This window comes from Excalfactoria chinensis, chromosome 1 (genome assembly GCF_039878825.1).
Source record: "Excalfactoria chinensis isolate bCotChi1 chromosome 1, bCotChi1.hap2, whole genome shotgun sequence".
In the NCBI taxonomy this organism is placed as follows: domain Eukaryota; kingdom Metazoa; phylum Chordata; class Aves; order Galliformes; family Phasianidae; genus Excalfactoria; species Excalfactoria chinensis.
Genome location: NC_092825.1, coordinates 95,012,656 through 95,156,834, shown reverse-complemented (window position 1 = coordinate 95,156,834; position 144,179 = coordinate 95,012,656). Strand labels below are relative to the sequence as shown.

The window sequence follows — 144,179 nt, the reverse complement described above, 5'->3', positions numbered from 1 at the left end:
GGTGGTGTCTGTTGCAATAAATTTAATTCTCATGTATATTTATCTATGAGTCTCCAAGATTTTGCTAAAAAAACCAAACAAACTAAAATTTACAATGCTCTTAATTTTCATAATCTTCTAAGAAAGAGATATTAGAAACTAGACTCCTGTACTACAAAAGCAGTCTAAGTGCTAAAGACAGAAAATATTTTTTAACAGTTTTGAAACTGGACAAACTAATGGCAACCTTACACGAAATGCATGTATGAATATGGTTAATAATTATTTGAAACGATTTTAAGCCTTGACTACAAATTTATATCACACAACAAATACATCTATATGCATAATTGTATCAGGAGATAACTTATTTGCCTTTTAAACCTTTGACTCTTCAGAAATTCAATGCTGAATGTTTTACATAGGATGCTTAAAACACTAAGGCTGTATTTGACTGACACTACCAATTGTTAGAAAGAAGAACTAATCTATAAGATAATTCTATCCGTTTCCTTAAGAGAAATAAATATTTGGTATAGATTATAAAGAGTTACTACTATTTTCTAAAGATTTTACTAGGCGTTTTTGTTGTTGTTTCCATGCTTCTAAGGATAAGTTGGCTTTCCGGACTAAGAGGGCAGATTGCTGGTTCTTGTCCAGTTTGCCATCCACCAGCACTACCAAGTCCTTTTCAGCAGGGCTGTGCTCAGGTTGTATTGTCAGCAGAGGTTGCCACAACCCAGGTACAAGACCTTGGACTTGGCTTTGTTAAAACTCACGAGGTTTTCCTGAGTCTACTGCTTGATCCTACTGATGGATAGCATCCTGTTCCTCAGGTGTGTTGACCATACTACACAACTTGGTGTCATCTGCAAACTTTCTTAGGGTGCACTTGATACTGCTGATGTCATTGATGAAGATGTTAAAGAGCCTCTGTCTCACTACTGATCCCTGAGAGATAACACTCATCACTGATCTCCATCTGGACACTGAGCTATTGTCCACTGCTTGCTGGATATGATCTTGCAACCTGTTCCTTTTCCACTGGACAGTCCACCCACCAAATCCATATCTTTCCAATTTGGAGAGATGGTTGTTGAGGGGGACAATGCCAAAGACCTGCAGAAGTCCAGATAGATGAAATCAATTGCTATTCCCTGAAAATAAATAAATAAATAAATAATTGCAACTGGTCATGTGGCAGAATTGACTGCACATACAAAAGAACCATATACAAAGACATAAAAGGGCAACATTTTTGGCCATATCATCTCCCAGTTAAGGAAAATTATAAGTGGGAAGATTAGACTACAAGGAGGTCACTGGAATAACTAAAAATCCACAGCTAAGTTATTAGCTGTAGTATTTGGCTTACATGACAAGGTTTTGGTAGAAGGGGGCTGGATGGGGGGCTTGGGCTTCTGTGAACTAGAGCTCTGCGCTGCCCCTTGCCCGACCAGAGCCACTTCAGCTACTCCGAAGGAGATCCGTCGCTGCTGGAGCTGAGCTATAAGCGACGCCAAGTGCTCTGGGAGAAGGGAGTTAAGGACGGGAAACTGCTGCGCAGCCGCAGCTGGGAGAGGGGTGCGAGATGTGGAACGGCCCCGTAGGAACCGAGGTGAGCACAGCAGGAGGCGCTGTGGGTGCGTGGCAACAACTACACGCAGCCCAGGACCCTGCAGCCCGCTGGCACTGCGCGGAGCAGGGCTCCCTGTGCGGCCGCGGAAGGGTCCGCGGTGCGGAGGTGGATGGGACTTGGAGGAGGAGCGGACCGTGGAAACCCCAGCAAGAACGGCCTGGACGGAGCTGCAGCCCGTGGGCAGAAGCCGCGGTGGGGCGGGGGGGCTGCGGGAGCTGCCGACTGGGGTCCGTGCCTGACATTCCTCTTCGTCCTCCTGATCTGGGTGTGCAGAGACTTATCCAATTGTCCATGCATTCCATAGCTATCTCTGGGAGTGTTGGGAGGAAGTAAATGACGAAAAGTAAGGACCAAAATCGGACCAACAACAGACTAGCATGATGCTAGAAGGACGCTAGATGACAATGAACAGCTATGTTTGTTGGGCAGTCATTGGAATTGGGTCAGTTAATGAACTTGGGAATGTAATGAATATGTAATGCCTGTGAAAATATAACCTGTTCATGAACAGTCAACTAGTGGAACATTCTTGTAGAGTTATCTCAATGCTACCCCAGTGCTGCCAATAAAGAAGACCATTGTTGTTAGTTTCTATGCACAGATTTCTTTGATTCATCTGCTACCTGTATGTAAGAAATTACTATTTTCTCTGTATGCTGAGTCTGTTTTTTCCTCTGTGGTAAATGCCGAGTGATCTCCCTGATTTATACCTCAATCCATGAACAATTTTTCAACAGGGTTTTCTCTACCTGTTCTTTTCAGAACAGAAAGTGAGGGATCAGCATGGTGGAGTTTTGCTGTCCATTGGTGTGAAACTGCCACAGACGTGAAACTTGAGCAGAAGTGAAAAAACACAACATAGATGAGAAGAAATATAGAAAACCTCTGCTGCAAAGGTTGGCTTAGATCAAGACTTGTTTGTTATACCTGATTAATGTAAACAGGGATGGAAGCACAGAAATCAATGAGTTAGCTGCAGAGTATAGAATAGTTTTCTGAGCATTTAGCATTGATAAGTTGTAATCGTAACATTGAAAATGTTTGATGGCCCTGCCCATGGCAGGGGGGTTGAAACTAGTTGATCTTTGATTTTTTTTTCAACCCAAGCTGTTCTATGATTCTATGAAATGAGAAAGTTCTGTTAGAATCTAATATCTTGCATACTGCATTAGTTGAATATGTTAATTGGAATCACTTGTTAAATAGAATCATAAATGAATTAATAGAGACGAAATGTCCCAAGCCATCTTGATCATTTTTCTGGTGCTGATTCAACTGCAGAACTATGAGAAAGGCATGCAAGGAGGTATGTCTGGATTTCACAAAATTTATTTGATGATATGTCACACTATATCCTATGGGGAAATTAAATCAAATTGGTTTGGAAAGAAATACAATTAAATGGATCAAAAGCTGTCTGTCTAACTCAGGAGAGGCTAATTATATAAATAGTAATTCCATCTAGATAAGGAAATAATGTCCAGCACTGTCCCCCATGGATGCCCTTGGGCTCTCATTTTATCCAACATCTTTATTCTGAAAATTCATGAAGGCAAAGATAAATAGTTGCATTTACAACTGCTGAGCATTTATGCCCATGTTACAGAGACCATGTATTATTATTCTAACCTTGACAAACCCAGCTGTATCCACAATGCAGGCCCTTAGGCAATAAACCTGGTGTACCCTGCTAAAGATGCAGTGACAGGAATTTCTCAGCCCCTATGTCTGAGCAAAGAGTTCCACACCCTGTACAATATTAACTCTATGTTATAAATGGCTTTACCTGAGCCATAACAGTTTTCAGAAATGCCCTAGGCACTTTACATTGTGACCTGGAAAAATGAGAGGCACACACAAACATCATCCTCCTTATTCACCACTCTACATACTTAGTCTTGTAAACCAGTCCCATAACACCAAAAACACAACATTCATTAGGAGAATCTCTGCCACTCATGTAGCATTTTTTTTTTTAGAAGTAATAATAATATAATAATAATTTTATGTGTGTGTGTGTGTGTGTGTGTGTGAAAGGAGAAAGAAAGGATTTAGCTAACAGTGACTTCCCAGGCTTGTCCCAGGCACTAGTCCTTTCCCTTCTGAACAGGCTCTTTAGTCCTCCCAGTACTTCTCATTTCTCCACTTACAAAAACATATTCAAATGCTACTTTGGATCACTTCCTCCTGGCTCCCAACTGTCTATTGCCAAGTGCTGATGTTTCTCTGCAGTTCCAAATTTAGACTCTCAGCAGGAGATGATCAGTAAAATAAAATTATATAATAAGATCGAGCTTCCTGTAATCCAACTTCAGGAATCACTTCTTCGTTCTATCCTTAAAATATCCCTTCCTGTAAGACTATTTAAGAAAATTTATAGTCCTGTGAGGAATTTTTAGTATATCACTTCATATTTTCTCCAGACAGCTTCTCTTGCTCCTCATTTCAACTACTTCAGTGCTTGCCGATTTTCTACCTTTTCCCTATTCTTGTGTAATCCTTGATACTAAAGAAGTGCAAATAAGCTGGATCCCACCTGTCTTTGGGGCACTGTGCTTATTTTTCTTAGAACAGAAGGGGTATGTGTGAAAACAGCAATTATGTAACTTTTAGAAATATTTAATGGAATGTTTGATTATTGGGGTGTTTCACTGCAAGCATAGTTTGCTTTTGCTCTTCTCTTCTCTTCTCTTCTCTTCTCTTCTCTTCTCTTCTCTTCTCTTCTCTTCTCTTCTCTTCTCTTCTCTTCTCTTCTCTTCTCTTCTCTTCTCTTCTCTTCTCTTCTCTTCTCTTCTCTTCCCTTCCCTTCCCTTCCCTTCCCTTCCCTTCCCTTCCCTTCCCTTCCCTTCCCTTCCCTTCCCTTCCCTTCCCTTCCCTTCCCTTCCCTTCCCTTCCCTTCCCTTCCCTTCCCTTCCCTTCCCTTCCCTTCCCTTCCCTTCCCTTCCCTTCCCTTCCCTTCCCTTCCCTTCCCTTCCCTTCCCTTCCCTTCCCTTCCCTTCCCTTCCCTTCCCTTCCCTTCCCTTCCCTTCCCTTCCCTTTCCTTCCCTACCCCTCCCCTCCCCTCCCCTCCCCTCCTCATCTTCCCTTCCCTTTCATTTCCTTGTTTCCTTATTTCTTTCAAAATAATTTCTTCCAAGTGCTATAAATAGGGTATAAAATTAGTTGTTCAGTTAAATATTAAAGATATGGTATTAATTCCCGATATTCTTAAAGTAAATGTTCTAGGTCCTAGGAACCATTTCTATGTCCTAATCCCGCTGTTTCACAAATATTAAGCAAGTGAGAACAGTTACATCTTCACTCATAAGACAAATGTTCCCATTTGCAGTTAATGTATCACCACTGCTGTCACAGACCATGCAAGGACAATAAAACATGCATAATAATGGCTGTGAATCTCGATGTCCTGTCCTCATCCTAAGGTTTTAAAATTTAGCATGGACGCTCTTGACTAGCTTAGTACAGTACTATGCAAAATCTCCTAAGTTTTACAAGGTTATTTAAGAAGTCATTCTGCCTTTCCTAAATTTCCTGCTTTGCTTTTCCTTTGTTTTAAGATCTGAGACTATTATTTCTGAAATTATTGTCCCTAAATGCAAGACATGGGTACAATAGAATATTACAGCAGCGTATTTCTTTCTGGTGAATTTTCAGATTTATAAGCGCACAAGGTGTTCAGAGTCCGAACTGTAGATTTGTTTGGAATAAAAATAACAAATGATCCTAACAGAATAGCTCATACCTATGTGTGAGTTTGAAAGTAAGTTCTGCCACAATTTCTGCATTATTTCTCAGTTCCAAATAACTTCCTGCATGCAAACCTGAGACAATCTGGGTTGCTGGAAACTATACAAAAGGAGTGGGTTTCTTCTTCCTTCTTTTAACTCAACAACATTTTATGAAAGTGAAAACTAAAATTTTGTGTACTCCAATAGTAAAATTATATTTTCTTCCTCTCTGCTTTTCTATTTCAGTTCAAAAAAACAAAACAAAACAAAATAAAAACCAACCCCACCCCCAAATAATTATAAAATTTCTAAAAGCCAAGCTTTCTCCTAAAAGAAACACCCAAACCAAAATCCAAGATGCAAAACCAAGCAAACATATACAGTCACAGAAAAGTTTTCAATAGTATCTACATTCTACATTAGCAATTGCTACTGAAGTTTTTGTACTTATGTGCCAAATCATGTAAATTGATGCTTCAAGCATTATTAAATGGATTATCATATCTTGTAAAATAGAAATCTAGTCCTAATGTCTTACAGTTCAATCTCGCCATTATGGATCTGAATAATACTGTATTTAAATTCTATCATTATTTCTCGTTTTAATTATATATATTCAGCTTTAGAGAAGTTTGATTTCTTCTTCTTTCCTTTAGGTTATATTTAATTAGTTTAATTCAGACTTGTGCCCTTCTGGCATCATCATTAACACAAACTGAATATAATTAGCATCTTAATGTATAATAAATTAACCTGTATGAGACAGTTTTTTACATTACTCCATCCCTTTTAAAAACAAACATATAAACCTATTTTCCATTTATAAACTAAGTAGTTGTTTGTTTGTTTGTTTTTCCTTTTTCTTACCAAGGATAACTGAACAGTGATGAAAAGACAAATATATTAATTGAATATCAACTTAGTTTGATCTTATTGCCCTCAGTTCCATGTGTGTTTTGTACAATGAGGGATAACAGCTATAGGAGTGACTCTCTGATACATCTATTTGATCCTCAATAATGACAGACTTCAGAAGGATGCAATTTTTTTACAGTTAAGATTAAATTTGACAGTGAAGCACAGATCCCTTATATTAAAATTGGATTTCACAGAGAAATTGTTACAAAAATTATGCTACTTATATAGGACAAACTAATTTTCATGTCAGAACAAGCTGTGGCCTTTCTGAAATGAGTTAAGGGGGAAGTCCAGTTCCCAGCAGATTCAGGAGAAACAAAAAAAAAAGAAAAAAGACAGTGGGAGCTACAAATACAAATACTCTCAGCTTCTGTTGAGTGAACACATTAGAACATACAGAATATCTCAGACTGACTATAATTCATACTTCAGATACTTAATGTACAGACAGATTTGACTGTTATCTATTGTTTGCTTTTGTTGTTGTTTGTAGGGCTTTTCGTTTGCTTTCATTGTTTATATCTGTATTCATGCAGGGATTCATTCATGAGGAATGAATTTCAGGTTAACTTCTAGCTCTGCTGTCCCCCCTCCTTCATCTTCTTTATGGTGTTTCTTGTCTTTATTTATTTATTTATTTATTTATTTATTTATTTATTTATTTATTTCCCTTCAACTTTGTCTGTGACATGCACAGTTCTGTTGATGCATGCATAAATTGCTTTTCAGTTTGTTGAGCTTTAGAATACAGAGTTATGCCATTGTGTCCTGGCAATTTACTTTGAGAAACTGCTGATGTATAATTCAGTCATTAAATCCTTTTCTTTTAATTTTGTTTATAATTTCATTTATGTTATAAATGTCAGTGACTTACTGGCAAAATAACACAGATACTGTTATACATATTAGTTGTGCAGAAAAATTAATTACATACAGTATTCATTTTAAAGTTGAAAACGATTCTAATATATGAAAATTTTACTGAAGTAGTAAATAACATATCCACCATAAAACTGAAGACATCACTGGCATTTTAAAAATATTACTCCATCTACCCATTCTGATATTGTTTTTACACTTCAGCAATTAAATAAATACAAAAAGAAAGCTTATATATATATATATACATATATACATATATTACTACACTTGTCATCTGTCATTTATTTCAAAAATGTATCAAGTTTTATAAAACAATGTATTAGTTTTCAGCTATTAAGGTGTAGGATCTGAGCTGCCTGCAGTTTCTATTTTCCAGGTCTTTGTTGATTAGGCTCCATTTAATACATTAGACTTCTGGATGTAACACCTGTTGGACAAACCTGTTTGGCAAGAATATTTTTGCTAATAATAATTTTTAAAAAAAGGGTATCAGCACAGTTAACCTAGAATTCAATCATAAATCAAAATTCTCTAATTTATACAAGTGCAATAGTGTAAATACTTTTATTTTTCTGAGGCTTAAGCTTTACTTGCTTTTTCCAGGTCTGGACCCTTAATGTAGTGGCTTAAAATTGTGCAAATACTGTACCAGCCAAAGATGTGTATTTGGTTTGCTGTTAACTAGTGTTGTCCTTTGTGAAGTACGAAACCAGATGACATAAGGCAGAAAGTTAGTTCCACTAAATCCACAGGATAAAAACAAAAATCGCTGAACAGGCTAAATGAAGCCAGAAAGTTTTTTGTTTGTTTGTTTGTTTGTTTGTTTGTTTTTATACATCTGTAAAGCCTTCAGATTCTGAGGACTGGATACTTTTAGTATATCAACAACTCAACAGGATGAGGAAGGGTGGTTGAGATGGAAAAATAGTTAGTCTAGAAAAAGGAAATCATGTGCCAAATACCATCACAGGCAAAGCAGAGTCAATTAGGAAAAATGAACACATTTTATTGCCAATTAAAACATACAGCAGATTGAAGAGAAAGGGAAAGAGACTAAAACACATTCTCATCCACCCCTCTTCTTTCCATGTTCAGTTTCACTCCTTCATCCTTGATTCCTCTGCTTCCAGGCTTAGGTAGCTCTAAAACTGATGTTTCCCAGAGCTATAAATCAGAAGTTATTGTTCAAAATCAATGATGCAATTACTACTTTTAATTGTCTATTCTCTTGTTCAGATGATATTAGCTCTGAGCATATCTAAAATGCATAGGTTGTTCAGAGGTTATGGAGAATGAAGGACGCTGAGCACTGGTTTTGAATTTCAGCAGATGGAATTGTGTTTCTTACATAAGAAATACCTGAAATTCCAGAAAAGAAATAATAATAATAATAATAATAATAATAATAAAAAAAAAAAAAAAAAAAAAAAAGTAAATATTAGAACAAGTCAGGTGATTACTTATATTGTAAAGGACTGTTCTGGTTAATTCCCAAGACTGGTCATCTTGATTCACAGTTCACAATTGAATGAACAATTTTCAATGGTATAAACTAATATTGTTAATAAAAAGCAGAACCAAAGCCAAAATCAATCAAAAAAAATTAGCTAATTTCATTCACAATCTTTCTCCTCTCTTTTTTTCATTATATATTTTTTTCATTGTGTGCCCCCGGTGGCGCAGTGGTATAAGGTGCTGCTTGCAACACTGGAGGCCCGGGGTTCGAATCCCCCCTGTGAAGCAAGTGATAGAAATGCCACTCTGCTACACAGAAAGGCTTGAATCCCAGGAGTTGGACTCTATGATCTCTAAGGTCCCTTCCAACTCGCACGATACTGTGATACTGTGATACCATTACAAATTTCTGCGGGCTCAACCACTTTAAAACTAAGAAAAATAAAATGAATTAATTTGAATTTGATCATGCTTGCAGCTATACCAGACTGGCATAGCAGTGAGATAAGCATAAACTCTTTCTTCAGCATCACTGTCCTCAAGTTCTGTGAACCTCTACTAAAGTAGGAATGGGCTGGGACTCTTGGAAGGAGAAAGAGGAGAAATGTGGTACCACAAGCACACTAACAATAATTATGTATGAAGATTAAATTATTTCATTAATTAAGATTACTTCTACAGAGGCTGGAAATATTCCCCTTTTTAATGACATCTACATATTCTCTCTTTAAATGATACAGGGGTGTGGCAATGTAATGCACAATATCACACTGTTATGTAAGAACTAAATTGACACTTTGATAATCAATTATGGTCTGGTCTCTGTCGTGATCCACAGCCCTAGAAAAGCACCAAGCCACATGTAAGACATGTGTATTAAATTCCTTGAACAAAGCAACAAAAATAACTGTAGCAACCTTGATCAAGCCACAAAAGCCAGCATTCTTAGTGAACCTAATCTACACAGTAACACTATACACAACACACTGAATACCCTAAATACAGCAAACAGGAAATGACTCTTCTGAATCGGTTGAGTCTGATATTTGCTAGGGTCTTGTGCAAAGTGAAATATTACTGAACAGTGTGCAGTACACAAGTTTTTCACGCAATTATGACATGAGCAAAATGAGTGAGCCAGAAATTCTCCCTCTAGCCAGACTATTCTCCCTCTTTACAGTCTTTCTCCTTACAGTTTCCATTTGGTGTTGAAAAAATGAAGATGAAATAGTTAAAAAAAAAATAAATCTCATTTTCTTATTAATAGTCAGGATACATACACACACACATCCCTCACCATCCTATAAAAATAAGTAAATAAATAAATAAAGTAGCAGGAGATAGTTGTGGGAGTTATCATTTATCCTAAACTACAGCAAGGAAGAGAAGTTCTAGTACTTTCCATTCCTTTTATCACCTACTCAATTCCTTCTTATTTGAAAAATCAATTGCTGAAAACATACAAAGGATTTTTATTCCTCCCTCTTCTCCACTCTTACCAAAGGGGAGGACTGAAAGCTTCCTACTTAGTATGGAAGCCCCAACCAACAGATTATAAATTCTTATAACAAGAAGTCATTACTCCTGTCTTAATTCATTTTTGCATAAAGGAATTAATGGTTCAGCGAACCAGAAAGGACAAACAGACTAGAAATGGAACATACCAATCACTTAGAAGGGAGACCTTGATTCCATTTTCAGTTTCAAAGACCTTCATAAAACTTCAGTGAATAATATCAAGTGCAGAAACAGGCTTTAACAGAAGGTCTACAAGATACTCTGTGATGGGAACAGTAATATTTAAAAAGAATAACTAGTCTTACTAGTTAAAATTAACTATTTATCCATTGTTCTTGCCTCAAACATTATAGTCTGTTTTGTTTTGATATGATTTGTTTTGCTGAAGATTTCTAACAATTCTAAAAGATCTGTCCTTCAGGATACAACAGATTAAAATAAATAAATAAATAAATTTTTAATAGTTAGTGATGCACAATTTGAAGTCATATCTATTAAGGAGGCATGTAAAAACAGTTATGACTTCTTTTTTGAATAAAGTCAGCAAAACTTCCAGGAGAGAGACTGTAATCTTTGTGTTGGTAAATCCAGCAAAGGTTATAGAAAAACTCAAATGAAGAGAAAACTTGTTTAAAGCCATCTATGTATGTGAAAACTACAGAAAGTATGTCCATCCATCAATTGATGTGAAAAATTACTTGTGTAACTAAGAAGTAGCCCCTACTTTTGAGTTTAAACTTGTTTTTTTAATCCTATAAGTGTTGTCTTGATTCTGGATGCACACTTCTTGTCAGAGTGGTTTAGACAACACAGACCTGTTATCAGCATGGTCCTGGGCAGTGTGATCTAGATGTCCCAAATCAAGTGGGGGAGTTAGATCAGTCTTCAGAGGTCACCTCAACAAGTCTGTGATTTTCTGGTCTGCAGATACATCGCCTCTGAGGCAGGAGCTGAAAAACACAGGCATAAGAGTCACAGCTTTTTTCTGAGCAATATAACTGTAAGTGTTTCTGAGAAATGGAATAGATAAATATTGGTAGAAAAATGAGGAAAAAAAAAAAAAAAGAAGAGAACGTACATGCGAATAATAAAGGAACAATAAGAGGGTGTAACTATTTAAAGGCCTTTTTACCTTGTGGTATTCAAAGTAAAAATACCTTCAATTGAAAGAAATGTATCGACTAAAGAAAGCGATTTAGCAATTTCATGGTAGTTTACAAAAATCTACCTTATTTGTGAATACAATGCTAATGTTTTTTTAACAGTACTATTGCTAGAAAAAGTTTGATAAGCTGAGATTCACATTTCTCCAAGGTGTTTATAGATCCTTGATCATTTATATATGGTAACAGCATTTCTGAAACACCAGAACTGTAATTTGTTGAGTATCAGGCACAGTAGAAACTTTAATAGTCAAACCAACTTCAAAATTAACAAAATTGAAAGAAGTTACAAGGAATGGAAAGAAGGGTTTCTGGAAACTTTTGTTTCATTTTAGAGTTATTTACATATGTTTGATACTTATATAATAGCGTTCTACTACTTTTGTTATTTGAGAGCAAGGAATTAAATTCTGAATTAAGGGAGATGATATCTGACTGTTTTCTCTCATGTTCAATTTAGAAATCAATCAATTAGAATACATGCTGAAGTGGTAGCTTTTTTTCACATTCAGAGTGTTTATTCTCAATATGCTTGAAGTTAAGAAGTCATTTGGTTTGTGCATCTACTATTTACCTAGTCACTATGTTGGGTTCATTTTTAGAAATGAGGGACTTCTTCAAGTTAACTGAGAAACTTGGTTCATCGTGTATGGACTACTAAACAGACTATCAGGTATTAACAACAGGGAGTTCATTTCATGGCAGTGAGAAAAAATCAAATATCCTTTCTGAAGTTAAGATAGGGCATGTTTCTTCTTGCTGTTGCTTATTGTTATGAAGCAGGACACGTGTAATCGTTGCTTCATTGTGAAAGCTGACCCTCTACATTTGTAGTTTTATTTTTGGATGCTGCACTCTGTTTTACAATTATATGAATTTTCAATTATGTTTATTATAAATTTTTCTCAGTAAGTAGCAGTCATCTAAAGTGGTCAGGAAAACATCTCTGATTTCATTATAATCCAAATAAGAACAGTAAAACACCATAAAAAGGAACTATATAAAATCAAGTTTTAGAATAACCAAGTGAGAGCTGAGGGCTTTTTAACCACCTGCTTCTATATTTGTTAGATCATGTGTTTTTTCCTCCTTTTCTTCCTATACATTATGTATTCTCAATAAAAACTTGCTAATATTTTGTTTCTATGTTTAAAATGAACCTTTGCACTTGACATAGGTATTTATCATGAAGAGAATGCTTCATTAAAACAGAAATGTATTAATTTTACAGTGTTAGTATTTTGTACAGTTTTCATTGAGAAGTTGTTAGGATTACCTTCATTCTGGAAAATTAATAACATTTCTTTGAACATTATTTCTTTGCAAACTTTTTATAATTTATGCTTCTGTTATGGGCTTTGAAGTTGCCTATTACTTCTGTGATGGCCGAGATTCTCCTCAGTGAGAGGTGAATCTCACTGAGGAAAGAAAACATAATTATGAACACAGTTCTGCAAAAAGCAGCAATGTACCACCTTGAGGTTCAGTACCATGGAAATAATAAAGTATTTTATTCCATGGAACAATACAATTTTTTTCAAGCAGGATTCCTTGCATATTTGTTTCATTTATTTTCTTTAGCTAAAAATAATTGTTTCAATATTAAGGTACTGAACTGAACCTAGTGAATATGTACATATTGGGCAGAAATCATAGAAATACTGATTGAAAACAGAGATGCCAAATCTTATTTCATATAGAGTGTGAATCAGAGAATTTTTTTCAAACATATTTGCACTAATGAGATACACTGAACATGCATGTATTAGTTGTAGCTATCCTACAAAAAAGAAAAGCATTATTCTTTATGTTCTTATTCTTTTTCAATATTTTGAAATACATTACATTGCACCTTGCAGATGTTTTGAAATCAGATGGCAAGAAAGGAGTTGAAGATGCCAGATGGTCTGTTACTCTACTCTGGAACAGTGTTATATGTAAAGCACTTCTAGAAGACACTTATGTAACCTGTTGACAGAGATTCAGTATTTCATGGTGCTTTTCTGTCTGAGCTGTGCTGTAACATTCCTGTTGCAGTTTAATGACAGTATTTCCTGTGTTATCCTATACTATGTTATGCTATACTATGCTGTGCTAAGCTATGGACCCCTTTTATACATTTCAAGTTGTGAAGTCCTCCCTCTTCTTTTGGTTCCAAAGTGTGCAGTGTTCAGAGCCAAATTCATTATTTTTAGAGGCAAAATTACTTTCTGTCCTCATACTAGCCTCAGCTTTTATCTGTAGCTGTGTCACTCTGAATTTAATATCATAGGCTAAATACGCCCACGGCTGTGCTATGTGCCTTCCCCACAGCATTTATTTTTTTCAGAAAATACACATCAAGGTACCTGGGGATATACCTTCAGGATTGAGACATCTGTATCCTTGCATGTGAGCTTACTGAAAGTAAGCATGAATAGATTTAATAAAATAATAATAATAATAATAAATAGATAAGTTAAGTGAACTTTGGTAATAACTTGATATAATTCTCATTACATTGTAAGGGAAAAAAAAAAAAAAAAAAAAGTTAAAAAAAAAAAATGGTTAAGCCCTTGCAAAGGGAGTGCTAGTAAGATTTAGAATGGTGTAGGTTTTCAACTTACTTTCAAAGACACCTTTGGTTCCACCTGGAATTCTCATCTTAATTCTGTTCCACTTTGGATCTGTGCTTAAACATGGAGACTAGTTCAGGGTGTCCTAAACACAGTGCAAGGTTTTTACTCTCTCCTTCATTCAAACAACTTTTAAATATATTAAATAAGTTAAACAGATAAAGAGTACTGTCTCATACTCTAATACCTGAGCACTTTACTTTCACGAGGAAGCAACTAGAATCAACTCTGATCATGTAATTCATCCCTCCTTCTAAAATACAGATAAAAGACTGATCTAGCAAGAGTAAGTGGAGATCTCTAACATCAAATTCTGATAGTACTGACAGCAGATCTTTTCAGAGAAAATATCAGTACCCTGTGTTCATCTTACTCCCAAGGGCATGGCAGATCAAAGGAAAGAGAGAAACAACTTTCTAAGCATGTTGCACAGAAGACTCATATTTCCTCATTTCTTAACCTTTGCAGAAGATAAGAAAAGATTATTTACAGTACAGAGAATCTTAAAGCAAGATTCAAAAACATAAATCACCGTTTGGATGGCAGAAAGAGAGCTTAAATAAGGAGATAGAAGTCACAGATTTTCTCTGTTTAAGTTATCCTGACTACTAGTTATGCAGTGAATTAGTGTTCATTGCTTATAAGTCAGATGATGCCTTTTTTTCTTGAAAATATAGTTGGAGACTTGAAATTTGTGTGCAGACTGAGCCCTTATACTTCTATCTTAATAACTTCATTTAAAAAAAGGTAGTTAAAAAAATCTTCTTACTTAAACAGATGAGAACTACCACATTGTCTAGCACTTTAACAGTTGTCTCAGTGGAAAACTATCATAAAATTGTCTGGAAAGGATTTTTATTTTTATTTATTTATTTTTATTTATTTAATGGAATCTAATGTGCCATTCATAAACAGGAAGGAACAAGCGTCTTCAGAAAATGCATTACTGAGCTGCTTCTACTCTTCATGGAGTAGCTGAAATCACTTAGCTTTCAGCATTTCATCTGAGGTGTTCACCGATAGCACTGCTTCCTTTCTCTATCATGTCTTATTGACAATTTAGTGTCACCCTCTTCATGCAGTCCTTCCTATTGTTCTTCATCAGGATAGATTGCCTAGCAAATCTCTGATCCTCTTTCTGGAGGTCCTTAACTCCAAGCAGTTAGCTCCAGTTGGCATTATATGGAAATGCACTCTGTTGTTTTATCTCCTTAAAATACCTCATAAAATCAGTTTCAGAATTGTAGATCCTCACTTTAGCAGCTTTCGTCACCAGCCTAAAGAACTGAGAAATATATTTGCTTAAATCTTCATTACAGGTGAGCGTATCTTTGAAGGGTATATGAAGAGATGTACTGAAAATATTCACCTGTTCCACTTAGTTTTAGCCTGAATTAAATAGGTTTAATTACCAATACAGTATTTGAGTATGAGAGCAGAAGTACTATTTATAATATCAGGGTAGTCATTTTTGAGAGAATAAATTAAAGGACTATGGCAGAAGGGTTAGTTGTGTTTTGTAGAAGTTACTAATATTATGTTCAGAATTTAGGAATATTTGTCTGAAAATGTATATAACTCATTGCAATACTTGGTCATTTGTACTACTTTTTTTGAAAGCTTCCACTTTGCTGATGTCACATCTTTGTTGAGAATCTTTGAAAAACACTAATCACTTACTTGACTCATTTTGCTCACTATTTGCTTCAAAGTATAAGAAAGCAACTATCAGGAGTTTTCTATATCAAGAGACATATACATTTGTAAAGAACTAAAAGAGATCAATATTTTTTTTATAAATACGTTTTTACCTTCCCACAATATATTACAGACAGTTTTGAGTAACTTTTCCAATTTTTAGTCATGTATGGCTAATTATTAATGAGGGACAGAAATTCCATAAGCAAGGAATCCTTCCCCAAGAAAAATAAACAAGAAAAAAACACAAACATATATATAATGAATGTTGTAATAAAATACAGAAATAGAAGTGTATTTTTTTCTTTTTGGGCTATCAGGCAATTTCTGTCTGATTCAAGTCAAACAGAAATACAACAGTTTCTGTAATAGCTGACTTAGTGATAGATTCAACTATTCAACTCAACTGGATGAATTCTTCATGCAAAGTGTGTCTTTCTGGAATATGGGTCATTTATTTCACTTGTTTTGTTTCAGTTTAAATGTGAAGCAAAGAAACATTTATGCATACTGTCTCCAGAAATGTTGAATGTTCTGAATTCACAGCATATCAGATAAAGTACAGAATGCTTCATTTAAGAAAGAAAGTGACCATAATTGGAGTTAATAAGGTATTGCAGTTCTAATTGCACTTCTATTTCAAACCATATGACTATCTGAATGAACGAGCCCTTAGAGCTTATGTTAATAAAGCTATGATAACTTCAATAACTCTCATTTCTGATTCTCGGTTATAGCAAATAAAAACAGAAAGAGAACAGTGATTAAACTTTAATTTATTAGAGGCCAGTAACTATATATTTTTATCTTATTATCTATCTTTTTATTTCACTTTCCAGGTCATGCTTATATGCTTAGAAAGGAAGAGTAATACAGACAAGACTGCACATCAGCTGAGTTTAAGTGATTTTACTTTTTTGTTGATCAAGCTTGTCAGAGCAGAGGTAAAATGATAAAAAGACAGCTTTACTCTGTATCAGTCTTTAGTCATAGAGATTATTCTGCATCTCATATTCACATCCTAACAGATGGACCTCGTGGAAATCCCACATGACAAAGCAGACAGCTCATTTTCCAAAATTTTCCTTTGCATTAGTCATTCACTACTTCTTAGGACACCAAGGGCTAATTAGTCTGCCTTGAGTTTACATCTGCTAAAACATCATGTGCAACTACACTCATCCAAGGGAAGATACATCCTTCCTATCTCTCCTGGACATTTCAGTCCTCAAAAAAACGAAACATCAGCATAATAGAACATGATGGTCCTGGGTACTACACTAGGAACTGTAAGTCTCAGTAAGCACATTTCAAAAAAAGCCACTGCATGCTTGCTTGCTTGCATTATTTGCAGGTATTTGTTTTTGAATGTCATTGCAGTTATCCACAATTTTTAAACTATAAGTAAAACAACTGTGACTAAAATTTGTACTTATTGTAGTCAGAGTATTCTCTTTTTATAAGCAAGCATAAATTCTCAGAACAGTAAATGAAAACTACTTTCTATTAAGTACTGAATAACTTCTTAATTTTATTCTCAACATTGCATCTCAAGTTCTCCTAAAACATATAGAAACCACAGAGAAATTCTACCACCTTGTAGAACTATATTTCACTCAGTTATGTTTTGCAGCAGTTTTAGATTTATTGATAGTATAATCAAAGCACTGAATTTTAGCAACACTTAGCCATTAACCAATTAGGAGATTAATAAGGTGATGTAGATAAATATGTGATGATTAAACAGTGACTTTTTAGAGATTAATCCCTGACAAGACTCACACTAACCTACTAACAAGATATACTAAATCAACATACAGATGTGAAATGTAAAATATATAAACTCATGCACACATTCATGTATACACATGGATAAACAGAAATATGTCGATCCAGTAAAATATCTCAGTAGCCACAGTCATTAAACAAATATTCATCACTGAAATACATGAGTGAATAGGAAGATGGATCTAAAAATAAAAAGCCAGCCTATACTTAAAATCTTCTGCAACTTGAATTCAGAGTGAATACAATTCCTCATCAGGTGATAATTTAGGCTGACTCCAGTGGGATGACTTCACCCTGGACTTCTTAGATGGCTTCTAGGATTTTACAGTACCTGGTGGTATCCCAACCCAGAGAAGATGATGGTCACAGGCCACTGTGATTCAGAAATGCTCAAAGGGTCTTACTTAGAACTTCTATTTACAGGGTTCAAGACAACCGACTTTTGTCAGGTACTGATGTATACCAGCTCCTTTGGACAGTGAAATATTCTGATACTTTCCACAAGTTGCTCAAACACTAGAATTTGCAATATTCACAAATTCTGTACTACCCTTCTTGGGTCACACTCAAGGTGCAGATGTCCCAAGCTGTCAGGAGGTGATTGAATCCACAATTGTTTCTAGGTGATAGGAGGAGAAGCAGGAGTCAGACACAATAAGCAGGTGCCTTAATGCTCTGTTCTGCTACTTTTTTCATAATTTACAGTCAAGCAAGAGTGAGTGCCTTCATCTGTTGATCCTTTGTTTTTCATCCAAGGAGAAGAATCATACAAAGTGCCAAGAGTCCTAATAGGAGGAGGAAAATGAAGAGGGAGGGCAAGTTGCACCACCACATGATTTCTATTAGGAAAAATTTGTCAGTTAAGCTCTTTTGATACCTGTTTAAAATTCATTTTATCATTAAATGCGTATTTTCAATATTTGCCTCTCTAGTAAATAATAATTAATCAAAAAATCATAACATATTCCTTGGGAAGGACCTCTGCAGGTAGATCAGGTACCTTTTGCCTTTCTCTTGCTGTGTCCTGGAAACTTCCACTGATGGAGGGTGCATGACCTCAGTGAGCAGCCTTTTCTGCACTGCCTTTGCACTTTGGCTGATTATCATTTTACTGAGGCTTTTCTTGAAGTTTCCACTCCACAGCCTGTCACCCCTGCCCCCTTCTTTGCATGGGAGTTCATTACTACTGCAAAGAATTTGGCCCCACCATCTTTGTGGTTATTGTCTGAAGAACTCTAATGCTGTCAGATAAAAAAGACCAGCTCCCTTCACTGCTCCTCAGAGCCAGTGTGTTATAACTCCCATCTAGTAGCTTATAGTGGGACTCTCTTGAACAAGATGTGCACAACTGAATATAGCATCTTCAGAGCAGCCTTGCCACTCTTGCGCAGAGAGGGGAGCATAACTTTCCATAAATACTGTATTGTTGGAAATGCGGCATCAGCACTGAGACCATGAATATACAATGTAAAAATTGGAACACATATTTGCAGTAACTCAGAAAAATTCAAATCTGACTTCATGAGAACTAAGCTTGTTAAAGCAGAAATCACATCCTCTTCAGGAGAAGAATCTATTTTGGCTCAGTAAATTAGTTATGACCCATAGAGTTATCCACTGGGGTAACTGTATTAGATACCGTGAATACTGAGTAACTAAGAAGATACAAACAAAAACCAGATTTTAATATATAAATTCAGCACCAAAAAATGTTAACCACAAATCAAGAAGCAAGGATTCCATTCAGCTTTTCACTGCATTCTTTTTAGTATATACAACTTTTTCATACTGAATTCATAGTAGATGCTATTAACATTAGCTTCATTGTTAAAGCAGGAAGAAAATAAAACATAACTGTCAAACATATTTACCACAGAAATAATCCCAGTAATAAGAATCATAACATGAATTGAAAAAATAATAGTCATACTCTGCAATTTTTTTGCTATTACCTAAAAAAGTCATTTACATCGACACTCTACAGCAAAATCAACCAAAAAAATCTTGCTTGAAAGTGTTTAATTTTTCTTACAGTTAATCCCAGAATTTGAAAGAAAAGGAAGTATCCCATTTATTCATGTCTATCTTTTCTTTCATGGCTCATTAGTTCCTCAAAATAATTTATTTTAAAGTGATTACTTTATGTAGTCTCTCTTTGAAAAATATATAATCAGTTGTTATAAATTATTAGTTCATTGTACTTAATTTAAGGTTAAAATACTGATTCCAGAGACACCAGAAAGACTTCATGAAGTTACATATTGCTGCCTTGAACAGGAGAGTGGATAGTCTATGGCAATGGAATAAAAATATTTTAATCAACTACTCATATTTCACACTAAGCTGATCCACAGGAGATGTAAGAAAAATGTATTAGTTTTGGCAGATTTACATCTGAATATTAATCTCTCTGGATTTGTGGGTAAATGTTAAACATATCTTTATTTGTCTTAATACAAATGGTCTCCTACCCACAAAGAACTTTAATAAGTAAATTCAAACCAACCAGACAATCAGAATGATAAAAATAGACTAAATATTGCCAGCATTATCAGTATGTTATAGGAACATAATTTCCTATGGTCATGGCTTTTCTCATCATGTGAAAAGATGAGGGATAAATATGGATAAAGTGACTAAATATGTTCATTGGTGCTACTGTAAAATGTATTTCCTACTTACACAAGCCACATTGCATTTTTCATGTTTTTTTATTTTTATTTTTATTTTTATTTTTTATTTTCCCCCTTTTTAATTGACTGATCTTTGTAGGGATTTTTGTTCTCTTGCAGCTGATAAAAGGCTGCAATGAAAGTGAGCTTGTATTTCTTGACATTATGCCTTTGAAACTTTCTATTCATCAGCATGTTTGAAATATACTACTGTAATTGAAAGTTGTTTTCATAACCTTCTTATCACCTTTGTGTAAAAATATGCATGCTTGATCCTAAGAAGTTATAGCAGCATTCAGTAACACTCATTTGAATTTCAGAATATTGTACAAATATTCATAGCATAGTGGACAATCAATCTTTGCCTTTTAAGCTCATAGTTAAGAAAATGTATTATTAACAGATATGAACTCATCTTTGTCATTGTCTTTTAGCAGAAGACAATTTTTTGGTTCTTTGTATAAACCATTTCTATACACACAAATCATATTTTGTCAGCTTTATTTCATTTAACTATAACTGACAGCTGACAACCTTTGTTGCAATGTTGTACAGAGCAGAATTATACAGGCTGGATCTGCATCATGAAAGTCTCTGACTCTTGAGGACAGAAGAGTAAGTGACATAAAGAACTCATTTTAGAGTGGCAAGTTCTGACTTTGCAATTGCTGTAGAGGACACAGAGTAAATACAAATAGATAGAATAAATCTAGTTGATTTTGTGCAGTGTATTTTTAGATGTGATTTTTTTTTTTTTTTTTTGCTTCTAAATTACATTTTTGTTGTTGTTATAGCAAAACATTTCTTTAATTTCTTTAATTTCTTTAAATTGGGGAAATTTTCCCCAAGTCAAATTTAGGCAGTTTAGAAGAAAAATTTCTTTCCACAAGTCACGGAACACGAGCCAATGGGCAAGGAGGCCAGAGTGGCTGAACAGAAATCTTTGGCTGGAACTCAAAAACAGAAGGAAAGTTTATGGTCTCTGGAAGAGTGGGCAAGCTACTTATGATGATTACAGGTACGTAGTGAAGCTGTGCAGGGAGAAAATTAGAAAAGCCAAAGCCCTGCTAGAACTGAACTTGTCCACTAAGGTAAAGGACTATAAATATATTCATAAATACATCCACAGCAAGAGGAGGGCTAGGGAGAATCTCCATCCCTTGTTGGACAGGTGACTGAGTACGAGCCAGCAATGTGCCCAGGTGGCCAAGAAAGCCAATGTCATCTGGGCTTGTATCAGGAGTGGTGAGCAGGACTGGGGAAGTAATACAGCCCCTGTACTCAGCATTGGTGAGGCCTCATCTTGAGTACTATGTTCAGCTTTGGGCATCTCAGTTGAGAAAGGACACTGAGATGGTGGAGCAGGTCCTCAGAAGGGCAACAAGACTTGTGAAGGGCTTGGAGAATATGCCCTACAAGGAGAGACTGAAGGAACTGGGGATGTTATTCTGGGGAAAAGGAGGATGAGGGGAGACCCTAATGCTCTCTTCCAACATCTGGATGGTGCTTGCAGTGAGAGTGGGGCTGGTCTCTTCTCACTGGTGACAGGTGACAGGACTAGGGGAAATGGCCTCAAGTGGTAAGATTAGTCTGGATCTTAGGAAACACTTCTTTTCAGAAAGGGATGTTAAGCACTGGAATAAGCTCCCCAGGGAAGTGGTTGAGTCACCATTTCTGAATGTGCTTAAAAATCGTTTGGATGTGGTGCTTAGGGACATGATTCAGCAGATAGTTGTTGTGTTTGGTAGTATGCTTAGGTTGTGGTTGGACTCGATGATCTTTAAGGTCTGAGTGATTCTATGATTCTATATTTCTAATTCTACACTACACCTGAACTTCATTTCACTTTAAAACAATGCATCTTCTGAGAATTTATTTTTTTTTCCCTTCAACACTGCCTTCAGACACTTCCAAAGCCTGTTTTACTTCTTTTCCAAAGCAACAAATACTTATTATCATCAGCAAACCACTAGAGACTTTATTTCTTTCATTAATACACATATATATTAATGAATATTTCGTAGGTCTTTCTATCTGCCTGAATTTTGTACAATTAAAACAGAAGCTGCCCACAGAATTTCCCATCAAAATGACAATCTCACACTATGTTACAGCTCCAGATGAGTTTCTATCTTTCTAACATAGGTTATTAATGTTTGTATTATTATTGTATTTATGCATTACATTTCCTGATGTGGTTCTTAGTCCTTCTGTATTGAACTTATCTTTGGTATTTCTCTGCTGAAATGAACGCAAAAATTGATCTATTCAAAATGCAAAGAAAAATTTTCTGAGTTTAACTGCATAGCTTTTATTCATGTATTTAAAAAAATTCATTAGGTGAATTTATGAAGAAATTCATAAAATATGAAGTGGTTAAGTTGCAAGACAGTGGCTTAAGAAACAAACAAAGGAACTCAAAAAATTTTTCTATGGGACCTGTCAGGAAATGAAATGCTCTCATTTTTGCATGTGATGTGTTTCTAAAGTGACCTCTTTGCTTAGATAATACATGAGACCTTATGTGTTGTTTAAGACCATGACATTCAAAGTACCATCTAATCTGGCTAGTGTGCTTCTTACTTCCTGTAATATTTCAGATGCTAGCAGGCTTTTTTTCCAGATGTCTTTGCTTTTAGTATACACAGCATAGAACTGCTGGAACTGCTTTCTCACCCATTAGGAATTTGGTTATACTACTATGAAAACTACATATACCATTTTAGTAGTTTGGGGTCTGCGTTTTTGTTTGTTTGTTTGTTTGTTTTTTAAATAGTTTGTAAATGTCAAGTCTCAAAATGTATGGATGTCTAAACCACAACACAAGAAGAATGTTTATTTTTATTTTTATTTTTATTTAGTTATTTGTTTGTTTGTTTTTGCCAATTGTGACTTTTCTAAATTTTTTACAGGAAGGATCTTAAATAAATAAATAAATAAATTGTTATGACTCTCAAGATAAATGATACAGAAGACAACTAACCAATAAAGACAAGTCTCAAAACATTTCAGCTGCAAATTCCACATGCTTCTTAGTTTAAATAGAGAAAGCAAAGAAAGTAGTTCCAAATAAATCTTGTCATGAGCAGTGTTGTTTTGTATTCAGTGCTATCACGGTATAAAACTCCTTTGAGACAAACCCACTTCATTTCCAAGATACAAGTCCTGGTATCTTCAAAATGGTTTGTTCCCTGTCTATATTTCTGAACAGAAGGAATATTTATGCTCTCCCCAGGAAAACGTTTTTAAATATAATTAACTCAGAACACTCTTCTCTCCTTCTCTTGAAAATATCAGTAAGACTTTCTCCTAAATCAAGCTAATGTTACCATCTGGCACATATCACATTGTGCACTGATTGTGAAAGAACAAGATTATGAACTGTTTATCACCAACAAAGACAGAAAGTTAAAAGTAGTTGAAACAGAAAATCAAGAAGCAAGCTGTACTCTAGACAGTGGATTTTAACATAAAATAGACTTTGAAAAAGATTGTGGTTTTGATTTTCTTCAAGTCAGCATTTGAGAACACTATTAAGTTTAATAATATTAAAAGTTTAAGGAGTTTAAGGGAGCCAGGATGTCCACTTATATTTTTTGCAGTTACAGCTAGGATCAAGACAGGAGACAGAAATTGTCCTTATACTCTTCTACCATTCATAATTCCAACAAAATCAATTTTCAGTTCCTTTATTCAACTGAGAAATCTTAAATTCTCTGGAGAATCTAAATTATGGTGTTACAAAGGACTACAGTTCAAACTGCAAGCACATTTTACTCAGTGGAATAGGAATGTTTTGGTTTCCATCTCAACTTCATGCACTATCACCTTTCATACTTCAGAGATATGTCAAGAACCCGTAGGAAAAAAAGATGGAAATGATTATGTAGTGCTCTTGATTTTTGAAATGTCAAGAGAAAGAAGAAAAGTTTGAATGTATTATTATGTCTTGCTAGTGCACTTCAGCTGTCCTCCAGACATTGCAACTTAAGAAAGTGAACAGTTTAACTCACTTTGCCAGTGGTTCTCAAGCCTTGTAGGTAAAAGCAAAGGTCAGAGACTGTAAGATCTCAATTTTCTTCTCATGCTAATTGAAATGGGGTTACTGCTAATTAACAAAGTGACAGTGCAATTACAAATGGGTTTGCGACTTTCCAACTATTTCATATAAATATATATATTTTTTAATTTATAGCAAATGAAACCCATTACTTTTTATTTTTCTTCCTGTCTTTTAGGCTTCAACAAAATTAAAAGCTTCCAAGGCACATTACTACTAAGAAAATGTTCCTTAAGCACACTTGCTGAGATTTGTCAGTGCAGACTTGCATTTTCTAATTTTTCAAATACAATATAAGATCCATTTAAATCATATTCCATTTTAGGATTGCCTTTTTCATGGAATTCAGATTATTTGAAGTTTATGAAAAAAAAAAAAAAAAAATACCAGTGTTATTGAAACAGCCTGGCCAAAATATGATGCTTTCTTAGAAAGCATGAGAACTGGTTAAATTAAATTGCTTCTTTTTGAAATTGAAAGTAAAGGACATTATCATGTATATCACTTATGGTAAGTGGAGGAAAACAATCATGGAAGGAAGATATTATTGAATGAACTACCTGGAGCAACAACTGAAATAATCAGAGTCTTAAATATACATACATATAAACATATTAACAGGGCTATTAAAAAAATTAAATACATTACTCAAAAACGTGCTTGAGTTGTCATTTAAGGAACACAATTCCCAAATGTATTCACTGCGAAACTAACCCTACTGCTATTGAATTCAGTGGGAGAAATGAAAAAAAAACAGCTTCCACAAATTTTGAGAGGAAACAACACTAAATCAATGCAATTCTTCTAAAAATGTCACATAAAGATGATAAATGGTAAGGAAGGACTATTCAGTTTCATTCCCAGAATGGGAACTCATAGAGGCAACTAGACTCAAAAGGTTTCATGCCAGTTCAGTCAAGTAAAATGCATTTGTGCAATGTACTCTTCTCAGAACTGTTCCTTCTCTTTTCCTCTCTTTCCCCCTCATTTTCCACTGAATGTGAATATGGATTTTTATGCTGTTATTTCAGTTCAGTAATAAAAAAGAAAGAAGGAACATAATTTCTGTAATTTTCATCCCTTCATTACATTCCCACTATAATTCAAAAATAGTTCTCTTCCAGACCTCAAAACCAGTGAAGCTATGTGAAGGTGAATTTTATTGTTGATACATCTATCTGACTTTAGTTTTGAGTCAAGTATGTCAGAGCCGGGCTCTGCAGGGATTTCTGTTTTTGAGATGCACTGAGTGAAAACTATTTAGTTTTCAAAATTTGTTGACATCAAAATTCATAAAGGCTACAGGCATGCTGTAACAGTAAATAATGTAACTAAAATCAAAGTTTTTATGCATGTTATAATTATCTTACTATGTGTCCTAACATACTCTGTGAGTTTAGAATTGCAAGTAATTAAGTTATGGATAAAATTGTTTAAAAATAATATGAAAACAGAAAACTGCTATCAGTCTGATAATTAAGATGTCTCATTCCAGTAAGCCATGAAGAAATGGGAGGGTCTCACAAAGGAAAACATTAAAAAAAAAAAATAATAAAAATAAAAAAAAAAAATTACTTGATTATCCATGTAGAGATTAAATGATTGTGTCTCATTAAAATAATGAATTTCAGAACAACAAGATGAAAAGCATTTTTCTAGTAACATCTTTGTCACAGAATTTTGACACAAAGACATTATACTATGAGGGAAAATTCATTTGTAAGTCAAACTTTTTTGTGAGTCTTATTTTTTGAATAAGTAAGGCTCATGGAACATTTCTATTTCTATGAAATGACAATAGTATAGACATATTTATTTTAGATCACTGGGCTGCTAAATTATTAAAAGTACCATATGGGTGCGTTAGTAGCAGGGCTTTAAGCAATAATCCTGTAAGCTGTACCTACAGTTGTGTGAGACAAGCTTTTGGACTCTGAAATATCTGATATCTGCTTGATATCTATACTTATTCTATCAGGTTTTTGGATATCACTTTATTTCCTAGCTAGAAAACAAAACAAAACAAACAACTATTAGGCTGAAAAACATAAAAGAAAATTCTAAAATTTAATCCAACAGTTGACTGAAAACAGCTAAAGGAAAATTAAGTTCACTCATTAACTAATATACTACTGTATTTAAAGAAAAGCAGAAAAATGATATGGAATGTGTGGAAGAAATTTTCAATTCATTTCTAAATGGTATCTACCTAAATTTTGAATTGTCCCAATTAATGTATATTTAGTAATGTTCCATATCTATATATTTATAATCCTTTTTTTTTTTTTTTTTTTTTTTTTCCTGAAAGAGTTCATCAGAATTACTGATATCCACTGTTAGTTGCCCAATGAAAACTGAAAAATGAAAAATGAAAATTAACATTACTAAAAATATTAAAATTCATTGCTAAAATCTAAAGCTTTTATCTGCATATAGATAAAAAATGACAAACTAATAGAAGAAATGCATAAACCTGGCATTTTGTTCCATATTAAAAGAGATAAACATTGAAGTATTTTGAGACAAAAACCACAGGCTGTCATAGAATCATAGAATTTTTTAAGCAGGAAAAGACCTTTAAAGGTCATCTAGTCCAATTTGCCTGCAATGTAGGGCATTAGCTAGGTCAGGTTTTTCAGAGCCTCATCCAGCCACACCTTGAGTGTCTCCAGGGACGGGACATCAACCACCTCTCTGAACAACCTGTTACAGTGCGTCACTACATTTATTGGAAAAAACAAAAAACAAAAAACAAAAAACAAAAACAAAAAAAACAAACTTCTTCCTTATATCCAGTCTAAATCCCTGCTCTTTTAGTTTGAAACCATTTCTCCTTATCCTATCATAAGAGATTCTGCTAAGTAGTCTGTCCATTTCTTTCTTATAGCTCCCCTTTAGACACTGAAAGGTAGCTATCTGGTCTCCCCAGAACCTTGCCTTCTCCAGACTGGACAGCCCCAGCTCTCTCAACCTGTCCTTGTAGGAGAGGTGTTCCATCTCTTGGTTCATCTTTGTGGCCCTCCTCTGCACATGCTCCAACAGGCCTATGTCTGTCCTGTACTGAGGACTCTACATCTGGACACAATACTTCAGTTGATGTCTCACCTTTACAGTATAGAGAGGCAGGATCACCTCCCTTGACCTGCTGACTATGCTTCTTTTCATGCAACCCAGGATATGGTTGGTTTTCTTAGCTGTGAGGGCACATTGCTGGCTCATGTCCAGCTTACTATCCACGAGTGCTACCAAGTCTTGTTTGGCAGGGCTGTGCTCCATTATTACATCCTCCAGGTTGTACTGTTAGCTGAGGTTGCTACAACCCAGGTGCAAGTGCCCTTGTATTTGGCTTTGTTAAAACTCATGAAGCTTTTCAGAGTATACTGCTTGTCTAGGTCTCTCTGGATGGCATTGTGCCTCTCATATGTGTTAACCGGATCACACAGCTTGGTATTGTCCAAATTTTCTGGAGGGTGCATTTGATCCCACTGTTGATGTCGTTGATGAATATGGTAAAGAGAACAGCTTAGAGAACTGACCTTTCAGGGTCAACACTTGTCAGATTCCTGAAGGGATTAAAAAATAAAGGTAACTTTTTTTCTTAGAAGGGATTATTGAACAAATTCAATGAAAACACACATATTGTTTTGTTGTTGTTGTTGTTTTGTTTTGTTTTGTTTTTGTTTTGTTTTGTTTTGTTTTTGTTTGTTTTTTTTTTGTTTGTTTGTTTGTTTTCTGAAATGCTTGATTTCAGTGAAAAATATTATAACAAAAAATGTAGGAATGCTTGAAAGAGTTTCTTTTTTTTTTCATAAATAGTCATAGATGAAATAAATCTTTATATATTTGTCTCTGACCAATCATGTGAATCCTACATGATTGTCATATGAGACGAACAGTTCATTAATTCATTGTGATATACTCGATTTATACAAATGAGCAAAGAGACTTCCTCAGTCTTATCACAGAAATTTAAAGACTAGATTCTCCTATGAGTAAAGATAGCAATACCATGAAATTTATTTGATCCAATACTCTCCCAAATTTTCTTACATATGTATACACTCAGATATATATATCTGACCAATTATTTAGTTTTTTTTTTTTTTCATTGGGAATGAAGTATAATCATACACCACTCTTTGGGCAAACTCTGAGAAATTCAACAGGAGCAACAAAAGTTCCTCACTTTTGATTCAGCTGATAGTACTGATCAGAAATTTTTGCAGTAAGTTGAAAAAATTCCATTCTGCTCGCTAAATGGGAGGAGTTAGGGGGAATCTGAATTTGTATTTTTCTTTGTTTATTGCTGTTATTGTTTTATTTTATTTAAGTTGGACAGACAAAGAAGGCTTTTCCTCCAGCTTATGGACGTGTTTTTTTTTTTTTTTCACTTACCGTATTTTAGCACCTCCTGTGCATGATTCTTTTTATCTCCTCTCAAATGCATTTGGGGAACACTCAATCAAAATATGAAATAACTAGGCCTGTATTTTTTTGATAACACTAAAACAGAGCCTTTGTATCTGACAATTAAAAAGAGGAGATATTTGTTTAATCAGGGTTGAAAAGATTTCAAGATGGTGACTTAAAGCATTAATTTTTCTTCTTGAAATCAAATCCGACTTTCCTGTATAAGAAACCTTTTAGTGGCAGGTCCATCCTACCAGCTAGAATGGATAACTTTAGTATTAGTTATATGTCCAGTTGCCTCAGCTGTACGATTTTTATTACTGTAGATAATTCAAGGTTGTATACCCTTCAACATCTGCTTTCAAATCAGCTTGCTCATAGGAAAAGAAATAATCACAAGGCTCCCCTATGTAAAAGTGATCTCTTCCTTCTGTAAAAACAGTGTGTGCCTAAATGAACTGCGTGCTCATCAATATTGTTATTGTTTCAAGTCCAGACTTACAAAACAGATTATTCCACTACAATGAAACATTTTGTTCATAAACTGCAATAGACTGACATGGTTTTTGTTTCATGTCTGTGTTTGTAGTTTTTAAATATCAGGCCAGCAAAAAGTGGCCTTACAGCAATTTACACAGGCTTTTAGAACCATCTCAGTACAGAGCTTTTTAATGGATAGGAGATATTTAAAAAAATAATTTCTGATAAATGCAAGAAAGGAACTCATACCCCTAACCATGGAATAAGGAAATGGGATGATTCCCTCCTGGGATGTTCTGAATGCTTCACAAATATAGCTCAGGATCTTTCACTGAGCATGGAGGAAATGGGATCTGAGATTGGAGCAGTTAAGGCTTTTGAAAGGTTGAAATAAGAGAAAAGATTATGCCTAATAATTATTTATGCTCAAATGGCCAAATTTAATGATCAGTAAGTGAACAGTGAACTCATACTCCTAGGTTTATTTTGCCAGAAGTACAGAAAGAAAGTATCTGGGAAAAAACAAACAAACAAACAAAAAAAAGCAAAGAGGGAGATAACAGTGAGACCTATCTCATTACTTCTCTTAAATATGGGTTTGTTGTTGTTGCTTTTAACAGAAAATTTTAGACTACTGTCTCTTGAAACATAGAAGTCACATTTGGATATCTCATCAAGAGAAATGGTCTTTTATTTTATTTTGTTTTTTTTTCCCCTGAAAGATTATTACCTAAAAATTTGTGTTGGAAGGAGAGAGAGACATCAAATTCTTCTAATTCATTAAAAAAAAAAAAAAAAAAAAAAAAAAGATTTATTTCTTTCTAGAATCTATTCCTCCTCCAAATTATCTCTTAAAATCTTGTTTAGTTGTCACGTAATTTTCTGAAAGGAAATCTAAATTAGAGAAATAGAAAGATGATTTATGTAAACATCACAAAACTTATTTTCCTAGTAAGACTATGCATTGGAATTTATCAAGAATGAAACACATATGATCATGCAAGATATATTTTTTTTTTCTTTTTTCTTTTAATATTTGAACATGATTATGTTTTTCCTTTGTCATTGAGGAAGGCTGGAACAAATCCCAAGACTGTTTCAAAATTATAGTGTCTTCCAAGAATAAATATACTGATTTTATATATGTGTCAAAGAATAGTCAACATAAAAAGGCTACTTAGGCATTTTAGAGCATCTTATTATATTAAAAATACAGACACTCCCTAATGCTTGATTTTATGTTAGTTCTGACATAAATTATATTACTTTCTTCTGAAATAAATCTCATTCATTCATAACTTCTAAGCCTCTGGCCAGATGTAAATTGATATTTTAATTTCTTAGAATAATCTAACTTTATTTCAGGCAATATATTTTCTTTAATACTTGTGACTCCCAAGTCCTTGCTTCACTGATTTATATTCGGTTGTGATTTTGATTTGATTAGAGTTGAAAAATAAACTAGTATAGTATTAGCAAATTGAAAAAGATGTTGCAGAAAATGTCAGAGTAAATAAGACTTTTTCCTTAAAAATATTTATTATGTTTTATTTTCCTTAAAAATATTTATTATATTTATTTATATACAACAATATGTGACAAGAAACTAAGCAGAAAATTACAGATAATAATTAAGAAAAAACAGAAAAATAAAATGGAAAAAATACAATGCATTTGTCAGTTGCTCAGTTGTTCTCTCTTGTCTGCACACTATCTTGAGCAGGACAACATGAAAGTAATATAAGTCTCACAAACTCATAGTAATACACACAGATAAATAAGCATTACATGTCCTGCGCAAAACTTTGTTGGGTATATTTCATTGAAGATGAACAGAGAGATTCTTGTGATGTCTTCAAAAAGGAGTAGGTCTCATTATTAACACTGAAAGGTTGAGTAAAATTAAACACTATTTCACCTGTGCAAGAGGATTGATATGCCAGAGCTGTGAAACACAGAAGACAAGATGGGGTAACATGAGCCCACTGGGCCCCTACTAGCTAGTCAGACCTAACCCTTATGTTTTTTCACTTTCATAGTTTTCACAGTCATTATTGATAAAATTTTAAAAAGACACACGGGGATTTCAGCACCCAATTGCCTTTGATGCCAGTAGCATCAAAGCTCTTTCAAAACCTCCATGTACTCACTTCTGTAGCTAATGAGTAATGGCAATAAATTCACATGTTGAGATGATGCTCCCTTTTAAAAGATTGTCTTTGCATATTTTATGATCTATATACATTCTTATAGGCTTCACAGCTCCTGTTTCATTGGAGTTGAAGGGATCTGCCATTGTTTTATTTAAGAAAATTATACAGGTCAGGAAGACAGTGAAAACTTTCAACATTTTGTGCTTTCCAGACCTTACTCAGGGAAATAAAACTCTTATTTCCCATTGGAATGCTGCAGTATGTTTAATGGGACTTCTTTTGTTTTCAGAGTTGTCTTGAGGACACCTTGTAGTGTGACAGCTCAGATCAAGTTGTATTCCTTGTGATCTGCCAAGCAGTATTACAGAAGACCATGCAGTATGACTAACAGCCTGAGAAAATGTCACAATGAGACAGAGCTTAGAATATCATACAAATATGCTTTACAAAATTTTAAAAATATTATGTGGAAAATGTACCTTCCCCCCATCCCCCCCAAAGCTTTAGTAAGATTAGGCCTTCCATTCTATTCACCATCAATTTTGTTAACTCTGTAAAGAATAGCTTATGATTGTACTGCCAGAAAATAAGTGATGTGTAATCAAAATTGTGTTCCTGTAGTTTGTTTTGCTCTATCTCAGTAATGAAATGTTTCAGATCAACATCTTGTATGTTGACTGTGTTCTCATACATTATTGACTTACCTGAAAATCCTATAAATTAATGTAAAGATTTTTTTCAGATGTGTAAGAGCATAAATCTATGATATAAATTACTGGAGAAAACTTATCTAAATAATGTGGGACTACTTGGATCCCAATGTAAAGAAACAGTATTATACAGACTAAAACAGCTCCTTCAGTGCCTAACATCTTGCCAATATGCATAGGAGATAACAGTGGATTGCAGACTGTCCAGAAGAGTTGTACAGTATGTCACTGGATTTCCATTTGAATCTATTGTATATGAATAAATATTTCATTTCAATAAAAAAAACAAAAAAACAAAAAAAAAAAAAAAAAACAAAAAAAAACCCACACCTATATTGAAGAGATGAAAGATTTTTTATTTATTTATTTATTTATTTATTTTCTTCTTCTTTGATATACTGATGATTCAGGAAGAAACGGTCAGAGACTTCAGCAAAGCCTTTGACACTGTCTCCCATGGTATTCTCCTGCAGAAGCTGGCAGCCCATGGCTTGGACAGGAACACCCTTGGCTGGGTAAGGAACTGGCTGGAGGGATGGACCCAGAGAGTGGGGGAGAATGGAGCTAAACCCATCTGGAGACCGGTCACAAGTGGTTTTGCCCAGTGGTTGGTGCTGGGGCCTGTCCGCTTCAGTATCTTTATTGATGACCTGGATGAGGGCATTGAGTGCACCCTCAGTAAATTTGCAGATGACACCAAGTTGGCTGGAAGTGTGGATCTGCCTGAGGGTAGCGAGGCCCTACAGAGGGATCTGGACAGGCTGGATAGCTGGGCTGAAGCCAATGGGAAGAGTTTCAACAAGACCATATGCCAGGTCTTGCACTTTGGGTGCAACAACCCGAGGCAGTGCTACAGGCTTGGGGCAGAGTGGCTGGAACACTGTGTAGAGGAAATGGACCTGGGGGTATTGATTGATGCTTGGTGGAACATGAGCCAGCAGTGTACCCAGGTGGCCTAGAAGGCCAATGGCATCCTGGCTTGCATCAGAAATAGTGTTTCCAGCAGGAACAGGGAAGTGATTGTCCCCTGTTCTCAGCTCTGGTGAGGCAGCACCTCAAGTACTGTGTTCAGTTTTGGGCCCCTCACTACATCAAGGCCGTGGAGTATGTTCAGAGGTAGGCATCCAGGTGGGTCTTGAATATTTCCAGAGAAGGAGATTCCACAAACCCCCTGGGCAGCCTGTTCCAGTGCTCCGTCACCCTCACCACAAAGAAGTTCTTGTGCATATTTGTGCAGAACTTCCTATGCTTCAGTTTCTGGCCATTTCCCCAAGTCCTGTCTCCACACACTGCTGAAAAGAGTCTGGCTTCGCCACTTTGCCCCCCACACCTGAGATATTTATAGACCAGTGTCAGGTCCCCTCTCAATTTTCTTTTCTCAAGGCTAAACAGACCTCCTCCTCCTTTATGAGGGGGCCTGTAGTACATACTGACAACAGTGTCACCCTTACCAGCCTGCCCCTTGATTCTCACCCGCAAGCTCTCCACTGCTACATCACTCTCCCCCAAGTGGAGTTCAATATATTCTAGTTGCTCTCTCACATAAAGAGCAGTTCCACCACCTCACCTTGCCAGCTGATCTTTCCTAAAAAGCACAACTCTTCTTGTTTATTTCCCATGCTGCATGCATTAATGTACAGACACTTTAGGGAAGCAGCATCCCCCTTCCCCTTTCCATCCCTTTCAACTCCACCCTCTTCACCTATCAAGCTTTGTTTTGAGCCTCGAACTACCCACTCAACCCCAGTGGCCCTCATTTTGTCCCCTTTCCCCCTTCATACCTAGTTTAAAGACCTTTCAGGAAGTTGTCTCGCTCCAATTTGTAGGAGGGAGGCAAGGTTCTTTGATATATGTATACCCGGTGTGAGATTAAGAAGCAACAGCTCAAATGTTGGTCCAACCAGTCTATTAAAGTCCTAGCCATTTAGGGAGTTGGGGAAGGGAAGGTAGGAGATAGGAAAGGTAGGAAATATAAGCAAGGAGTCTGTAGAGGGCAAAAGATATAGTCACCACTGTGGGTCCAGTGAGGTACACCGTAGGTCCGTTGATCTCAGGAACTCGTCTGATCACTGCGGGGGATGGGAGAAAAGCCAGGAAGCCCCACAGCAAGCCGGCCTCGGAGGTTCTTCCGAAGAGGTTTTCCCATCAGGGACTTCTCTGTCAAAGGTGTCTTTGGGAGTTTGTCTCCAAAGTCCCCAGTTTAGTGAAGGCCTTTTATCCCCCATTTCTTCTTCTTTGAAGTTTGAATATTACAATTTTTTTGGGAATGTATCTCAAAAATGGTTTAAAACCAGCTTTTGTGACATTCCTGGCCCACAGATAAGTCAGCAGGGGGTGGTGCCTCTGTTGCCAGATACAAGCATTATCGCCTTCTGCAGTGGTCAGCTCCTTCAAGCAGCAGCCCTGAAAAAGACTGCTTGTTCTGTTTCTGCTTATCTTTGCAATCATAAGCAGAGATGGCACAGTAACAATCACCATTCACCCTCCTAGATAGTTAGCAGTTGCCAGTCAGAGTCTTATCATCAAAAAGGCCCCACAAAGCAAGCTTTGAGACAACAAAAGAAAAATAGTTCTGTCCTTCACAGAAGTCCAACCACATCCTTGGCTAGGATCCTCTTACCCTTTGTAGACAGGCTACTTCCATCTGCAGCCATCATCCAGGTGCCGAGTAAATTGCCCTATGGACAAAAAAAAAAAATAAAAAAAAAAAAATTCTGCGTTTGCACCAACTTCTAAGCCATTTATTTATGAGGTGAGTTTTTTGGATCCTCTCTGTATTCTTTCCTGCCACTGAAGGTATGGAATAAAAAACTACCTGCACACCTGTTTCTTCAACTACTTGCCCCAGTCTCTTGAAGTCTTTCTTTATAGTCCTCAGGCTTTTCTCAGTGACTTTGTCACTGCCAGCCTGAACTATCAATAAGGGATAATAATCAGAAGGGTGAATCAGTCCAGGAAGTTTAGGTTGAGTATAGGTTAGGTATGGTTAGATTGAGGTTGGACTCGATGATCTTTAAGGTCTTTTCCAATCTGAGTGATTCTGTGATTCTGTGCTTCTAAGATTCTATATGAAGCCAAGAAGCCCATAGAGATCACTATCATTCTAAAAATAAATTCATGATTTTACAACACATCATATTTACCTTTTATAGGCTTAATAATTTGACACAGAATTCTAATAGTGTCATTAGTGGATGTGTATAACTATTTTTGTGTATGTTGCATTTAGATAGAGTAGGGAAAAGAGAAAAGTTGTCCTTATCCAACTTTTAATCTTCCAGACTTCACTTGTTTACAGCTACTAAGAGTCTAAAAAGGTCACATTCAAAGTACTGCCCTAGAAAATGTTTCTTTTTGGAGACTGCAGTTTCTTGAATATGATAATACAAAGAGGGAGATGAAAATGTATTTTTAATAATGTCTATATTTTTAAAATGGAAACTAGGAGGTCTATTTAGCTAATAACTTGTGAAATCAATGCCATATACTAATATATCAGGAAATTTTACATAAAATTTTAAGTTTTCCTACAGGTCTTTTAGCTGCCACTTGTCTTTAACCTAAATTTCTCAAAATCTCTCTGGAAAATTGTGGATAAAAATTGTCTCTCTATCAAGAAAAGTGAATAGATTTTTTCCCTTGGTAGAGACTGTTAATTAATAGGTTAATAAAGGAAAATTCTACACATTAAAAATAACATGAGAATATCTTCAATTAGACAAGATATCAAACATCACTCTTTTTAGTTATTGCAACATTGCAAGAAAATTTGCTTTTTGTTATAGGTAGATAAAAAGTTGAAAACATTTGAATTAGATTAAATAGATAAGAGGTAGTATAAAACACTTCTGAAAGCCTGTTAAAAATAATTCTTTGATTTGGACTTGACTTCCAATCAATCATGTAATGAATGAATAAACAAACTGATAAGGGATTGCTATGCATACTGTGGAATGAACCAGAAAGCAAAATTCTTGTACTTTATATTTTTCAGTTTATTATAGCAAAATGTGCAATATAGATGTGCAATTGTATTTTAATTTCTGATAGATTTTTTATTGCTACCATGCCAAAAATGGGTATCACAGAATACATTATGGTTTATAAAGGCTCATTCAAAAAAGCAGTTCAAAGATTGAAAGGTAAGGGGCAGGGTATAGTTAATATGACACCTTTTTACTGTGTCTGAAGAATTGTATCAAGGCTTTATTTCAAAAGTGTGTGCTTTCACACTTAAATGGTAATGTACAATAATTACATAAATATCTATAATGTCCTTGTGTTTTTTTTTCCACAAAAGATACTTCAGATGTGAAACATCTGTTGAATAAAAATTGCCAGAATAACAGTAGCTTTTTAAAATTTGTTTAATGCATTTGCAACTCTGATGATTTGAAGGCTTTTGATAGCCTTTGACTTTTCTGAAGTCACTGAATGAAATTCCAGTGAAAATAGAAGTCTGTCAGTGCTTAATTTTCTCTGATCTTTACAGTTACTTTGCTTTTTACCCCATTTGTCATAAAAGCATTTCGTTTTTGAATAGAAGATGAAAACAAAAAATTCTAGCATCAAAGAAAAAAGTAGAAGCAATAACTGACTAGAATGCATCACAGAGTTAAGTAGAATGCATTCATACTGCAGTCTGCAGTGATCATGTCTAATTTCAAACCATACTGACAATTCCAAATCATTTGTTGAGTTGGAATGGTTCATCCTTTAATTAAATTGTTGAATTAGTTGACTTATTTTTTATTTCACCTAAACAGATATTATGAAAAGTGCTAAATCTTTTCAACCACATGTATGAACTGGATAGAAGAATAAATTTAAATATTAATTCCTATTGCAAAAGCCAGATAATTGGGAAATCATTACCGAAGAAACTGACTGAATGTTTAGAACCTGCCATAGGAACAAAGATAACACGTATATGCAAAAGGCTGAGTAAGAGAGCAAGACATGGGCTTAGTATGGATGTTTATCTGTGGATCATATTTTTCCTTAAAAAATACCTATTCAAATTAAATTAAAAAAAAAAAAAAAAAAAAAAAAGATTTTAAAATCAGCTGGCTTATATCAAGATTTGTATATTTTTTAAAACAATAAACTTGAATGATCTTTTTCACTTTTACAGGGAGATATTTAGAGCAGTGCTTTTTTGTTTTGCCTTGTTTTGTTCTTTTATAGGAAACATAGAGGAAACAACTGATTTCTCATTGTGTGAAGAGATGAAAATGGTGTTTTCTTATTCCACTGAAAAAAACAACAACATGCTAATGAGAACTGTAAGTTTCTGTGTTTTATGTGCTTACTTTACTTCTGTTGATGGGGTATTGATTGCCACTCTCTGTAACACTAACTCAAATTTTAAGGTTAATCATATGACTAAAGGAGAATATATTTTCATTGAAAAATTTGATCTTAGAAAACTAGCAACATTCCTGTTATTGTATCCAAATCAAACACATAAAATATTCCCACAGGAAACCATTGCGGCTTCAGATGTACTTGATGAAGTTTATAATGTGATATTTGGACTACAAAGGCCACTCATTTCCTCAGGGATACTACACATAATTCACACCATTTTTATGCCAAAGATCTGGTAAATTACATTATTTTTCCAGGGAATTTTCATGCTACAATGATATCTTAAGATATTTCTTAGAAGACTATTTACTTAGGGGCCCACAAGTATCTAATGTTCCTTTAACGATTGTGACTCAACAATTCTGTTTTATTGATTTTTAGCTCTGGGTCATAAAATCTATTCAGCTGAATATTATCTGATATTCATCAGTGCATTAAAACAATGCTGCATGTTTCTCCTCTGAAATCAGTAAAGAACCTGATGGTCAAAACATTTCATATAGTTAACATACATTACATATAGAAGCTCTACAGGGGACTGTAAGCTTGATTTTTCCCTTTGGAGAAAGTTTTCCACTGGCTCAAATTGCTCTTCATCTTTGGAACAGCACAGGTTATTTCTCTAAAGCAACTGGCGTAGGATTAATCTTATCAAATCCACCAATAATAGAATCATAGAATCATAGAATCACTCAGGTTGGAAAAGACCTTAAAGGTCATTGAGTCCAACCACAACCTAACCATACAACCCTAATTAACAAACCTCTGCTAAATCATGCCCCTGAGTACCACATTCAGTCCATTTTGAAATGCATCTAGGGATGGTAGCTCAACAACTTTCCTGAGGAGCCCATTCCAGTGCTTAACAACCCTCTCTTCCCCAAGCCTTCTCTATGTAACAACCTTTCATTTCAGAGACCTACAGACACAAGGCAAATGTATTAATACTTCTGTATAATAATGCATAGACCCATAAATGTGTGAGTTTCTTACTTCACCCAATAGAAGTCAAATTTGCTTTTTACCTCATGAACCTAACTCCTTATTACTACACATAATATTTTGTGTTTTTCTTGACAATTTTTTCTTGACACATTTGAAGTCTACTCCTTTTACAGTGACCAGTGTAATGAGATTCAGTGGAAATGTACTCAGTATTTAACTATTCTTATCATTAAAAATGATGGTATTGTCAGATGTTTGGCACCTACAGCAGAATTTCTAGTTCCTTTGAGCCACCTCAGACTCAAAGTCATTATCACTTTCTATCAGATTCTAGGCTACATCAGAGCTTGCATTTTTCTGCATAAGTACCTCTTTCCCTAGAAGGTGATTGCAGGTTTTGAAAATGCCTAGATGGAAAGGAAGACTTGCACTGAATTCTAAGGATCAGGGAAGAGAACTCATTCATGATGAAAGCACTACAGGGTGGCTGTGCTTGAATAGTGACAGAATGCTTTTGCTGATAATTCACTGTGCTTCTGTGCTCTTCTCCATACAAAATTTCATCTCATTTCTTTTCCCTAAACATCTGCTCTGAATCCTCTGTTTCTGTGTATTTTCAACCCCTCTCACCATAGTGTCACCTATAAATCGAACAAACTTCTCTCTCTAGCCCATATCCCTTCCTCCTAGCCCTGTTACTACTAGACTAGTATCAGCATTCATCTGCAGTAAAGAAGAATCAATCTAGGCATTAGAAAAAAAAATTGAGAAACACTCTAGTAGTTTTCATGGAGACACTATATGGCTTTCTAGTGCTGGAGTTTTTTAAAGGCTGATTAGTTAGGAATGAATACAACCGATCACAGTTTTAGACAATTAAAGTAGTTGTATGCATGCTTGCTTTACATTTCAGTTCTGTTTCATCTCATTACATTTTGCAAGCATGGTGTAACATTGCATAGGTTGCTTGCAAAATAAGTAGCGTGAACAAACCGTAATCAACTTTATGTTCATGCTCGCAGATTGAGTTCCCAGGAAGATGTGGAATATTTTGAAGGTAATACACTCCAATGCAGAAAAATAAAAATAATAATTAAAAAAATCTGCAATGCTTTTGAGCCAACTCCCAATTTATATCAAATTTCTTTACTGCCCTTTTTATTGAAATATTTTTTTTCTCACTAAATGTTTCTTAAATTTCTCTCTGTGTATTCTTACTCTTTCTCCCATTTGTCTGCATGCTACAGGGACCACATGCCAGTTGCTGACAAGATCATTGTATGTGCAAGTGAAGCCGGTACCAGCAACGGGAGTCACACAGAGGATGTGTGGCATGTAAGCACTTCCAGACTGTGTTGCCAGCTTCTGGGGATGAATGGGGATCCAGCATCTAATGGATCCGGGGGGCAGGTTCTACCCTTGTCCACGGGGTGGGAGCAGTGTGTGCATCTTAATCAAATACTGGGGGTGACAGGCATGAGTGAGGTGAGTGCGGGTTTTACAGATTCCTAAGCCAGTGTGACTGTAGGAGGCAGCTATGCTCAGACCATCGATTAACAATATCCACCTATGTGTATTCAAAGAAAACTTATTCCATACTTATGATTCCAACACAAAGTCTCTGAAATTATACAATCAAATAAGTATGAATGATCCTTTTTAATTTTTTATTTTATTTTATTTTATTTATTTATTTATTTATTTATTTTTGTTAACTTATTTTTCTAAACCTTAGTGTGCATTATTTCAGTCTTCACAGTTTAACTACATAATTTCTGCCTGGGTAGATAAGCACACAATGTGATTATGACTGTATTTAAATAAAAGGATAATTTCCGTGGTGTCTGAGAACTCTTATTATGATTAGACTTTCACAACATAGAGCCAATTTTTGCCAAACAGGGTAACATTTCTTCTGATGTTCTTTTTGAGTACTGGCAGTTTGTTGATGCAAAAGAAAATCTCTTTGCTTTCAGTTGGAAAACAGTATTTGTTTTCTTTCAAAATGGGAGGCACCTGTGCAGATGAATATAATTTTCAGACAGTTCCTTTTCACTCAACTATTCAGGCTTGAACACAGCTGTATAAAGAACTTGTTAGCTGTCCCGCTAGCTATGCTCTTGTCCCTGCAAACCCTTGCAACATGCTTACTCGCAGACAGTGTACCCACAAAACACCACATCTAAATAAAAGGAAAGGAAGAAAAAACTCAGCTAACTGGAGGGCAAGGGAGAATTGCAGCAGGGCTCTTCCACAGAATCGTAGATTTTTTCTCTCTCACCCTACAGTCTTTCCTCTTGCTTGTTTGCAACCTTTTTCATGTCAGTGAAATTAATAGGAGGGGAAAAGAAAGCTAGCTTACTGTATTAACTTAATGATAAAGCTAGAGCAATTCAAAGTTTTAGAAACTTTCCTGTATCTGTGTACTTATGCATATTTATAAACACATACAATTGAAAGCTACATGAAAATTCTATATTTGTTGTGCCAAGGCAAACACTGAATTTATAACTCATGCAAGAAAAGAACAAGCAGTTGAACAAGCTTGCGCTTTGTTTCTTAGTTATGATTTTTCATGATTCTTTCCCTCCAAACTTCAAATACGTTTGTTAGGATGTTTCAAAGGAAAGTTAGGATTTCTTCAAAGAAACAGACATGAAAGATTTTGATATTACTTTTAAAAATCTGTACTGAATATTGCAGTTTGTTTTCCCATATCTTCATAAAGATGTAACCTATGTTTACTGTAATTTCATTGAATTGTTTCCAGTTTTGTGCTTCCAAAAAGGCAGCCCCTAAATCAGAGAATCATAGAATAGATTGGGTGGGAAGGGACCTCAAAGATCATGCAGTTCGAACTGCCCTGACACAGGCAGAGTTGCCAACAACTATATCAATGTTAAGAAACAATGTTTTAAAATGATTTTCTGTTGTTCAGCCCTAATCAGTCTGCCCTCTTTTGAGATTGCCATCACAGGTGTCACTGGGATGAGTTTATTCACATCCACAACACCATGTACACCGAGGAAAATGAAGCCTTTCCCCACCAGAACTGTACGGTGCTCTAAATCATTCTAAATATTGCATCCCCACTGTGCAACCCACAGCAGCGCCAATGCACCAAACTTAGTCCCAAAGTACACCAGCAGGATTCTGACAGGACCAGAAGTACTCAGCACCTGTATTGTAGCTTTCAGGCAGAGATGACTGAAATAGTAACAAGTAAAAAGGAATTAGAGTCAATGCTGGACTCACCTACATCTGTTCACAAGGGAAGACTCAATGGATGCATTAAACTATAATGTGTTTTGGCATCAAGTCTTACTTTCATGAACACGATATCTCTAGTAATTAGATTTTAACATTTAATCTAGCTCTTATTACTAACACCTATTGAGGATTCCACAGTATGTACTTTTCATAGTGTGAAACTTGTCCATTTTCTTCATAGTTCTAACTTTTACATTATTAATGTCTATTTCATGAAGAATAGAATTGTTTCTTCATTGAAAGATCATTCCATTTTGGAATAAGCAAGAACCACTGGAAGAAGCTTTCTCAGTTCCTATTCACTGCTAATGATCAAAACTCCCTAAGGCTTTCATTTATAGGTTCCCTGAATAGGATAAAATAGCACAAATAACTGACTTTCCCCTGCATGGCATGATCTGGTGCTTTTTAAATGATTTATTTACTTTTTTCTTTCTTTTTTTTTTTTTTTTTTTCCTTGCTTCATGCGCTTAGTACCCTCAAGAAAAGTATATCCTTTGTTTGTGACATTTATTATTCCTATTTGTCCTTGCTTGCAGTGAAAATTCTTTGGCTTCATTTTCTGCAATGTGTCTATCAGTGCATCCTTCACATTAGTAAAGGTACTTTGTATACTCCTTTAGACACTTTCCTGTCTGGTTCCCAACATCATGGGTTTTTTTGTTTGTTTGTTTTTTTGTTACCAAATGAATCCAAAATGATTGCTCAAAATCTGTGTGTAAAGAATTATATTCTTCACCTATTACAACAACTATATTTGAATATATATTACTATATCATTTTTACGGTAGCATTTAAGATTTAATCACTCACGTTTCCACTTTTGACCTCAGTGATTGATTTCAGCTATTGCATTTGTCTATCATTTTATCTCCAGCCTATATGTTTCATCATCATTCTATCATATGCTTAACTTTAGAGATTTCAGTGTAATTCTATGTCCACCTATCAAATACAAAAACCAACCAAACAACCAATCAAAAAAAAAAAAAAAAAAAAATCACAATACACAAGAAAAACAAAAAACAACTTTCTGTCTGTAAAATATTTTCATTCCGCTGCAGTTTTTTAATTTATGCTAAGACTGAAAAAGAAAATCATTGATCAATGCAGTTAATCATATATTTTATAAAGGCTTCCTTTATCAAAATGTTACTATTTAGTAGGGGAATAAACATTTTAATGAAAAGTCTGAACTGTTCTATTCTTGAATTTAGCTAGAAGGTTCAAAAGTTCTAATAGTATCAGTTTATGCATATGAACCAGTAGCATATTTTTCAGATACCTAGAAAAGACTTCAGAAGTGCTTTAAGATTATAATGTATTATTCATGAAGAAAATAACATAACAGTCCTGACATCTATTACATCTATTGCAGTGGCATTATCACACTGAGTGCTAACTAATGATTCTACCAAATACGAACCATAAGATAGTACATAATTTCTAGTGACATTCATAATTGTTTTTATAAATACTAGCTACTTAAGCAGACTGGAAATAATTTGTAAAGATATTTTACTTCAAAAAAGAAAAATTCTTTTCTATACAAATATTTTCCATTAATCAATCAATTCAATCATATTTATTTATTTATTTATTTATTTATTTATTTATTTATTTATTTATTTCAATGCAAGAAATGGAAGGATTCATTCAAGTTTAGTATAGTACCGGAGTATTACAACTCAGTTTTTCTGTATAAAAGGAAAATGCAGTCATAGAGATTGATCTCCAAATGCCTTGCACTGCTGTAATCGAGCAGCAGTAACCTCGGAAGCATGAATTTTTGTGAAGTTTTATTACCAACCAGTCAACACCAGCAGGTGATAAAGTTCCAGTAAATCTGGTAAGTCAATCAAATCTCAAAAAACATTTTGTCAAGATAGGGGATTTCAACTTAACTAGAGTAGGGAAGGGAGGATGACCTAGCCTCACTGGTCTTTCAGCTTTTCATTCAGACAAAATGCATTTTTCCATTTTACTATACTTCCTCTGGCTAAAATATAAATTTGAAAGAAATCCATGAAAAGCAATTGTACATAGCTGTAACATTATACAATACACTGCCTTCTTTGCTTCTTGAAACTCATCCAGTAAAGAAATAAGATGCAGAATTGTTAATAGGGTCAAAACTGGCTCCCTGAACTTGTGCCTGTAGTGAGAACAAAGACTGTGCTAGTGAGGGGGATAACCTATTCCCATCATGTATTAATTACTCTGTGTGTGGGAGGCACCAAAAACAAAAGAGAGGCAAAATTGTGAAGAGACATGTTTTGTTACTCTAGGATCAAAATGACCTCTGTACTAAACTTACTACTGAAGTAGTCAACAGATAAAAGGCTTCAAGTGCCTTAACTTCAAGTGGTAATATGCTAGGAAAAGAAAAAGAAAAATCTTGGCTGGCAGTATTGAACTAAGCTTTCACTACTCTAAATGTATTTGGTAGACAAAAAACAAGAAGTCATCCTGCAACTTACTGTAGCTGCTTTAGTTTTCTAGCTCAGTAGCTGAGTATACAGAATTAAGTGTCAAATCTGTAGCAAACAGCTTGCCCTTGATTGAAAAAACACTGACAATATCAAACACAGGAGGGTTGCAGTTGCTTACATTGAAGGGTGTTATAAAAGTTTTGATAACTTCTCTTTACAATGTCTTATTAATTGCTAACATTTTAAAAAGATATACCATTAAAATAACAGGTATGTATTTATATATTAATTAATCCATTTTGGAATCATGGCTGTTGTAATAAATGTTTTTTTTAAAAACTTTATTAATTTTCACTTCCTTCTGGATTCTTTAACTTTTATTTATTTATTTATTTACTTTTCTTTGGTTCATTTTCCCTGAGATTTGATGATGAACAGAAATATATAACTGCAGACAGTTAAAGGGCTTAACTCACTCTAAGAACTGTTAAGTATTGGAAATTTTAATTCATACTGCTACAGAGGTAATCCATTGTCTTACATGTCTTTATTCCTCCTCCTTCTTCCTCACACTCGTGTCCTTGAATACTTCCTCAGTTGTCTCCTTGTCACATGGCTGCTTTCCTTCATTAAACACACTTGAGTTGCAGCATCATGAAATGCTGTGCCTGCTGCAGTCCTGGCGCCCAGTGAGCTGTTTCCATTGCATGCAAAGATCAAAGCAGCTCATGGTCTCCTCTCACAGACACCAGACACTCAAATATTGCCAGATATGCCTGAAAGACAAGCAGATAGCTTTCATTTTTACAGGGTTTATTTTTGTTGTGATTGTTTGTTTTTAGAAGGAAAAGGAGAGACGATATTTTGTATTTATTGAGGGTAATTACACATTCTTAATTGGGGTAACTATATATTCTTGCTGGCTTGCTTGCTTGCTTGTCTTTTAAAATTCAGTTCCTTTCCTTTTCTGAAAAGAAAATAGTCTTAGACTGTGCTATGAAATGGACCAATCTAATTTTCCAGAAATTTCTACAGACACAGTAGCATCATTATTACTAAATATACATAACCTTCAATTTTGACTTAGAAATTTGATTAGCTGTTCCTTAAAAACAGTTACCTGGTACAAACTGTTAGGCTTATGCCTGAAATAAGTTTGGAAGGGTTTTGTGATTTCTCTGCAGTGTATCCTGAAACTTTATTCTCCAGTGAGTGTTTCTTCTGATAATTCTTTTGAAAGAGAATTAGTGCGTAGCAAATAAGGAAGACTGAGCATATCTTACATGACTGACTGAAAAAGCAAGGCTTGTTTAGCCTAGGAAAACATAAGATAAGAGTGTAGATGATTGCTTTCTGTAAGTACATCTGGGAACAAACACAGGGAAGAAGAAAGATCTATTAAAACTAGAAGACAGTATCAGTGCTAGAACAAAAGTACGTAATTTGGCCTGAAAATTGCACTGTAAATTAGAAGATTTCCAACTATCGGAAAATGAAGTTGTAAAGCAGTGCCTAAAAGAAGCAGCAAAAGCTGTGGACATGGACTAGTCCTAATAAAAGAAAAAGTAATTATGTGAGCAAGACTATACTATGATTTACCTACAACAGCAGATAATTGAACTTGGTGAAGGACAGTCCTTACATTTCTTTTTTTGTTTGTTTGCTCGTTTTCCTGTCTTAAGACTGGAAAAAAAAATTCCAAGAGCAAACTGACCAGTTAAAATCTCTGTCCAATATAAATGTATTTTTCCTCCAGTGCACTGTGCTATGAAGTATCTCTCAATAAGAGAAAATGAGTCTTTACCTCTGTTAATGGCAATGCAGTTCATCTTGGACATAGAAGACATTAGCCATTATTATATAGCACCCACTGATAGTTCTTACATTTCTTACTACATGAAGAGAAACGTAGATGTTTATTCCAGAGCTGTTCTTAATTTAGCTGTACATGGTTTAACTTTTGAATCCCTTTGATTCAGAAAAGTGTTCTGATTTCGTGTAAACACAAAAATCAAATTACTTATGTCAGTTTAAGGTACATTATTCATTATTTGGCACTTCTTTTGTAATAATGCACAAACATCATGAGCGTTGGCAGATCTGGCAGAGCAATGTGATGTGCAATTAGTTTTAAAACTGAGCCAATTATATATTAGGTTACAACATAGGTATCAATTCAGTTTCAGAGAGCTTGAGTAAGTACATGGTATTCTGTTTTGTAAGTGCCTTAAAATGCCATTTCACACATTGTTTGTGGTTTTGCTAGTGGCATTTGTTTCACCTGTTTAAGATGTCAATATTCATAAAATTCTCAGGGAAAAAAAAACAACAGCAAATCAAGACAAACAAACAAGCAAACAAACAAAGCTGCCTATAAACTTCCAGTCCTCAATAAAATGGAAGAATTCAAAAGTAAATCAAAGACTTATACTCTTAGATATGATCTCACTTACTCTTCCTCTACCTCCCTCCACCTAAAAATATGTAAAATTGGTGGGACTTAATACAAGATGGTGGCTCCTGTTGCATGGCAGCTTCTCTGAAATTTAAATTCTCAGTTATAGTTGGTCCTTTATTCAGTGGTTCAAAAAATTTATACAAATAAGAAGTTGATAATGAGAAGACCAGAGAAAGGCCTGTCATCAAGTCAAGGTAAACATATATTCTTTCTGTTGCACTAAAGAGAATGTCTCAGAAGAGCTGCAGGTTACATTTTCTATTCAACTGTGTAATTCACTCCTTAACAGAAATATGTGATTTTTGACTAAAAGGTGAGAGGTTGCTCCCAATTGAACATCAACTATTCTTGATACTGATCCACAGACAACTTCCTCTGAGTGCACTGGGTTTCTTTAGTCTGCATTCTACATTTGCAGAATTACATTACATTATTTATATTTACAATAAAATGCTGGTATTTGCTTGATTTAAAAAGAAAACACAAGTCACTACAGTTATTCCAGTTGTATTTATGATATTTGCAAGGGTAAACACAAATAATTTTTCATTAACATTTCCCCCTTCAGAGAAAAAGGTTATCCAATTTATTAATCTACTGCTATAACACTGGATGGTAGTAGAGTAAGAATTTAAGATTTAGACACAAAGTTATAGAGTCTGTAAAAATGTAAAAAAACAGGAACAGTGTCTGATCTTTTCTGATGTGATATTTTTGGAAGTGTTTAAAACAGTTCAGCTCCTACTTTAACCCACTGTCAGGTCTTCAGAGTTCAACTTGTCTTTAACAGGGAGTCAAGATACTTTCTAAAAGTATGAACTTTTATAAAGAAGTATTATAAATGAAGATATATTTTATAATATTATGAGAACAGTGAATATCTGATTTTTCTTCCCTGAATTTTAGTTGTTCTTCCATTAACTATGAAATTAATTAATTGCTTCATTTTCAAACATTTTTTTTTTTTTTAAACATTCTGGAAAACTTTTGTCATATTTGCTTTATGATCTGACTGGATTTGCTTCAAAAAAATGAAGAAATGAAAGATGAAGAAAAAGACAAACTAATCTACGAATTTTCATGTGTTGCACTCATTGTGGTGATGCTAGATGCCAAGTCAATAAAACAAATTGTGGCTGTATAATGAAATGTTCAGGAGTCATGAACTGCCAAAATTAAATGACCATGATCAGTTTTAGCTCTTGTCCTTTTTGTATTATGCTAACACCAATAATGCAATCATCTAGAAAGACAATACACACTTTGTTTATTTTTTCCCTTTCAGGAATTTTCCATTTATTTTTAAATAAAACTGACTCTTACATATATCTTTCAGAAATGAGTTTTCTCATTGTTGATTTTTTACGATCATAATATACAACACAACGTTAAAGTTTGTACTATGGAAATAAGAAGATCGTTCTCCAATCTAGAATAAAACAAAGCGCTGATATAAAAGAGTTCCTAAAAGTCGAAAAACAACATAGCTGATCAAAAGGGAATGCAGATTTATGACTCCTAATTACCTTATTTTTACAGACACGGTCTTTCTGTCCAGATAGCCTTGTTCTGCCAGTCTGCTAGAAGTTATCAGCTCATATTACTCTATAATGTCAGTATAAAACAAAGCATAATGCCATTTTCGGACTATCAAATCACACCTAGTGAGATTTACTGCTGGGATCTGAGGTCTGTTTCATTCTAACTTCAAACCCTTCTTCTCCTGTGTAGGCCAGTCTATGACTCAAATAAAATACTGACTCATACTTTCTCTAATTTAAAGTTCATTTAAGCCTATGGGGACTGTTCTACTGACATTAATGGGCTTTGTACTTAGACCTTTTAACACACTGTGAAGACCCTAAGTTAAGTCTCCAGACAGCAGTCCAAATTCCTTTAAAGGGTGTGATAAGCAGTATCACCAAGTGAGTGGTACATACACTATTCCCCTCTGATATATGTTTGTACCAATGGCTCTTCTACCTGCTAGATCAGCAACACTCTGTGCTGATGACAAAGCAGTTTACTGCACATACTTGAAAGGCAACATCATGAGAATTTGGTGTATTTTTTGCAAAAGTAGTAAAAAGAGATTGTAAAATAATTTATAAGTTGTGGGAAAAATTAAGCATTGGTCTTCCTGTTACTGAAGCCTTTTATTGCCTCTTAGTAAATAAATAAATAAATAAATAAAAATAAAAAATATATAATTAGGGAGAAATCTGATTTAAATTATTAATACATGTTTTCATATAAATAAAGAGACAGATAAAGAAACAATATTTTTAGAATCTCATTTCACTGAAAAATATTATTTTATGAGTTGTGTAATGAAACTGACAAATTCAATGCAAAGGTACAAATAACTTTATTAATATTATAGATAATGTAGAAAAAATAGTATTTTAAAGAGTCCCACGATCACTGAAAAGCATAGTTAAGCAGTATGTCAATGAGACACAGCACAAAGTCAGAAAGCAGACTGATGCCAATGATTTACATTATTCTATGGCACCATGGTATATCTATTGAGAAACAGTAAAAACTGAATGATGTCTGAAAAAGTAGAAAACTATAAGTCTGTAGGCCACAGTCAAGGTACACAAGGCCACATTCTCGGCACCAGAAGAGGTAAGCTTGTTAACTTGCTAACAAGGTTAACTTGTGTGATAATGTCAAACAAAGAGAATTCCTACAGCTGGAAAGCATTAATTATCTCATCAACAAAATTGTAAAAAATAAAAAGTACTTACCGACAAACAAAAGCCAACAAAGACCTCTGAGATGCTCATATCTTATATAACACATTTTGACATTTTCAAGAACAGACAGAAAAGCTGCATTGAGGATAAAAATAAAGATCTGGGAAGATTGTAGCAGAGTAAAATGAAAATGGAAGGAAAGGGAAAAAATAAAAACTTAATTCAAGTCTTATTATCAACTCAGTCCACCTACCTACTTCTAAGGCTTATATCAACGGACTAAAAGCTTCCCACAAGTTTCAGGAATGCAAGACAATTCTGTACATAAAACTGTCTCAGCAGTCCACAGAGCTACATTATTTCACATCTACTGGTAAATTTGCTGGACTCAGCAGCTTTCTACTCCACATACTTTTAGAACTGTTAAATCCAACAGGGATACGTGAATAAAACATTTTCCAGCACACAGGAAAAGGAGGGTAACTACCAAGAGAGTTATTTATTTATTCATTTATTTTTAAAATAATAATAATAAAAGTTGAGCATCCTAATACTAATACATGAAATTCAAGATCAAGGTCATTACACTTATATATGCACTGTATATGCATATGTATATGTAACCTCCTATCAAATGTATATACTTATCTATAACCTTCTACTCAAAACTCAGATCACAAAGAACATCGGTGAAGTAACCACAGATGATAACTAATACAAAGAATAAGGTAACTGAAAATGTTTATTTAAAGTCAGAAAGTATAGCATATCCAGGAAACAGCTGATATTTTAATGAGAGAAAATCTTAACCTACTTAATAATGATATTTTGGGAAATACTAAATGTCTCTGAATTAGCTTAGGAAACTAATGATTAGATATTTTCCCTAGTGCAAAGAACTACAAAATGGTTGCTCTGGGCAGTGAATTTGATTGCACATTTGAGAAATTCCAAGCACTGCTGTGCTCTAATTTTTGTATTAAAACCTCTAAATAAATTGTGTGAAACTATTCAGAGGGAATTTGCAACTTGACTGCAATTCTTGTTTAAAGCAAAAAACAGCAACCTTACAAATGGAAATAAATATTTTGAGAGCTTTATGAAATATTCATAAATCACATTTTAAAGTCCTAAAAATTTAGAGCTCAGATTCATTTTTTTTCAATTTCAGGTATACATATGAATATTACTGAGCAAAACTACAGATGCTAAATATTAAAACAAATCCATGAAAGTGAATTTCACAGTAATGGTGTTCTTTCTACAGAACAAAGCAGAATACATGTAGGAAATTAGGAGTCTTTTTTTTTTTTTTTTTTTTTTTTTTTACTTTTTTTTTTTTACTTTTTTTTTTTACTTTTATTTCTTATTTTATTTTTATTTTGAAAAAAAAAAAAAACAAAAAACAAAAAAATAACCACACAACAAGCAAACAAACAAAAAAACCCCGACATAATATGAGATTAAAATCAACATAATTTATTGACGAAAAAATTAGAAATAGACAGAATGTCACCCAACCAGAAACTTACTATTTGCTGCTAAGGAAAGAGACAATACTATATTCAGAGTACCTGTTAATAGAAAAAGTGAGTTTTTACCCTTCTCAGTAAATATGGAATGACTCCATTCCTGAAACATCTGTCAGAGAAGTTCCATTTATGATCAAAACTATGTACAGATTACTATACTACTGCATCCTTTGCCACTGAATCATACAACAGAGATTTCCAGAGTACAAAAATTACAAAATATCACACTTTTCCTGTAGGAAAGAATTAGAAGAGACCAGGAATCTACTGAGAACAGAGCAATTAAAGGGTTAATATCTGACTGGGGAAGGAGGAGAAACTTATGATAGATTATTAATGGAAAACTTACCAGTTATTTCCCTAGTCCCTACAAATCTACAAAGAAATTTAGTTCTTAAAAGTTGTGATTTGTGTTTTCCACTGGAAAGAGAAATATTCCAGCTAATGTAGCACCTTTTGAAAATTCTTTTCATTTTCCACCTAGAGAATAACAGTAACAACAACAACAAAAGACTTTTAGAATATATCATGTAAAACACTACTTAAAATTGTGTACATAACCTGTGCTTAGCCTACATTCTGTCTTGGACATTTACTTCTGTATTTGATATTCCAGTTAAAAACGTTCATCAGATTTAGCACCCATGAAAGAAAATAATTTGTACCTCAAGTTAATGGTTGAATTCAGACAGAGATTAAACTTTAGGAATTTGGAAAGCTTGCTTAGTTTCTAGTCAATAAATCATCTTCAATTGTCACGTACCATTCCCTGCTATTTAATATCTTATTGTATTTTGCCTACTAACAAGTTAGGTTGTATCTTTTCTTAGTTTTGTTTAACTTATCTTTTTACATGCAATTACTGTGAAATACTTATAAAGAAATTTTAAAAATTGTTGCTTTCCAAAACATGTAGATATCTATGTCCCTGTCTATTTCAAGTTTATAATCCCATACTTCAAACAATAAAGCCCAAATGCACAGCTCTTAGCAAAAAATAGAATAGATCCAAATACATTTCCAAGGCAGCAAACTGATCTAGCCTCAAATTTTTGAGGTTATTAAAAAAGAAAAAGAAAACAACATCACAATTTGAAGTTTTGTCTTTGTCTGTAATCCTCTGAGTATAACTCTCACTGCAATTGATATTGAAAAAAGGCAAATATTTGTATATTCATTTTTAAAATGTTTTTATGCCCTAATCTCTTACACTACTTGTTGCTGAAAAATATTACAAGTAAACGGAACAGTCAGTATCAAAACTTTTCATCTAATATGCTAAAGTTTAACCAAAGTATAAAAATCAAAATAAAATTGTCTACTCCTTGAAGGATTTCACATTCTCCAGCAGTACCATTCCTGACATATCCCTAAATCTTACAGAATTTTTTATAATGATGTGATTTAAAATGCACACTGTTATTGACACAGATTCAGCTAGGAAAGATGCACATTGCTGGATTATCTCACATTATGGATATTATAAAAGAGTGAACACTGACAGAGCAAAAAGTTTATTACATATAATGCTTCCTCAGAAAGTCAATAAAGTAGCACACAAATATACTAGACCTATCTTTTATATTCTTTTCTACAAGTAAAACACACTGTAGATTAATTGAGAAACAGTTATTTTGGTATGCTAAATAGAATTCAACCATAAATTCATGCATGGCATAACCTGAGACCGAGTTTTATATCTTGAGGGCTGAGTATCCTACATTTGCAACTAAAGAAAGGATTAAAACAAAGTAAAGCAATCATGGGAATTGAGTAGTGTAAGAAGAAAGAGATCCTTGAACAGGGCTTCCTGATACCTCTGTGTGCTGCTATCTGTGATAAAAATACATTAAAATATCTTAACAAAATAAACAATACTGAGGGAATAGGCTATCTATTATTTGTCCCATTTAAGTGAAAACCATTATGCAGCATGATTGCATTGAACAGTGCTGAGCTGGTACTCTTTGAAATGAGAGTGAATAATTTACTCAAAAGGGAAGTAAAATCTTCCCCAGAGGAAAACTGAATGCCTTAAGTTGACAGACTTGCTGTTCTACACAGACAAAGTAGGATGCTCATTTCTCATGTTTTTTTGTGAGCTGCTAAAGCTGTCATTAGTTTTACCTTAGGTTACCCAAACCATCATTAACACAACACTAGGTTTCTTTTGAGTTTGCCTAATCTGAAGGGAGGATGTTTTAACCATATGGAGCACTTAGATTTGCAGCTTTGTATGTTCATGTCATAGTCTATGATGGTGATGGCCAGATTTTTAAACTTGAATTAGATTACATCTGTGTTTAATTAACATTTTTCACATAAGTACAGAACCTGAGTTTAGAGAGGTATCTGAAGTGCTTGCATTATTGTAGTAATCTGGGATTAGCTTTCATCTGTGTGTTTTTCTGCTGTAAATGAAAACTTCTTTGCTATAATGAAATATTTCAAGCAACATCTCCTGCTGAGATGTCTCAGAACATATTTCAATATTTATTTGTAGTCTGGCATTACAATTGTAACTAGGTAAAAGAAATTACAAACCCTTGCACTAAAGAAAAAGAAAGCATCCTATTTGAGATGCAAAGCATGTCTCAGTACAGGTTGGGATATAGTCAGCAGGGCCAGAGTAATTATTCTTCTACTTTACTCCGTTCTTTTAAGGCCAGACTTCCAATGCTTCATCCACTTCTAGGTTCTTGGACAAGCTCAATGCATCCCTAAGAGTATGAAATCAGGGAAAGTGGCAGGAGATCTGCATGGATGAACAAGGAGCTCAAGGAAAAATTCAAAGGGAAGAAGGAGGTCAAAAACAAAAAGAAAAACAAATAAACAAACAAACAAAGATGGGAGACAAGAAGCTTAAAGTATTTTTGATAACAGTCACAATTTACTACAGCAAAAAAACCCCAATCAACCAATGTAAACTGATTATTCACACAGATCTCTGTAATGTTTTTCTTATGCTTCTAAGAAGCAATATACAGTTAAGCATACATTACAAGGTGGGTTTTTACTTATGCAATAGTGAATTGATATAGAAACACATAGTTATTTAAATTTGCCAAGAGAACTGTTATTTCCCTCCTCAGCCGCATTCTTAACACAACTGAAAACCACCAGGACTTTTCTGGGCTCTGAATGATTATAACAGTGTTCTAGGTAGATCCAGTTGTCATGATATCCATAATTTTAAACCAGAAAATTGCTGTCTTTCTTCCAATGACTTAATAGTCTTATTTTCTTTCCTGAAACTAGAACAATCTTGGTTTTGTCTGCATTACTACAGTTCTAACCTCAACACTGAATTCATGGTTTCTCCAACAATAATCTAGCTAGAAAAATCTCAGAATTTAAAATGTTGGTGGCCCAATCTTCACAAAAAAAAAGATACTGATACATTCATATTTACGTCACCTGACAGCTTCTCTTGCAGCTGGGATGCTCAGCAGTCAAGCAAGTTTTGAATAAATTTGAACTTGGAAATGTTTTCTAGTAAATCAAAATCCAATTAAATTAGTATGTCATAGGCTAGATTATCTCCCCAGATAATCTGCATGTTTTTTACATTTTAAAGCTGTTTGTTGTTGGTTTGTTTGTTTGTTTTTTGTTTTTAAGATTCAGGGTACTTCTCATATAACATGTGGATATGAATTACACTGAGCCCAGAAGTGACAGTGAAAAATATTATCGAATCATAGAATATCCCAAGTTGGAGGAGACCCATAAGAATCACTGAGTCCAACTCCTGGCTCCACACAGAACTACCCCAAATTCAAACCCTGACAGTGTTCAAACAATCTCTGGATTCCGGATGTCTGGGGCCACAGTGACTGCTCTGGGAAGCCTATTCCATGTCCACTGCCCTCTGGTGGAGAACCTTTTCTGAACTCTCACCTGATCATCCTGTGAATCAGCTCCATGACATTCCCTTAGGCCCTGTTGCTCAAATTCAGACTTTTAAATAATTCTCTGCAGAGAAAACTACTAAGAAGTATGACTCAGGGCAGAAAACACCTTCAGCTCCCACTCAGTATTCATAGATTATATATTAAAAAATAATTCCTTAATGTACAAATGAATAGAAGCCAATTTGGTTGGAAAAGTAATGTACTATTTCATCTTGGTATTCTAGCAAGGATTTATCTTCTTACACTTGCTTGCTTTGAAAATTTGGACAAAAGCTGAGGAAGGAATGAATAAAATAAATAATTTATTTTTGAATTTACAAAAAAAAAATCAAAGTAATTTTAAAGAATATTAATAGACTAGCCTTCGTTTGGAAAAAAAAAAAAAAAAAAAAAAAAAAAGAGTTAATGTAATGAATCAGAATTGATACAATGAGACATCAGGAAGATTTCCCTGTGCTTCCTTTCTCATTTTATAGCTTCAGATCTCACTACATCAAATCTTTAACTTGATTAATATCACATTTTTTAAAGTTGGAAAACAATAAATTTGGAAATTTTTAAAGTTGGAAAACAACAAATAAGATTTCCTTCACCTCCAAATTTGACTGTCCACTGGCTTCAGTTATTGAATGGTGATTATATTTCTAGAACAAAATCAAGTCTATGGTATTTTCCAGTTTAGAAAGGGTCACTTATCTGCTGCTAAAGTAAAGTAACAAATGCTACTCTGTGTGTTGACGCTTACTGACATTGAGATGAGAAAAACCATTGACACTATTTGTCTTAAAGCCCAAGTGCATCATCACTCATAAGACATGTTTCCTTAGCTAAGGAGCAAAGATTCATAACCTTGATCTCCCACAGTACCACTGAAATGGCTAATAGTGATTTTTTAATGCAAATTCATGTTCTTACAAAACTAATTTAAGTGTCATCCAATTTTCTTATCTGTGGTCATATGCTCAAAAAGTAATTACTCTTCTAGCATTTTTAATTAAAATGATGATATCTATGGTTCTAGATGCATTAAGTGTACTATAGATCTCAGATACCAAATGAAATTTTGACAGATGAGTCATGCCATGCATTTTCTTGTTTCACAATTTACTTTGAAAGTGATACTGACTATGAAATGCATATGGAATAGGTATCCACCAGATTTTTTCTTACCTGTCAGATATGGAAATGTATGCTTTTATCTCTCTCTCTTTTTTTTTTTTTTTTTTTTTTTTTTTTTTTTTTTTTTTTTGTAATAAATAACATCCCTATTACACTTTTAAAAAGAGCAGCATGCTGTAGCTTATATCTGAGTCTAAACTTTTTTTCATGATCTGTGTGTGCCCAGTACAGGGAGCTGATGATAAGCAGTAAAAAACCCAAGAAAAATCAAAAATTTTACATGCTTTAATTACCATTTCAGTCAGTATTTTAGCCTGAGCTCATTTGGTCTGTCCCTTAACTTTACCACAAAGCTGTATGCTGTACTACATGTAATAATAATAAATTTATAATACAAGGTAATGATAATCATCACTCTCTCCTAACAAAACTATAGCTTTAAAAAATAACATATATTCATTTTCTGTTAACTTGACATTCATAATTCCTTAAATTCATAAGCTGCTTCCATCTGCTGACCAAGTCTGTGCCTATTAGGAGGCCAATACTTAGTACTGTATTTCCATAGTGTTGTAGATGCTAACGAGGCTGAGCCTTGCAGTATTTGGAGGGGGGGAGAGGTGGTAGGCGGTGAGCGAAGATTTTGGGATGTGACGCAACAGGGCCCCCCCCCTTTTCCATCCCTCACCTTGTGATGTACCTTGGCACGCATTTCAAACGTGCACCCTAGGGGGCGTAGACGAAGTAGTAAGGTATATAAGGTGCTGATTACTCCTAATAAACGCCATTTTGCCACCTTTCTTGATGAGTCACGGTGGTCTTTTTGGCCCTAGCGAGGGTTTCGCTAGTACCTGGGCAAAAAGGGGTTTAAATTATAATTGCGCACGGCAACACCATAGTAACTGATATTGCATGATCTACTCAGGATCAAGCATAGGAAACATCACTGTGAACCTAAATATGCAACTACAAAGAGATTTCATTTTCTTGACACTTCCTTAGGCATCCACTGTCATAAGAACAAGTAAATAATGACACAATTTCAATTTCTGGAATTGTTCCTTAGTATGATAAAGTGTGATCATTGGTTTCACATTCATTGTAAAGCATGCCATAAATTAAAAAACAACAACAACAAACAAACAAACCAACCAAACAAAAAACCTTCCCTATCTAATGTTATATGACATGCATATCAAAATGATTTTTTTTTAAAAATAGCAACATAGGAATGTTGAAATACAAGGTACTATATAACATTTTACCTCTGGAATGAGCTTTTAAACTAAGTGTGAAAGGAAATTCTGAAATTTTCATAATTTTTTATTTGCTTTTTTGTTTGTCTTTTTAACATCTAGCCATAACATATATGCAAATTTTATATTGCCACAGTGGCAGAAGAAACCCTAGGAAAATTTACTGGTAGTATTCATACTAACATTTGAAGTGGGTAAACAACTTCAAAGAAACCCCTAAAAAAGAACTAGTTCTCACACATAATATTTCAGAAGTTCCACCTATTTGCTGTACTTGAGATACATTAATTTCCTTTCCAAATTCCCCACAGCAGCATTTAAAAGTTATCTTTATTAAAGTATCTCCAATTATACAGATTCCTATATTTAGCGAGTGGCTTCACTCAGCTGCATTTTATTAATTTGGATTAACACCATCTGCAGAATTGAAGTTCTGTATCTTAATATAACATCACCTAATTGGAATTCTTGAGATCTGAAAAGAAAAAAAGAAAAAAAGGAAAAAAAAAAAAAAAAAAAAAAGGGTTTATCAAAGTAAGTACATTTATAATACTAGCATAGGTATGTTGAAAGAAAAGATTCTTTCATTTAGCTTTCAGGAAGTTCATTTAAACTAGCAGTCTAGCAGGAAATTCTGATGTTTTCAGCAGTTATGAGTTAGCAACCAGTTAATTGTAGATTATCTGAATATTGTAATATTTGAGCAGAATAATGACTTGTATAAGATTTTTTTCTATTATTTTATTTTTTTTAATCACTTCTTGTTAAAAGAAGAAAGAAGGAAAAATCTTGAACAGTTAATAGTGCCTTAATAGCACTGAAATCAGAAAAGGGCTGAAATCTTTTGATTGGAAGAATGAAATGTAATGTTACATTCTGGTAAGTAAAATCACTTCTTCTTCCAGACTGTTAAGTTAACAAAGATCCTATATATAGATGAATTGGGACAAATGTCTGTAGTTTAATACTGCAATACTTTTAGTACTTCTTTGTTAGATGGTTTCATACCTTACTAAGTTTTCAAGATTTTCTGTTACATCACTAAATTCAGGCACATACACAAAACTGTCTTCTGCCTTACTTTCACTTTTACATTAGAATCACAGTAAACCAAAATTAAATGCTTAGAATTATTTCATTTAAGCATATTAACTTTTCTGGTCTAACACCTTTTTGAACAGATCTCAGGGGGAATACAGTGAAGTAAAGGGAGGGAATTTCTTTTCCTGACAGTTTGATAATTCTCACTCTGGTTAATATTTTAGTAGCCTACTCTTTCCTTTGAGAGATTCTTATCGTCCCTAATGTACCAAACACATTTCAAAACATGCTTCTGATTTCCTGTGCTTTTTACATTTAAAATTCAAACTGAATGCATGTAATTAGGGACAGTTCACTTGAGTTCACTGAAATCCTTTCAGTTCTTTATGACTGGAAAAAGGGAATAATTACTCCTATTTTCAATAAAGGGAGAAAGGATGACCTGGGGAACTACAGGCTGGTGAGCTTCACCTCTGTGCCTACAAAGATCTTAGAGCAGATCCTCTTGGTTACCATGTTAAGTCACATATGAGATGAAGAGTTGATCCAAGGCAACCAGCACAGCTTCACCAAGGGCAGATCTTGCCTGACCAATCTGGTAGCATTCCATTGTGGAGTGATGGCATCAGTGGACAGGGGAAGAGTGACAGATATCATCTACCTAGATTTCTACAAAGCCTTTAACATGGTCCCTCACTACATCCTTCTCTCTAAATTGAAGAGGTATGGATTTGAAAGATGGACTGTTTGATGGATTAAGAATTGGTTGGCTGGTGATTCTATGTCAGGGTGAAGGTCAGTCACAAGCAGTGTCCCCCAAGGGTCAGTCTTGGGACCAGTGCTCTTCAACACCTTCATTAGTGATTCAGACGATGGCATAGAGTGCACCCTCAGCAAGTTTGAAGATGACACCAAGCTGAGCAGCGCAGTCAATACATTGGAGGGAAGGGAAGCCATCCAGGGAAACCTGGATAGGCTGGAGAAGTGGGTCCATGTGAATCTAATGAGGTTCAACGAGGCTAAGTGAAAAGTGTTGCACTTGGGTTGGGGCAATCCCAGGTATTTATACAGACTGGGGGTAGAACTCTTTGAGGGAAGTCCTATGGAGAAGGACCTGAGGGTCCTGGTTAATGAGAAGCTGGATATGAGTCAGTAGTGTGCACTTGCAGCCCAGAAGGTCAGTTGTGTTTTGGGCTGCATTAAAAAAGGGATGGTCAGCAGGGACAGGAAGATGATTGTTCCCCTCTAGTCAGCTCTTGTGAGGCCCATCTGGAGTACTGCATACAGGCCTGGGGCCCGAGCACAAGAAAGATATAGACCTCTTGGATTGTGTCCAGAGGAGGGCCACTAAGACTATCAGAAGGCTAGAGCACCTCTCCTATGAAAAAAGGTTGAGGAAACTGGGCTTGTTTAGCTTAGAGAAGAGAAGGCTCTGGGGAGACCTCACAGTGGCCTTCCAGTACATGAAGGGGTCGTATAAATAGGAGGTAGAACAATTGTTTACACAGGTGGGTAGTGATCAGACAAGAGGGAATGGTTTTAAACTAAGACATGGGAGGTTTAGGTTAGATATTAGGAGGAATTTCATTCATAGGGTGGTGACACACTGGAACAGGTTGCCCAAGGACATTGTGGACGCTCCATTCTTGGATGCATTCAAGGCCAGGCTGCATGTGGCTCTGGGCAGCCTCATCTGGTGGCTGGCAACCCTGCACATAGCAGGGTCTTTTAACAACTAGATGATCTTTGAGGACTTTCAACCCAGGCCATTCTATGATTCTGTGATTCTATGATTCTATGATTATTTGCAGCACTTCTTAGAAAGATGCAATGTGGGTTTTGTTGTTGTTGTTGTTTGTTGTTTTTTTCTTTTGTTTGTTTGGTTGGTTTTTGTGCTTTTTTTTTTTTTTTTTTTTTTTTCTCCTCTCTTTTCTTATGACATTCTTCTACTTATAATATTTTTGACCATTGAAACATTTTCTTCTCCAAAGTAGTGAGGAACCATAATTGTACATTGTCAATAGTAAAAACATGTTGCTTTGAAGAACTGAAATTCATTTTTTTTGTTGAATCACTATAAGGTACACGTGTGAAAACTGACAGAATGACAACTCCATATGTAAAGCTGACACTTCATACAGAGAATAGTGTTAGATACAGCAATCAAAAGGTAAGTGGCAAGGATTTTTATTCTCCCTATCTCTTCATCCAAATCTTTATCCTCTACAATAGATATAACAATCATGTTTTCCAGTTTATAACAGAAAAGACAAACAGATGAACTGCTGAAAACTCTAATGAATATTAAATATGGCTGATAGAGTATTTCTTTGGAACATGGGATTTCTTGTTTAGATAAGATTTAACATGTAATGAAGACTGATGTTTCTAACATCAGAAGATGAAGTCATGTTTCTAACATTTAGGTTGCCTCCATTAAAGAAAGGGGAAAATAAAAAAAACAAAAACAAAAAAAAACATACACACAAAACATCTGGAAATGCTCCAGATGTGATTTTGAGGTGTAGATTTCACTATTATAAAAGATATGTAAGAATTAGGCTTGAATGGTCTCACGTTTATCATGGAACCTCCTATTCAAGTCTCATATTTGCTGTTATTGTTTTTTGACAGTACTCTGACACATTTTTTTAATATTTTTTGATCTGTTCCAAGGTCTGCCATTTATTTTCCTATCTCATAGTTCATGTGCCAGGTGATAGTGCAATAGAAAATACTTTTACATTTTCAGTTAGGATTTGTTAAAAATACTGAGACTTGGCCATGAAGTTGTACGATACTGGACTGTGGGTAAAATAATATCATTGTACCTAAACATCATGGTTTATATTTTTCTACTTTTCTCACCTAATGGGATGCACAGCTAAAATGGTTCTTCATAGAATCACTGTCCACACACAGATGATCTGATTCTTTTCTCAGCTGTAAAACTGAAACAACCAGAAAATATCAAATGGAAAAACCACCCAGAAAAATATTTTTTCTTGTGCATTGTCAATATTTATTCATCAGTCCAATTATATGAGACAGCAAATGAGGGACTGCAGTGTTCATTTCCTATTCCTTCCTACACACTCCTTTTTTATGGATTTGCTTTATTGTCAACCATGTGTACAATGACTGGCATTTGTTGAGAACTGCTTGCCTGTTCTTAAGAAAAACTAGTGTGTGATTATTTGTACATTTAATATCAGTTACGTTTCTCATTCTTTACTATAAATATTAGAAGTGTTTTATGTAGGAAGAAAAATGCAAATTTAATATAGAAGTATTCATTTAAGTTTAAGAACCCTAGGAGCTGAAAGGGGTTCAGAATTAGGATGGCTGACTTAAACTGGCAAATTGGACATTCCATACAGAGATTGTAAAGGACAGAGATTGGAAGGGGGAGGGAGTTCATCTCACTCTTCCACTTCTTGAGGGACTAGTTGGAGAGGGGATGGTAAGCAATTCCTTGTGCATCACTCATTATATACATTCTTATACGTCTACATACATATATATATATATATGACATAATTATTATCCTTTTCTTTTTATCTATCTTAGTATATAGCTTTGTCTCAATCCACAAGTTTTTGAGGTTTTTTCCTTGCAATTTTTTCCCTCATCCCACTGACAATAGGGGCAGTGAGCAAGCAACTCTGTGGTGCTAAGTCACATGCAGGGTTAAACAAAGACAGTGAGCAGTGAAGCTATACACAGCTTTATATAAATAAATACATAGCGAAGATATAAATACTTCAACTTTCCCCTCTAAAAATAGCATATATTATCTGCTTGGGAATTATTTGTTTTGAAGAAATACTTTTTTTGTTGTTCTTAAATCTGTAAAAATATATATTAATCAGCTAAATGGCTCATTTTAGATTTCACTTATTTACTTATTTATCCTCTGATTTTTAGACTTTAAACTCTCTATCACTGTTTAGGATAAAACCAGCAGACCAGGCCCTTTGGATTATCAGAAGATCTTTCATAAGCAAGCCTTCTTTTCAAAGACAGCACAGAGAATATTATATGTGAAGCTATGGTTCTTCTTGCTAAAGAATAAAGATACTCTAATATTCACTCACAAGAAACAAGATCTATGCTACACAAACAGTTTTAAGGTATAGAACTGCAAATTTATGTAATGGAACAATGCAAGAGTTATTTCATATTTGTATAAATCTGAGACTGGGAAATTACTTTCTCCTTAAGCAGCAGAAATATCAACAAGGAAAAGTCCTGATTCACTACTTACACTACTTTGTATAGTGGGGGATAGTCAAATCATGAAACATAAGTGAAGCAACTGTATCTTGAGAATCACAGTAAAATTTAATGGAAGATGAAACTGACACAGCTGAACACAAACACTCATGACAAAAACAAAATAGAAACTCTAGATCTTCGTAGCCAAAACTAGACCTCTTCAAATCAAGTATAGAAAAGGGGAGGAGGGAAAGCAGACATAAATTAGTTATTTAGATAAAATTTTATGATCATTTATCTTACATGAGAACTAACTGGTTCAGTCTGGAAAATGAAATCCAGATGTGGTCCCACTTTTCAATGTCCATATCCAATCTGCTCAGAGTGGAACATTTGTTTGATTCATGATTTTAATTCTCATGTCCAATGTAGTTGCTACACCCAGATCTCAAGTAAATTGCTTTTTTCCATTTTTGTTCTATAAATACTTTCCTGCATATATAGAACAGGAATAAAGAATAAGTGTATCATTATGATATCGAAGTGTTTTTAAATTGGTGGTGATTCTGTTACTCTTAGTACTAATTGCAGTATGGAATAGTGAAATATTCAGCTTTAAGTATAACTAATACTTCTAGATTTATTAAAAGGTTCTATTTTATAAAGATGTCAAACATGCAAATTCCAGTCTCAGAACTACGGCTTAAACCAGTGTAACTGTAACTATTTTCAATCATATATTAGTTTAATGCAATTATTTTATTCTAAAATTTGTGAGCACTTAGTATTAATGCAACAGATGATAACTGGCAGTTTCCCTCCTATAAGGAAAATGTAATTTAAGAAAGAAGTATTTATCCATTTAAATCTGAATTATGAGAAATTATGCCTATCTATAATCTTAGAATTTCTTCTACCTCACGTTATTATGGCTGCAAGTTGCAAAGGCAGTTATAAATTGAATACTTGGATACAGATTTCAAGAAGTTCAGATTACAAATCTAGGTCTCCACATCTAGACAACATTCTAGAATTCCTAGTTCTGTGTTTCAGACTTGGCAGGAGTCCAATTTTGTTTCAGAAGCAGCTTGAAATCTAGTTTTGGCCCACATGGTGGGAATGTAAGGAATACTCTGATAGCAAGATTTTGCCCAATTAAGAAATAAATTTTTACCAAATCTACTAAAATATTACAATTTTAAAAATCTACTAAGATATTATAATCCTCATATAGAAGTCCTTCTTCAGATTCTCTGTCAGTTGAGAGGCTAGATTTGATAACATTTATCATTCTAATATTCATCATTCATTTCTAATCAGGCTAAAATTAATTGAGAGATAAATTAGAATTTTCATAGTTCTTATCCAATTAAATTAAGTCATATAAGTGCATAGTTCAAATGAAGTTCTAGAGAAACCACTCCGCATTCCTAATTGAAATTCACTCATCAAATTGATCTGATCTTTGGGCTGATTTTTCAGGAGTTAGTCTTATTCATCCATCCTCTGGCTATTGGTCAATCATCCTGTCACAGATAATCCAACCTTGAGCCTCATAACAGGTTTTTATTGGCATTCATCTGGGAGAACCTGGCATATCTGATTTGTAGCCTTGTCAGAAGAGTAATGAAGGAATGCTAAGCTCACACCAGTAATTAGACCACAGTATCATATGTTATCCACACACATACAGTAAGTGGTTGGCTAAGTATTATCTGCTTTATCAATTTAAGGACAAAGGAGTTGAAATACAGACACAAGCTTTATTTTACATTATATTTATTTGAATGTGTGTATCCTTAGAAATCTGGATTGCAGGAAACACGATTTCAGTGTACAAAGATAAGCCTTGTCTAATGACCTCTATAATAAAAGATTACTTCCCATATGCATCAATTACTCTCACCTTGTATATCACAGTTCTGTTATTTCAACTGTAAAAAACAAATGCTGGGTATTGAACACCAGATAATCTTTCCAGGTGTGGGAATTTCCTTATCATGAATGCTGCTTCATAGTATAGTACACATGGGATAGGTATATAGGCAATTAAAAGAGATTCACATTTTAAAAAGAGTGAAAAGAATGTCTCTAGATTGCATTGAGAAATGCTTACTGATGCAGGTGGCCAAGGAGTCGATGAGAGCTGGGGCTCTGCTGGACTCTGATTCTTGCCAACTGATTGGAAATGTGAAAACTGGGGAAGGCTCATGTAATACAGGATTATGAGTAAAATAGTATGCCTTGACCTCACAAGAGCAGGGCATGACCTGTTAAGTGACTTGCTTGGAAGAGTCCCATGGAATGTAGCTCTGGAGAGAAGATAAGGAGAGCTGATTGATTTTCAAAGATCACTTGCTCTGACATCGTGAATGTTCTGTTTCCATTAGTAGGAAATCAAGCAAAGCCAGCAGGAGGCCTGCATGGATAAACATTGTGCTAGGTAGCTTGTGCTTTCCTTGACAGGACCATTGAAATGCTAGAGAAATAGACAGATGAATACCTCAAAAGGCAATGTCCTGCACTTGGGGAAGAACAATTCCAGGTACCAGTACATGCTGAAGACTGACTCTTCAGAAAACAGATTTGTTGGAAAGGACCAGGCGCAGGTCCTGGTATCCATGAGTCAGAAATACTTCCTTGAAACAGAGAAGACCAACAGTCTTCTTGGATGCTTCAGAAAGAGCATTAACAACAGATCAAGGAAGGTGGTCTTTTCACTTCATTAAGTGGAGAAACACTGTTCTGTGTCAAGTACTAGAGAGACATGGACATGCACAGCAGAAAGTCCAAGGAAGAGACTCAGAGATATGGAGTCAAGGTAAATCAAGATGCCATTTTATCCTATCATTTCAACACAGATGTCTGTTTACTGTTCTGTAGGTTGCAGATGTAGCGGAATGAACTGAACTTTTTGTAATACCACTAGGTACTACAGCTACTACATGCTTGAGTTGAAGGAACAACCACTGCAACAAACTGAAGAAAGAAATAAAAAATAAAAATCAGTTTTCTATACAATTGGAGCATGGTATGGTATAGCATAGGAGTTTGTTGGAGGTATTACAGGAGCATTAAGTGATAATGGGGATGAGATGACATGATTTGACCTGACTGTGAATATGATGATGGATATCATACTACAGACAGTTCTCTAAAGAAACAAGTTAAATCTCAAGCCTATGCCTTCACCTAAAAGCTTTCTCTTAAGTACTCAAAAGGCAAAAAGTAATGGAAAACTACTTGAAATATTAAAAAAAAAAAAAGGCAATTCTTAAACATTATGTTCAAAACTTAATTCTCCATAATGCTACTATGACTAAAGACGTTTTGTTTTTTGTTTGTTTGTTTGTTTTGTTTTTGTTTTTGTTTTCTCTTAGAGTGATAAGCAAAAAAAGAGTGGTTCAAGATCACTGTTCTTTATGAGTTTTCTCTGGGCTGAAATGCCTGAAGATTCTTGACAGATTATTCACTACTTGATAGGTACAATATTCTTACCTCATAGTAAACAATATTGTTAAGATAGGCTGTTCTTTGAAGAGTTTCAACTCCTCACCTTCTTTTATTTCTATTTACGCTCTGCTCTTCAATAGCCTCAGAAGCTGTTAAGAAATGCAGTAAGCCAGAAAAAATGTAAAATTTCTTTATATCTTGCTGAGATATATGAAGATCCAAACACAGATTTCATCTGTATGTGTGTAATTTACCAGTTTACTACTAGATTGATGCAGAGCTGTTCTAGGTACATATTGATTGTCAGTAGGACTGAGATGAAATGCTGAGGTTGTTTCCTTGCCCTTGTTTGAAGATAAACAGAAAGATGATAATTAAAGAAAAGCAACCTAAATAGTTAGTACTAAAGGATGATACTACCACCTTGTGTCTGTAGGTCTGAAAGAATTTTAACAAATGATTCCACTATACATTGCTCAATTACTTTGAGTATTAAAAATAGTTCTACATTCTTCAATAAATTTTCTGAAAAGAAAATTATACCTTGTAACATTTGTATATACACAACTTTTGAAAGGGAAAAATATTGGACGTCTAAAAGCTATGAATTTCACTTGCCTATCACACTGATCTAAGGATTCTGTAGAAGTAGCAAAATGTTATCAACACTAGTACTCTAGGCCAAGAAGAAATTCAGACACATCTTGGCAAAAGAGAGGAATACTGTCAATTACTAAGTATCCCTTGTCACATGTTCAATAGGCTTGTTTTACCTAATAAGCAGATTTTGACGGTTAATTTCTAGTACTGTTTTGTTTCAACTCTCAGGTAAATGTTTGGGGGTTAATCCTGCTTCCAGAGGGATGCTGATGACAAATAAGATAGCGTTTAAAGATTATTGGTCAGAATAAAGACTTGCTACTGTTTCAAACAACTGTGATTTTATTTCCTCATTAAAGTTACTCAGTAATATATTTCACATATTGAATTCACTCTTGCTCTAACTTGTGTTGAGAAATCGTATATATGATGAATATAATGCTTTTTCTTCTTCTTCGCAATATATTTAATCTCATTTTTTCCTTTCAAACATTATTACTTGGAACTTCGAGAATTAATAACCTAAAGGCAATAAAGCTAATTTATTAAAAATAACACATTTTTGAATATTTACAAATAGAGCATTAATTGTTTAAAAATGCAATACTTATTGTTGAAGACATATTTTTAATATTTTTTAATTATTATTTTTTGAAGGAAATCATGCTCCACATTTAAAAGTTAAATTCAAAGAATGAGGATGCATTTCCTGACAGCTTTTTTTCTCAGTCCAGATTGGTTGCACTGGAAATAATGCCTCCTATTTATTTCCATGGATACAACAACAGAGATGAAGAGCAACCTGACAGTATTTCATAGAGCAATTTCTCAGCTACAAAACAGTTTTTACTAGAAATGAACAAAAGCCTGCATGCTGCGCTCATAAAAATCTGAACCAGAGGAGATGAATCACTGTCACTGTTACCTCTGCTGAAATGCACCACCCACTGCCTCACTGTGCTCACATCCACTGTTTGGTCTCCATAAACATTCATCAAGCATTGATGAATGTCAGTGAGTACCATTTATTCTACATGGAGGAATTCAGTGACACAACTTTGCTTCATATGTACTTCCATTTTCGATAACATTTTGTCAGACCGCCCCCCTCCTGTCATCTGTCACATGGTAACAAAATACACAGAGGAAAACTGTCAGAAAAGTTCAACCCATACTGCCATTCTCACCAACATCCACCTCTGATCTGTGATGTTGTGAGCCAATGTAATAAAATTTGAGATGTTACTTTTGGACCACTCCTCATTAAAATAAATACATAAATAAAATAAAAGACTGAAAGAAATCAAAATCACAAGCAGTATAGAAACAGAAGGGATATATTTTATTAAATGGGTGATGAACACTGAAATTCATATTTCTTTCAGAAATCAGTTTACATACTGCAAAATGGGACTTTGGTTAAAATAACATGATACAGTGAACAACCTTCACTGATATTCAGAAAATGCAAGACTTTGGTAGTAGATTCAAGCACCAAAGTGATTTCAGTTATCTGCCTTTAAGCCAAGAGTTAGCTAGGAAGACATAAAGCTCAGCTATGAGTCTGTTATGCCCAGAAAGAGAGTAAATAAATAAAGGAATAAAGAATATGGCCTTTTGTTAAATTTCCAAAAGAATTTCAAGATTTTTCAATGCTTTCATTACATTTCATTTCAAATCCTGATTAAATATTGGACATTCTGTAATAAATTAATTTCAAGAAAATGTTGGTAAAATCTGCTCTGTTAATTTGAAAGTCTGGTTCACTGATTAATTTTAATTTAATATTCAGGGATGTCAAATTGTCCCCAACTTCAAATGCTCAGATAGATTTACTCCCAGATACAACTAAATTTATAGGATGAAGTAAATGTGACATTTCAAAGAGAGTATTGTTGAAATATTTTAAGGATTTTTGACAAATATCATATCATTTGATCAAATGGTTACAAACAACAGTACTGTTTTTGTTTTTTTGTTTGTTTGTTTGTTTGTTTTTAAAAGTTCTGATGTCTCAGACTCAGTTTTTAATTTTGTTCTTCTTTGTCACTGCATCTTTAGAGATATCCTAATTCACACAGACTGCAAAGACACATAGAAAAGTAAACAAAGCCTTCATAAAGACAAGTAGAGCATGGGAAGGTATGCAACGTTTCAAATTTCATGTTGTAAAATGTAATGCTTGGGCAATTTTTGAGTGAGGTTCATAATTTAATACAATGTTTCAGTTTCATTTTTAATAGCAATAGTAGAGGTACTAATGGAATAGCATATTGAAATCAAATATTCAGCTTTTACAAGTACCTTTAACTTACAAGTTCTTCCAGCTGAACAGTCGTTGATGAATGCACCACTACAGCTTTCAAGTGACAGACCCTATGATTACACTCTTGAATACTGTTTGACCTTGAGAGCACTAACACCATTGAATATGCCCTATGTATATATGCAGACCATTTTATGCACCCAAAAGTCATCTTCTCATGCAAGGATGAAATAAGTTTTTTATTTTGATTTTAATTACATTTTATCCTGTTTTATTTTTGCATTATGAAAACATGCTTTTGTTTTGTTTTAATTTCATTAATAGTTAAGTATTCTTAGAAATTATTGTATTTCATTAACAATTTCTATTAGCATATAAAAGAACAGCATTAAACCAGAGTAGCTCCTCAAAAACTAAAAAATTTCTTAATGAATTCTTTAAAGATTATGTCAGAGTAAAGAAAAATAAGAGTTATAATTTTATTTGTTCAATGTGCTATTTCTTTTTCTGACAGAGGCACTGAAAACTGAGTGACATAGCCTGGGTCCTTTAAAATTTCATTACAGGGAACTTAGGTTATAAGACTGTTAAGGGATTGTAAAAATCCTTCCCTTGAGAAATTTTCTGGAAGAGAAGCTGCTGAGTTGAGAAACAGAAGACTAGTCAACCAAAAGACTTACAAAATCAATGACAGAGGAATGAGTTGGTAAAACACTTCTGAACAACCTCTTGGAAATATTATAAAAGTCTGCATAAAGTAAAAGCCGTGCTGGTATTCACAAGGGCACTTCACCAAGCAGACAGAAAATCTTCATAAAAAAAGAAAGGAAAAAAAAAAACCAACAACAACAACAAAAAAACACAATAGCAACAAGCAATCAAACACAACACAGCTCACAGCTTTCTTTAAGAGAGATATTTAGCGTCATATGAGATATCAAGAGCTATCACATAAATCAGAGAAGAAAGAAGGACAAACAGAAGATAAAGCCATTGGAAAACTGTATTTATTATATAATGGTAGCAGTCATTACTAACTAACAATATAATAGGATGCCATAAACGTTTTAAAAGTGAACTGTCTCCTTACCAAGTGGTTTTAATCTGTAGATAATGATCAACATTGCAATTGAACTCAATGCAAAGGTCTAGACACATAAGTGATAAATAGCAATGAGAATATAATTAATATCTCACCTTGCTTTAAAACTGGATGCAAGGTTACTAAAGAAGCATAACTAATAATATTATGTTAGCATATTACAATGCTGCGATGGCAAATCCAGAGAAAATTTTATGTTAGTATATGACTAATATGATCATCACAGGGGCAAGGAGGTATTGCACTTCCAAGGTACCTATGCAACAAAATTGCCAGGCAGGAGAATATATGGAAAAGGGATGTGAGAAATAGGCAGGACATCCTGCTGAAAGCACAAGGTGCTTGACAAGATGAAAAACAAAACAAAACCATAATCCCTGTGAGGAGCAGAGAATCACAGAGTCATAGAATGGTCCAGGTTGGAAGAGACCTCAAGGATCATTAATCTCCAACTGCCCTGCTAGGCAGGGCCACTAACCTCCCTATTTACTAGACCAGGTTGCCCAGGGCCCCATCCAACCTGGCCTTGAAAACCTCCAGGAATGGGCATCCATAACCTGTCTGGGAAGCCTGTCCAATTCCTCACCACTCTCATAGGAAAGAACAGAGATCCCTTTTCTTTGGGGAGATCAGAACTTCATCAGGCATCAGGCATTAAAGAATAAAATTGGAAGACATGTCCATCTTTATTTGGACTTCTCTCACTGAGGATATTGTAAGCATTATCACTTTGACCTTGGTGACTAAAAATCAGAAAGGATCCCCATCATCAGTGCTGATTGTATAGCATCATTCCCATGATGATTCACACTTTTAAGTAATTTAGAATACAACTGGTGCAACTGTTACGTATTATCTAAGGATTTTTATTTATTTATTTATTTATTTATTTATTTATTTATTTATTTATTTATTGTGGGAGGGAGGGGGGGCTTTTTTTGTATTCATTGTCTTGTATAGGTAATGATGAAAAATAAACACTAAAAAGAAAAGTACTTCTAATAAACTAATTTAACAAGTTGTTTTTTTTTTTTGTTTTTTTTTTTTTTGTTTTTTTTTCCCAGACTTTTAAATAGTTCCACCAAACCAATCTCTTAAAGATAGAGGTAGCCAGATAAATGGATTAAATTGCAACATCATGAGTCCCTCAAAATTTTTCCTAATATTGTGGCAGACTTTAGGAGAAGACTCAGATAAACTGCTACAAAATAAAGAGAAATTTCAGTCTGGGTAACAAGAGATGGTCCTCATAAGAGCAATGAATATTAAAATAACATGCCAGCCATTCTCATCTTTGTGCCTGGCAAGATCATAGAGCAGATCCTCCTGAAGGACCTACTAAGGCATATGGAAAATAAAAATGAGGTGATTAGTGATAACCAACATGGCTTCACCAACGGCAAGTCAAGCCTGACAAACTTGATGGCCTTTCATGATGGAGTTACAGCATCAGCTGATAAAGCAAGAGTAATTGATGTCATCTACCTGGACTTGTGCAAAGTATTTAGCACTTTTCTGCATTATATTCTTGTCACCAAGTTTAGTGTGTATGACAGTATTTCAACTGAATTTCTGATTTAGGTGAATTGCTGAGGGAGAAAAAAATTACAAGGGAAGAGGAGCCAGAAGTAGACAGGTAAAATGAACTGGAGATGGAAGGGTAAGGAAACATTAGGGCCCCTGACACATGTTGGGCAACTTTATCTGAATAACTCCTCGGTATTTCATTTCTGGCTATATAATTCTGTTCAGATTATCATGGAAGAACTAAATAAAATTTTCTGGAAAATCAAATGTACTCTTCCTTAGAATCCTAAAACATGCTGTTGATTTGAATTATATTAAAAAAAAAAATATTTAAGAATGATTCCCAGTCATACCTTCTTTTTATAAAGGATAGTTTCTTGCAATTATAGTTGCTTTCACCTAGTTTGGTGCTATACATGTATATCACTACAGTAATCTACCTGTAGATACTTTTGTAGGTGATACAAAGGGTCTTCTAGAAACAATGCCAGATGTGTCTGTTACAGCTATGTCTTGTGCAGGCAACTGCAGATATTTCAGAGGTTATCACTCCCAGACTCATTTGAGAATTGTACAAATATTTCATCACAGCATTCAGATCTGGCTGATAAGTCCCCTCGGAGATCATCACTCCTGCTGTAAAGATCAGAAGGGTTTCTTTGGGTTTCCTATTTAAAACACTTCTCTGGTTTTCCAACACCATATTAGAAAAATCTCTTCAACTGTCTCCCAGACTATGTGTACAATGTCAGGAAGAAGTTCAAAATACTTCCGCAAACTACATGGAGTCTGACTTCTGGATTTGAACTTTCAAGTATAAACAATCCAATCCTGAAAATGAGATTGTATTCAGGTATTCTCTGGAAAGCCTCTGACACTGCTGCATCATAACCCAGATTCTGAAGACTTCTTTATTGCAATTTCCAATCATGACTCTGCAAGTATGTTCTACTTCTCCTAATTCTTCTGTCTCACTGTAGGGTTAATTTACTTTTAGATAAAACAGTCACTCTAACACTTCTCTCTGAATGCTGTCTGGATACAGGGATGTATTTTGCATTGATTATTTATTTAAAATTTGGGCATATAGAAAACCTACTAAAGAAGAAAACAAACAAACAAATAAAACTATGCTAGGTTTGTATTTTTGAAAATATTAAAAGTCATCTAGTCTGTGCTAGGATCTTGTGGATTAAGAACCTATCTAGTTCCCTTTGAATTCTGACACTCAAGTTTAGAAATGGTTCTTTAAAATGCTCTTTACTTCTTTACGCTAGGATATTCTCCTTTGCAAGCTGAATTTTTAAGCCTAAGAGAGCAATCACTGGATGCTTACAAGATTTTTATCTCTTCCATAAGCAGCACAAAGCTACTCAATGGCAACATGATACAGGTCATATTTCTTCCTTGAAGCAATGCAACTTACACTGAGGCTTTCCAAGAGCTTTGAGAATACATTATCAAATCTATGCCTACAGTCAGAATGTAAATAGCATCACTTAGTCCCTACTTTTTGTTGACTCTGAGCTTGATGCAAGAGTTCTGGTTCTATTTATAAAGGAGATATATTATCCAAGAAGGTCTTGTTACAGAAAAACAAGCTCTCAGTGGGACTGGGATTAGACATAAACACATATCAGCAAGATACCTTGTAAGTATAAATACCCAGTAGGATTGTGGAAAGAGTAGGGAAAACAGGTTGAAAACACTATTTTAAAACTTGTAGTTTTTAAAGTTTAAGAATAGCAAAAGGACTTTGTTATAAGTATTTTGGATTAGTACTTTTAGTTGTCACCCCTGTTCCTAAGACAATTTAAGTATTTTTTATTTTTCTAAATCTATTATTTTTACTTCATCTGCTTATAGGAAAACAAAATTGTATTATAAATAGATAAATTCTTTTCAAGGAAAATGATTGCCAACATTTTAATAGTTACCCTTTTCCTCTACTTGACAAGAAAAATGCAGAAAGAAATCCATAATTTCTGGAAAGGCCCTAGAGCTACAAAAACAGTAGTTCTGAAAGAAATAATATGTGGCAGTTTCTGCATTTTCCCCTTCATTTCTAGTAATAACTGGAGTCCTTGTTGTATAAAGTATTTATCCTTTTGTAGATTTCTTCTGTTACTGTGTTTCACTGACTATTGTTCCTACTTAAGAAAGACCAGTACTTTCATTTTCACGTGAACGCAAGGCAATACTGGCATATTTTGTAATGGTGTATATTTTTTATATGTCGGCTCTCCTGTTCTTCAGCAGTTGTTATTTCTGGCTTTCCAACCTATCTAACCCTTATGTAAATTAGTCCTCATAGCTAAAGTCTTTTTTAATTAAGTTGTTCAAACTACTGCTATAGCTTAACTCAAGGGCAACAGGCAAATAATATTCTCTTCTCAATCACATATTCACCGAGGAAGAAAAGAATGAAGAAACTCTCTATAAATATTTATTAACCACTAGCTTTTTTGAACAGCTCTTCTTTGTGCCAGTCTTTCCGAATGCCACAGATCTGACACTAATCTAATAGTTAGCAACTTATTTATTTTTTTTAAAGCTGCTATTGCAGTAGATTGTGCTAAACAGTGATGACAGTGAAATTTTCTTATCAGCAGCAAAACAGGAACAATATTTTGTCTTCATGTTAAACAGACAGTTTCTTCCTTCTGGTTAGCTCAAGCTCAGGGAACCAAGAAAAACAGCTAAATTTTTAAAAGGAAGTTAATAAACTCTTAGAATACTTACCTAAGCTGCTGAAATCTCATGGCAATTACTGAGTACAAGGAGAAAGATTGCCCTCACTGCCACTCAGCAGAGACAGATTCGTGCTTTCAGAGCTGCTTTGCAGGCACTGCCCTATTATTCCAGGCTACCGATAACAGCAAAAGTTCTGTCTGGATAAAAAAGGTAACGGAGAGAGGTCTATGTTACAAGACTATTACTTCTGGCCACTCCTGCTTGGCCCCGGAGCTACCTCCTGACCGCTACAACCCTCAGGCTGTCAGCTTGCAGGGTCAGGCTCCATATCCCACAGCCTTTTCACATCCAGCCCAGTCATCCTGGCCTCAGCCAGGTGTGCTCCTAGACCCAGACAGTGTGTGGGCTTCAACACTCCTTTTCATCAGCAGTGCTACTTAAATTCACTCACTGTGCTGAGTCATACTGCCCAGGGAGCTTCCAGTTCCCCCTCCCAAGGGCAGCATCCAACATTCACTCCAGCATACCATATGTTTATATCACTGTAAAAATAGAACAGTGTTGCCATACATCGCTAATCCTATCTCATAGATCTCTTATTCTGGCAGAAGGATAAAACCCCAAAGTCAGAAAGATCACAAGACCTCTCCTTCATTGTCTGAATTCCCTCCATATTTCTAGAGGATGGCATACTCCTTATTTATACGTCAGGACACAATAAATAAGGTTTAAGTAGTAATAGCTCAATTAACATTCAAACCTAGAGTGTGAAATGTTTTTCTTTGAGAATAGGCACACATTTGACTGCTCATGCTGCTATTCTCACATGCGGGAAGTTTTGAAGTGGGTTTAGCCTTTATGCACCTCTCTAATAGGTTGGGCAGAGGGTGTACTTCATCCACCAATGCACACATCACCAACCCTGGGGATAGGTGACTGTCATACAGTATGCTTCTCTCAGAGAGTGAAAGCTGGCTCCAACTGGAATCCAAGATCCAAATCCTGCTTTTTCCCTGACTCTGTCTGCACAACATTTGGTCTCTGAACCAAATGATCTGAATGAACAAAGCCTTACCACTGCACACACAAGGCAAGGTGTCATTTACACCATTCGCACTTAGAGCCACAGTTCCTGCCAGGGTCATGATAGATCTAGATGTTTGAAATTGTGTTGTTCTAGGCATGGATCATTTCAAATAAGTGTTATTAACTCTGAGACCTTATTTTACTTTTTGAAAGTGCCTCAATAATAGCATGTTTTACTGCAATTAATATATTCCAGTTCACAGATAGGTTTTTCTTTTCATCTCAGACCTTTACCCACTTTCAGTTGATTTACTATAAATCCCCTATTTCTTCTTTGATAGAAAATTGAATCCCAAAACCAAATTGTGTGAAGCAATTAAATGTTTGCTAAACTCTCAGAGAAAGCACCCACATATGTTATTGTACTTAGAAGATGCATATTCAGAACAAACAAAAAGGATGATTATTTTTACAACAAGTACATACATAGAATTCACTTATAAAGGACATCTTCTGTGAAAAGATATGTGCTTTTGTAGGCCATTTCAATGAACTGTTAAGAGAGAGATTCAAGGGCTTATTCCTTCAATTTATTTTAATTTTAATTTTATTTCATTTTGCTGGTGAGATATATCTCTAATTTAGATTCCTAATGCAAATATATGTGTATTTATATAAAATTTGTTCAAACTAATCAGTTGCCTAATGTTGCTTATGCTATCTCTGATGCATTTGTCTACAAGTAGAAGAAATCCTTATGGTTGTGTATATTGAATACTTAATTTCCAAACTTAACTTTAAAACATATGATGCCACATTATTATGGAACTGAGTGAAGTTCATTAGACCACCACAGAATAATGACAGTAGAACAAAAGCACAGTTTACCTAGATGGGTGGATAGAAAAGCTACGCATATTTTTCCCTATGATGCATTTGAGACAAAGTAAGTACTGGTAGGAACAAAAAGAAAAAGGTAATCTTCATACTCCAAAGTGAGTAGATAGTCACAGTCAGCTTTACAAACATTGATTGTGTTTGCAGAATGATAGGACACCATCCAAACCAGGAATCTATATCAGGGTGCTGTAAAAAATATTGTGAGTAGACTATGAGCAAATACCCTGGATAGCAATCCATTTATTTCCTTCACTATAAGGAAAGAATAAGGGCTCAAAGAATAGCAGTATTTTAATGAATAGAGCACTACTCAGCTAATGTACTGTCATCCATAAATCAACTTATCCTACAGAAACTAATATAACATAAGAACAGACAAAATAATTTAGTAGTAGCATTTAAATACTAGTATTCTAGCATGGCCATTTTTACAACATACAAACACTATAGAGAGATATATATTCACTGACTAGTATAAATTGTCATACTTCAAAAGTTTTCAAGCCCAAATGCTGTTCCTCAGGCAGCCCAGCTGGCACTGTATGGATGGGCACCCAGATGAGGTCTTGCACAGCTTGCACTCACAATTCATCTTTTTTCACTGAAACCTGCTCCGAGGTTTTACTGCTTGACAGTGTAAGAGCTGACATCAAACACTAGCAGATAAACTCCCAACAGAGTGGGAAGAGTCTGCAGAAAAGAATTACAGAGAGAGATGATTGCAGTCTGGTTAGGCTAAGTAGAACCTTCCGCTGTGTTCAGGATATGATGGAGCTTGAAGTAATTTTCATTAAATTATGTCACATTTTTATGCAAACTTTTGGAAACATTTTATGATTAAATTTATATTTTACAACTTTAGACAGTTTCTTCAGGTTAATTAAAATCTACAAGAGATTTCTGCTTTCTGTCATCTACAATCATGACTAAAGTGTCAAAGGAAACACTAAGTGACACGACAAGCATACCTAAAATACTTACAGATTTTAGAGTGTAATATGTCTTTAATTTAATTTCTGTTTATTGATTTGGAAGAAATAGGAAAAACAACAACAACAACAACAACAAAAAGAACAAATAGGGATTATTATATTGCTAGCTGAATACAAAATGTTTTGAAAAATCTTTAACTGTCAACACTGAACACACTGGGTGGGAAGCTAACCAGATGTAAATGTGGACTGATGTTTTCTTTCACAAACAAAACAAAGAGTAAATAAATAAATAAATATAGGAGAACAAATATGGGTGACATCTCTTTTTAAACCTGTGTTTTTCACATATAACAGATAACTTAAAGCCCCCCAAATCCCCAAACTTTACCACAACAAATTATTTCTTCTAATATTTCTCTTTCAATAATATGCTTCCTGCTGTACAAATAATAATAAAACTACAAATATATTCTTAGAAAACAGATACACAAATTTCACCCAGATTCTGAATTGTAAATGAAGAAACGACTATAAGCTTTCACATTCTATCATACTATAAATTATCATCTTTCACAGTCTCATCATCTTTTCCAGTACTCCAATGAATATGTAGACATTGCATCTTATCACATATGATTATGTTGATACATTATTACATCTTATCTTAGATGCCATTTTAAAAATATTTATTTTTATTATTTTCTAAGCCAGAATATGCAAGTTTAAAATTCAAGAGAAAAGCTGCTACCTGGATCCTTAAACTTTCAGATTTTCACATAAACTATGTCTTTACAGGTGAGTTGGTCAAGCTTATTTTAGTTCCATTCTTGCAGTTTTCCATGGCAGTAATTCACATGTTCTAGGCAATTTCCTTATGGCCACATCACTTATCTAAAGTTTTAACTTTATTTTGTGAAATGTACTTCCCATTTCTTTCTCTTAATAATACAGAATTACTCCTTATATTTTACCATGAATAAAAACAATATATTACACTTTTACAATCTTCACTGGCTTTCTCTTGTTTGAACTAAAACCGTTTTGGTCTCATGTGGGTTAATTATCTATGAAGCATTGTAAAGAGTAAGACAAGCACTGACCAGACTGACCTAGGTAAATGCATAAAGACCCCCCCAAGAGTGCTGATATTTGACTTGTTAGAGTATCTGTCACTGATGCTTGATTTTTTGGGTATACAGTCCATGGCAATTTGCCCCAGGCCTTGGTTTCTCTTTCTTAGAAGGATATATTAAGCTTAAACAAGGTGCAATTCACAACCAGAAGTCAACTCAAAATATTCATCAGTTGTGTCTTGCATTATATCTCTCCACTGTTGCAAAAGCAATTATAATTTTAATTCTAATATATTTTAATAGAAATTTGCATCCAAGGAAATATAAAGACATGTCATTTTCTAATAATTACATCATTTTCAGGACAGTATTGGACACAGACAAAACAAATTACTTCATGAAATATTGATAACTTGTGCAACCAGAGCCATAACAAACAACTCAGTACTGTCTCACACAAATTTTGCATTAATGAAATTATACTAATTTCAGTGAATTTACTGTTGATTCATTTGGTATGGGCATCTTATACTTCTTTTAGCATAATGCAACTTTTTATGTGGGCTTTCATAAATAAGATTTATTACAAATAAGAATCTACTGGGAATTACAACCTAAGCAGAAAGTTAACATTTAAAAGTAATATTTATTAAAAAAAAAAAAAAAAAAAAAAAAAAAAAAAAAAAAAAAAAAAAAGTGGAATATTGTCTGAATTTCCATATCCTGTTGAGAATCCATATTTCTTTTATATATATGCAATATTCAAATACGTTTTGTTTCTTTCTACTATTAATTCGATATTTAAATGAATAGAATATGGGTGTGTAGAAGGAGAGTACTGGCTCCTTTAAGGGTACCTGATCTTCTGAAGCAACAGGATGATAAGAAAAGGAGGTGATGCCTACATTGCCTTGTGCTCTAAATAATAAGAGCAGGTGAGAATGCTTACTCCAGAAGGGTTTGACGGAGGCCTTCTAAGCTGAGAAGTGATCACCACACTTACCACATTCATAATGTGTGGGCTAACAAGCTACATGGGTGGCTTTTCCTTGAGGGATGAACCTTATGGCTGATAAGGCTGTAAACCAGGGGGATTGCAAACCTGTAGGGATGTGCAGGGGTGATGTGGAAAAGAATATAAATGGGCTGGTCACTGTAAAATAGCATTGATCAATAACCTTGTCTTTCCAAGCTATGCAGGAAGATGTAGGTGTCCTGTGGAATATGGTGCTAGCTGTTGGAGCAAGTGTGGGGTCTCAGCACCTCCTACTGGTGGGATGTGTGTATGTTGCACTGAGTGTGGTCCCAACATCAGCTACTGGAGCCAGGAGGATCTTCTGCCCTTGGCCATGGGTTAGGAGCAGAGTGTGTTCCCAGACTGCTCACTGGAAAGGAGAAGTGGTGTGAATGAGGCAAATGTGGATCTCCTCACTGATGACTGGAGCAGGGCCCTGGGTCACAGCCCAGGTATCAGTTGCTGAGGTGTCTGTGTGGCTGTATCTTCCCCAAACCAGGTGTGAATGGGGTGGATGGGTGCATTTACTCACAAAATTTTAGTCAAAGCAGTTGTCGAGAAGTAGGGCCAGGGTACCTGGCTTCTGTTCTGGAGTGGCAAGTCATGTCAGTGTCCTGTTGTTGTCTATGTGTTTCCCTTGGATATTAGGTTCAAGTTGAACCTGTGATGGTGAAAGCAGTAGCTGTGTCCACTAGCTGGGGTAGAGACTCCAGGTCCCTGGGTATGGGATGGGGCTCTATGCCAGCAGTTGAGCAGGAGTGATCCTGGCCAGCAGGACTACAGGAGGTGGTTGCACTCTGCACCTCAATTAATAAGCAGTTATGAGAATATTCATGACCACAGCATCAAGTAGAAGTATTTGTATATCTCATTTAAATTGATCTGATTTTATATGTAGTGTGTTTCTCCTTTATTAAGCAGAGAAATATTTTGGAATTGTAAATATTTTATCAAAAACTGAAAGATTTCAAGTGCACAAATAATTCTCCAGAATGAAGAAAAAAAGGCAGTAAAATTAAAAAGCCCAAAACATTCATACATTTGTAAAAGATTAAAGAGGCCTTAAATACAATATTTTTGTTTATCATTCAAAACCTCTTTTTTTTTTTTTTTTTTTTTTTTTTTTTAATATATTGAGCAGATTTCCATTATTTTATTTCAAATATTCTACTTTCTAAGCAGGAATAGTTATCTAAAGAAATCAATTTTTTTAGATAAAGTATAAATCTGCAAGATCATTTATGTATAAATTTATTCATAGTTGCCATGATAAGCTCATATAAACTCAATTAAATTTTATTTCAAGGTTATAAAATTTCAGTAATAATGCACTAAACCAGAGTAAATCATTATATTTTAAATGGCAGTGTGTTAATAAGCTTTAAAAAAAAGTACTAAAAATAGGAGATCAGGTCACAATTGTATAATATATTTTTAGAGCAACACCAGATGTTGCAGTGAATGGTATGGCTATGGAAAAAAATGATTTCTTTTCCATTGTGATGCTAGGGTTCATGGAAATCAACTTGATGTTAATGACATTAATCTCATGTAGATATACTCTTTCCGAGGAGGCCTAAAACTTAAATCCCAATGCTTACAATCATTAAAATCCCATTTTGTTTTTGAAGAAGAGTGATAATGAAGATGTCTTGTCTAAAACTAAATCTATTCCACTTTCACATTATTCTTTAGAATTCCCAAGACTATAAAGCAAACTTATCTTCTGATTAAGGGACTTCTAGAGTGTTCTGTGTGCTGCTAATAGTTGCATTTGTTGTCTCAGAGGTACTGTATAAATGTAGTGGAGAGTTCACAAGTGTTTGGATCTGTACACCTTTTAGCTCGTATTAACTTTTAAAAGCTTGAGTATGTCAAAAACCTTGCTATAGTTGAAGAAACTACAGTCCTTTCATAATATAGCAGCCCATAATGCTCTTTAATTATACAATAATATCTTTATACTGGCGTCTCTGCATGGATAGATCTGTCAACAGATCTAGTCAACCAGCTTTGGGACAGCAAGCTCAAATTTCTTTGGTTTCAGAATTTGGTTCAGAATCATTTATAGGATATACATTATCCTCTTAATTGGCTTTCTCCTTTGAAGAAAAACACATAGGAATAGTCTATGGCCATGAATAATTAATGTTATATCACTGTACATTTAAAACAGTAACTACTTTGTGCTAAAAATTATAGCTGACCTTAAAGAACATCCCCTTCAGATATTCTGATTCTTCTGATGAAGTCTTATACTAACAAGTGACAAACTGTTAATAAAGATATTGCATTTATTCAGCCATAGATAAGTGTGTTATTATAACTATGATTTATTAGAAGGGAAAAAGGGAAAATATGTGTATTTTGTAAGAAATATCTGCACTTATATTTCCAAGCAGTTTATGGCAACAAAACAATAATTTTTAAAATTTAAAATTTAGAATTGCTCTTCTTATGAACATAAATACCAAGGCTCTGAGGGCACTAATGGGACTGACTGTCCCTGTCCTTTGCCCAAGTGCTACCTTTCACCCCTGTTGCCCAGGACCCTATTTTAGCCCAACATGGTGCCCCAGCTGCCCTGTGACTGCCAAATTCCCTTCCTAGGGACTTTGGAACAGCCCTGAGCTATGGGGAGGCACAACCATGCAGTTCATAAAGAGAGAAAGTGGTTATGCAAATATGCTATTGAACTAAAGACACATGAAATTGCAATATGCATATCAATCACAGGCTTTTTTCCACTATCTGTAAAAGTTACTTGTGGTTTCTAATTGACTTCCATGGATTTATTCACATTCTTTGCTTTCTGTGTAAATAAAAGCTGAAAGCTTTTAAAAGAATAAAGGAAATATTTGTTGAACATGTTTTTGAGGCATTATGTATGATACACTAATGCTATACTTTATGTTTAAAACTTACATTGTGAATGCAAATACATAAGTTCAAAATTTAAAATCTTTTTGGTTTGTAGGATATAGAACCTTAATGGTATTATTATGACAAAAGACCAACAGAACTTCATTTCTATTGCTTTTCTGCTTTCCGAAGGCCCTACTATATTGTTTTTGCAGTCATTTTTCATAGCTATCTGCAAGTTTCATACAATGTATAGATGTTTGGCACTACAGAGAAAGTTGGGCAAGGAAAAAAAGACTGAGTTTAGATAGTTGGAAAGAGAAAGTTTTGGGGATCAGGCTGTAATTTAATGCATTCAAGATCATTTGTTTGTACTGCAGTAGCTTCTTAAACTAACAATGCCATGTTTCCCAATGATCAGTGATTCAGACAAGTGTCATAATTTCTAGGCCTATTTAACTTTTCAAACAAATCACCTTTTTAATAAATATTTAAATGTGTTTATCAAATGTGCAGTAATAAAATACACTGACTAAACTCTTCCACAGAATTCCACTTACATAAGTTGTTGGATCTTTTTCTTATGACATGGATTCCAGTCTCCAGAGAAAGTATAAATGGGAATATGCAAGGCAGTGATAAAATAGCATTGATATAGAAAATTTAGTGAAATCCCTTCTCTGATTATATGATAAATCTGCTAAAAATTACTGTGTTTGTTTGAAGCTGACTATGCAAATAGGACCACAACTTTCTGCCATTCAGTGGTGTTAGGTGAATTAAGAGATATTAAATACAGTGAAATCTATGGCAAATGAACACTAATGTCTTAATTTTATGAGGTTTCTCTGATTTTGTCCCCAGCACTCCCTGGCTCTAGCAAGCAACAAACTAAGTACGTAAGATTGTCTTAGGAGACTTTAGATTGTACTGAGGTATTTCCTATGTTTTGAACAAGATTCATTGTATCTCCATTGACACCATTTAATGTTTAAAGATTTTAGGAGGATGTAAAACAAACTCATAAAATCACATCCATTATAGACTGGGGGAAAGTTGTGTGTTTTTCAAGCAGAGCACTAAGTTTCTGTCTTTTCATGTTGGACTTGTTTTTTATCTCATACTACTTATAGGAGGCCATTACTTCACTGAGGAGTAGATGGGAAATACAGTGTACAGCCAAGGGACCTACAAGTGCCACTTTACTAGGCATACACCATTCAACCAAGAACACTAAAGGGATTAAGAAGGCAGCTTTGTATTTTCTCAGAGGTACAGTAACATTAGCACCACACTAGATTGTATGACAGTTACTATGGTAACTATTCCTTCTTTTCCTACCACTAAAACACACATTTGCCAGCAGGACAAACCAAGTAATTTAAAAACATTTGAGGCAGGATATTGCTGTTTCCTTTCAATGTGAAAATATTTTCAAATCTAAAGATTGTCTGCTTTACTCTTTAGATGGATTTATTTTTAGCCCTTGTATGCACAAGAATTGTATCTGTTTATTATGGGGGATCCTCATACAATAGGAGTAGAGGAGTGTCCTAAAAATGCTATGAACAAGTTAGAAAAAGGAAAAAGATAGGAAGGCATAAAAGAGGAAGAGGATACAGTAATACAAAAATCTAGTTTAATGATTTTATGCTTATTAGTCCTTGAGGAAACATCAAAAGTATATGATAAGTGATAAAGCTGAAAGCAGAAAGAAGGGTGGTCCAAAAATTTAATCATGGTTGCTAGAATGCACATCTGAGGTGACATTTAGGAATTTGGGAGAAATTCCCCACAAACGTAATAGCCATCAAACTGAGTTAAAGATATTAAATTCACACGGGAATAATATCAATAATGATATGCTATGTAATATAATTCTGCAAGACAATATATAGAGTTATAAATAAGAACATTGTGCTTACCATATATATCCAACAGTGTATATATTATAAACTAACACCAAAAAGAGAAGCAAGAAGTCAGACACATGTTTTGAGAGTCATAATTTAAAAAAGAGCTTTTAATCAGTGGGTATCCTGAGCTTACATTCCTTAGAAAGCTGTTTGCTTCCACTCTGAGAATTCACTGCTGAAAACTGCTAAGTTCCTAATAGTGACTATGGCTGTCTCAAAGGAGAGCAGAGGACTAAGAAGATAAAAAAACACTATATAAAATCTTCATCTGGTATTAGACCAGTTTTCCCAGGGCCCAATCCAACCTGGCCTTGAACAGCTTCAGGGGTTGAGCATCCACAGCCTCTCTGAGTAACTGGTTCCAGCACCTCACAACTCTCTCTGTGCAGAACTTCCCCCTGACAGAATCATAAGTCTTTTCTCTTTTGAAATGTCTTTGATAATTTACCAAGAGAGAACTTACCAACTACACAAGAAACAGAATATGTTTTTGCTATAACAGAGATCCAAATGGAAAGCCTAACCTTGAAAAATAGAATATGGACTGCCTCATCTTAAGGACAAAATGAAGCCCTGAGATGAGGGATGGTTTACGCAAAGTCAGCAAGAGAAATAGCACTTTTTTTTTATTTCATCATTTTTATTTGCAGATATGAGAATAACAAAACCTTTGAGGCATGTAATGCCTCTGCTTTCTAGGGGAAATTGCAATCCACGAAGGGCATTTTCCTCACTCATTTACTACACTGCTTTTTTTTGATACATGCTTTAGGAAATCCCAAAAATAAAACAAACAAACAAACAAAAAAGACACTGAAAGGTGCACCTCTCATTCTTTGGTCATAAAGTGTGACACTCACGTATAACAACAAAAAAATATTTTGTCTTTTGTCTGAACAGTTTGATAAAAAAATATTATTATCTCCATTTAGAAAGTATTTTCATTGTATTTCTGGTCTTAAAGATATACATATATGACTATATATCTTAGGTATTCCATCTCTGTTGAGTAGATTTATACATCACAAAATGTCATATTCAGCAACATAAACTTATTTTTGGCCTGTTTCAGTTTTTCCATTATAAATCATATATTTCTAAAATGCTGAGTTAAATATATCTTTGTATGGGAATCTGGTACTTCTACCACCATTAACATTTTATTCTGACAGCTGCAGTGCCTTTCAATTAAGGGTATCTTCATCAGAAGTATGGAGTTAGATGCAGCTGTTATAACTCTGTCAATTTGCATATAGTCTCTAAGTAAGCACCAAAATTCAGTGAGATGTTTCTCTACAATAATAAACTGCATTACCTTCATAGATACCCCTGTGTCAAAACAGGCGAACATCCTTTACCTGAAGTGAAAGGGCAGCTCTTTATTTCTGAAGAAACACCTCCATATGTTCTGTATAAGGTTTCAAAAGGGCTGTGATTCATTCTGATTTTGAACTGGAAAATAACCTAGATTTTCTCCTTGAGAATTTTCATAGGCTTTACTTTTGGATCAAATATTTCAATTTCAGTCCTAGTTCCCCCTCTTTGTCACTTACTTTTTTTTGCATATACTTGTTGGTGAATAGAAGCGAAAAAATGTGACTCTTATCTGAAAAATGAGTTTCTGTGTTGCAGACATCAGAATTAAAACTAATTTTTGAACTAGAAGATCTATCGGAGACAGAATATTTCTTTTTTACTAATATTTTTCATTATTATTATTATTATTAACAGGAAAAGAAATATAATGACATAACCATTCTCTGTCTGTGTTCACACCCTCAGCACAGATAGCTACAATAAACTTCTCAATACAGTCATTGGACATTATTGACATTCCATCTGAATATTAATCTCCCAGGACCACAGTTTTGATCACTCCTGTAAAAATCAAGATTATTAAGGGATAAGAACTGGTTTCCTTTAAATGCATACATTTAGAAATATTTACAGTTTAAAACCAGTAAAGATGAAAACATGCATATGTGAACCTTGGTTGACATACTCAAAATATGTTTGACATTTGATTTCCTCATGCAGTGCATGAAAAGAGGCAGGAGCTTTATAAAGACCTCAGGCAATGTGGTAACCAACTACAGATGACATGCTCCAATACCATGAGCTGAAGAGTTGGAACCAAGAGTACTAAATGAAGTACCTCCTGTACCTACTTAAGGGCTCCAGGGAGAAAACACCTTTCAGAAAATATTAACAGCCACAACTCTCTCCTCTATCCTTCTGGATATTTTTTTATTTTTTTTTTTAATTAAATTAAATTAAATTTAAATTTATTTTATTTTATTTTAGTTTAGTTTAGTTTAGTTTAGTTTCTAAGACAGAAAGAACAGTGTTATTTCAAATCTTCAAAGCTGGAGAAGATGAGAAGATGAAGTCTCTCATTTTTTTAGTTTGGTAGCCTCTACAGACATTGGGGAGAGGAGGGGAGGGGAGGGGGGAAGTAATGTAAACTGCCTCCATGTTCTCTCAAATGAGTTCATTGGTGAGGAGCTACAGATTTTTGTAATAGCTTCTCCCTTCCTTTCTTGATTTTCTGTAACTGCACACAAAAAATGTTCTTTGTGAAGGAAAACAAACAAACAAATAAAAAGAAAAATATGAAGTTATAAATAGTTGCTTTGTCACTTATCTGAGATAATGTTAGGTTGCAAGGCTTGTTACTAGAATTGTTTTAGCAATTTTTCTGGGGTCTATAATATCAGCTGGTTTTGTGGAGAACTCTGAGGTTCCAATTGATGGATGTAATTTTGAAGTTAAACTCTGTAACTGAAAGCTGCATCGCCAAAAAAGAGTCAGCTTCCTTGGTTTCCTAGTAAATATTGCATACAAATTTAATAATGTATAAGAAGAAACATAATTTCAAGAAATGCCTTTCAATTAAAATCATCCACAAATATGATAAATTCCAAAAACATAAAAGTATTCTCATCCCCAAAATGTAAAGTATTTATTAGAAGGGACTTTTCTTAAAAAATTCCTTTTCCTGGATTTAGTAGAAGTGCCCTGTAAAATCAGTTTTCATTTGATTAATATCAAAAACTAATTTATGGCTGTACCTGTTTGAATAACTTATATTGTTTTATCAATAAATACATTCCATCCAATGTATTTCAATATACAAAACAATTAATTTATTCTTGAAGGCTACCTTAAAATCAACAGATACTTTTTAAAATGTTCTCCAGACACACAGAAGAGATGAGGAAAAACAAAAGAAAAAACAACCAACATGCAATCAAACAATAATAGAAGTAAGATTGAAAGCTGGTAAGTCAAAAGACTTCTAACAATGTTATTTTCCCCACTGACTCTTTTTCTTCCTGAAGACTATTTGTAGTCAACTCTTTTTACATTTGGAAAGTATCCTGTCAATGAATAAAGAAATAATACCCAAGCACATTTTTGTTTTCAGGAAAAGGTAGAGTATTAAGGACATATTAAATAACATGTTTATTCAAAGCTTTAACTAGGATGAGCATTTACAGAAGATCCTTTATCAAAAGCAGTTTAGAAATTTGAACTTAACTTCCTGTTCAATTAAGTAAATTAGGAGATATTGATAGAAATTAAGTAAAAAATAATAATAATAATAATTAAAAAAAAATCTTATCTTTTATTTCTTTTATTCAGAACTCTCAATTTACTTTCTTTTTATATAGAAATACATATTTCAGTTATACCTAGAAAAAATTTCTTTGCAACATTTGTTAAGATACATAGGCATTGTTTGACCCACTCAATTTCTTATGAAAAACTGCCCAATTTGGATTATGAAAGTGGTTGTTTTTGTTTTTGTTTTTCAGCCAGGAGTGTTCTAACTACAGAACGACAACAGTAACAAATACAGTTTCAGAAAAGAGAAACCAGGATATTCACTGCCAGTGTCTGGGTCACTTTTCTCAGTCATGCTGTGTTCTTCCCACCTGGCATGGTACTCACAGGAGAGAATGTCTAGGACTGTTTCTGTCTTTCATTCACAACATTTTTTTTTTTCTGTGAAAATTTTCATGATTTCACTCTGAAGAACAAAACTTGATTTGATGTCCTAGAAAATTCCAGGATAAGAGTAGATAAGGGTTTTGGCCTCTTCTACTTGTAGCATTCCCTAGAGCCATCTTTTCATTTGTAAAACTGCTTACTCAGCCCAACTCCAGTAACCTCAGAGCTAACATCTAAATTACAAATGAGATCTTTCAAACCTGTTTACTGTGCAGCACACATTTTCAATACTTGAAAAACTGTAACTCCAATTACAATGAAACACATTCAGAGACATAAGTATGTAAGATTGCAGTTTAATGAATACTTAGAACTGTGAAAGAGACCATTGATTAATATTTTTTCTGGGAATAAATTAATCAATCTGAACAAAAAAACAATCTTGACTTCAATATTTAGGAGAACTGAGGTTATCCATAAAGCAATACATAGATCCAGATGCATTTCTTACTTCAAACAATTGCAGTCAATCAAGAAGATCAGGATATTATCCTAACTGTGAATTTTATTGACCTCAGTTTTTTGGTAATTTCATCTCCTTTTTATCTGTGTTCTGACTGGAAAACAAACAAACAAAAAAACAAAACAAAACAAAATTTGCCATTCAAAATAAAGCAGCAAATACCAGTTCCCATAGATCTATGAGATAGGAGTGAACGTACATATTCTTTTTGTTGTTGTTGTTGTTGATTTGGTACGTTTAAATATAAGTTTCTCATTTCAAGTATAAGTTTAAAGTTAACTGTCTTTGGATTTAGACTTAGGCAACCAAACATCACACACAAAACTCAAAAGTAAAAAGTAATGACAAAAATAGATGCATATAACAGTGAGAGAGATGACAAGAATACAGCCTATGGTGCCCTTAATTTCTTCAGAAGTTACAAACAAGATGCTTGTCAAAAGAATTTTCAGTTTGCTTTTAAGGTTGTCACTGCTAGTCAGGTTGTTGTAAAATGATGAAAGAAATTTATTCAAACTTATGGCCTATAGCAATAACAAAGAAACAGTTTTCAATAAAGATTAAGCATGTCTTTTATATATTACCCTACATGCTGTATACTTGGTTCAAAAATACATATAGCCTTTCTCCCTTTTTCATTTTTTATTTAAAACTGAAATCACAAATGCAGTCCTCAGCCGAGTTTTAGTACTAGAGGTGAAAAAGATGGAAACATCTCTTACAAAGTCCCAGTCCTACTGGACATTATGTATTGCATGTAGCTTGCACATATAAAGAAAAAATACATATAATCTTGTGTTGTATATAACATGAAAATTAAAGTTTCTTAATCCTTAACTGATGATATGCACGCACACACACACACACACACACACATATATATATTGCCACATTCGATAAATCTAATGTCATTTGAACACACCTTCTTTTCATAGTAATCACACTAGATACTGCCTGAATAAAGCTTTCAGCCAGCAAGATTTCCTTGCCAAATTGTTCATGTTTAGATGATTAAATTAGCCTCCCTAGCTATTCTCGGTTGAAAGTCAACAGAAAACTTCTGAAGAAAAGGATATTTTCTAGACTGACTTGGATAACAACAGATAAATTGCATTCCATTAAAAACTCACTAGTATGTTGATGTCTGGATAACACTTCCCATCTTAATGATATTCTATACTTTCTTTTTTATTAATTATGAAGGACAGTGTTGACAGGCACAGCTGGAACTCAGTTTTGGATTTTTTCTTCTATTTCTGTGGAGAACCAAAATATAACATTTCCATTGATAATATATATTTTTTTTTTTTCCCACTAAATAGTGTGTTTTCTACATTCTGTGCAGTTTAATCAAAGTCTTGCTTTATCTTGTCACTATTAATAACTCCAGAGAAAAGTAATATAGCATGCTTCTTTTTGGGAACAGTGCTTTTTTTTTTTTTTTTTTTCTTTAACTTTTGAAATCTGACCTGCTGTCAGTTCATTTATAACAGCAGCTGTATTTCAAAGAAGAAATTGTTCAAGGGATGACTAACTGAATATAAAACTTCCTATTCTTGTCTTCCACGTCTCCTGTTATTGCAAGAAAGTGCAATTCCTTGATAGCAGACAGGACTAGCAGTTCCTTAAATGCAAATTGCAAAGATATACCAAAAACCATGATTCTCTATCAAAACTTTAAAGTCACTGTTGATCTCAGTATGTTAGTTAAGACATATCTTATAATCTCACAAAACACCTAATTGTGTCTGTGTTTAGATGCCTTTAAACAATTTTAACTCTTCCTGTTTGATATTTTTGGTGCATATAGTTGAAGTACAGAAATGCAATCAATGAGGCAGAACTTTTACAATTAAGCTGAGCATGTTCTTAAGATTTACTACTGAGAAATTACTACTGAGGTTTTTTCGTCATTAGGGAAATCAGCAATGATCCTACCCTATTTTCAGTGAAGTCAGATGTGTAATCTAAATATCACAACTGATTGTGAAAAAGGGTTCTGACATTTGGTAAGAAGCTAGTTATAGCTCACTTTGGAACAATACAGGTCACGAACAACTGAGGTACTAAGTCTTTCACTGAAGTCTACATTCTGTTTAGTAACCTTATTTCCTCTGAGAATGTAAGCCTCAAGATTTATGTGTGGTGATAATAGCATTTATCTGCCTGGGAGAGTTAACATGAAGTATGCACTCTTAGAAACCATAGTAAGAGCAGAGACATGTAAGTACTTCTAGATAGAGTTTTCTCTGGTGGATGAAAATGCTAATTGCTCTTTGTTATTTAATTCTTAGTTACAAGCATTCTTTTGCTATCACAATTTTATTTGCAGGTATAAAACTATTCTTTTGTTTCCTCACATCATCTGCAATGAAGAATTGTGCTACTTGAAACCAATAATCCTGTCAATAGTTTACAGCTTATGTGCTAGAAGAAAGGGAAATATAGGTTACATGAGTAATCATTGTTTCATTCTTTCCTTCTATGGTCTTCATTTATTCCGTAGAATAATCTTTTTAATTTTTAGGTCTATGCAATTATGGTGGCATACTGACAATTAGAAATAAACCCTATTTAACTTTCAAATGCAGAAGTTAAGGATATTTCCTAAATAATTTCTTATTAGACTGAAGGTTTCATTCTTGCACATAAATGAAGTATGTAATCTAGGACTTCACAGGTTTTTATTGACTATGGGAGAATGTATTTGAAAATAATGTGTGTATGCAAAAGAAACAACCATATTATACCATATTATAGCTTTTTTTTTTTTTTTTCCCTAAACTTTCTTCATTAGGGTTTTGAACTAAAATAATGTTTTACTTTGATTTTCTGAAACTTTACTGAATGTGGCAGAAGTATCAAGAAACAGTTCCATGTAAATAATTGAAATAATTCCCAGGACTATAGAATACCTCATGGAATTCATTCTATTAGAATTCTAGGAGCCACGCCTTTTATAAGAATTAGTGTTGCTAATAAAGTACAAACAGTTTGACACTTTGGGACTGTTAAATGGAACTAATGAAGGACTCATTACTTGAGAAGCATTATATAGGGAATAGACTATATTGAAGATTATAAAAAGTTCCACAACAATGATTATGAAAATATTTTGGAACAGATCCCTCAGAGAATCAATTTGGGTTAGAGCATATTTAATTTTGTACAATAACAAAACCCAAAGCTGTACATTAATGTTCATCAGTCCCCAAACATATTTTTGCTATTTAGACAAAGTCACTCTGAAAGACAGCGTAGCCCCAGTTAGAGAAAATCAGTTCATTTATAGTGAATGAGATTTTAGTAGCTGCAGTGTATAATCTTATCTTGTTAGCTCTCCTCCTACTTCTAAATTGCACTTCCTTACACCACCAGTTTTATTTTTGCAAATGATCGTTGTCCAGCAAGCTCTAAAATTAAATTTGCAGCATTAACATCTGTCTCTCAGTTTGTTTCTTCTTTTGCTTTGATCTTGTTATTTTCTGAAATTATTACTGACTTAACCATTTACATGCAAAACAATGTATAGTCTTTTTATTAAAAAAGACATCTGCATACATATATCATGGAATAAAGTTGGCAAAAGGTAGAGATAATATACCTTGAGTATAAATGAGACTATGTATAATAACTCTTCTGCCAGATAACTTTGCAGGTTACAGTGCAACAACAACAACAAAGCAAAATAAACAAAAAATTACCAATCCAAATAAAAGCAAAAAACTCACACCTCAGAATGTCTCAGGTTCTTGCCAGAACATAAAGAATGCATTAATTTCTGATGACCCAAATCTCAAACCCTAGAGATTTAGAAATATGGGACAAATATAAAGAAAACAAGTGTTAACTATGATTCTGACATTTAACTATACCTTACATGGACCCCATTTCTTGGTTCTTTTCACAGCTACTTTAACCAGTCTAATAAGTTTCCTAATAGTTTCCTTTATGAATAATAATAATAATAACCTGTTATAATCATTTTATTTTAAAATCATTTTATTATCATGTTACTTCTCAAGTCATGCCTAAACCCCTCGAGTAATTCCAGACTACAAGGAAGTTTTTGTTTGTTTTTTTTTTTAAGGAGGTTGTGGAAGACAGTTGAAGTTACCAGCAGATGCTTGTTGTGCATACATACAGAAGAATATATAAGTACCCACTGATTTTTTAATATGTAATAATAAAATGTTATTTTTTTCTGATGGACACTGAATTCCACCGAATAACACCAAGTTCTTAAAGTAACATTTGCTTTGGAATTTTGGTGGAATTTTAAAAATCTCATGTTTTTTCTGTAATTGCATGTAAATTCATTAGCATAAAAATGAACTGTACTGCGTCACTGTCAGAATGAACTGTACTATGGTATCAGAAAAACTGATCTACACATCTATTTATTTTCTAACATTAAGACAAAAGAAGCTGTGCCATCAATTGTAGCATTCTTGTGTTTAAAAACAAAGCAAATGCAGTTTATTCTCTGGAAAGTACAGAACAAATGTATCAGTGTGATTTAAATTATGATGTACAAGTTTTCAGCAATTTTATCTTTTGTTTTGTTACTCAAACCGTTTCATCTTGTCTCTAGTGTCTTGGTCTCTCAAAGCCACGTGTATCATATCAAGGACAGCTGAAATGTACTTGTGCATAATTTTAAAAATAGCACATCCACTATGTAATTGAAATGGTAGGCTGTAAATAGAAGAAACTGCAGCAATTGAACTGCAGAAGTTTGCTTTCATTGTTCTTGTTTTCTTTGTAAACTTTTGTAAAATCAAGTTTACTCAAGACGTACATTCTTAAACATCTACACAGCTAGATTATTTTATCATAACATATATTAATCTACATTAAAATAGCATTAAATTATTTTGCTGGAATTATTTTTGGAAGGGCAGAATTTGACCTGCAAAGTAGAAAAGCATTTTTTTAAACCAGTTTGTTTCACGTATCAAAAATGATCAAATACTTAGAAAGTGTCTTTGTGTGAAAGATAGCAGTTGCAGGGGACTTCTTTTCCTATGTGAAGAAAAAATGAGGAAAAAAAAAAAAAAAAAAAAAAAAAAAAGTTGAGAAAAAAGAAATAAGTATGCCTGCTAGAAAAAAATGTGTATACATACATATATGCTCGTGGACAAACACATAAGATTGTGACCTAGGTGGTCACAACAGTAAACACTGTTGGGCAGGCTGAGGCATAGCTACATATTTACAGTGCCTTGGGCATCGGACCAAATATAGCAGTGAATTCAAGGGAAATCAAAATTATATCAAATCTTATTTAAGTGAAGAAAATTAATTTTGGGGGGGGGAGGGGGAAGGAAAAGAACAAAAACTGTAATTACAAAATATTTTTCCTTTTCCTTCACGTAATCTCAGGATTACTAGAGCTACAAGAAGTAAGGTTACTGAACCAGATGTCTTTTTGACCTTTCCCCATTTTGCTAATGTCTCTTGACTGAAAACATTTACGACTAACTAAAAAACATTTTGGCAGTTACTGTTGTTGAAATACACATTGACTTCTGAGTTCCCTCAGAGAAGTAGGTTATTATGAGATAATGCACACCTAGTATGCATATATCTAATTTTTGATGCTTAAGATCTTATTAAATGTAAAAGGAAAACACATAGGTATGTGTCATACGTGTTATATGCATATATATATTTATATAAGTAAGCTTGGGACTCTTCTTACATACTTTCCCACCCCGTCCTGTTGCCCTCTCCCTGCTCCCAGGGCACAGTGAAAGCTTGCTCCTGGTACTGAGACTGTTCAGGGATGGTCTGAGGCCGTCTGTCCCTTTTCCCCATGGCACTTCCAGAACTGAAGCTCAAATGCTGTGCACATACATGTTTTTATAGGTAGAGAAATCAAGCAGATGTATTAAACAGAGGCCTCCGTTGTGCCTATGCATAGAGCTGAGTGCATATACTGAATTCTGGGAAGGGAAGCCTAAATGTATTTATGTAGCAGTAGTCCTTGAGAGAAGAAGATAACAGCAAAAGTTACAAAGAGTATAAAGGCAATCTACAGAAGGTCAGTTACTGACCAGTAACAAGAAACGGATTTGAACAGTACATATAAACAGCTGATTCTGAGGACATTGAACATAGTAAAGTATGTAAAATGCAAATTATATAATATGCTTGACAAAGGACATAACAAGAAAATGTGTCTATATATATAGTACACATGGGATATGTATACATATGTCCCCTAGTTATAGTTGTAAATCCTGATCAGTTCTGTTACTAAGAAAACAGAAACTCCTCAGATGTTGAGAAAAGCAATAACTTTTCATTTTCTACTATCACATTTTACTACTGAAAGCCTGGCAATATGTATAATATATTTTTAACCTTATGATTGAATTTAATAAATTAGAAATTTAAAGAGAAGCATGTTTGTGTGTGTTTTCTGCTCCAGCCTTCCCTAACAAAAAGTTGATCAACACTGCTTCATTAACTCAAAATAAACACACAAATAAATAAATAAATAAATAAATAATGTCTTCCCTATGTGAAGACATAAACTAACTCAGGAATAAATTGTAACCTGCGTAAGAGACAAGTGGATGTTACTGAGGCTGAGAGATACATTTTTGGGGTAAGCTTCAGTCTGGAAAACAAAGCATCTAAAAGATAGAACAAAATACCTCAGGCAGTTTTCAGGCTGGAGTGAAAAAAGTGCTTAGATTTTGAACACTGTTGAAACAGCATAAGTCTTTAACCAACATAAGATTCTATGAAAATGTAATCCCAGGTACTTATCTTTTCGTTTGATTACATATGCATCATTTACTCTGAATTCTTCAGTCACTCTGTAGAACCTTTTCTGCTCCAGCATCACTAGAAAACATGGCTTGTTAAAAATTATGCATGTCTATGGTTTTTTTTTTATTTGTTTTCTTCTAAGAGATAACTGAGTGAACTGAAGGACATCCAAAGGCAGTGACAACTCCCAGTGGTTTAATATGAAGGTGTTAGACATATTATAGCATGAAATATGACAACTGTCTAAATCAGTAAACTTTACACAATTGATGATACTCCGATACACTCTGTGGGAAAAAACATTTTGTGAGTTCACTTCCTGGGGATAAAATAGCATGATCATATCTATCTAAATGGCATCAATAAAGGCTGAATTCAAGGCTTCTCACACAGAACAAGAACTTTCAGAAGATAAAACCTTTTTTCATTGAAGCTATGTAAGACTAGATATGATTAATTTCTCTGTACTTCTTGACTTGGGAAAAAAAATAGTAAAGAAGGAGCTTTTATTATGTGAAGCTATATAGAAGACAAGTTCTTCAGGGTTTTCTCGTGTAATGATAACATTCTTACAAGGAAAGATTAACTCACTGATTGGCATTTCATTCAGAAATAAATATTTCTGTGAATAGCTTAAATTTAAAAATTTCTGAAGCTCTCTGTGTTGTCAAGGCTCATGTATTGGGCTGATACTTTTGTTCATATCAGTGAATTAGGTGCAACTTTAGAATGTACAAGAATTATCAAAACAAAACAAAAAACAAAACAAAACAAACAAACAAATAAAAAAGAAGAAGAAGAAAGGCTCTGTTCTGTATTTACACTTTCCCGTGTAATAAAACACAAAAATGTATTATTTTAAAAATAACTTTTTGCCTCATAAAATTGTAAGATAATGTCGCTGTCATTCTTCCATGCACAAATACACTGAGTTGTAAATGTAAAGAAATGAATATATTCCTCAGGAATATTATGGTCTGGGGAACTGTGCTCCACATAAGAATATCTGGGCTTTTTCTATCTCTTAAGGAATAAACAATCTCTATGGAATTATAATAGTTATCCCTTGTTTAGCTATTGTCATCATTCACTCTAGGTGCAGAAGTACCTTATATCCCTAACAAACAGGATAGACTTGCAGAATTTTTCTGTATGCTGTAGCTCATCCTGAGAAGTATCCTTGCTCTGCCTGTCATAGGAGGGCAAGGAGCCCAAATCTAGAAACCTAGAAAACTTGTTGGAAAGAGACCTCTAAAGGTCATCTAGACAACGTCCCTGCAGTGAGCAGAGAAACCTAGAGCCCTATGCCATTTTTTTAACTGACTTTTTCCCAATACTTTATACTCAGTTTTATACTCTGATTATTACACAAAAACTTTCTCAACAGCAGTCACTAACAATCCTCATTCCTTCATACCTGTGACAGACAATAGGAAAACATAAATAAAACATGTTCAAGAAAGTAGTTTTTCTTCAGTAACAACCTTTTGGAGAACGAAAATATTAAGTTAAAATATCCTTGTTTATTTAGCTATAATTCCTCTTTATTGAAATTACTACAGTGTATTATGTAACTGTCATTCTGGAACTGTAGTTCTAGATTCTGTGAGCCTCTGTTTCTCAGAATTTATCTGCCACACTGTATAACTTTTAGTCAGTAAATGACCCAACTGTCATTCTCCATTACAGATTCTCATCTTATTATGAAGTCAGGTACTGAAGGACTCAGAACTGAACAATACTCCTGTTGCAGTCTTAATAGTGCTGAGGGATGGGGTCACCTTTCCTGTCCCGCTGATGATACTTTACCGAATGCAGCCAAGAATATCATTAGCTTTCTTAGATGCAAGAGCATAGTGCTCACTCATGTTCAGCTTGTGCATAGCAAAACTCTTAGGTCTTTTTCTACAGAGCTGCTTTCAGTGGGTAGGCTTCCAGCATGCATTTGTGTCCCCTGGGGATGTTCTTCTCCAAATAAAAGATTAGTGCAACTAAAATTTCTCTGAAAACTATTGAAGTAACAATAGGATGAATAGATCACCAAACAATAGACAAGAAGTTAATCTTTATATTGATGGTAATTTTGAAGTACTTCATGAATCCTGCTACAACATGTTTCAGTTATTTCACCGGAAGGAATCCTAAGAAGGAATCTGTTTTGAAGAGTATTATGTGCTATGCATATATAGAGCATAGAAATGATATATTTTCAAAGAGAAAAAAAAAAGTGAAAACCGTGAAACTGAATGAATTAAAGCAAAAGAATCCATCATACAAATTCTGTTTTTTCTGGTTTTATTTCTTTATTTCTGAGAAATGTCATTTTTATATTTAATGAACCTCAGTGAGTTTTCTGTATCGATATAATACCTTTTGAAGTTAATGCTGATAACATTGTACAGAACTCCACATTGTACTGCAGAATAGTAGAAAAAAAGAAAAATAGAAAAACTACCTTGCTTTTTATGCACATTTTTTTTTTTTTAATTATATTTTCCAACTACTAGCTCCTTCTTCTGCTGAATGACAATGTGAATAATTGATCCTCATTTCCTTCCTGTTTGCCAGGGATAATGTTTGAGATCTTTCTCTAAATTTCCTTTGGTTATTTCTTTTTCAAGCTGAGTTTAGAAGCTAATTTTGTCATGACTCATACAAAAATGATTACAAGCTCTGATTATCACTCACTCTTGAAAGAGTTCCAGGTTTAGTCTTTTGAGATGAGAGAATGAAAGCTACACTCAACATTCAAGACAAAGACAGAGCTTGATTTTACAGAATATTTCTCATTTTCATTCTTTCCTAAAATTCCATCTCTAATGATGGCAGTGTTTTAGACTAGTGAAAAAGAGCGGAACAGTACTGCTAAAAGGCAATGGAAACTATAATGGAAGCTAAAGATATAAAAGAAAAAAAAAGTTAAACAATCATCATTTTTGCATATCATAGCAGGATGCCTTAGCAGTAACTGTTAGCAGCCAATATGCTAACTAGTTATACAGATGTAGGTTTCAAATCTTTGATACTGTCATTGATAATTTTAAATGCTCATTATAGAAAAAGGGAGCAAAAATCAATTTTTCTAAAGACAACTTAGAAGAGAGTATTGCATTTCAGAGCAATCCCTAAAGGCAACAGTGGAAAAAGACTGTCACTTATGAATATCAAATCAAAGTTTGGTTGCATTTATCACATGCAAACTGGTAAGCTGTGTGAGCATCATTGTGAAATACTTTCATGAAGACTGTGAAAAAAACACTAAGATTCATGTTGCCAAATGTAGTGATTTACATAGTGGGTCTTTTTATTTAAGGATGTCACCATAAATTTCATCTACACTTTTTCCTGGGTTACACCTGGGATTGAATACTGGATACTGAGGTGATTTGTACAAAAACAGTTGTGTCCTCAGGAGCATACTAGTCTCCAAAGTCATTGCTTTGTAGCATAATAGTCTTCTACTGGATTCAAAAGGTGTTACACAATTATTTGGACTATTGTTTTCAAGTAAAAGAGCCTGAAATAATAGGAAGAAATTTGACAGTTCACCCAAAATACATTTATTAGCTAACACTGTGAAGCAGCAAGAAAAAGGGTTTGAGAACCAGTGATATACCTAGAGAGAGTTGAGAATGCTTGTGGCTGAAGACATCCATATGCATCTGTAGTGTCTGCCTGAAGGCAAAAGAAAAAGTATTTTGTCTCTTTCTAAGGGGATTATTTGATTATCTCCAAAAGAAAACCTGAGTAAATGAGCTTGGCACATAATGAAGAAGAAAAACTGGGAGTAAGACAGTCTTATGAGTTAGATGTTTTTTAATTGAAACAAAAAGAATTTTACACAAGGTCTTAATATAGGATAATACCTTAAAGTAGTTTCTAAAGTATCTGACGTTCTTAAAAGTGGCTGTTTCTTTCCTTAACTATGAGTCTAAAGTGAGTAGCTCAAATGTATTATCTAAAGCTGAACAAACATAATTCCTTCTGTTATATCTACTCCCTTAACACTATCCTAAACAATAAAGTGAGGACAAAGAAATCATTACACTTATTTAAAATAGTCCATTTGCATCAGAGTTTGTTCTGTGCTAAGTTGAAATGCAAAAATAATACTCCTATCTTAACATCTTAAAATTCTGTTAAACAATATTCCAATGCAGTTGTATTAGTTTTACTCACACTAGTTATTTTGACTTCAGTTAAGAAGTTCAGAAGAAAACACAAACCAGTAAAATGACACTGTCTCTTAATGATGATGTCCAGTTTCTCCAGCAAAAAATTCTGATTTGGAGTCAAACCACTATGTCAGCCCAACAAAATGTGTATCTTTAAGGGAATAATGACATTCCATAGTTTACCTTAATCCCACAGGAATCAAGTTAAGAAAGATGTTAGCATACCCATTTTGTCATCAAAACTCCTAGACGTGCAAAAATCATAGGTTGAGAAGAATGAGCTCAAGCATGTTCTAATGAGTAGTAAAGACGTCTGCAAAGTAGGAAGTATCTCAAGCAAAATAAAGATTTTCAGTAAAGCTTCTCATAAGCATTTCCAGTTCTTTATTGCACTAAACTGGCTGTCAAGTATTTTTTGTTTTACATGCTGAACTTTTAGAACCTGTTCATAAAACAACCTGAAGTAGAAACACATGATATGCTAAGCAGTCACAGAATAAATGAAGAAAACCTTCACCAAACTCCCACGCTCTTATAGCCGAATAAATGAATTATCACAATGAAAATAATTAGCTGAACATAGAAGAGGAAAACAGATTTTAACTCTCTAGATCAAATTTTATTTTTTATGACATTAACTAAAAAAGGTATTATTAGAAAAAAAAAAAAAGCATATTCAGGAACAAAATTTTCACTCAAAGATGTAATGTGTAATATAGACAAAATCAGACTTCTCTCTAATTTTTTCCCTCTTTCTTCTCCCCAGAAAAAAAAAAAAAAGAGAAAAAAAAAAAAAAAAAGAAAAAAAGAAAGAAAGAAAATAAGAGATTTTAATGATTCTTCAGCTAGTGAGGTAAATAAATGAAAGGCCACATTTTCAGAAATAGTGACAGTCATACAACATCTCAACATACATGGATCTGTTACAATATTGATTTGTGCATTGATCTATATGCATAATTAATGTCTCTTGATATGTCATAGAGTTAATGAGATTTTGTTACTTGCTTTTTACTTTAAATGCATTTCTTTCCCAATTCTTTTCTGTATCTCATTAAACAGATGTTCAACATAACAAGAAAAAATGGCTTGACTCACTGGAAAATTATCACTGTCATGGTTTCAGTAGTTTTTATCTCAAGCCATGAATTCTACTTAGCTTTTACTTTCTCAGAACTCTCCCCATCCCACTGGGAGAAGGGGGTAGGTAAATATCTGTGGGTGCTGAGCTTCATGCCACATTAAACCACAGCATACAGTCTCAAATTTTGTCATATTCAGCATACCAGTATGATTCAGGATCCAAAATAAAGAATGGAAAGATGTAATGACAAGAGATACTATTATCTTTAAACAAAGCAAAGCAGTACAATAATCATCAACAACAATAAAAGAACAGTTTGTTCAACAAAATTGTCAAAAAATAATGTCTTGTTCAAGACTTTCTTGTATGTCCCAGACATACCATATTTCCAACACACAGAAGTCCCAGAAAGAAGTCTCTTCTGTGTAAATCCACTGATGTCCAATCCGGAAGATACTTTCTCAAAGAAAATTAGAAGACATTTGTTGATTTTTTTAACCATTTTGACCTCTGGTTAAAATGAGTTATTTATCCAGAATTCATAGATATTTTCTCTTCTAAATATCTCTGTTGATGTTGTAAGGGAATCACATATTATCTCTTTCATGATATATTGGCAATTAAATAAGAATATTACAATTTATAATACAATATTTTATTTTATTTTTAAAACATCTCTTTTGATTAGCAATTTCTTCTTATATCACCAAGATCTTGCAAGAGCTTTGAAAAGATATTAATATATATTATTTTATATACCAGTTATACTAGCTAATGTTGCAATTACACCACTGTTTGTTGCTTGTTGAAAAAACTGCATTTGTTTAAGCTATGTAGGCAATGAAAAATTATTCTGAAAATGTGCATCATTATAAGGATGCATTTCTCACCTTCTCTGACTAGCAAATTTTCCTTTTATATAAATCAAATCTCGGTAGTTTGCTAGTCTATCTCCATAACTAAGAGAAGATTTAAAAAAACAATGTGTTCCCACAATGATAATGAAAGAATGATTCAATACAGCTAAAGGTGTAGGGCCATTTTATCAGATTAACTGGTTGCTTTCTATGAAGTTATTTGTTTTGTGAGGAGACGAGAGAGAAAAAGAAAGCAACTAACAATAAAAAGTGGAAGCATCTAAAAGTGCTATCAGAATACAGAAGTTATCCTTGCATGCTGCAAAGAACAGATTACCTTAAATTGAAGTCCAGCTGCTTATGCACGCAAAAGAACTCCATCTGCTACCATCTGGGTTATCCCCAACCTATGAAATAAACATTTACATGTATGTATGTCATGGTTTTGTAATTTCTGATATATATATATATATATATACATGTGTATATATATGCTATATACACATGTCCCAGAGGACCTCATGGTCAGAGAGGGAAACACATCACGGAAGTGATGCTGGCTCTCGCTTTCTAACTGCCTGGCAGTGGGTGTGGGTGTGCTTCCAAGCTATGGCTCCTTTAATTTCAAAGTAGGTTTCTCGGTCTTTGGAAACCTCTCTCTCTTATTTTATTTGATTTATTAGCCTCAATTTCAATTAGATTGTAATTAGTAAAATAAGTTTTCCTCCTGAGATTGTTGCTGCTTCTCTGTTTGTTTCCCTGAGCCCAGCTCCCATCTCCCTATCCCTTCCCATTTGTCAGGGGCCGGGGGGCCCACGGGCCTACTGCCCCCCTGTCATGGACATAGACTGATCTAGATAACACCGTGACAATGTAATGTATAAATGTGCCTATATATTTATGATATACTTTCTTCGACTAAGTGCTGCCTATGACCAAATCTTTGCAAGTGGTGGCATGGTGCATGGTGAAAGACTTTTCCAGAATATCTGGAAAGTACAGAATTCTTCCTGCTTAAATGCATTATGAGAGCAAGTTAAGTGGGTGTGAGTTACGTTGTTCTGGGCAGCAGCCAAGGAATATCTCAAGTAAATGCCATTTCTAAATAAGTTGTTTTAATGGCTAACAGTAAAATACAATTTAATAGTCTGAACTTCTAGAGACATTAGCTTCCAGCAATTTTTTATGCTCATCTGAAACCTTAAAGGGCCCTTTGTTATAGGTGTTTTCCTATTGCGACAGGTAATTTTAGGCTATGATCAAATATCTTTTAATTTCAGTGGACTTGAAATAACAGCAGTTGAAGCCTTTCTATGGGAAGAGAGATTTCTAAATCTTATGTCATTTTGTTGTCTTGATATTCTAGTTTTATTTCCCTCCCCCCCATTAAAAAAAATGTTGAATACATTCATATCATAGCCATATAAGTAATGTAAAAATCTGTTTTCAAAAAGCCTATTTAACAGACAGGAAAAAATTTCTCAAATCTCAGTTCTAATAAGTAAATTCAAACATATAACATGACTACTCTGTATCATTATGTATAGTCATCTTTCTTTTTCTTCCACAAACTATGTTCTTAAAAACTGAATATCTGACTACATCTAATTTTCCAAGCAAAATATTTTGCATACGTAATCAAAATTATCAACATCTGCTATTATAATGACTGATCTTAAGGTAAAATATATTCTTTGATTTTATAAAAAGTGATGGTCTTATTTCTATAAAAAACAAAGAACTTCAGTTTTCCTCCAAATCACATATCACCCCTGACACATTCAAACTAACTGAATTAAATGCATTATCTCACCTGAAAAAGACATCCCATTAAACAATTTTTGTTTAAGTTATATTTCAAGGTTCAGATATTCAATTCAGTATAAATAGAACTAACAGTGAAATAATTTGCAAATGTATAAAACCCATAACAAGTATTCTGAACAAATTGTAAATGTTTTAAAAATAGCAAATTGCATGCTATTTTATTTTTTAAAAAATGACAAAACACTTATTTTGTTTTGATTTTTTTTAAACTATTTTCAATCTATGATATGCTGTTGGAATTGAATAATTATGTATGTGCCATTCTCATTAATATTTCAGCACCTCTTTAAAATATTTTTATACTTTCTAGTTTAACCCAAGTCTTCTGAAATATTAATTGCAATTTTTTTTTGTTTGTTTTCAGATATATTTATTGAATGTCCTAATGCTGTCAGCCCATTGGCTTTCTTCTCCCTTATGAGGCTGTCCATTTTCATTCAGTTAACAGCAGTGCTGTTGATAGAGCAGTCCATGAAAGGTGATTGAATGTGACTGCATGCAGTGGTGTGTTTCTCCTGACCATTTCAGCTAAAAGCTCATTATGAAAAGTACAAATGATAAACATCTCTGACACCCAAAGTACCAACTTAAATAGTTCCAGATGAAAACAGCTTTTCACAGAATAAAGAGTTTCCTACCAGTGGATGGTTTCAGTTCCTAAGTGAACTAAGTGAATCACGGTAGAGGAAAAGTATGAAGAGGGCATCTTGATCATGAGAGCACAGAGGAGATGTACTAAGTACACCATAGAAAACTCACTATGAAAGTTCTGCTGTTTACAAGGCAATCTGACTAAAATCTGACTTAGCCAGGACCTAATGTTTTGTACCATGCAATTTCTCTCTACAAAGAGAAGGCTCTAATTAAAAAAAGTGAAGTAACATGTACTCTGTTTTTCCTTAGCATCTGATTTTTTATTTATTTTTTTAAATGATGCTGATGAAGAAACAAGATGGGAGAAAACAACACTGTAGGAGATTTTTTTCATTCAGTCCCTTAGAGAAAAAAAATGATTCTTAATTAGAATAGTAATTGTCTAAAGTTGTAGATACCTATCTACAGAACCATTTAGAAATGCTCCAGAAAGTAGTACACCCAAGCTGAAGAAAGCAAGGAGCCTATTTTATTGTTTAAAGCAATCCTACAAACCATTCTAAATTTACATCAAGGTATTGACAAATGACAAAGATGATACGTGACCTGGAAAATCTTGCAAGTTTCCAGAAAGAGAGAAGGTATGCACATTTGTAGGAGATTTCTATCACACCTCCAGCATTTCCTGCTCTGCAGGCTTTTTGTATCCTCATCCTGAGATTCTTCATTTTCCCGGGGAAACAGTAATGAGAACATCAATGTCATTCATTTCAGAATTGTATTCTAAAACATCTAAAAGCTAGTTACCTCTGATACAGGTGAATTCTATCTGTATGTGACACTGGGTAGTTTTAGACCTGACTTTGATAACTGCACTTGTGTAGTACTCTGCCTGAGCTAATGAGCACTCCAGAGAGAATGTAAGTAAAGATGCATTAAATACATGTTTATAATGAAGCCTATTTCAGGGCAAATTGGCATTGTCAAAAGCCTAAGGAAATCTTGTCATAATTCCTCATGAATATGAGCAGTCATTTTAATCACATTTTTCTCTACAAGCCTGTTAACACATGAATCAGTGGCAAAATAAGTGTAGTTTTGTCATGTAGAGGTAATTGCAAACCTTAACAAATGAAGCATTATACTCATGCCCAGACAGGTTTAACACAGCAAGAATACATATAAAAACACTTTCTCAAAAAACAGCAATTTGGGTATAGAACTTGTTTTGTCTGCTAAGTAGAATGTTAAAGCAAAAAGAATGAAAACCTCTGCATTTACTCTTGATGGTACTTGTACATGCAAGGAATAAATAAATAAAAAATAAATAAATATCCAGACATTTTACAAGAGGAATTGGTAGAACTCAGAACTGGATATAGTCTTAAAAAGGCCATAACTCAAATCTATACACTACATTATAGAAATGAAATAGAATGGTTGAAAGAAAATTCCAGAGAGTAGAGACATCAGGAGAATCACTGGGAACTTAATTTTTACCATCTTATGTTTCAGTTTGAGCTTAGAAAAACACATGAGTTTCAAAATTGAGCAGTGGTTTTTATTTTACTCCTACTTTCAAATTTAAGAAAAATGTTCCCCTTTTCTATCAATAATTAAGCAAGTTCAGGAGAAGTTTTGTGTTTTTTTCTAGTACAAACAAATGAACATTAGTGTCTCATGTATGAGCTGTGATTACAATGGTTTAAGGTGAATGGAAATGTAATGCTGCAAATTTGCAATTGTGTCTCCACAAACTACATTTTACCGTATGCTAACTACTGTGTACAATTGTGTGTAGTCCTGCATAAACACAGTTCATGTCAGAACACTTTCCAGAAATAAAAGAGGGAGCAAACATCATTTATGTCTATCCATTAAAATGCACTTTTAGCCTCCCATACTAGTGACACCTAAATAACCTGACACATCTGAATGGAAATCACAGATCAAAGACAATGGACATCAAGCTGAAAGAGGAGTATCTGCAATATTTCTGCAACACAGCAAATTTCCAGCATAACTGGACTTTATGGACATAGCATCCAATGACAAGAACATCTACTTTAATTGAACACTGGGGACCATGTTCAAGAAATTTCTTTCACGCACTGATGGAAGCACATAAGGAGATTAAAAAACACACATAAGGAGATTAAAAAACTTCTCCAAAATTCTGCATGAGCAGAGGCGTATTCCTTTTTGCATGTCATCACTGAATGATATCAGAAAGCAAGCTATTCTAACTGAAAAAGGATGACTGACACCATTGGGAAGACCATAATCATAGGAGTCAGCTTTGAATCTGAAGAGGACTACACAAGTAAATAGAGTCACTGAGGAAATCCCTAATTAACTATATAAAATGTGATACTAGAATATCCTTTTTCATTTTTTTTTTATCTTTTGTTTTGTTTTTTTTAATTATTATTATTTTTTATTTTTTCTCCCTGAATTCCATGAAAGTGGCATATCTACTCAAAGAGGGGTAACTGATGGATGTGAATATAGTTTGCCTTGTGCAAGGAATGTTCGTCTATAATATAGAAATGATATTTTGTGTTGCTGTTGTGGTGTACTGTCAGGACTTCTTCAGACACTTCTGTGTGTGCAGTAGCACTAGATTACATGAAGCATGGAAGTCTAAGAAACTTGCTCCTGTACATGCTCTGGGTAGGACAGATATGCTCTTCATACAACTGTCAATGCTACTGTAAGCAATAAAGATCGTGATTTCCTTTACTTTAGATTTTACATGTCAGTCTATTGAAATGAATAACACAGCTTTATGCAGCATCACAAATTCTTTCACAGTTCGGGAATGTTTTCATTTTCTTGCTGCCGTAATGACAAGTCTCTGAAGAGTGTTTCTTTCACTCTTAGTGTATTTGAAATCTGCTTAGAATGTTGGCCTATGTTGCTTATATGGTAAAATATCTCATTACCCTCTAGACTCCCTGAAGGCTTTTTTTTTTTTGAAAACTGGGAACTTGTGTAAATGCTTCAGTGTTGCAGGCCTTTTCCATCATTTTACATTTAGATATGAAAATCCTTGGTGTCAGGTCATTAGTTAATTTTAATAATAAATAAATATTGACAGTGAAATTACACATAATCATTAAACAGTGCAGAATAAAAATGAAAAATATTAATATATTCTGCAGTGTTCAAAATAAAAAGTAAGAAGCCAGAAGTTGAGCCTTCTGGTTTTAATATCTGGATTTCATTTATTATTGCAGAAAATGCTTCTGTGTCTGATAAATGGGGAAAATTGTATGTACAAAACTAAGAATCTCTATTTACTCACTTCCATGTTAGTAAAGTTTTTCTACCTTACAGTGTAGATGCCATTAAAATCAAGCAGGTTTCCAGAGCAGGAAAAGAGAAGGTATTTTCCCATTATGTTTTACTAGTGTTTCTATTGTACTTCTTACTTCCACCTACAGGATTTTGTTTCTGTTACAGTCACTTCAGTATAAACACAAAATTTTCTCTTTGATATGAAAAACAGAAAGAAATCTTCTTCCCACATAGATGAGTGGTTTGGTTTTCTCACCCATTAATATATTAAAATACAATCAAATAACACAGAAGTTGAAATTGGAAAATAACATTAAATGAAGCAATCTTAAACCTCCTGTATACATTCTTACTCTTGTAGGATACAATCACACACAGAGAGAGCAGGGACATGCACAATCTGCAAAAGAAATTCCTGACAAATAACAATTCGAGTCCTTATATGATTGTAAAAAGATTTTTGAATAAATGCGTGTATCCAAAGTTTAATGTCATCATTATATTTGTGACCAATAGTGGGTATATTTTGAGAGAAGACAAAAGCCTAGTGGCACTTATTATCTATCAGTCCTTTTCTCTCAATGTTCCTTGAACAATAAAACCATTCTAATATGTCGTAAATATTAGATGGAAATATCTTTTCCTATTTTCCCATTCCTTTACACACACTCATCCTTGTTCCTTTGAAGTGTGGATAGAAATTTCCCTTTTCATTCTGGGAAAGGTCCACAGAAATTTTCTATTTTGGCTTTAAGTCAAAGGAAAGCTCTGCCCTTCTTAAGGGAGCTATTTAATTCTTTGTATTCATTAGGATACTAGCCCAGCTATACATCATTAAAATTCAGACATTGTGTGCTTAAATAAAACGATGCAATAACTCTTAAAGCCTTTTCATAATGTGGTATTTGAAGACATCTGAAGCTTAGAATTTCTTTTGAGAAGATTTGAGAAGAAAATGGAAAAAAAAAATCTATTTAAAGTAGAAAAAATTACTGGATGGTTTAGATGTAAAATGTAATTGTCAGAAAATGATGTAAATTATGTAAATTATGAAAGATCCTCAGACTCCTTCAGGCATTATATCTCATTATATCTTCTTGGTTATGGCTCTTGCTTCTTATGTCAAGAGTAAGGTTTCAGTTTTTAATTCTCCATTCCATGGAAAAGAAAACTATTAATCTAAATTAATTTACTCTCTACTCAGTATTTGCTAGGACAAATTACTTTTCAAAATGTCATTTGTTTGATAAACTTTTCAGTTTATGAGCAGTGGTTTGAAGAAAACATTTCCATTTACAAATAATGAATAATAGTTTGGCTTGATTTAATATTATGCTATTTATTTCTTCAGAAGAACTTCAGCTTATTTGTCTATAAGGTAAATTAACAAGTTTAAGGATATAAAAACCTCAAAGCTCCATACTAGAGAATTTTGGAGGGCACTTGGCCACAGGGCACCTGCAAATCTTAGCTTAGTCCAAGAATAGCCCAGACATCCCTAGGACATGCACAGGAGGGGCAGCCTACCTCCTGGTGATGGTGACCATCAATGGCAAAACAAACAAAAAATGACAGAAAAGTCCTGGAACCCTCTGAACAGAGGGAAGATATTGTTTCCTGTGGGGAAAGAAATTTAAAAGTTTCTGAACTTGTGACACAGCTGGAATGAGAAAGAGGGAACTTCAAGAAAGTTTGGAGAATGAGCAAAGAGTGGAAAAGTCACAAAAATAATGGAACATGTCTATACAGACAAATCTGAAAGGAAATAGGAAAAAAAAAAAAAAAAAAAAAAAAAAACTTTTCCAAAGGAGTTTGAAGAACTGAAAAATACTCAGGAAGAAATAAGGGAATGACGTTTTAAACGCTGCCTCTAGGAATGAGATGTGTCAATGTATGACCTGATGGTATTAGTATGACTTTATCAATTATATTGAAACAGGCTTCTTCCCCTGGGTTGCTGTGCACATGATAACTTGTGTAGTTTATTACATCTTGCTTTGCAGTGTGCAGGCACTCTGCCACAAGGAAGAACAATGGAACTTTCCCATTTCTAGAAATGCATATATGCAGAAGTGTTGACATCCATGAGATCTTGCCGGTTTATTCATGATCATGGATTTTCTAGTGGCCAGCTTCTAGCACAGAAAACCTTACATGTATCAGGTTCAAGTAACTTCAAAATGCTTTTTCTTTACAATAGCAGATATCAATTTCAATACAAATCCTACATTGTTTTGTCCTGAAATTACACCTCAGATAAAGCATGTCTTTCCACATTATCTTTCTACATCTTTTGTCTTGAATACATTGGCAGTCAACACTAATTCCTCCCATGTTCTTCCTAACTACACTTTTTTTAATTCAAGAGCCCATATCTTGCTATTTACTTGTCTGTTCTACTTTCTTCTTTTTGCTCTTACTGAAAAATATATTCTGAAACAAGAATAATTGTTTCTTTAAATCATGCCTCCAGTGTATACTCAAAGAGTCATTTAATTAATCATCTTGTCTTATAAATCCCAATTTCAATGAAAAAAAAAAAAAAAAAAAGTAGAGCTCAAATACACCTGCACAGCTTATGGTTACCATAACAGATTGTTTGAGAATTCCTTCCCTCTTTGGATATAATGACATCATTTGGAAAACTATCATTAAGCCTGATTTAAAAAATAAAATAATAATAATAATAATAATAAAGTTCCTGAAGAAAAAAGGTGTCTGTTGTTCACATAAAACATTTTTCTTCAATTTGTTTTTATTTGCTATAAATTCATCCTATATTCATCTCAGAAATGCAGAAGAACTCAAAACAACATCTAGGTATTTCTCAGTTGCAGAATAAACTGAATTGTCCCCACAGCAGCTTGTATCCTTAACTCATAAACAAAAGTAAACTGATATAACATCTCAAAGAAACACAGATAAGAGGGGCAAAAGCCAGTCTAACAACCAGAATTTGCTAACTTCTCAGGTGTCCAAATGTGTATATGATTATGGCCCATATTAACCCAGTTCCATCCGAGTAAGTCAAGTTGGAACATATAATCACTAGAAGTACTGAAAGTTGAATTGGATCACTTTAACAGGGGTAAAATAGGCATGTATATACCTAAAGGCTGGTCCTTCCACCAGAAGTTGCTGAAAAGTAGGTGAGACAAACAATGTCTCCCTTAAATATATCTTGAAAAAAACAAAACAAAACAAAACAAACAAACAAACAAACAAACAAACAAACAAAAAACTTGACCACATCTATAACAAAAGAAAAAATCTGATGAATTAATTCTTCCTAAGTCTTCAGGAGGCATTAATCAAAAAAACCCAAACTACTTCATTAAAAATGTTAATATTTATCTAGGTTCCAGTAACACTGACATCTTCTGAACAACGAGTAATTTTGAAGAAATTTGTTCCGCTGGAACTTTTAATTAGCATACTGTCAGTTAAATTAGATGGTATGGTTAAGGTTCATTCCTCTCTCTACATTCATCTGTTTCTTCTGATAGCAAAGTGAAAACAAACAAACAAAAATGAAAACAAACAAAAAACCAAAAACCTTTTCTTATTAACATAGGAACATTTACATTTTAATTTCTTTTCCACCATCCCAAGCTATTAAAGCTTCTACTGTACTTTGTGCCAAAATAAAATAAAGTTGCAGATTCAAACATTTAAGTAATGTTTTCATGCAATTAGAGATGTGTTAAGTAGTTCAAAATAAAAACAAGTCAAAGCCATCCGTATCCTTTGCCAAGACAATTTGAAAACAATCTGCCTTTATAAAAACAGGTTGCAAAACTCTATTTTCAAGAATAAAAGGCAATTGGCTTTTTAAGAAGCCAGTGAGATTTGGGTTTGATGTTTGCTGCTAAAATCTCTAATAGTTAATGAGTCATATCACTTTGCTTCAGTCACCTTGCCTTGACTGACACAACACAACATGCCAAAAGCCAATGAGTAGCTAGCCAGAAGATCACAACACATGCATTTTACGGAAAACTGAGTTTGAAGTGGAAAATGTTATTTAAATATCTGTACTGAAAAACAAACTGTGTTTAGGAATTTAGGGTGGTGTTGAACTGGATATTCCTTACCATGTTATTAGAACAGATATAAATGTATTTATCTACACACATATATATTGTGGGATTTTATTTTATTTTATTCTATATTTGGCTAAAAATCATGTAGTTGTTATTCTACAGCTCTGGATAAGCCCAGAGAAAATAAAAAGTTTCTCTAGAGGCAGTAGGAATGTCACTTCCCTAAAAGTATAGATGCACAGATGCATATTTCCAAAAGCTGAAAACATCTTTAATTGACTGTTATTTCACTTTTAATTTCACCCAACAGAAGGAAGATTAAAAGTTATAGACATTGGTAATAAACACTACTAACTATAGAGACTTAAAATTTTAAATTCAACATAATCTAAAGCCATTATGAATTCCTGCAACAGAAAGCTAAAATAAACTTGACCTGGAAAACAAAACATTGGAAATAGGGGATGGTAAAGGCAGTGACAATGGGTGAATATCCCTTCACTTTCTTGGCAAGGTAGTTGTCATGCTAAATCTAAGAGAACACTTTCTATGTATGATTTTGATAAACACATTCAGAAAATTTACACATACAGAGTTTCCACAGGAGTTTCCATACACTTTGTAGAGTTACACAGCAAATAGATACTTTTAACTTTTATGTTCTCCTGTAGTGCAGTTCAAATCATATTTATGCTCTGAAAGCAGTACCTCCTGTTTTACTATGTCTACCCACACTTTCAGGGGTAGATGTTGGTAGCATGACAGTAGAGGCTGGACCTTTCAACCAGTATTCCATTACACGTTGTTGTTATGTAACAGATGGCAGCAGAGAGGCAGTCTGACAGAATGGCATCTGACACGGAAGTGCATGTGAAACAGAGGTTTGTCATTGAATTCCTCCATGTGGAAAAAAATGGAACCCACTGACACTTATTGATGCTTGCTGAACGTTTCTGAAGACCAAACAGAGGATGTGAGCACAGAGAGGGGTGAATGGTTTGTTTCAGCAGTGACAACAGCAGCAGTTGGTCACCTCCTCCAGAGAAGATTTCTATGAGCACAGCATCCAGGCTTTTGTTCATTGCCAGTGAAAATTCATAGCTAACGGTGATGATTAAAAAACCCCAAAATAGTATTTTGTAGCTGAGAATTTGCTCTATCAACTACCATTATTGTGGTCATTGTATTCCCAATAGTTTCTATGGAAATAGATAGGATGCACTACATTTTGAGTGATCTATGAAAATATTTCTCATTTCAGTTATTTAATCTTCATATTTCATATTTAAATTCCTTTCATCTTTGATTCTTTTGATCATATTTTCTGATGATATTCTGATGATATTTTATACATACATTCATTTTGTTACATATGGTAGATATGTAAGAACATGCTTAGATTCTGGGAATGAAATAGCTAGCATGCAAGTTCTGAGAACAAAGTCATACTTAGCAGTATGTTTTGTTCAATAAATATTGAGAACAGTCAACTTTTCACAAAGCTGCACATGTGCTTTTCTGAATTATATGTAAATGTAAGAATTACAAATGATGTTTCATTCTTACTGAAATACTCTTTCATTTTTTGGGGTTTTCATAGCTTTCTGCTAACGAAAAGGATATCTCTGCAGGACTTTTCTCAGTATCTCATGTTGAGAAACTCGGTATTTGAACATAATGTCAATCAAGTCAAAATTTTAGTTTTTATTTCCTTTATTTTTATTTCCTTTGCTATCTCTTTTTAAAAAACCTGAGCCATAGAGTACTCATTTCATTTTTTCATAAATCAAATTGAGAAACAGAGTAATAATTACTTGAGTATGGTTTTCTATAATACAGAGCAGTTTTGCTAATTTGGTATTTATAAAGCCTCATTTCTGCACCACAATTCAAAATATCTTGAGATATTCTAATGAAGTCATTTTTAATCAAAATAAAAGGTTTTGGGATTCAAAGTTAAGTAACATAGCAGTTTAAAATAAGAGATTAACAAATTCCTACATATCAATATCATTACTTTGGGGGAGTTTTTTTACAAAAATGTCATCAAAATTGTTGGCTTGTTCTTACTTTTTTTTTTTTTTTCTATTTTTGTTTCAAAGACATTTTGATCTGAGAGAAAACAATTCATCTCAAGTAAATGCAGAGAAATAGTCTTTTGCACTCAAGTAGAATACTGCTTTTCTCTTACAAATCTCTGTTTTGTCATAGAGTGGGGTACTGGTTAGGCTGCGGTTGGACTTGATGATCTTCAAGGTCTTTTCCAACCTGGGTAATTCTATGATTCTATGATTCTATTCTGTATTTCCAAGCTACACTTTCTGAATGGTTCAGAGGAAGATATATCTTTGTGATCATAAAATTAGCAATATATTTGATTGTGTGTCTCAGTCAGAGGCGGATCTGGGTCTTAGAGATTTTTAATACAGTTTGTATCCTAAACCAGGAAATTGTGTCTATTCCAAAATAGTCCAACTGCCAGTACTTCCACGTTACACTGATCAATATCACTATATATGAACAGCAAAATCTAAATCAAAAAGTATAAAGATCATAGTGAGAAATGACTAAAATTAAGTATAGAGCATGACTAAAATTTTACTTGATGCTAAACATTACTCAATCATTATACTCAGGAATGGCTTGGAGGAATAGATATTCCAAACTATATTTTACAAAGTTGCATACAAGCATGAGGAAAAAAAAAGATTCTTAAAAAATAGAAAGCCTATTTACAATTGTGTTCCTACTACAGGATTTTGTTAGTGTTTTTCTTTTGTTTTGTTTTGTTTTGTTTTTTTGAATTGTTAGCTTTTAGTAAATTTTATCTTTATAAAAGTGTCAAATTGATAAAGTGTCTGTAAAATCTAGGGAAAATAAATAAATAAATAAATAAATAAAGGCATAGGAAACTTTTAATCATAGTTTTAAGTCCAAGAACGAAAGTTCTAAATTATAAATAATACAAAGTGGCTTTTGTACTTGAATATGAGCTTTTTTCTCTTTGAAAATGAACAAAAGGGGCAAAAATGAAACTGAAGATGTGTTGTATGGCTGTCATCACCAGCTGCACAGTTTATTGTTTGCCATGGAAGTTAAGACTTTAGCACTGAAGTGCCAGTGATTGTATCTTGCCATCCTGGAGAATCAAGATTTTTTTTATAGCAAGGGATCATTCCTCTGCCTGATTTATGTGAACACTGGGAGAATATAAATAGCTTATAGAGGAAGACTCATCCTGTGATTCAGAAATTGGCAGAGGATATCTTGATTCAAAGAAGTAGAACTGCATACTTAAGTATATAAAGTTTCATAGAATTTCTTTGTCCACTGTATAAATTCAATTCCCATGATAACTCAAGCACTAGAGACTAGAATCGAGTAGAATTTGTAACAATTTCCTAAATAGTTAGTGGCTGTAAAAGATTAAGAAGCCTCTTAGAAATTTGTTTTGTGAAATGAGACTGAGAAAGATTATCTACTTGAATGCCTTTTGTTTTTGCCTAAGAAAGGGAATAAGATGTGCTCAACCACAGTTGTGAAAATGTCCTACCAAAATAGGCACCTGTTTCATTCTCTAAATATTACACTCCTGATTTGGCATCTAAATTTTTTATTTTTTATTTTGTAAATACTATTAAAAACTTTGAACTGAGGAAGGAACTATAATACATGAATAATAATGAATAGGCATTTTTTAGAAGTTTATTTGTGATAAAAATGTTATGACAGCTACAATGATGTCATTTTTAATTCTTTAATTCTCAGTTAATTGCTTGATGACTCATTTTGCACATTGCAATAATTTTTAAAGTATGCTCAAGCCATCTATTTTTTATTTTTTTATTTTATTTTATTTTATTTTATTCTCAAGTTTGGCTCATATAACAATGTTTACATGCAAATTAATAATAAAATTTGTAGCTTGAAAATTATCTTAAGGTAATGATCCAATAGGGCAACAATTAATTACTTGATTTATTGAAGCTTTTTCTATGTACTTTGAAACTTAGCACTATATTTCATCATTAATTTAAATACACAGATTTGAACTTGATGTTCAAGAAGGTTTTCAAAACAGCAAGTTAACTGTGAAACAACCTGGTTAATTACAATAGATATTTATATCTACATTAATATTTGTGACCTGACAGCTTTACTGAGGCTTTCAGTTTCATATATTTCAGAGACAAAACACACATGATAAAAATGTTATATGCCCAAAGCTGATGGGGACATTTATTCTTGATTCAGAACTTGATTCAAAACTTCAGCTCTTGATTCAGAAATTGAACAATGTTCTGACAGCATCTTAAAGAGTACATTTTATGAACAACTGAGGGCTTATTCAACTCACTGCTATTTAAATATATTCATTATGCTATCTGCTTGCTTTACAATCAGAATTCTAGTTCATATCACATCTTGTGCTTTCTCAACCAAGTTTTTGTATAAGTTTCTAATTGAGAACTCCTATAAAATCTTACCAAGGAAGTATGGTAAGTATGAATAAGTATGAGTAGATAATTTAAGGTAACCTTATCATACACAAATAAAAGAAGCCATAAATTGACCTGCTGAATCTTACCATCTTGATTGTATTTTGTTCAAGAAAACTTTGTCTCACTCTGAAGCTAGGACTTCAGTGGACTACAGATGCATCTGTATGTACAGCCTAAAACCATTGTGATAGTTATTCACTTGAAAAAGAAATGTACAGCTGAACTTTTTTTTTTTTTTTTCTCAAGTTATGGGGAGTTGAAGGAAAACATACTCAAAATCAACCATCAATAAAAGAAAAAACATGATGCTTATTGTTAATATCACCTTAGTAACTTGGTATAATAAATCTCTTAAGGAAAAACAACATATTTCAAGAAACTAGAATAAAATTTGTCTGTTTTTAGGTTCATTATCCAGGACACAGAATAAATAATTTTCATATGCTACATTATTATTATTATTACATCTGAGTGTTTCAAATGATCAGCCAATGCTTATTTATCCCTCTAGATGTGGTCTATGTCAGCCTGTCTACCCCAAGTTTTCCACTCTATTTAAGGTAACAAAAGATGCATAGATAACCTTATCTGTGAAGTTAGCTTTATAAGTAGCAATGCAGGCAGTTAATAACATTTAATGATGACCTTTTCATTTCCCTTATCAGAATTTTTGATGAGATAAAATCCTTAAAAATATTTTTCTCATAGCTTCTTGAAATTGAACCTGAGCAACTAACACCGGCAATATATGTGTTATAAATCTTGGCAGAATTTGGATTGCCTCTTGGCCTGTAATCTCAGTGTTCAGAAGGATACCAGGTGCCCTTTTGGAGTGGATATTTCTGTCTAGTTCTGTTTGAAGGAAATCCATTTTATTTGTTCTAAGATAATTACACTGGTTGTGCCAAAAATACAGTTAATGGATGACAAGGTGGTATTCAGCTCAAAAATCCTCTCCTGATCTGAACTACTTAGCCACTTTTGAATGTCCTTTAGTTACCAGACTAGTTGTTATTTGAAGTTTTCTATTTTGCCTGATGTTAAATATAATTTCTAGTTAAAACCTACTTTCAGTAAGTTCTTAAAAAATGATATAGTTACACTTATGTGCAGTAACATACAGTGTAGTTGTGTATAAGGAGGTAGGTAACTATTGCATAGTTTAGATGCATGTTTTGTTACTAGGAAATGATAAGGAAAAACAACTTCTTAATTGAGCTAATATTTGTGCCCTACCTAAACAGGACAAATGTACCTCCTGGCAGTTTGATTCCTGATTGTACTTTTGTGATTATATTCTTTTTTACTGAGAGCATCTCACAATTTATCCCTTGCACATGCACAATTAACAGCTGCTGAGCTCCTTGGCATCACTGACGTGCTGTGTATCTCTCAAAGATAAGAAACACATGGGGTTTATATTGTTCCTACTTGGCATTTTCATTTTCTGCCCTGCTAGTCACTGATCCCAAAACAGCTTCAAAAGTCTTTAGAAGTCTTTGGATTTACAGACAAAGTGATGCAACTTGAAAACTACTTTCCTCAAAGGAAAAGTTTGATTATTGTAATGATGCTTAACAATATCCATTTCTCTGTGTTTTGTTAATAGAACTGGAATAAATGGTGCCAATCAAACTCTCTTTCTTGGAAAATACCCTCAACTAAACTAGACAATATAAAACAGAATATGTTATACTTATACAATCAAGTATCTATTATGAGTGAATCCAGAAGAAATAGGCGTAGTTTAGGGATTAATTGCTGTACATCAACAAATGTTATTTTTAACATTCAAGACCAGCAGAGTAAGTAGATTTTATTCAGTGGTTTTTACTTGCTGAATGAAAGAATGGACTCAGCGTAAATAACAGCTTCTTAGCAAAGCATTCCTGCAGAACAGTTTATGTAGGTATTATATTTGCAGTTTCTTTTTATTGCAAGTGCAATGTGATCAGCATTAAAATTGATATAGTGAAACTACAAATCCAAACAAAATCCAAATCTCTTATTTAAAGCTATAAAAAAACTCCTGTATTTTTTTAAGTCAAGAACCTTTTAACTGACTATATTCAGATCTTTTCAGTCATGCTTGTCCTGATAAGAAACTTTCTCTACCCAAAATGAAAATCTAGATATTTGAAAAAGGATCATGAGACTAGTGTCCTTGAAGAAATGGAATGGAAACTGAAAGAAGAATGCAATGCATCACAGTAAAGCAGAAAACAAACAGTGCTTGTCATTCCTTTCCAACAAACCAATAAAAGCATGCTGCAAATCTGGTATATGCATGTGTGACACCAAGAATACATTGAGCCATTTTGGAACTCCCTTCTCAAAATAAAATAAAATAAAATAAAATAAAATAAAATAAAATAAAATAAAATAAAATAAAATAAAATATATATATACATTCGTTCTTTGAAGACTTCAGTATTTTGCCTCAATGTTTATACAGCTTTTTGAGGACACATTTTAACTCTGGGAGCAACCACATTCAAGATACTGTATTTAAATTCTTAAAGAGAAGAACAGGAAGAAAAGAAGAAATATTCAGCAGCTGTTACATCCTATACTTAGTGTTATTTGAGAAGCTTCCTGTTTGTTAGGCTATTAGAAATGCATTGTGGAAATTCAAGATATGTTAATTCATCAAGGTCCAAGTCAGAGGATGTCCATAAAGCATATAACAATTGCTATACTTCAATTTCTCAGTGTTCAGAATCTCTGAATCTGGATTCTGACAGTAAAGTGGACAGTAAAATGCAACTGACTTTATCTGCTTTATCAGAGGGGCTGGACCAGATGACCTCCAGAGAATCCTTTAAAACCACAAGGTTCTGTGATTTTGTAATCTGTTCAATACACCATCTGAAAACCACCATTTCACTTAATGTTAGTAAATGTACTTATAACTGCTACTTTTTACTTTGTGTACTTTTTTCTTAGATATAATATAAAAATTAAACATCTTTGACTCTGCCCTGAACAACTTGTCCATCAAAGCAGACAGCCAGGTACTTCCAGATATGGAAAAAGTGATCTTGATCATTATAAATCATTATAATTATCATTATTAAAGATCTTTATATTCTACCACCTCTTATGAATGGCCAATTTTTGGAAAATAGAAATATCCTTACTCTGTGATATCTCAAGACAAAGCAAATGATAGGTGAAAATAGAGAATATTTGATTAAATATCCAACTCAAAGCCTTACTGCATGAAGGAAAATTAGAATTGATTCATTTAGTGCACTGGGGATGTGAAACTTTGTAAGATATTCCAAATCATACGATCATCTGATCCATTTCACTAACAGAGTGATATATTTACCTAAAATACAATACAGGCCAGAGTTGCTCAGGTAATAACCTCATTTCTTAGATTATCCATCTAATCTTCCACAAAAAAATGATGACTTTTCACTAAATTTAACATATTTATATTCACAGAAGACCATGAAGACCATGTTATTTACTTTCCCTACTGGCATACCAGAGTGAAAAATATCAGTAAATTATTCAGTTACATTTTAACATAATAATGGAAAACTTCATCTTTTTTGGTAAAGTTATGTGATACATAGTATGACTCTATGACATATTTCTAATTTTGAACAGAACATATGAGAAAGGAGAAAACAAGGTAAACCAAAAAAGGTATTCACTCCCCAGAGAATTTACACAGAAAAAGTAAAGCTGTATTCAGTACACTTTAAAGAGATTATGAATTTGTACGTATTTACATATATATATACATATTCAAGCTAGTTAATATTGTTATGTACGTTCCATGTATTAGATCAATATATATATATATATATCAGATTACATATATCAACACCTCTTTTATATTGATCCTGCTCCAAATAGAAATCTGGAACATTAAATGACAGTTAAGGTCTGGATCCCTTTTCTTGAGTTGATAGATGATGTTTCTGTGCTGTTTGTTCTGTTTAATAATAGCACAGTTACTATCTATTGCAGCCTGCCCTGAAATGTCATGGTAGTGCTCATGGTTCTAGATAATGTTATAAAAGTATTTCTTAGATGTATAATATTTCAGTCACAAATAGGAAATGGGAATAAATGGGATAGAATCATGGGTTTTATAAACCTGACAACTGGTGATTGAGTTTCGATCATATAATTGATTTTATTGACAAGGGAAAGGAATAAACTTTTAATGAAATCTGTTGAAGTCAAAGAGTCTGGATCATGAACACAGTGGAGAATTTGAATGTTATTCTAGAAAAACCTAACAACTTCAAGAACAAAGAGTAGAGCAGAACAAAGTACCACGGTAAAGAGATTAATAAGATTTCTGAATTCATGCTAAAACTTCCTTAGCAGAAACTATAGGAAGAAGAGCACTGCTTCTGTACTGAACAGTAACTGCATTACAAACACAGTACAAATCTTAAAAGACACCCATTTAAGGAAAGTAACACGAAATCTTACAAAAAGTGTTATGATCTTGTTGACTTACATACTTCAGATATAAAACTGATCTACAGTTGTTACAAATTTAACTTTTTCTTTTTCAAAATGGATTATACTATGTCTGGTTCAGGAAAGTATTCTAAATGCAAAAAGAAATCAAGGGATTTATGTTTATATGGATTTCATTGAATGTTTATGACTATGTTACAAGTTATTTCAGACTTTTTTTTTTTTTTTCTGACCTTTCTAACTGTTATTTTTCAGAAGTTAAACAAGAATTCATAAATGGTAACACCTTAAAGGTTGAAGGTAATTTCCCATAAGAACCAGCTAATTTATAGCTTTCTGCACATCAATGACCCTTGCAATTTTGCAGTTGCTTCATTAATTCCTCTACACCTGCTTCATCTATCTTGAGAAAGAAAAATAATAAATAAATGGTGCAATCAATTCACTCACACTGCATCCACTTCTGAAGCTACTGAAAGAAAAAAAAAAAAAAAAAAAAAAAAAAAAAAAAGAAAGTAAAAGAAAAAAGATGTCTTACTATTTCCCATCATAAATTGTAACTAATTCTGTTAACACAAGGGGAACAAAATTGAAAATGACATAGCAAATAGATTGATATTACCTGCGGGTCAGTGGCACAGAAGAGAAAATCTGAATTCTTCATTGGTGTAATGCTACTGAAATTGATTTACACTAGGGATGCATTTGGCTCAAAGATTTTGAAAGCACACATTTGAAAAGGATGTTCTATTTGCACTGTGGGGTTTCCATTCTTGTTCTATGTATTCAAGTCTCCAAATAAATTCCAGTAGCAAGAATAATATATAGATTTTTTTTTAAAGGTATATTAATGTATTTTATTTCATTGTATTATTTTCAGTTTCTTCTTCATCAAACCAAAAAGAAAAGCTACATTTAAGATTAAAGAATAAAGTAATACTCTTAAGAAGTTTCCTTTCTAGTGAAATAGACATGTTGTAACCTGCTGTCTTAATAAAACAGGGTGAATCAGAGGGGAATCATCACGTTAAATTATCCCAAAAAGTTTATTTGGTTGCCTTTAAGATGATTCATAGTAAATATATTAAATATGTTCTGCCAGAAATTGAGTTCTTGAATTAAAAGAGTAAAAACAAATATAGGTCATTAAAAGAGAGATAAATAAGATTTCTTTAGAAGAACACAAATCCTGCATTTTTCAAAAACAAATCAGACAGATCATCATGCTTTTGGAAGAGACTGAATATATCACAATTTTCTGTTTGCAACTCTATTAACTCAAGATTTTAACTCTCTTCTTTTGGACACTAGTTTTTTTGCTTTTAGAAGATGCAATTCAAGATTCATTCTCTGTCTCCAATGTGTAATAGAAAATGTGAATTATTTGGAACTAAAGTTAGTTTGTTTCAAGGTTATTGTTTATATTTCCTAAAACAAAATTCTCATTTCCCATCTCCATGGGTAATTTTTTCCCCATATCTGTATAAGCAGATATCAGTCTATTAAGTGATACAAAAGAGAAAACATTACTTTGATTTTAATATTCTGAATGGAAAAAAAGACCACTAGTGTTGTTGTATAAATCTGCAGAAAGTATTTTGAAATATTATTGGTACTGTCTCAACAAGACAACTTTTCATTGTCTGACAGATTTAGTACGAGATGATGTCTAAAGTCTAAAGAAATAGATTTATTATTTGTCAAACTTTACTTGCTTGAGTAAGTGGCAAAAATCCTCTTAAAAGCTAATTTAATTCCTCAAAATAAGAGGGCTACTCTGCAAGTAATGCTTTCTATTTAAATATGTTGGCCCATGATGTCAAAGGGGTAGATGTTGGTAGTATAACAATAGAAGATGAGCCTTTTGACCAGTATTCTGTTTGATTTTGTTGCTGCGTTACAGATGGCAGCAGAGGGCATCTACATGGAAGTGTGTATGAAGCGAAGATGCCACTGAATTCCTCCACAAGGACAAAATGTAACCCACTGACACTCACTGATGCTTGCTGAACATTTTTGGAAACCAAACAGAGGATGTGAGCAAAGAAAGGGGTGACTGGTTTGTTTCAGCAGTGATGACAGCAGCAGTGGGTCACTTCCTCTGCGGAAGACTTCTATGAGTACATCATGCAGGCTCTTGTTCATTGCTGGTGAAAATTCATAGCCAATGGTAGTGACTATATAGAAAAGTAGTGTTTTGTAGCTGAGAATTTGCTCTGTCAATCAACTACCATTATTGTGGTCATTGTATCCTCAGTAGTTTCCATGGAAATAAATAGGAGGTATTACTTTTAGAGCAACCTACATAGTATTTCAAATTAATTTACTACAGATTTTGTAATTAATATAAATTAAGTGATTGAAAAGTGTCTCAGTTTCATCCTGAAATACAGTCAAATATATTTTTCTGTTTCTGCTGTAGCAAAGTACTTATCAGAAGTTTCTGCTAACTCTGGCAGGTATTATTCAGAACTCAAATACAATGAATAAGTATAGTTAACACAGCCTGCTTGTCCACATCTGCTGTGATCCCTGCACTATATGAATACAGAACATATCAGTCTTGGAAAAAGACAGATATTGTTAGCAGACCACCTTAATGGCTGCAAATGTAGATAATATCTGCTGGTCATATAGGACTACAATAAATACTTTTTTATCCTGTTTTGTCTCAACTACTGCTGCTTTCTTTTAAGCAGCCAGAAATGGCATCTGGTATAAGAAGAAACACAAGCTCACTGACCATACAAACTCCCTCTGACACTAGTTCTATGATAATAAAATTTGGCACTAACATCAGCATAAATCAAAACCATCATTTTGAACCACTGCTGTATAGTTGTAATTTTTTCATATTATCTCTATTGAAATGAATTTATGTTCTCTAAAAGACTATGTGATCAAAAAAATCACAAGTCCAGCTTTTGCCAGTGTTGTTGCTTTTGTGCGAAAAATTAGTTTTCTCAAAACAATTTCAAACAATAGTATTCAATAGTATTTCCTAACTATTCATACTAATTTTCTCAAAATATAGAAGAGAGCAATTACACTTTGCAAACTACATTCTTAAAGTTTCACAATAACATCAAAGCAAAATTAAGTTTGTAATATTCTCTTCCTCAGTCTCAAATCTTGTTTGAATATCTAGCTTTGAAGAACTCATTTTAATCTAAACTGAGTACAAATTAGATTAAAAAAAAAAATAGGCTGAATTGAAAATAAAATAAAAACACTACTACTAAATTTTCTTTGGCTTTTCTAAATTTCCTTGAAATTGTCTTCAGAAACTGTTCCTGTCTTAATAATAATGAATTAAAACTTTTTCAAATGACAGGAAAGATAGGATTCTATTCATAGTTTAAATAGATTCTATTGTTCATTCCAGCATCAGGGGACAATATTGCTCGGCATTTCCACCCCACCATCTAACAAAATTCCTTTAGAGAGTAAAAGGTTTATAACTGAAACTATCAGTACAAAGAGAGAGCATTATTTTTCCCTACCTGCCAAAGGTATTTATTTTCTCAGCTGATTGCAGACTGCAGAGATTAGTTGCTGGGTGCAGGTGTCTAAACTGATTAGAAGAGAGAGAAAACACTGTTGCTTGTTAAAGACTTAGATTCAAGAGTTCACTGAAGTTTGAATTTTAATATATATGGTGGGAGTTAAGAGGGGAACACTTAAGTTTTTCATAAAATAACTGCAGAACAGACATGCAAGCTTTCAGAAAATGTTTTACCGAGATCCTGTTTGTTTATGCTGTGTGTTTTTCTAATATATACATAAAGGTCACAAGAAAAAACAAACAAAACTTTCAAGCGGGTAAATGATGATTCTGATAATTGATAGATACATTCATATATGGAGAATAACAATATAATAACCTCTGTCAGGACAGAAAAGTCTAAAAATTAAAGGTTTTTTGTTTTTTTGTTTTGTTTTGTTTTGTTTTTTTAAATGATGGCTTCTTGATGGACTTTCAGATCCAAACTGCTCATAACTTTATAATAATCTACCACCATTCAGAAAGGCTGATATATATATATATGTGTATGTGTGTGTGATTTTCATTAAATTCTCTTTCCCTTCCCATGAAGAAACTGAAATCCTGTACAAGAGGCTTGCAACAGAAGCAATAGGATTTTCAGTCAGAAGTTTAAAAAAAATATAATTCTGTTTCAGAAAGAATGTGAAAAGGAGAACAAGTACTCAGCTAAAATTGGTCAAACTACCCTTCACAAATTGAGAGAAACTTTAAAAAAAAAAAAAAAAAAAATCTGTAAAGAGATGCAAGGCAAGGCTTCAAAGTGCTAATATTATTAACATTAGAACTATCTAGAACTATCATATGGATCAGACATCTTAATTTTATCAAGTATTAAATTCAGTAGACTTACCAAAAAAGTGTATTCAAATATTCAGGGGACCAAATTTCTTGAATACACTTTCCTTTCTAAAGTATACTTAAAAGGTTATGAGTTCCCAAGTCAGTTCCTCTCTTAGTTATATTTCTTGCAGTAAAACCAATACAGAAGCCACCCCACACTCACTAGAGGAAAAGTGAAAAGGTAAAAGGGTAACGTTAAAAAGACTTGGCTAATTAAATATCTTAGGAATTGTTCTTTTACCATCCTCACTATTATTGACAGTAATAAGCAAAAGCAGAACTATTCCCTAAGGTACTGGAGCCAGGAGTAAAGTGGGGGCGCACAGTAAAGCAGGTACTGTTCTTTAACACAAAGAACTGTGGCACAGTAAGAGTATGCTTACTGTGGCCAGGACCAGCCAAGAGCCCAGATCAAAAGGGAATATACTAGTGATGAAGCAGGTCCAAGGAAATCAATCTAGTCATTACTGGGAAGGTCTACAGTGATGTCACGGGTTACCCAGATTTACCTGTGCTCGTGACAGGGGTAGCTGCCCTGTAGGGCCCGCAGCCCAGAAAGAAAGGAAAAAGGGGAATGAGAAAAAGAACAGCGGCAACAATCTAAGGAGGAAAAACTTACTTTACTAAATATGATATTGGAATACAAGATAGCACAATATGATACAATATGATTGAGGCTAATAAATCGAAAAAAACAGAGAGAGAGAGAGTCCCTGAAAATCGAGGGCCTACTGTGAACTCTAGGCAACACAGCTGGAATGCTTCCCACTCTCTGAGAGTCCGAGAGAGAGAGAGCTCCAGCCTGGGAGAGAGATTATATATGTCCTCCTGCCGTGACTTATTTCTGGCCATGAAGTCCTCTGGGATATGTAGTCCTTCTCCAAGAGCTGAGCACTCGGGATGCCACCATTGCACAGAACTGGAGCATGAACCTTTCAATGATCCATACTGCACATGATGTTATGATGTGGAATATTGACAGCAACATCACAAAACCATGACAAGTGATGACAAGGAGCTGAAATAAAGCCAGGCTGCAGATCAAGGGACTCCATGACCAGGCATAGTTACAGCTGTAGCAGGAATTGAAATCACCTCTCCTCCAGTGTAGTTCAGGCATGAAATGAATGTCTACCCTGAGCATCACAGATGTGTTTGGAGGCCCCAGCCGAGACTTTGTGTCATGACTTGCTAGCTCATTTAGGGCCTTTACAATTATCTTCTTCCTTTACCGTCTCATTTCTTAATTTTACTATTCTCAACCAATTATTTGAGTATTCTTGGATATGACATTTTGTTATGGAGATACTCTTACAGCTCAAAAACATGACTTGATTTTACTTAAGAGAGAATGCTCTACTGAACCACCATATTTCATCTTATGATGTCTTAAAAAGTAGTTCACAGTATGAAATTAATGTACCATATGGCTTTCTAAGGTAAGGAGATAAATCCAAATAAGTTCTATATCTCTCAGTACTTTAACCAATGTGACTACAAAATGGAAATCCAAATAAACTTCTTGATATTCTACTGAATATTAAGTTTTTGGAGGGGATGGAGTTAATTTCTTATTAGCAAGATGTTTTAGATTTGTGATTAAAACTCTGTTGATAGTACAGTGATTTTATAGTTGCTGCAGAGCAGTGCTTACACAAAATTAAGGTCTTCTCCGCTTCTCATGCAGCCCTCCCTCACAGGAGGAGTCTGGGAGTGCACCAGAATCTGTGCAGGGAAACAGCCATTACATCTGACCTAAACAGGCCAAAGGGTTTCCCACATCAGATGTCATCATGATTACCAATAAAAGCTGGAGGAAAGAAAGGAAAGGACTGTGCTCACAGTTATGGCATTTGTCTTCCCAAGTAACTGCTGTGCATCGTGAAATACCGTTTTCCTGAAAAGGGTTAAACAGATTCCTGTTGATGGAAAGAATTAATGTTTATTTTGTATTGCTTGTGCACAATATTTTTGCTTTACCTACTTTGCTTCATCTGTTTTTTCTCTCAGCCCACGAGTTTTCTCACTTTTACTTTCCAGTTCTGTTACTCACACAGCTGGGGTCAAGCAAGTGACGGCTGTGTGGGGCTTAGCTGCCTGCCAGAGTCAACTCTAAACAGGTGCTCTTTTGTCAATTCCCTGGACACCATAAAGAGCTGTCTATCAGTGTCTTAATTTTTATAAGTCTCTTAGCTTTTATAGAACTTTAACAGATTTATTTATTTATTTCCAGTTTCTTATGCATGTTTTTTCTTAATGTACAGGAAAATTACATAAAAGCCAATCAGGGTCATTTAGTAATATCAGACCTAACTTCCTTTAATTAGACTTATGCAATCATTACTAAATTTAGCCCCTGAATGGAAGTAAATGTGAACTGTAATATCTTACACATCTTATAATTTCAGCCATTACATAGATGGATGTGCAGTCATAAGAAATGGCTAAAAGTATGCTTTAGTTGGATTTTCTTTCAATTCCTCTTGTACGTCATTGCAACAAAACAAACCAAATTCTTGTCTTGGGAATATAGACCTGTCAGCTTTACCTATTTTGCAATCAATTTCCATATGATTTAATTTGAAAAGAACAGATCCTTATTACATTTTGTACATGAATATTTATTTATATCTACATACTCACGCATACACATACACAAACACATCCTATGAATTAATCAGTTTTAATACAGTATTTCTTTTTACGTCAACTTTTTATTATTATTATTATTATTTTTAACTGTCTCAACTTTCCATAAACAAAGTTTTCTACTGTAGGTTCTTCATGTTGATATTTTTATCCAGCCAATTGAACTTCTTTTCTGGATATGGTGCAAATTATACTTATATTCTTTAAATCACCGATATTCAAAGAATAAACAGTATTCCATTTCTGATACCTTAACACAAATCCCCATAGATGGCTTAAGAGATTCTGTCATAAAAAAATGATTATAAAATGAATGGAACTCACGGTAAAGTTTGGAGTTATATCTCTTTTACTTTTAAAATACTTGATTTCTTTTAACTTCTTAAATGACATGATTAGAGCAATTGTTTCTACACAGTATCTTGGGTTTATAACACTTTCCCCTCATTCTTATATTTTTTAAACATTAGTATACAGTGCTTTCACATAAAGTCTTAATATAAACTTAATCCAATTTAAAACCATACAAAATAAGTCATGCAAGTCTATTGAAATTGTGAGTTAAATTCTACAGGAAATTCATTACTGCAGTATCTGATGGCTTGATTAGATCTAGTAATTGCCAGGATAAACATTTCTTACATCTAAGAGAACTAAAACGTCTCTAATGTGGAACTGCACTATTCTCTACACAGAGTGTCTGGGATAGAGGACGAACATTCTCCATTACGATCTAAAGTAAACAGATAGTATGAATTTTTCAGTTTCAGGAGTGGGATCTAGCATTTATATTTTAGGGACAAAGAACATGTACTACCTAGTGTTGTTTAGATGATTACACATTCAAAAACAATGAATTATATAGAAATGCTCGTGACTTCTAAATTAATGTTAGTCATGTTACTAGTTGGGAAATGTGAGATTTTTGCAGGCTTTTGCTGCAATTTAAAACTTACTAACTGTGTTCTGAACAGGGAGGGTAACAGAAAATGGTCCAAACACTACTTCCTTCACCAGTAGTATGAGACACCAATGCCACAACATTCAGAGGTCCTGAACATTAAATTCAATTTAGAGTTGTTCAGTCACAGAACCCTTGAATAACAAACTTGAAGTTTGAGAAGGCAAAAGTACAGAATTACTTGGAAACTTATTAGATCTGCATGAACTGATTGCCACACACACAGCAAGTATAGTAGTGTCACAGCTTCAGTAATACTTCTGATTTCAGGAAAATATGAATAACTGATAAATAAACGGATAAATAAATGACCTTGCTATGAAATAAAAATGAACTGTTGATTTTGACTTGAAATTTGATTAGCTTTTTAGATAGAGGTACTGCATTAACCAGAAGGAGACTACTGTGAAAAGGGCTTATTATCTTAGAAACTGTATGCTTTTCATAATTTGATAAAGACAGAGTGCTGAAATTCTCAAAAATAGGGCCATTTCATTGCAAGACTAATGATTTTAAGAATTTATAGAGAGGAGTTTTGTGAGTTAATATAAAATTAAAGCTTCCGTTAACTGAAGAAAAGAAAAAAGCTTTGGTGAGTGAGCAACTTTGTACAGTACTATCCATGGTAGTCAGTGACTTCCTTAAACACTTCTGTTTTATATTTATCTTGTCAAAATAATTGGTTATTTGCTGAAACACTTTATGTATCAGTTACAGGTAAGACCACTAAAAAATGAAGAAAAAATAATTGTTTACAAGTAAAGGAAAACGTCCACTGTCTAAGCTCACTGGAAATGTTTTCTTGCTATTGTTTCACAGCTATTTTACTGCAGGGAGATCTTCCTCTGCAGCTTTCAGAATACTAAGTGGATGTGGTGCTGGTATTTTCTGCCTAGTGAAAATAATGACTTGGGTACAATAAGTAAGGGCTTCTTTCAAGGATACACTCAGGTTTTTATTCTTGCCCATAAACTATAACTTCCGAGCAAGCAGATCCTTCTTTTGACAGGTTCATTATGGTTTTTGCATAGCTTCTAAAACAGTCAGTCAAACCTGGCATTTGTTGCTCTCCTAAATGGAAAGACTCTTAAATACCTATTAGTCTATAATAACTAAGAGAAGACCGTGATGTCACTTATTTTTCTTATGTTTTATGAAACATACTGGAAAGTGATCTCTGGGTAATCATTTGGAGCAGAGTAGGGTCTGCATCTACCGTTCTTCCATTAAAAAAGAGTAGTTTGTCTACAAATTGGGAAAACAAATGTCATAAAATTTCCTAGGAGATGAATATGCTGCCAGCTATTTGAAATGCAAAACTCTGCCATTAAAAGGCATCTTGAGGAATATACTGAAAGTAACCATCCAACTCAAATGATTCTATAATTGTATGATTCTATGATGAATGTCTTTTTGGATAGTTGAACTAGATATTTGGTATAGTGAATGCTATTTTCGACATACTAAAGAAAGATATGTAGAAACTCAGATTTGTAAAGTAGAAGAGAGACTTCCATTCAGAAATGTAGTTAAGAGGACAGAAAGGAGACCAAAATGAATGAATGAATAAATAAATAAATTTTATATTTAAAGAAAATGCAAGTCTTGCAGCTTTGATGAAGAATACAAACAGGGCATGAAAAAATGATTGCAAATTAAGTGATACTAGAATATGAACACAAAATGTTTCCTTTTTCTGTTCACTTCTATGTACGTACAAAGGAGAAAATAAATAAAAGAGACAGATTACAGAAAATATTATTTGCAAATGATAAAAATAAGACAGGAATTCAAAAGGAGCAAAACAGTGTGTCTCTTCTGATATTCTTCCAATTAAAAATGTAAGGATAGGAGTCCAATGGCATGTTAGCTAAAGAGCAAACAAAAAAAGATAACTGTTCCACTGTATCATTGAAGGCCACTCACAAGATTATTTCCCCAGAAAAACGTGTTGTTTTTGTCTGTGGATATTTTCTTCTACCAGTGAATTTCCAGAATCAGTAAGTGCTACAAATACTTACTCATATAATATTGCTTCTTTCATTAAAATCTAGTTGTGCTATATCTAAGGAAAATGGATTCTAGTAACTGCTTACATATGTATAGTTGATCAATAGAGACTATAGCTTAGCTGCAGAAAGTTTCACAGAGTATATAACAGTATAATATTACCTTTGATATACAAATAGAAGTAAACATAACTTTATGAATATTGATTGCATTCACAAAATATCTCATTGATCAAATAAAAAAGTTCAAGAGATACAAAAGTTAGGGAAAAAAAAAACAAACCTAAAAACAAACACAAATAAAGTAAAATAAAAACAAGCAATTTGTGAGATTACCTTTAAAAAGCTTCTCATAGGCTTTGGTATGGCTTTATGCATTGAGTAGGAGATACATTTCCAGTTTCTGGTTGCTGATTTGTACCCTATGCCAAGTTTTAACTGATTAAACATACCAGAGAATTCTACATAAATTGTCATGTATAATTAGATTATGACTTACTAGGTCAAGCCTATATTTCATTTTTATCACCCTGCCATTTATCATATATATATATATATATATATATATATATAATTTTATAGCATTGCATAGAAAAGTCTTTGCAGTTAGAACAGGCTTATTAATAGGAACTAGATCTTCTACCAATAGTCAGCCTCTGTGACCTATTTTTTTTTGTTTTTTCCCTGAATGAATGAAATGCGACTTAGAACTGCAGATGTCGTATGTAGTTTGCTTTATTAATATTTTGAGGATGGAAATCTAAATGATGAGAATAAATTTCTGTGTCTTGAAATTCTGTGAGAATAAGAGATGTGCAGAATGCAGAATGTCTTATAGGTTAACCACTAATACTGTAAATATGTGGGTGTGTTTAATAAAATATCTTCTAATGAGGTCTGTAAAAAAAAAAAAAAGAAAAGAAAAAAAAAAGAAAAAAAAAAAGAAAAAAAAAATATGAATTGCTTTGCACCATCCCACTAATCTGTCATTTAAGTCATTCCCTTTCAAGCAGATTTTGTCCTCTTGAACTCTGACATAAATTTATATTATAAATTTTGTGTCATTTATACACCATAATTATATAAAATCAAACAGCTGCTGGTTTTCTTTTCCCTTTGATTTCTTAGAGTGCTAATTGTTATATTGTTCTGAGGAGTTTTGTTTGTTACAAGGAATATGCTTTGCTTGGATTTCATTTAAATGATTTTGTATATTGTACATCACATATTGGAACTGGAATAGAAATAGATAACCTTTCTAAGACTTTTTCTTCATAGCAGCTCTTATCTTTTAGATTTGTATCCAAAGCAGTCTTGACAACACCAGTATATTAGCTATTGCTGAGCAGTGCTTACACAGTACCAAGGTCTTCTCTAAGCAATCAAGTATTACACACTACCGATCATAGTCTGCCAATAAGAAGTATTGAATTAATTCCTTATTTTGCTTTGTTTTACCTAATAAACTGTCTCCATTATATGTCAAAAAGTTTTCTCACTTTCACCTTTTGGATTCTCTTCCCTACCCCACTGAGTGAGTTGGCTGTGTGGGGCTGAGCTGCTTGCTGGAGTTGAACATCAATACAGCAGTTTTTAATAACACGCAACAGCAAGAACAAAATTCAATTATGATCATAAATCTTACTTGCCCCTTAGGAAGATTAAAGGTACTATGCAGTATCAGAAGCAGAATTCAAAAACCCCTGGTCATGTATCCTCAAATATAAGAAAACAGTATGCGTACTAGCTTACTGAGATATGAAGACAGGAAAAACAAACAAACAAACAAAAAATTAGAAAAAAATATATTCTATGTTGAGATTATTTTTTTTATTGTTAGAGAAATATCCTGAATCAATTATGTTTTAATCAACTCATTGTGTTAGCAGCGAAGGGTGACTCCTACCTGTGAGTGGAAGCAGCATGGGCTCCCTAAGGTGGATAGACAGGGCCTACAATCAGGTCTTGTCCCACCACCTTACCAGGAGCAGGGCAGCTAGAAACATCTAGGCAGTCCCAGCACTAGGCATCTCCCTGGGGCTGGAGCCCAAGCCTGGCTGAGAGTGGGCTGGGCAGTTGGCCCATGGTTGAGCCCAGAACAGTAGCCATGGCTGGGCAGAGCTGTTGGGATCTGAAGACCAGATATGCTGTGGCTTCTCTGAGATAGCGGCACTGGAATGGTAAAGGGATCCTGGAACTGGGGAGGAGCAGGCCAACTGGTAGGTGGATATGGATGGTCAGTGACTGAAAGTGCCCCTGGTGCCCTGACTACTGAATCAGTAGACTCTGCTTAAACACTCTGGAACTGTTGAACTGAACTGCTTTTGATTTTAGGCTGTGGAAGACAGAGAGCAAACTACATGTAAGCTGACTTCTGAACACTTTTATCTTTAATTTTCCTGTATCCTCAGTTTCTTTTTAGACTCAATACCTTCAATGCAAAATGGATACTAATTAACAACAAGAAGAGGAACAAAATTATATATTTGATAGCATTATTATCACTTTCAAGATACCAAGATATTTATAGTAGTTAATCTGAAGCCCACTGAAACTAAGGAAAGACTCCCACTGTGGACAGAGAATCTATGTAGAAAACGGAACAGTAAAGGTGAGACCCACTTAAACCAGAGTAGCATTTCATAAAGAAAAACATGGAAAGAGGCAAAGGACTATAGAAATTATGCTATGTAGAAAGATGCCATGTCCAGGAGGAAGATGTTTGTGAAACAAACGAATAAAAAGCATTTATACAGTTGGACAGAGAAATGAACTTTGGGATATTTTCTGAGACTCAGTTTCAGACTCTAGTTTGCTTATTATCAAGAAGAATTAAAGAAAAATCTGTTTTTGCTGCTTTCCAGACAATGATTGTTCTGCATCACATTTCTTGGGATACTGAGATACCAGTCACAATGCCAGGACTTGTATTTGTAGTTGGAAAGGAGACTGTTGTCATTAATGATATATTTTCAAATAAATCAATGTCCATACATATCAAATACTTATTAAAGTTCTCTGTTACAAATAGATGGCTAACTTACTCAATTTTTCTCTTTCTTGTCACCTCAGTCCAAGTTAAACAGTCATATTTTATTTTTTTATCTTCTTTTATAAACCATACCACCAGTCTTCTACTGCTGCTCTCAGAGTTTCATTTAATCTGCTCATTTTGTGCTTCTCGGCAATAAGCATACACACATGGGTTACAATGAACATTCAAAAAGAGCACTCTCCAATTTCAGTACAGAGTTCATCTAAAAATGCAAATCAAAGAACACCCTCCTTTTGCTACACTGCACTTCAGATCCTACATATTGCTAACCATGCGTCATTTTTGTTAATATTCCTTTGCAGGTTGTGTTTTCATGGAATGCTTATTAGACAATTAAAAGTTGAACAAATCAATACAAAAATACAGCTGTTTAAATATGTGCGTAATTAACTGAGGAATTACATAGGTCATTTAAAAAGTATTGCCTCTGATTTATTTCCATGGAAACTATAACAGATGCAAAGAGCACAATAACATTACTTGATAACGCAAATTCTCAGCTACGACCATTTGTCACCACTATTAACTATGCATTTTCCCCAGAGATGAACATCCTGCAAGCTGTGCTTGTAAAAATCTGCACCAGTGGAGGTGACCCACTGTTTCACAGCTGCTATGATGGAGTTGTTGCTAGGAAAATGCTGCTCATGTGGTTCATCTTCATCTTTCGTCAACCTGAACAGCTGGAAGTTAGATGGTGCCGAATCTGTACTATACAGTGCGTGCAATAGGACAGTCCAGCCAAGACTGGCAATGTGTTGCATCATCTTTCAGCAGGCACAGGGCCTGGCATTATCATGTTGCAAGAAAAAATTTGTCTTCTTCCCTAGCTTGACTCTGGAAGTTGGAGCCTTCAGCTTAATGAACACTGCAATGTAGGAGTCACAGTTGATGATTTGTTTGGGTTCCAGGAAATCCAGAAGGATCACCCCTTTCCTCTCCCTAAAGGCAATGCATATCATTTTACACACTAGGGGAGTGTCTTGATTTTTATTTTTATTTTTTTTTTCATTGTGGAATTCACATTAAGCAAGAACTGATGAATGTCAGTGGGTACCATATTTTGCATGGGGGTATTCAGTGACATGCCTTTGCTTCATACGCACTTCCATGTCAGACTCCACTCTGTTAGTCTCTTCAAATTGGAAAGATATGGATGTGTTAGGTGTGGACTATTTGATAGATGAGACCATACCCAGAGAGTGGTGGTCAACAACCTGATGTTCAGATGAAGATCAGTGATGAGTGGTGTCTCTCATGGGTTAGTACTAGGACTGATGCTCATAATCAGTTACATGTGCAGTGGGATTGAGTGCACCCTCATCAAGTTTGCAACTGACACCAAGCTGTATGGTATGGTCAACATGCACGAAAGAATGGGATGCCATCCAGGAAGACCTAGACAGAATCAAGCAGCACGCCAAGGTGGTCAGCAGATCAAGCAAGGTGATCCCACCCCTCTGCTCTGCACTGGTGAGACCTCACTTGGAGTTCTGTGACCAGATGTATAGTCCTTAGAACAGGAGAGAAATGGACCTGTTGGGGCATGTCCAGAGCAGAGCCACAAAAGTGGATGAAGGGATGGAACACCTCCCTATGAGGACAGGCTGAGAGATCTGAGGCTGTTCAGCCTGGAGAAGGCTCCAGGGAGACCTGAGAGCAGCCTTTCAATATATAAAAGGGGGCTTTAAGAAATAAGGAGACAGATTGTTAAGCAGAGTCTGTGGTGATAGAACAAGGGGAAATGGTGCCAAACTAAAACACAGCAGATTTAGATTGGGTATAAGAAAAATGTTTTTTACAATAAAGTTGGTAAGACGCTGGAAAAGATTGCCAAGAGAGGTAGTAAATGCCTTGTCCCTGGAGACATTCAGGGGCTCTGAACAACCTGATCTACCTGTAGGTGTCTGTATGCATTGCAGGGGAGCTAGACTAGATGACCTTTAAGGGACTCTTCCATCTCAAACGTTACTTTGATTCTATGATTCTATTCTGTGATTCTATGATAGCACCACCATCCACCTTTGATGCTGTGGGTCATCATAATAAAATAGAAGGTATTCATTTTTAATTAACCCTCATAATTTGTAGTTTTGGAAATGACTTCATAAGCCTTTAAAAATAGAAGAAAGCAAAAAGGTCTCTAAGCCTGATGAATTCTCTTTGTTTTTCCTCCTTAACACAAGATATAAGGAGTAGCATATATTTGGAAACAGAAATTTAAACCTAGAGACAGAAATTCACAACATCAGTGTTAAAGTAAGTTGTTTTCTTTCTTCTCTCTCTCTTTTTCATTTATTTATTTATTTGTTTGTTTGTTTATTTATTTATTTTAATCCTTTGTTGGGGATGTCCTAGGGAATCAGCCTTACTTTATAATTCAGAAAACATAAAACACTGCCATTCTGTGTAAGATTGGATCACTAGGTTCTCTTAGCATGGACGGCCTGGGGCTGTCAGCCCTTCCCCTGTGGCACTCCCAGAGCAGAAGTTCAGCCAGACTGGGCACCAGGCACTCGGCCAGGGGGTGCCCGTGAAACTCAGTTCAGCCTTGCTCAGGCCAAGGGAAACCCAGCTTGGGCTGACGCAGCCTCTATCCTGCCCGCTGCAACAGCAATACATTAGGTGCTGAGACAGCAACTGGTTTTAGACTATAAACTGGATTTAGGTATAAATTGGCTTGTGTATCACATTTCAGTTGGCATATATCAAAGTTCATTCTGCATGTAAAATGCATTTGCATTGTATACCTGTCTGTATCTTTATTTCCTTAAAAAAGCTAAAATACTCTCAGAGTAGTAAACTTAGTAACAGGAAAAAATTAGCCTTCTTTAAGGGAACAGAATGGCATATAGAAGAATGTGTGGTCTTTCAAATTCCTAGAATTAATTTGTTTGGGGTTCTGTGTCTTAAACTACTGCTAAATTAACTGTTTGTTGTTCTATAGTGACAAATAGGGCAAATGAACTCGTGTTATACTAACAAAAATGCAAAACAATGCCAGAGAGACAAATGGCAACCAAGCAGTTGACACCAGGATGAGGGCTAGGTATACAAAGCAGATCAGTGAAAAGACCTGAGCTCTGATACTAACAGAAAATATAAAATTCAGGATCAGTAATTGTATTTTTTCATATGTGGGTTATCTTACATAATGCCACTTATCAAGTTGAAACCTCGTCTGTTATTAATTCTGCTGTCAGCACTCTCTCACATAAGCTATTGGCTTGAATTTGCCATTTTTATGAGCAAAAAAACAAAAAAAAACAACAAAAAAAAAAACAACAAATGTAAATCCAGAGGCCAATATAGTACAGCAAGAAAAATATATAACAATATTATTGGTTTTATATAACCACACTTACAATACGCAACCATGTTTTTAAAATCAAAAAAGTAAGAAGTATTGTCTTCAGCAATATACTGAATGTCTTTTGCAGAGGCATTTGATCTGCAGAGAACAAACTGACATGAAGATCTTAGTTTTTAGTGATTCAAGAGAAAGATTTCTGGCTGCAAGCACAGTAGTCCATTGGTAATGTCATACCATGCTGTGTTTACACATAAATTTGTAACTTGGTCTCCTTTGACTGTTTTATGAGAATTCTTCCATGTTCTGTCTAACAAATATACATCAAACCAATATACTGAAAAGAGAGAGACTATGCAAACTGATTCTGATATCACCTTTTATTGCAACACAGCATAGAAACAAGTTCTGTAAGTCCATAGGGACTCCTGAAGCTGCTACTATCAGCCAGATGGCTGCATTGCTGTTACTCACCTAAGGCAGACATTATTTCAGTTTCAGAGATTCAATCACAATTCAAAACATTGTGTATGTCTTCTGAGGGCTTAATTTCTTCGCAGTCTCCCTGAAACAGGTAGCTTTAAGCATAAACTAGACACATACCAAATCTAAATAGTAATTTTAGTGGGGAAATAGTAAGAGTTAAAAATGTCTGAACTATTCTAAATGAATAAAATACCAAAGGTATTCCCCTCACTGGAGTAAACGTCTTTGCTTTTGTATTGGACAATGAATGTACTTCTCTGTCCAGAGAATTTTCTTGATTTCCATTCAAAACTAAAATAAAATACATTTTGAAGAGAGAGAATATAGCAATTGATACTACTTGTAACATCATAATAATAACATAGTAATATAATAATAACAACTAGTTCTATGACAAAATAATCAACATCACATTATGCACTTCATACAGAGCTGCACTATAGACTGCTAAATTAGTCTGGACTGCATTTAATTTATCATGAATTTCTGATCTCTGTACCTTTTTCTGAAGTAACCATCCACATTTGCCTTTGCACACAGACCCCCTCATTATCCCCTAGTAAGAAGCAGCAAGAAGATTCAAACACAGATACAGGATTACAAGTGCCTTAACAGAGAGCTCTGGAATGACGATGCTGTCTGAATCCAAATTTAATCAATGCTGCCACCACGTGGTTATATAACTGCAGAAGTTAAAGCTCTCTCATAAAAATGATTGAATGACTATAAACACGTTTGTATTTTGAAACTGATGTCTTACAAACAGAGCAATCGAACTTTCTGTACGTGAGTTGTTAGTTTTAACAAGAAGCAATGCAAATCTTTCCACAGCAATATGCTGTCTGTTATAAATTTTCTGTAATTACTCTCTTATCTTGAAAACAATAATCCTGAACTTCAAATTAACAACATATCTTTTTTAAGGTTTCAAGACATTCTAAAGGAGGGTTCAGAACCTTCACCAACCTGTTAGCTCTATGCAACATTTTTATTTAAAGTGTACAAGAAATTATTAAAGATAACATTATTTTTAAAAATGTTGAGTCTAATGCAGTAATTTTATTTAGAATATATATATCATTAGCCACAAGCTATTTGCTAGTACTTCTTTAAGTGATTTTTCCAGCATACTAAAAAGACAACCATGAGTAAATATTAACTGCATATCTGTGAAAGCAGAATTTATTGTCAAATAATAGAAATCTGTTTTATTTCTCACAGACTACAGTCCACATTAAAACAAAACAAAACAAAAACAAACAAACAAACAAAAAACTACAGTTGTAAATGTTCTGTCATAGATTTCCATGTATATTACAAAGGCAGCCACAGAAACACCTACGGAGAGTAAAGCGGCAGTAGTAGTAGTAAAGTAACTAGTAGTAAAAGTAGTAAAGTAGTAGTAAAGAAAGTAGTAAGCAATATGGTGTGAATAAAGAGTACTCATGGTTTTAAACAAACGAAGGTGACTTTGTAGTCCCTCCTGTGCTACTTAGTGGAGAATCTAAGGAAGGAGATAAGCTAGCATCTCTGCCAATGTACTGAGGCCACATTGAATCTGACAGTGCATTGAAGTATGGCACCCATATGACCAGATTTCTGAGGCAGATAATATCTTTCACTGTCCATGATTAATCTGCATCAACACTATGAAGAGAAACCTTACATTATAGGATCGACAGCTCCACCACCCCAAAATCTATTTGTTCAGTTTGGAAGACAGCTGTGCAGAAGAAGATACCAAGATATTCTTTTATTAAGTTCCATAGTTGTCAATCCATTTGTCTGACATGCAAAGGAAACAGCCACCTTCTTGGTTTGCTGTGTCCAGTCTGATTTGACATTTGCTGACCATGACTCAAATATTCTGGATCTACTTAGATAGTTCTGCAGTTTGTCAGAGAGCAGCAAGAACACTCTGCTCAGACAGGGAAGGGAAGAGACATGTAGAGGGCAAGAGTTTCAGACTAATGAGACCTACAGGGGAAAAAGGACCTCCTTTTTCAGGCTTTTTCTAGCTCACTTTTTCAAGGCCACTGACTGTACTGCCTCTACATTGGTTGAGCCCAGACAGCCAATTTCCTAGAATAGTGCTGGGAGAAATGTGCTCAGTGCCCTGGCTCAGTTATGCACATAATGATTATAATATTAGTACTGAATGAGATCTATTCAGAAACTTGACAGCTAACTTGAATAAGTAAAAGTTTTTAGGTAAAAGATGTGTTTAAAGATACAGTAGTCCTATTTATTTCCTTTATATTTTGTTAAACTAGATAATGAACTACTTATTAATTACATGATATCTGCTGCATGACTTGTCACTTTTTAAATAATCACACACACACACACACACACACACAACCACTGTATACTAGGAGGAAAGCATACTAAGCTAAATCTATTATTGCTACTAATTGTAACACTACTGGTCAGAGTTAGTAAGTTCAGTATTCTGATGAGTGAGAGATACATATAAACACTGTTCTGGTACCTAAACTTGAAATAAAGAAAGAGAATGCGTAAATACATGCAGTACAAAATATATAGTCCAATTAAAAGTGGTGGTAGAAGCAAACAAGTAATTTTGATTACTCTATGGCAAGCATTCCTAGTCCGGAATTGCAGCGGTCTAGTAGTGAAATAGCCTTTTCACTAGGCTCTTCTGACCCTTTAAAAAAACATTAGCTTGACTAATTCAGTGAGTTCATCACATAGAGCTGTAGAACAGTGCCCTACAGTTAGAGCTGACATGCAGGAATTCAAATACCAGTCCTCAACACACAAAGCTGAAAACAGGACCATAGATTTACATAACAAGACCTTCATTATTTTATCTTATTTTACTTTATTTAGTTTTTTGTTTGGTTTTTTTATTCAAATGTAGTTCTTAGGAGATAAAAAGTTAAAGTAATGTTTTCAATCTATTTCCAAAATGGCCATGACAAAAATCCTTCAGTGTTGGCACTTCAGCATATCTTTAAGAAAAAACTGACTACTCTTGTCAGAACTTATCTTCTGTATTTTCGAGACTTCTTTTAAAAGTCCTCTAAAAAACTGAGTAGTGGCTACTATGCTCTTTCAGAAAAAGCACAGACCCTCTAATGGTTGAAGGTGCTGCAATTTTCTACACTTACGCAAGACATCTCGTTCCAAATCTGAAAGAAATCTGAACAAAGTGGTACTGACAGAAAACTTACAGGCTTCTGCTTGTGAAAGGGAAAATGGCAGCTTATAGCTAGGATAAGTCAGATTCCATTTGTAGCGTTCAGGAGAAGTAAATTTGATCTCAAATTAGCAATAAAATGGATACACGGCTGTAGAGAAATGTCCTATCTGGAGGAAATTTTCCTTTAAATTTCAAGGCAGAACTCACTCTTAGCTGAGCTAATCAGTGAATGAAATTCATAGTACTTAGGGCAGGAAGGGTAAAAAATACTTTTCCTGTGACCAAAACTGTGACTGCGTCATAATCTCTTCATACCCTGGTAACTTAAACTAAAGAAAGTATCACCAGAATAACCAGTAGTTTTTTTGACTAAAATACTTCCAGGAAGTAAAAAAAAAAAAAAAAAAAGATGTGGCAGCCACATAGGTAGAGTTCATATCTCAAGTGAACACACTAACTACTCTAACTAAAACAAAACACAATAAGATGATAAATGCTTTTTTGCTTCCAGTCAGAACTTCAAATTCAATTGCAATAATAATAATTATTATTATTATTCTTTTTATACATTTCAGTGTTCTAGCACTGTTAACTGCAGCAAACCAAGCTGCAGATAGTAGTGGAGGGAGATCAATCTCTGGTTTATGTGTGGGGCTGTGATAATCTGCTGTTGCTCAGCCCTGTTAGGGATGAGGAATGCTTTCAAGTCAGATATTGGTATTTGGATATTTTTTCACAAAGGGCAGACTACATTCAGTGGCACCTTAAAGTGCTTGTGACGTAATTAATTAGAGTTGGCACATACAAGCAGATGTTAAGCTCACTTGGATTAGTGCTTATGTACTCCAAAACCTTATAAAACTAATTACTTTCCTATTGACAGGATCTTCATCTAACTAGTGAGATTTTCTGTTTCTAAGGATCTACCTATTAGCTCATGTTCTGTGTTTGCCAAAATTAGAATCCATGTTCAAAACGATTCAGAACAATTAAGGTTTTGTACACTATACCCTCCTTCTGGCTTTGTCCTCAAATTAGTAAATTTCACATTAAGCAAGGAAGATAAAACTGTGATGAAAAAGCCCCTGAAAGCATATGTTGGCCTTTATTAAGTGACTCCTCAGTCTGACAGCATTTCATTATGTTGTAAGTCTATATAGTCTGTAGCTACAAAATGTAACAACATGGTCATATCTAGGCCTATTATCTACTGGGAAAATCTTTTACTCCAGATAATCACTAACAGACAAATTCAAAACGTTTTCAAGAATGTGGCTAGAGTTATAAGGATATAATTGTAAGCTTTACTGTTGAGTATATCCACTCAGTAGGAAAAAGAGCTAGTGGTTAATCTATTTATTTTGCATATTTCACTCTGATCCTGTCTTCTTCACTTCTTCGGAATATCACTTTCTGCTTTGCCTGTCCTAAGGTGTTGTTTTTGTTTTTGTTTTTGTTTTTTTCCCCATATATATATAAGCTGTTTGGCATTATCTGATTTCTCTTAATATCTTTAAGTGGCTTCCTATGGCTGCTCAAGTAAAAATAACCCTGCTAATGGCCTTTATTGGCAAATGTAATTTCTCTTTTCATATGTCTATCACTGTCCCTTGAGTCATTTAGAGTTAAAGACTCAAAATCTGTCTTTGGCATCTGTGTAGAAGGAAGAGCTAATTATGTATACTCTATAATCCTTATGGGTCTACACTCTTATACTTTCCAGTTTAAAAGAAGGTGGTTATAGTATCATACAGAGAGGGAAAAAGCAAGCACAGTATGCTCTGTCAGTTCTGGAATATGTGATTTTGAAATGATGAATTTAGAGTCTCTCTTCCTCCTCAACAGAGCACTGCTGCATCCCCAGACTTGCTGGCTCAACCTGATAGTTAATCACTGCAGTGAGCCAGAGACTGAGAAAAACATCTGAGTATCTCTGATGATGGCATTTCCTTTTTCTGAGCTACAGCAAAAGATAAATTCCTTATTAAAAACAAACAAAAAACAAACAAAAAACAAACAAGCAAAAAAACCCAACACCTGATTAGCACACAGACTACATATCATTCTATACATTTTTGAAAGAAATCCACACATCTTTTCCTCCCCATTCTGAATGTTGTGACCACAACCATAATTACTTGCTTCTCTGACATGATTAATGTAGTTTCTCAGAGGCTGAAACATTATTTGTACAAATTATTTCATGTCCTGTATAACCATATGTCTCAAGAAGCAATAAAGAAACATAATTCTGTCGAGCAATCATTTGTGCATCACATGATTTTATCTAAACAGTAAAATAAACTTGATCCTGGCTAATAATACACAGCAGTGGTACTAAATGGAACTCAAAAAAATCTATAATGTTTTTTAAAAAATCAGCAATTAAGTATTGTACTTAAAATCCTAGGGTTCCATGGAAAGTTGCATGTTTAACATCTCACAGTATCTCAAATGGATCCAGCCTGAGTCAGAATGCCTGAGTTGAGATATCTGGTGTTACAGCAACAAGGATTCCTGAACAGCTTAGTCTAGCAGACATTTTTGCACCATTCTGAAGTAGTCAAGCATTCTTTAAAAAAAATGACATGCCAGCATCTTTACTCTGAGCCTTACCTTTCATGTAACAAAACTGTGAATTCACAGTTTTGAAAGGAGGTACCGTGCTTGGGTAAAAAGGAAAAAAATCTACTTGTTTTCTTTGTTCTAGCTGTTCCCCTTAGGATCAACTGCAACCTTCAGCCCTAGGAGAACTTCTTCCCTTGGTTTAATTAAGCTTGTGCAAAAGCCTTTCTGGCATGCCCCCTGCAAATAAGAGGTCCCCAACTTGACAAAATTTCACAGGTAAGAGAGGGCAGACACAGAGCAAAGCTTTAGGTGGAAAGAATGTTTCTTCAACTCAGAAAACTGTAATGTTGCTAACAGTGGAAGGCTTGGGGAAAAGAAACTACACAGAGAAGATTTATTTACTCTCCCTTTTATTCGATTCAATTTTATTCAATTCAATTCAATTAATCACTTTATTTTAATAGTCCATTGTTTTGGTTTCTGATCAGACAAATTAGATTAGTGGCTTCAAAATATTCGGGGCAAAAATGGTTTTGACACATCTTAAGTTGAAATTCTTAGATCTGTGATTTTTTAAGTAGTGCACACACCAATAACACATCCTTATTCCAAAAAATATTTTTTCTGTGATTTCTCAATAAATCAATCAGCAATCAAAAACAAACAAACAAACAAACAAACAAACATAAAGGTTAAGAAAAGAAAAGTACATTACCTACAAAAGTATAAAAAGAAAAGCAGAAACCAAGTGCTAGGAGAATAACTGAAAAGAAACAAGTTGTACAGATCACAGTTTTATTCAATTTCTCATTTTAATTTGCCTCATATTTCAACATCAAAATATCATCAAGGCTGGTGAAACAAATAAAAAGAAATTGTGACCTCTTAGCTTGAGAGGCTTTGCTATTACAAGTCCAGCTGTGTAATGGTCAGTTGCTTATCAGATGGTTGGTAACACGGCAAAACACCAGTCATCCAATTTATATACCCACATGGGATAATTATGCAGAAATGCTTGGGAAATGGTTTGACTAAAGGTCAGGTTAATACATTGTGGGAGTCTATTAGGGGTTTATTTCAATCAGACGATAAGAAAAGCTCATTCTAAGTCCACTTGCAAGGAACTGAGATGTCCCACGTATGTATGCAAAATTTGTTCACAAACTGTGATACTGACCTTGGTTTAATTTGTCATTAAAAGTGAATTTTCATTCCTAAAAAATAGTTTGCTGTCAGCTATATCATGCAATAAAACCAAGTTTAATTTTAATCAAAGTTTTAGTATGGATCTAATATCAAATTCTATTAACTAATTTGCATGCTTTTAATAAACAAATGCATATTTTAAGTGCTTGATGAAGTTGAACTAGAAGTTCTACAGCAAGAGTGCATGCTAGCAATTATCATGCCATAAAACTGTCTGTTTGCATCCATGTATACAAAATTATTTTATTTTATAATTTGAGAGTTCTCCATTTTGGAATAAACATCTAATAAAATAATAGGAATATGTCTTTATTAAAAAGAAAAAAAGAGAAAGAGAGAAAAAAAAAAAAAAACAACAAAAAACCACAAAAAGAAACAATGGCTGCTCTTCCTCACTCCTAAATGAGAAGTTTTATAGTACTCAGGAATTAAACTATGACAAGAAATTGATGCCTAAAGTAAAGAGTAAAAATCCCAGATGAGTAAATCCAATCAAGGAATTAAAGTACTTTGTGCCAAAATTAACTATTATAGCAAAGAATATTAATGAAATCAGCTCAAGTGTAAAAAGGCACCACTGACAGTGAATATAAAGGAGATGGATTTCATAAGCAAATATGTAGCTTCTGAGAATACTTACAAAGTACATCATCATACTGGATGCTACAATATGCCAGCTAAAGTTATGGAAGACTACAGAAGATTGTATGAAATATTGGTCATTTTAAGAGATGGGTTTGGCAGAATATAATCATTGGCAAAGTACAGGAATATATATATGTATATATATCTATATA

The 144,179-nt window shown here is 34.1% G+C and overlaps 1 long non-coding RNA gene across 1 annotated transcript; it reads right to left on the bottom strand.

The window, feature by feature from the left end:
- Window positions 1-44,549: 44,549 nt before the first annotated feature.
- Window positions 44,550-136,976, bottom strand: LOC140248051 (uncharacterized). Its single transcript, XR_011902799.1, has 3 exons — window positions 136,942-136,976; window positions 136,431-136,521; window positions 44,550-44,661 (listed from the first exon to the last, which is right to left on the bottom strand). It is a non-coding gene; the product is annotated as an uncharacterized lncRNA (long non-coding RNA).
- Window positions 136,977-144,179: the final 7,203 nt, after the last annotated feature.